Source organism: Accipiter gentilis, chromosome 4, assembly GCF_929443795.1.
Source record: "Accipiter gentilis chromosome 4, bAccGen1.1, whole genome shotgun sequence".
NCBI classification, from domain to species: domain Eukaryota; kingdom Metazoa; phylum Chordata; class Aves; order Accipitriformes; family Accipitridae; genus Astur; species Astur gentilis.
The window spans coordinates 43,816,824-43,939,410 of NC_064883.1; the positions used below are offsets into that span (position 1 = coordinate 43,816,824).

General features: G+C 39.6%; 1 protein-coding gene across 1 annotated transcript; it reads left to right on the top strand.

Annotated features, from left to right (window-relative positions):
• The first annotated feature begins 601 nt into the window (after positions 1-601).
• ADCYAP1R1 (ADCYAP receptor type I) lies at positions 602-111,965 on the top strand. The gene is made up of 16 exons (XM_049798325.1): positions 602-657; positions 27,407-27,512; positions 55,647-55,754; positions 69,644-69,679; positions 70,333-70,374; positions 72,141-72,244; positions 72,801-72,898; positions 73,354-73,486; positions 75,191-75,344; positions 78,719-78,779; positions 83,055-83,124; positions 84,921-85,012; positions 99,104-99,187; positions 105,059-105,188; positions 105,405-105,446; positions 111,777-111,965. Exons 1-16 carry the CDS (start codon positions 607-609, stop codon positions 111,963-111,965), a joined length of 1,500 nt encoding a protein of 499 aa, XP_049654282.1. The 5' UTR covers positions 602-606.
• The last annotated feature ends 10,622 nt before the right edge of the window (positions 111,966-122,587 follow it).

A 122,587-nucleotide genomic window follows, 5' to 3' on the forward strand; every position in this document is an offset into this window, starting at 1 on the left:
CCTTTGCACCTCTATTGCCGAGTTCTCAGAAAGCTATCAGATTATTGACAACTCTGGTCACGGATTTTGTTATCTGGACAAGTGATCCCTGGGAGTAAATCATCATGTCATATAGTCTAAAAAGCCCCCAGAGAGTCGTGCTTTTGAGACACTGCTGAAAATCGTGAAGGTCAAATCATGACTTCAGAAATGAAGCAGACAGTTAGGTCCTTTTTCTGGTTCAAAATAATCTATTCTACCTGTTCGTTGCAGCTACAGAACCTGTTTTGGTGGTTTCTATGATACAAGTTACTGATAATACAGACATGTCCTTTGGCTTTAAATTAAGTATCCAAGACCATCTATAAGACCTGCAATCCAGACAAGTATGGTTGATCTCTAATATGTACAACTCACAGTTCAAGTGTTGCATTCTCTGTTTTCTGTCCATTTATTTTTCATTCTCTTAATGTTTTTCATATTTTAAAAAAATTTCCTCTTTCATTGCAGAGATCTGAGCCTTGACTTGAAGACCTTAACAAAAAGATCTGCAGAGACCGTGTGCTTCAGCCCTAATAATAGCATTAACAAGCAAAACTTGACTAAAGTTCAAAATTAAGAGATAAGATGGCCATCAATCGGAAGATCTGCTTCTTTACTCTCATATTGCTTCCCATGGTAAGGAAAGATGCTTTTATTTACATTGTAATTATATAAATACATTTTCTTAAGGCCAGCACTTGTGAAGAGTGAAGGATCCGTTGCTCAAGCTGATTCTGGGTTTTTCTGTGTGGCCCCATAGGTTCTGTTAAGACTTTTCAAACGTCCTTTGTGGGCGCAGTAGAACTGTGATCACCGCTCATCCTGTAGAAGGGCAAGTCAATTCCTTGAGAGTATTTGTTCACTGTTTGGATCTGAGATTAAAGAGAAAACAAAATGAAGTAATAATAATAAAAAAAAATAGTGGGGCTCCTGTTTCAAATTCATTGGCTTAAGATTATTTTTTCCAGATGGGGGGATAAAATTAGAGATTCCCACCAGCCCTGTGAAACCTAAGCCTTGAGATATTTCAGCCAGTGCCTTGGGATGCCTCCATTTTCAGAGGGCCAATTTTAAGAAACAGTACAAGTCGGCCTCTAGAGATACAAGTACTCAAACTCTTTCACCACTTTTCTGAAGACCTTCAACTTTTTATGAAGATTACAGGGATTTATTTTCACCACAAGTCTTTACTTACTAAGTAACATGCTGTCCCATGAATCGCTCAGTTTTAACACGTCTGGGGATTGTAACTCTATTGCTGCCCATTGTCCCCCTACGCGTTGTGGATGTATCTAACGTCACGTAACAGCCATAAGATCACTGAATCAAGCACGCTTTTTCACTTTGTAACTGTGATGAACGACATACAACCCCTACAATAAACTTATCTTGCATTTCAACTCAGTTCTTTGCTAGACCATTGATCATAGCCGTGCTTTTCATCACTTCTCAAGAAGCATTGCACAGAGGGTTACTGTGACAAACACCACTAGTATTTAAATCCTCTATCCCATTCTCATTAATAGCCTATAACTTCCATGCAAATGCTTTACAATTGCTTGATATACAGATATTCTCACGTTACTGCACTTTAAAACCTAGGTATTTTAAAGCATTCTTGACATATATTTTGTTTTCATTTTTAAATAAGAACTATTTTAGTATGGTATGATATGACCAGAGTATCTTTTAGCAGTTTTTACAGAGTTTCTTTCTCGTCTGTATTGATTGTGTGTCCTGTCTTTTACAATGCATAACGGACAGCATACAGGTCTCGTCTTTATCTTGGCACACAAAAATACACATTCTTTCCTCTTAGGTCTTATTTAGAAACCACTTTAATTAACTGCATAACTGAAATGTAGCATTGTTCAGCTAAATTCTGTAGAATAGGATTGGAACTGATAGTATACTTCTGTTCATCCAAATGATATAGTACCTTAGCATACAAATATCTGGTCTTTGAATTTCTTTCTAGCACATGACTCCTCTGACTATTGCCTAGCTTTCGTGGTCAGGTAGAAAGTATTATTAACAAAGTGAGCATGTTTAATTTTCATACTGTATCTTTGCAATAGTTACACTAGACTTCCTCTAAGCTAATGGGGAGGGGGAAACCCCCCCCCCAATATTTAACCTGTTTTAGGTGCTTATGTGTTAGTATGAGATTCCTGCCTTCTTGACTATAAAAGGAGGTTAGCTCAAATTCAGATGCTGGTTTTTGGACATACATTAGATTGCATAAACACACCCTGTTGCTTCTGGTTTGAGACCCAGAAATGACAACTGTCATGTCTCAGTCTCTTGGGAGCTCCCATCTTACAGCTAAGCCTAGGACAGCCTCAATGCTTCCTCATCTCTAAGTGTTGGTGAGAGGCATCCTACACCGGGTGAAAATGGAAAGCAGGTTGGTAGAGCTTCTGAATTCCCGGGTATGCAAGCATTTTTTTCAGCCTGGAACAAAACTAATTAAATGGTCATAGGAATAGAGAGGCAAAGGACGTTTTTCTAAATGACCAGTGATCTTCAACGTTTCAAGATTTTTGGTTTCAGCTTGAGACAGCCAAAAGGTGTCTTCTTATTTAGAGGTGAACAATTTTTAATTAAGGGAAATAAATGTGACTGAACATATCTCTTGAGCTTTCAGATGGATGACCTTCCTGGCAAATGTAGAAGGACAGCAAGTTTCCAATTCCTAATATTTCAGGACATAACTGTGATCGCTGAGCTGGATAATTAGCGATCAGCTCCAGCTTTTGGAAAGAACAGCTCTCTAATGAAATACTAGGAAGCAAACCAGAGCTAATAAGAACAAATATGCTTTTATATATGCTGTTTCTGCAATGTTTATCACCTTGTGTGTGACTGCAAGGTTTTATTATAGTCTCTTGCAGGAACCCAGGTACTAAAGTTAATGATTTTATGCACATGAACTTATGTATTTGCACACACACTTTGTTGGTCAGCGAAGAGACTTAATGCCTATGGCAGCGATTGTACCATAATTTGCATATAGTGTTCATTCCTTATTACATCTCTAAGCTTCTTTTCACAGACTGAGGTTCAGGAATGATATAATGTTATTTATGGTTCTTCCCTTGCTGGGACTCCTTTGTAATGCTTGTGGTAACATGTTTTCTCTCCACTGGAAAACACACTTTTGTCTTCTGACCACCTCTCACGTGCTGTGCTGATGTCCTCAACTTGGTACTTTTCTGTCATGCAGATTCTCAGATTTTCTACCGAGGGAGTGGATGTGACTTTTAAAAAATGTGGAGTAAATTTGAATGTCATCCTAGCCTCCAAGAAGTTCTGGGAAAAAAAATTTAACATTGCTTTTCTCTAAACACATCTGGTAGGGTTCAAGAAGTCTCCTGTTACTCTCAAGGAGAGCTCCTGTTCGCAGCAGTTGGGATTGATCCCCATTTTGTGGCACATGTCTCCATCCCTCGCAGTCAGCACGGCCGCATTAGCTCCTGAATCTGTGCATCTGCTTTGATGTGCAGATTTTGGCTTCGGTAATAGACAGACCCATTCCACCCACAGAACACCAAAGTGCTCAGACTAATGTCCGCATTCATAAACAGCTTAAGAAAAGGTAAAAAAGAGGACAGAGTGAAAATAGAAAGTTCTAGGTGGCCTCAAGTATGGACTCACACCAGACAACAAGAAAATAATGTGCTAATAAATAATTAGAAATGGGCATGTTAAGTCAATTCTAATTGTCAGAGACTGGTGTGGTTAAATTTTTCATGTGTTTAACAGGCTATTCTGTATTTGCCTATCACAAAGGTATTCCGCCTTCTTATTAATCACTTGGGACTGAAGACAGGATCTAGAAACATGATAGCTGCTAGGCCTCTTAGAGGAATTACTGAGCTTTATTTTCTTCCCCCATTTTAAATGCTTTCCTAGCTTTAAATATCTATGTTGCTATTTTAGCTGGTTTTAATCCATTTTTTGTTAGCTAGCCTGCTTCTTTTCAGTCACTGTCATTCATTTCTCTTTTTTGTCTGAACACCTTTCCATTTGCACATCAGTTTTCTTCATCCTACCTAGCTTTTGCTCCTGAATTCACTTTCACTGCCATTTTGATTTCTCATTCCATTAATCTATGATAGCAGTGGGCTTGTTTTTTTATTGGAAATATTAGCAAAAGTCATCATAACATTACTGAGGAGATAGGGTCCTAAACCATCGTTCCTTTGTCTGGTTCCAAATGTACTTGAGAAACAATGAAATTCATGACTCACAAACTTGGCTTAGTATATGAACTGAATTTTAAATGTAACTGCAATGCAGGTGTTCTAACAGTCTGTAATAATTCAAACGGATGTATTTCTTCAGCTAATACTTGGAATTTCTTGTGGATGCATTTTTAATATTGGTAAGTGTAAATGTTTCAAATGATAAGATATTCTTCATAGTATTTCATTAACTGGCAAACATATGTTCACTGACTTCCTTTAAAATAAAAAAAAAAACAAGAGAGATGAAAAAGAAAGGTGCAAGTTATGTCTCTTGTATACCAACATTGAAGTGTGATCGCTTTATGACCGTCGGTCAGATGGGGAAATGCAGATTTGGATGTGCAGAGAGTATCTCACAGATCAGAGAATGAAGCCTCAGTCTGATTATGTTTAAGCAATTCATTAAGAGGTGAGGAGAGAAACTAGACCTCTTTGCTCAGACCCTGTTTGCTGAAGGGGGTAATATTTCTCAGTCTTCTAAGGGTGTGTACAGCCTGCAGAGCAGAGAGCTTTCTGTATCCTTCATTATTCAGCTGTAGCTGTCACTTCCAGTGCCAGGCTATGTTCAGATAGGATCATCTACATTTCAATCTCTGTCATTTTTTAAAGATGAGTGACAGACACTCTATGCAGGCACACTATTCTACTAGTTTCTCTCCAATCCTGCTATGTTTGCTAGAGCATCCATTTTCTGCTGCAGCCCAAATGTGAGCTTCCTCAGGCCCAAACATAGGTGGTTGTGTTGGTCCCTGCTCTTTAAGCAACCTATTTTTTCCATGCAGGACTTAATGAGACAGCTTTTAGTGAATTTATCTGCCTTATGATTTGTAACATCTCATAATCCTATCAGAGAAGTCAAGTTGTCTGTAGGATTGCAACCGTCTCTAACATAATGCACAGTTAAATGGGACTTCCCTGTTACTTATGTAGTGCCAATACAAGTGTGTACAAATATAGCTAGGGAACTGCTGGGAATGTTCTCCAGAGGAGGAAAAACTCAGCTAGCCAAGACGTTACTGCTGCTATAATACTGCTGCTATAATATAATACTGCTTCCTTTTTAAGGCGATGGTGCTGTGCGCAATCAGCAGAATATAAGAACCTTGTAAAAGCCTATGCCTTGTTTAAAAAAGAAAAAAAAAAGAGTCTTAGGTTGTATGGTAATGGGTAAGGTAGTCTCAAAGAGAAGGTTCAGAATTTCTGGTAAGGTGTATCACAAAAAGCATCTGAGAAAATCGGTGTTGCAAACCAGTGACAGTGCCCTTGATACCAACGACCTTCAAGCACCTTCCCTAAAAATTAGGATCCTAGGTTCCTGTGGTCCTTCACCTGTCAGTTATGTGGGATAGGTGCTTACAGAGAGTGACAGTGATAGATATCTCAGGGTGATACCTCCACCTGGGATAAGTTAATGCTCTTTTCTGAGAAAGCCTAGCATGTTGACACTCCTATCTAAGAGGCCTGAAGTTGGTGGGAGACCTTGATGTTGTGTTGGTTGCTCTGTCTAGTACTCTGGCACTTCTAATCTCACACTGGGTACATCAGGTGTCAGTTATGGTTATTGCAGAAGCTGAAGAAAGATACGCCTGGTTAAAATGTTTTTAAGCTTATTAAGCTGATTTACACAAAACATGAATGATGACCAAAAAAAAGAAAGTCTAGAAATACGCATATTCTACCAACGTGTTGTTCGCTATGCACAAACACAGGTATCTACATGCAATTTTCCTTATTTAGGCAGGCAAGATATCTAGGTCTTAGAAATGCATGGCAGCAGGTTACGAAGCAGAAAATGGTTTCCCTACATAAATGTGTTCACTTTTTTGCCCTCTGGTAATAGTAATAATTTCTGTGACAAGCAAATAATATGATGACAACACTGATTTAAGGACATTAATATGATTCTTTTCCCTGATGGTTTTGTATTCATGAGCTTGGAGGAGCATTGGATAAGCAGTCAAATAACAAATTGGGAAATAAAAAAAGATCTCTTAGAAAAGGAGCCTGTAAAAACAAAAACAAAAACCAGAAATCAGAATCAGTGATTTTTCACATTGCTCAGCTATTAATATCCAGCACCTGGAGGGATATTATTCAAGTCTCTAGCAAGTGTGCTGGCCTGCTCTTCCTTGGGTTTGCTGAGTCAGCAGCCAAAGAAGATTTACTGTGGAGTCAGCTTGAAGACGTAGCTGCAACGTAGAACTAATGCTACATTAAAAGGAAGGGGGAAATGGAAGCAAAAGAGTAGGAAGAGTGGAAAAGAATATGAAAAAACCTGTATTTGCATCACTGCACTGTTAGGGATTTGGTCTTTTATATGCTCTCCTGCGTCTCTCACCAGGCTTGTAATAAATAATTTCTTCCCAATCCTTGAAATAAACTCTGCCGCTTCTCGGAGCGAATCTATATCCTACGGCAAGAATTGGGGCTTTCCTGAGGATGCAGTAGTGATGCTGTAAGCCTGCCTGGGGGAGCACACAGGATCGGTGCTTGCCCCAGGGTTACCCACCACAAGGTTCTCCAGGTGAACTGTCCAGAGGTTGCCTGTGCATTAGCCACAGGGTGAAGAAGGAGATGCAAGACAGCTTCGAGTGCTTAAGGCTGCTTCCAGGGCTTCTTTTTTCAAAGCAGTAGAGACATGGCTATTTAATCAAAATCTGTGAGGCCCATTAAAAAAACACTGCTAACCATAAAGCCTAAGTGTTACCATCATTGTGGTCCCCAAGGGCACAGAACCCAACTCAACAAACCCCTCTCTGTTTCTCTGGATGAGGGGTGAGTAGCTCACTCCATGAGCTTGTGCTCATGCTCCTGAAAAGTAAATGGGGTTTCTCTCAGATTTTTTTTTTTTTTTTTTTTCCATGTGGAAATCACTTGAAAGTGAGGATTTTAGAGATATGGGTCCCCTTCTGTACTAAAATATGGTGATCTCTGTGATACATGTATTCCATGCTGTACAATGTTGGTTGTGTCTAAACCAGAGAACATTACCTTCCTAATAAATGCGACCTGCCTCTGGACTTTTCTGTCCATGTTAGAGCTGAATTGTGTACCAAGCTGATGTCAGGAAATTTACTTTGGCCGATATTTAACCACCTAAACTCTGGATATCTAGATTAAGATATTTACCTATATTTATATACATTAATGATGCTTCTATACTCAGTGGCAGGGACAGACACCTCCAGATACTGGTATAACCCATCCTAAACCCCTCTAGGGCTCTTCTTACTGCAGGGTCACAAAAATGAGCTTAGACTCAACTTTGGTTTCTTTAGGTTTTAGAATCTTCAACTTTATTGAGCAGCATGTTACATTTTATGAATGTCATGTCGATGATGAATAGATGACATTAAGTCACTGTTGCTCAATTGATTGTTTTGCATTACCAATATCTTGGGACTCATCTTCGTAGGGTGGTTTGTAGCGTTATCACAAATGCTGTTTACTACCTTTCATGGAAGACATTTTTAAAATCAAGTATTGAATGTTCGTTCTTGTATGGGTGAAGGCAGATGCCAGTGGATCATTGTGTCTGTACTGAAGAAAAATAAAAAATGCATACCATGAAACACTTCAGGATCTTAAAAAAAAAATGAAGGAAGATCCAATTTAGGGAGAACAGGAAAAATATTTTCCCCACTTAATAACATTTAAAAAATATTTTGTAGTACTTTGATAGAATTATTCTTTCTAGTAAAGTTTAAAGAATTTCATCTCAATTTCAACCACTTTTCCCCTTTTTTTTTGTACAAAATAAGATTTCTAAATAATTATTGTCATCAAATAAGACAATATGGAAAGGCAGCACTTTATAACTCTCCTCCCCCTTTTAAAAAAGAAAAAATGACAGCTTTTTTATTTTTTTGTTATCAATACGGCTTAGACTGTAAACTTAATCAAAATGTTGTTTCCTGAGGGAAAATAGTCTGAATGAACATCTTTTAGCCAGATTTCATTTGTGTCATTTGGTTCCCAACCTTTGTACGTATTCCACGGCTGCGCTCACTGTTCCAATATACTGTATTCATGTACATTTATGCTGAAAAATTCTGCTGAGGATTGCAAAGTGATAAAGTTTTTTACTGTTCCCGACCTTCTTGATAACACATTTATGTAATGCTCTTTTCTGTCAAACATTGCTCAGTAGTCTTCTTTTGGAGTGTAAAATTCTTATTAATTCTGTAAGAGCTTTATACAGAAAAAGAAAACACTTTAGCTTCTGTGTACTCTTTTCAAATGCTTTCAGTCCCACAATCTCTCTCTTACTCAGCATCTGCAGCCAAAGTGTGTTATTCAGGAGTTATTTAGGCTAAAGTCTGTTGCTTTCATTGTTTGAAGACTCCTAAAACAGTTTGTCAACAATTTGAGCTACTGGTATTTGCAGATTTGGGAAGGGAAAGTACATAGCTATATATTTTTAAATTATTCTTACCTGATAGCCACATCTGAGCATGTTACATATTTTGGCATAAAACTGGTTTTGGCTTTCTTGTTTGCTAAAGGCTTGCCAAATAACTGATAATGCAAAATGCATATTGGATAAGAGTAGAGATATGATGAGGCTCAAGGGTATAAATTTGTGTTTACTTCCTCACAAATATTAAAATGTTCTTTTTTTCTTACTGCCCTCTGGCTGAGCTGATTTTAGTTATTATAGCTCTGTTAGCCAGTTTTATGATAATTTGTTCCATTACTTTTAAAAACTTAACAAAATACATGACAGTTTTGCATTGGAATAGAAACTAAATTCTCATGCAATTACAGGCTAAGCTAGTCCATTTTATTATCTCTTCCAGGAATGTAGATGTGCAAAATCTAAATCTTTTTGGCCATCATGTGTTGTGTATTATGTCCGAACTCACGCAGAAACACCAGGTGAACAAACTGCGTGCTAATTTAAAATAACTACTGAAGCTCACTGCATATTTTCAGTCCAAAAGCTTTGACATCAGAAGTGATGAAGTTACTCTTCATGCTGTAACTGCCTGTAGCTGTAGGCCTCCCCTTGCACACTCCTTTTCCAGAGCAGCTATGGAAGGAGCAGGGATTTTGTACGGGCGAGCAACATCAGTGGGAATGGGCTGTAGGATGCTGAAGGGCTTTTGACACCCTAAGGAAAGCAGACTAATGTGGTCACATTTACGCATATGTATTTATTTTTCTGTTCCTCCAGGTCCTTCATCTACACCTAAATCCTGAATGCTATGAATGGCTTCAACTAAATTTGACAGAAGGGCCACATTCTCAGACTAATTTTCTAACACTTTCATATGAATGTTTAGGCAAAGACAGAAAAATGAACTTCAACATAAGCTCAAGCCTCGTTAGACAGCAGAGTATCCCAACAGGAGCTCATCTAGGAGACACTGCTCCTTGCCATCAATGGCTAAAGCCTTGTGCTACTGCTCACAATACTTGTCAGCTTTTTTTTTTTTTTTTTTTCCTTAAAAATCTAACAGCTAATTCATGTATCTGGCAATTCAGGATCACTGGCAATTAGAGCAGTTACTTAAGGCATGAGAGCTTGTAGATCAAATGTTCTTATTGCCCCAGATTAGTGCTCGATTTGAGCAATGCTGCAGGTTCTTGTTTCTCAGCTCTCTCTGTGTCAAACGAGACCAACTGCACTGCCCTGTGTCTAAAAGGAGTGGAAGAGATAAATCCACTTAATGCTAAGCTATGCTCAAGCATTAGAGTAATGGTGCCAAACACAGATGTATGAGATATGTCTGGTTTGGTTAATCTCAGTGCTGCACTACGGAGAAGCACGTGCTGGTGAGCTGCCTGGAGATCTCTCCAGGGTTAAGGAAAAATGTGGGACACTTGGTTTTCAGACATTCCGAGATTTCTATCTTCAGCTAACCTGAAAAAAAATGTTGGTTTCTCTATTCCATCTATTTTACAGCTCAAACCATAAACAAAATCATCAGTCATATCTAAGTGAAACATGAAATTATTTCATCACTGTTCCGAAGTGATGATCAAGCATCCCTATTTTTCTGCCTTTTCTCTCACATTTCTTTGTACGTGACCTGGTATCTAATTTATTCTCACCCATAAAATCCATGTACCTGGATAGTACGTGTCACAGAGGTGGGGGCCACCCCTGGGTGCTCTGGAAAAGCACAGATGTGGATGGCCAGGGCACGGCACAGTGCCTTCTGATTTTCTAACACTGGTGTGAAGTCCCACATAAACCTTCATCTGATGAATGCCTTCATGTTTGCACTGTCATACTAATTCCTTCTCCACAGGAGCTCATTTGTTCTACTTATCCAACTGTTTACTAGCTGCATTTTAATATTTTAGGGATTTATCTGTGAATTAAAGGAGTAGATGGGGATGAGAAATGATAAGGTTTATTTTCCTTTGGTTTTCACGCTGTAACCTATTGGTTACAACATTAATTCTGCAGATATTTAATTACGGGACACAAAGATGGAAATGCAACTTCTTTTCCCTCTCACGTCCGTGAACTTTTCCTCTATCTCTGTTAATGAAATCCAGAATAACACCTTGTGGATGACAATTAATATTTGAAGGGCAGGTTGTCTTGTACTGAGGTCAGCTCCCACTACCTGGCACTGCTCACAAAGGGAGGTTTTTGGGTGTTGAGCAATGTGAAGTGGCAATCTTCCAGCTGTGTTTATGGCTTTGGGAAAAAACATACACCAAAAAGCTGCAGAAGCTGGCAGAAGCCATTTAAAATTGCACCGTTAAAACTGCGGAAGAATGAAATCCTCTTTAATGTAATGTAACAAAAAATAAAGGGAAAGTGACAGGGATGTGTATGAATACCATTAGTCTAGGGAAAATTCTGTTTTCGGTACTGACTATTTGCATTTTGAGGCAGTAGTTTTTATTCGGTTGTTTTGTTGTTGGGTTTTTTTTTTTTTTTTTAAATATGTGAAATTGTGAAATATATATATCTGTTGTCCAAGGTATAATGCAGAAATTCTGAACACAGTAATCCCGAGGATCAAATAAATGACAGTTAATGTATATTGGAGTCACCCAGAATAACCCATAAGGGACAGTATAAAATAGGTTACACCAATTTTGCCTTCAATCTTTGTTTACCTTAAGTATGACAGCAATTTGCTCTCATGGCAGAAGAATCCCTTCTCTTTCTCTCTCTTCAGTATGTATTAGACATACAGTATTTACATGTGTTAATGTTTTCTTCTGATAGCAGGAAAACCAAAGCGGTCTGAAGTAGCTGCCCCCATTTCTGACTCTACCTTTCTCCATGGAAAACGAAACCTTCTTCATTCTATTAACTTCAATCTGAACCAAATTAAAAGATTACTACAATTAAATGTTACCATTTCAAGGGTTTCAGAGCTATTTTTTTTCTTATTTTTTTTTTTTTTTCATACTACAATTCGGGAATAAGTAGAGAGGAAGTGCTTTGCATGTCTTTATTCCATCGCACATATATGGTGTAGGATGGGCAATAAGGTCCTGAATTCCCTGAGAAGTAAAAATAATATACATGGTGGAACTGAGTTTTCTTTCTGTAGCTGGAAAAACATTAGCAGAAGAGAAATTAACTTCTGGATATGAGTAGGGAGCTGAAAATGAGGCTGTTAAAGTTAATAACTGAGAAATTCTGATCACTTCAGGTCCTGGGTAGGCATTCATGTGGGGAAATTCATCTGAACCTGAGCAACAACATTTTCTGAGGCTTTTTGGCTTACTAAAAAACAACAATTGAGGGAAAGACACAGGCAAAATTTGGCTCGTACTGCTGGGATGCATACTACGTCAAGACACCTCAAGATGTTTGGGATTCTAGGATGGCCGAAGATTTCAGAACCTGGTATCAGTGAGACTATGGTGTGGTAATTGTCTCAGATGAAGTAGGATCCAGCATTTTCAAGCCCAAATACATACTATTAGTCTCTCTTAGTCAACATGAAAAGACCTTATTAAATATGACATGCATAAATACCCCAGCAGAACCCTTACCTCTTTCTCCAGGATGCCAATTTATTGATGCTTCCACCTATTTAGCAAAATAAATTTGAGAGGAGAGGCTTGAATGTATCAGCCAGCACTTACTATCTTTAGTGTAGAGTATAATCGTGTATGCTTGGGCTTTAAAGACCTTTTTTTTTCCCTTTTCTTTTTTTTTTTTTTTTTTTTTTGACACTGAAAAATTGTCTCTTGTTTAAACATGCAAAAGATTCTGAGTCCTAAGTGTCTGCGCATTGCAGTCAGCTGCAAACAGCACAGCTGAAGCATCTGTTACCCTTGGAGAAAGCCCCTGTGCCACCGAGTTCTGCATCAAGAATGCCCTTGTACCTGCCAACGAGGTGACTTGGCTTAACGCTTTAGATGCCTGCTGCCTTTTGTTGGAGCTGAGAACAACAGGAGATGTACCATCAGGATAATAAAATGCATCCTGAATCTGTCCTTATTCAGTAAGATATCCCGTATCTGAACAAATTTCTCTATAGCAGTAGAGCAGAAAATGCTGGAGCAGAATCTGGGTCATGAAAAGACTCTGAAAGTGAGACCTGTGGCTTATCTGTCAGGGTCTGAAATGCATCCAAGTCCTGCTGGTTTATTTGGAATGAAATCACCCTTTAAGGGGGAGATCTGTTCTTAGAAGAAGACCATCTCTACCACTGCATGTTGTCCCTCCTTAAATCAAATCATACCCTGCAGTGATATCAGAGTAAAAGAGGAATTTGAGATAGGATATGCAATCTGGCACTGTGTTTTGTTGTTTTGTTTTGTTTTCTAGTAATTTTGCCGTGTTATATCGCAACACATCGTGTTTCTGAACTTCTTGAAACCTGCTTGAGGTTCAGCTCATGAAATATATTGTAGTCACTGGTAGGATTTCCTAAGAGCGCCTCATGAGCAGTGCAAATGTGATAAATTCATTGCTTCATGCATTTTATGCTGCTAACAGAGCAGTTAGCAGAGCAGGAGTTGGGTCCCACCTATATCCTACCCATATGATTTTCTCCTGGGCTGTCTCTCTGCAGCTTATCCATCTTCACACCACGTGAAGCAAAGCATTCGGATAAGGAGTCACACGGGCATAGGAATCCCACTTTTTGCAGGAGATGGTAGCATTCTTACATCATGGTTCGTTAGAACTTCAAGTAAGTGTTTATAATGGCAGCGTATTCTTGATGCAGTAACTAGTAAATAATAATATTAGCATATGAAATGTCAGGAAAGGGAAAAACCAGAGGAAACTTTGGGAAGGAGAAAGAGGGAGCTGTATGTCTAATACACCTGCAGCTAGAACTGGTCTCCAATACATTGTTCCATGCCATCCGAAACCTTTTATACAGTATGTTACCCTTCCAAAACACCATCTCTGTTTTTGGGGATCCTATCCCATGGCAATGTTAAATAAAAAAAAAAAAAAAAAGGAAAAAAAAAAAAAAGGAGTGTTCAGGGTTGGTTTCTAACAGGGAAGATTTACTCGAGTGTAAGAAGGTTATAGCTGGCCCACTGTTAATATGTAGAATTGCTGAATATTCTGCCCATGTGTGATGTGGACTGGAGATTCCATCATGCATTGCTGGTTCCTGTCTCTGCTCTCCTTCCATATAGCTGCTGCTCTCAGCTCCTCAGAAAATGGATTTAGGTTGGTGGGTTTGGATTTTTTTATAGCCTGTAAAAAGAAAATCCCACTACATGTCACAACTCATCTAATATGATCTAGAGTTCAACTCTTGTGATTAAAGAAAGGAGTTGGGTGTGATTGTTTCCATATCGCTCAAGCTCCTGTGAAAATATCAATTATTGCTGTCTGCCTATTGTGTTTTTATTGTGGCTAATACATGGGGCCCTGCTGATTGTGAGTCTGGGCATGTGCTTCTCTTTTATGGCATATAAGAAAGCAGTAAGTTTTTATTGTTCCTTTGAAATATCAGGAATGGGGAATTGAGGTCCAAAATTGTACTCCATCACCTGTTCACTGCATGTTCCTGAACGGGGCACATCGGAACTGCTTTCAAATCACAAGGCACGATCCCAGTTCAGAGCTGCATGTTCTCAGGTTCTGAAAATGGAGGTTATAGGGTTAAAGACAAAGGCAAAATCTCCCATTGTATGTCATTATTTGTCAATATACATTAGTTAAGAAGTTGACTCCTTTACTTAACAAGACAAATACTATACAACAGGTAAGGTGGCTTCTTACATTCAGTGATGACTGGGGCGTCTTTAAGCAGGTATCATTTTTCAGCTTACAAATGCCCAAAACAGAAATATTGCATGTAGCTAAATTACTATGAGTCACAAATGTACCAAGTACCGTCTGCTGCGTCAGTGGAGGGAAGGAATTGTGTTGGTGGAACTGATCACCCCTTTGGCAATGATTGGTCTACCCAGAACGTGGCTTTTCACTGTCGTGATATAACTGCATCTCACCAGAGATCATGTTTTCTGAAAATTACAGTTAAATGTTACTATTCAAGAGCTCTTGCCAGATATTTAAATACTGGTGATTAGCCATGATTAAATCGTATACCCAATGACATATGGTCAATGTGCAGAAGTGCAATACTTCTGCTGGCCTATAAAATCTGGGGTGCTTGAGGTGGAAAAACAATGAACTGATAACAGTTTCCAAGGTATAGGGTGGGGATGGGATTCATTATTGCAATACCCACAGCGGCACAAGTCACCTTGGGCTCTCCTTTTTGTTACTAGCAAGAAACAAACACTGGCACTGCAAGCCTCTCTCCATACCATTTTTCTCACCCAGATAACTTGGACCATAAATATTGACCAACACTGAGTCTCCAAAACTTTAACAGGTTGAGAGAGGAGTGTCTGCTGATGCTTCTCAGCAGCACGGCATTGATGCAGTCCTAAATACAGAGATAAAGTACCCATCATTAGGCAGACAACCATCAGAATAGGGACCGTATTTTATTAGATCACCTAATAAAAGTATCATTGGTATCATTTTCTGTGGTATAAACCCAGACTGAAGGATTACAGTGGTTAATAACCTTATACAGGAAAATTTTGGAATTTTCTACCATGTGGAAAACTCAGTTGTTTCAATATATTTTGTCATTCTGCAGGAATATGTTCATATATCTAGACTTTTTTTTTTTTTACAGAGCAGATTACATCACCTTTTAAAATTTTGATTCCAAAATAGTGAAATATTTCACACTGACATCATTAAGCAGAGTAAAAGCTTTCCTTATTCCTGAACTGGATTACTTGAATGACACCTCGGTTCCTCAACTGATCAGTGCAACATTTGCCACAAATACAAAATGCGATAGAAAATGTTAGATGGCTGTGAATGTGGCCAACACATGGGAAAGCACAACTACATCATACTCTTCACAGTCCTAAGTTGGGACGTCGGAGGAATAACCAGCTCACGCACTGTGGCTCTGCCAGCAACCTCCTTACAGCCACTGCTGCACTTTCCTCCCAGGCAGTGTCCATAGCCCAAGGACAACCAAAACTGGACATAAATGCCTCTTAAGATGACTCTTCTCTTTCTCTGGTAATTTGTTGTTGTTGTTTTTTCTGCCTCACTGATCATTGTTGGGAAATTTTCCTACATTGCTTCTTTTCTAATCCCCTGTGCTGAGCTCCACGCTGGCTCATCTCAATGTTGGTGCTCTGACACACCATTCAGTCTGCTCCCTTCTTTCCTTCGTGAATCTGTACTTTATTCCCCACCTTGAGTTTTTACAGTGAAATAGTGGTGGAACCCTCCAGAGACAAGGAGGAGAAAGAAAGATTTGTTGAGAAAGCTACTCTAGGTACAGTCTTTCGTGCAAAGATTTGATTCCTTGAGGGATTGAGTGGGTTTTTTTTGTTGTGGGTGTTGTTTTTTTTTCCCCTTCCACTTTGGCACAATATCTAAACCAGCGTCTCTTAACACTGAATTGAGAATGAGCTTGAGCACTTCCCATTACCACTGATGTAATGAGCTCTTTGCCTCCGTTCTTCAGGATTCTCCCCAGTCCCAAAGCCCCTTCGGGGAATATTAGAGTGGGATCTGTAGCAAGACACACTTGCTGGAGCCGCCTGTGGGGAGGAGTGAAAGGGAGGAATGTGTGTGATAGTTGAGGGCAAATAGCTTTAATTTAATTAGTAGATTAATTAAAGCTTTCTCCCTTGGGTAGGGTATATGTGTGTGTGTAGAGAAAGTGTTTCTGCAGCCTCCTGTAACTGTTCATCGCACATTTCTGTTCCAAGTGTGACTCAGATGGGGTTTCTATTGAACTTGCTGGGAGCCGGCACAAAACAAATTTCCTGTCTAAGATCTTTTCTCCTCAGGGTTTTGTTTAAATGTAATGAAGTATAAATGGGCAAATAATAACGAGTAGTAACTAGAGCTTGCCTTGCAAATGAATGTGGCATCTGGCAGCACGACACATGCAGAACTCCTAAAAGCTTCTCTGTTTCCCAAAGTTCCCGCAGCGAGACAAGTCTTATGTTAGCACTGATTTCCTCAGTCTTCACTCAGTGAAACTCATCAAGAGTTTTTCTTCAGTGTGATAAACCCTTCAAGACTACTTGGTAGCCTTGACTCTACATGTTTTACATAGGTCCTGAGGAAAACAGATTAAGGCCAACAAAGTCCTGGGCTGTATTAACAAGACAAGAACCAGTAGACACAGAGAAGTGATTATTCCCCTCTACTCAGCACTTGCTGGACCACTTCTAGAATATTACATCCAGTTTTAGGCTCCTCAATATATTAAAGATGTCAACCGACTATAGCAAGTTTGGAGTGGGGACACCAAGATGACCTATGAGGAGAGGATGAGGAAAATGGGCTTGTTTAGGTGGTGGAAGGAGAGAAGCTTTTGGGGCAACCTAGTAGCAGCCTTGCAGTATCTATGAAGAGATCATCAGGAAGAAAAAGCCAGGGTTTTCATCATGGTACATGGCAGGAGAACAACAGACTATGGGCATAAGTTGAAACAAGGGAGGTTCATACTAAAGTCAGGCCTTTTTACCGTGACGATAGGTGAGCATTGGAGTAAGTTGCACAGAGATTGCGCAGTTGCTATTCTTGGAGTTTTCCAAAACCCAGATGGATAAAGCTCTGAGAAATCTAGTCTGGTCCCATTGCTGACCCTGCTTTGGCTCAGAGGTTGAGCTGAAGTCTTCTAGAGGTTCTTTCCAACCTGAATTATCTTGTGATTCCACAATTTTGTTTGAAAGACACATCACAGATACTTGCCATGGTCTCATAGCCACCAAAGACAAGGATGTCTGGATGAAGGCAAAGGTTTATGAGGGACTGAAGCTTTAAATATAAAATCTGTAGATGAGGAAAAGAAGGTTAAGAGAGCTTTAGGCTATCTTTTATATCCTATTGGGTTTGGATTGCTCTGACACCAGACACAGCTTTCCAGGGCTAAACAGGAGATATTGCTGTATTACCACTGCTGCTAAGAGATGTGCCTTTCCTAAAAATCCTCTGGAGACAATAGGAACAAGCCTTTCTGTCCGTTTCTATTGCTCTCAGAAAAGGCAACTTTAAGGATGATGGTCAGGGACCTTCTTAGGGATCATCTGGAAGAAACGTAAACCCCTACTCAGAGCTTAGGTGGGAATTTTTAGGCTTCAGAGTAGGCCAGTCTTTTTGCCAAGAGAAGGGACTGATTTAACAGAGAAAGTCTGGGACCTGGACAAGCAAAATCATTGTTACCTACAAGTTTATCCCATTGGATAAGCAGTTTCTCAGATTAGATGAACAGTGTGTCCCAGATTGGTCATAAATTAGAGTTCTTTCAGTTCCCTCATGGCAAGTGTTTAGTTGAATCTGAACACCATATCCCAGATTTCTGTAAATATAATTCCACATTTCTCAGCCAGACACAATGGTTAAAAAAGGTAGATCCTACCCTCCAACTTCCATTCCAGTCATTTCTACTTATTAATCAATCTGAACCATTGTGCCAAATCTGCACAAAATAGTTACCCGAGTCTTGAGCAATCTAACCACAGAGCCCAGAGGGAAGAAAAAGCTCATTATTTATCCTTCTTTGCCAATCACAAATTCCACCTATTTATACATGCATTACTTGCCTGCAAACCCCATTCAGTGAACTTCTGCTTGCTGAGACAGTCACTGGTTGGTTAAATCTTGGATCTATACCAGGCTGCTCTATTCCTAATGGCTCTGCCATTATCAAGGACCACTGTGCCACAGCCTGTGTCAAGAATTGGAGTATCCTTGGAAGCAATTGTCAGTGATCTCTGCAAGCCCTGCACCACTGATGTCCTGAAGTGAGGCCACACAACCCACTTTATTTCCATACTAAAAGCTCTTGGAGGGGTGAGAATCTTTCCCTGAAGTTTCAGTCAGATTTGTAAGAGGTTAGACCCCAATTTGGACACTTAAATCCCATTGCTCTTGAAAACTTTTGAAAATAAGTGGGAATTGCAATGTTGGCAGGGGACTGCCAGCTTTTCAGGACTAGGCTGACCTCTGAGGAATGAAGGAGGAAGACATCTGTCAAGTGTTACTGGGAGTTGTACTTCTAGAGTTTTATCTTTGGAGGAGAAAGCCATTTTATGTAATACAATCAGCAGTCAGAAAGGGCTATTGAACCTTTAGTTTCATCTCAAGAACATTATGTCTAGCAAGATTTTTAAATGCTTTTCCAATGAGTGGTTGCATCCTGCCAGTACAAGGCTTTGAGAAACATCGCTTGGTATTGCCTGCTATTAGAGATAGGGTAAAGGTATACATTGGTTTAACTGAAGATGTCAGTTCCTGTGAAAGTCATCGACTATACTGAGAATGCCTCACCATGGTCAAAGAAAGGTTTTTCAACTGATTTCCAAGACAAAAAATTAGGAAAGGCAAACTTAAAAAGAGGTTTACCCCATGTTGCATAACACATCTTTTGTCCAGAGTTACCACTTGTCATGATCTGGGCCGGACAGACCAGGGAGTCGTGTTGAATTCAGAATTCCCTTGGGCTAAATTAAGGTGAAATGACACCAAAGGTTTAGTTAAACATTCTATTCATGACAGAAGCAACCCGAACTTGAGTGCCACGGCACTACCTTAGTGAACCACGTAACCTGTGGTAACCATCTACATCAGGGAAGAAGGAGATCCCTCCTGCCGAGTCAGGAGGTCCAGAGCAGACCCCCTTGCTTTCTAGGCTCCTCAGAGAAGAGCCTAGGGGCAGCTGGATCCGCTCCTAGGTCCTAAGCTTGGTCAACAGTTTACCTCTAAAGGGATGAGGTGTGGGGATTATGGAAAAGGAAAGAGAGAACAAGACAGAAGGAGAAAAAGGAAGAGAGAAAGAGGTCACCGGTCCTGGGTCCAGCGTTGGTCTGGCCAACCTAAGGGTCTCATTCTGGTGGGCACACACACCTGGAACTACAGTTTGTGTCCTTTTATCATCCTTGCCCCTCCTTTGGGTGGGCACTTGACCTCATTAGGCTAATTAAGTGCAATGAGTAGTTTGTGAGCCTTTGGGATGGAGGGTCGTTTGGGGAGTAGCTTCCCCTTCCCTGCAGACATGATCTTTGGCCATGCAGGGTGAGCTGTCCTGCTCAGCACATCAGAACAGGGAGCTGGGCACCCTCCTACATGCCCTCCTTCTTTTCACCTGCGGTTCCTTGCTTTGCAGGGTTCGTTGTTATGCAGAGGTCATTGTTAAGCAGAACTTGCCCCACTACAATGTTTGAGACATTAACTCTTTCAGTCTCTCACACCACTTCAGAAGGTATCCAGTGAGTGAAGGGAACTGCTGATTATGCTGCTGCTATTTTCTAATCTGCAATGAGACTTGCATCTCTCCAGGAGTCATCAGTGTTAGAAGGTAACTGTATCTTAAATTCCTGTAAATCGGTTTGAAAGGGATCAATGCCTTTTTTTGGTAGTGTGCTCTGTTTGTGGGGTTTATTTTCTGCACAATTTGCTTAAGGCCCGGTGTTGCAGATTGTGCAATTGTGCCTTGGTTTGAATAAGTTTCTAATCGCTTTACCCTTTCACTTAGTCTGAAGTGGTTTGAAATTACAGTAGTTTGGGTACCATCTACACAGGCCGACAAAAACGTAATCAAGTAACAACGTAAGGCCTTCCTGGAGACAACAATTTGTTTGACTGCCAAGCTGGTGTTGTGGGTACCAGTAACGATGTAAATCAGTTCTGAAAAAATCCAGATAATCAGAGCTTCTTCCCAAACACCTCTATTTTTAACACAAACTTTTGCAAGTCTTGGCCCTGGTTTGACCAGTTGAATCATTGCTTAATAAGAACAGGGATTAAATCTAGTAATGTTGTTTCCATGACAAAGTAAGGTTCTTTCAGCAACACTCACATAATAATGTATAATTTTTTAAGCTAACTTTTTAAAACTGAAAGTCATAATAGAATTAGTAAAAAGTGTAATTCAGTATGAAGTGAGTGATCTAATATACCTAGTGGATTAAATGCCCCTCTTGCATAACTTTAGAGACAACACTTAGATGAAAGGTGAATCAAAGTCTACTTCATCTTTATGTTGATGTAAAACACTGTCCATGAGGGATTTAATGAAGTTTTGTTGTTGTTTCTTTGTTTTTTCTTATCTGTATTTCTTTACCCCTTTCCTTATTGTCATGGTGCCTGATATGACATATGCTGAATGGAGTGGAAAAACTCTCATTTACTTTGCAAAAAACAAAGAATCAGAACTTTACAGGCATAATAGAATCATAGAATCATTTAGGTTGGAAAGGACCTTTAAGTGTCCAACTGTTAACATAACAGTGCTAAGTCCACCACCAACCCATGTCCCTAAGCACTACATCTACATATCTTTTAAATACCTCCAGGGATGGTGACTCCCCCACTTCTCTGGGAAGCCTGTTCCAATGCTTGACAACCTTTTCAGTGGAGAAATTTTTCCTAATATCCAATCTAAACCTCCCCTGGTGCAACTTGAGGCCATTTCCTCTTGTCCTATCGCTTGTTACTTAGGAAAAAGAGACTGACCCCCACCTCGCTACACCCTCCTTTCAGGTAGTTGTAGAGCGATAAGGTCTCCCCTCAGCCTCCTTTTCTCCAGACTAAACAACCCCAGTTCCCTCAGCTGCTCCTCATATGACTTGTTCTCTGGACCCTTCACCAGCTTTCTTGCCCTTCTTTGGACACACAGAAATGCAGAAGGGAAAAGAACAACTAATGGTACTGAATTGCTATATTTCATAGAATCATAGAACGGTTTGGGTTAGAAGGGATCTTAAAGATCATCTAGTTCCAACCCCCTGCCATGGGCAGGGACACCTTCCACTAGACCAGGTTGCCCAAAGCCCCATCCAACCTGGCCTTGAACACTGCCAGGGATGGGGCAGCCACAGCCTCTCTGGGAAACCTGTTCCAGTGCCTCACCACCGTCATAGTGAAGAACTTCTTCCTTACATCTAATCTAAATCTATCCTCTTTCAGTTCAAAACCACTACCACTTGTCCTATCACTACATGCCCTTGCAAAAAATCCCTCTTCACCTTTCCTGTAGTCCCCCTTAAGGTACTGGAAGGCGGCTCTAAGGTGTCCCCAGAGCCTTCTCTTCTCCAGGTCAAACAACACCAACTCTTTCAGCCTGTCTTCACAGGGGAGGTGCTCCAGCCCTCTGATCATCCTTGTGACCCTCCTCTGGACTCTCTCCAATAGGTCCATGTCCTCCTTCTGCTGGGGACCCCAGAGCTGAACGCAGTACTGCAGGTGGGGTCTCAATAGAGTGGAGTAGAGGGGGGGAATCCCCTCCCTCGACCTGCTGGTCACGCTTCTTTTGAGGCAGCCCAGGATACAGTTGGCTTTCTGGGCTGCAAACGCACATTGGCTGGGCCATGTTGAGCTTCTTGCAAACCAACGCCCCCAAGTTCTTCTCTTCAGGGCTGGTCTCAATCCATTCATCTCTGTAGAAATGAAAATGCCAAGCTAATTGCACAGTTCACCATCACATCTTTACTATGACTTCGAAGCATATTTTCTGATCCTGGAGTTTCTCAAGAATACTGGTGACTTTTCTCCCTTCCGTAGATCCACTGAGTTAACTCGTGTAGTGAAATCACATTTTAAAGCAATCGTGAATATTCTTACAGAGAGTAAAATAAGCAGAACAGTATTTTTTGAATAACTGAATGTAGTCAAAGACAGTTCAGGTTTCTTGGCTAGACTGGTTTGCACTGTTGGCCCATGGGATGATCAGTTTGGATAACGCTGAGACCTCTTTCAATTCTAGCTTTGATGTGTTAAAACATGTCCAAATTCTTCTAGCCACCCAATCACCTCCCCTAAGCACAAGTCTTTATCAGTGATTATGAACGTGGCACAAAGATAATGTCCCATATATAGAGAATGTCCTGGTTCTCCTCAGGACAGCTACCTAAGCATGGTGTTCAGTTTAAGTTCAGATTCTTTGTTCCTTACTACCAGTGGTGAGGAAGCATCTTCCTAATGTGGTCCAGTACTGCTCGCTCTGCTGTCTACTCACAGCCTTGCTTTGTGCTCCTCGGATGTATTTTCAGGCCTATTCTCTCCCTATTTGCAGGTTTACTGGATGTGAGAGTCTGAGGCACATTGTCAGAGGCTCGTACCGCTCTGTACCATGTGAGGCACAGTCTATGCTACATGATGGGAAGAGGTACAGAGCTATTACTGGGCTCTGTAGATCTTTAGGCTGCAAATCAGACAGCTTGACTTGTCTTTCCAGTACAGATATCTTGGGAAAAGGAAGAACTTGCTCTCGAAGTTACCTTCACCTGCCTTGCTCCCAGTGTTTGATATACTTGAACCAAAACAAGAAGAAGGAAAGTCTATTTAAATTTCCTGCTGGAATAAGCTGGCAACACGTATTTATTTCCATGGCCAGGGAAGTGTATGGTACCCTTCTGATCTGCACAATTCCTCCCACACAGTTCCTTCCCTGGAGCATCCGTATGTTTGAGCAGTGCCTTGCTTAAACACATGACTCTACAATTTGCTAATATCTGATTTACACATGTAGGTAGGGCAGGTCCAGAAGCAGCACAGATGTGTTCACCTGGTTCTTCGCTCAGGTTTATGTACTAACAATGGCTTTCTTAATGGAACAGTTCGCAATCGCAGCACCTTGAGAGTATGTGCGAGAGAATATAAGTAGGTTGTAACATAATAACGTGATTGTTATTAATATTACCCTAATGTCAAGAGAACAACAAAGAGTTAAGATCTAGAAGTTATACGCAGCACATGCCAGTTTGTTTTTGTGGTGGCCACCTTAATAAAAACAAATAACGAAAAATGAAAACACTTAATTTGTTGTACATCTGTAGTGTCGTAGCTAGCTGCTTTGGTCTTTTTGTGTGCTCTCAGAACTAAACAGACATTGATTGTATTTACTCTGTTTGTAGCTATACAATTATATGCCTTTCCAAAACTGGTGTGAGTCAAACTCCTTCATTGAGAGTAATAATTTTTTAAAAAGAGTGAATTTCATGCACTATCCCCTTGGTTTCTTGATTTTTCTAGTACGTGTCAAAATATTTTTTAACTGCACATATCACTGATATCTTTCGGGAAACTGAAACCAGACTGTCTCTGCTGAACTCAGGAAATTGCAAATGTCCTTGAGGCAAAAGAAATGAAATCAGGAGGCCATGAAGTTCAGGCTTACACTTCTATTTGAATTGTGCTCTGCCGTTCAGTTGTTGAAGACTGACTTGACAGATTAAAGGCTCTACCAGTACATAGTTGATGGAGAAATATGAAACATGGATCCTTTCAGGAAACATGATAACGTTAAAGCATCTCTGCATTCAACAGAGAAACCTTTTGTTATTAACAATCCTGTTGTGGTTTAACCCCAGCTGGCAACTAAGCATCACGCAGCCTCTCCCTCCCTCCCCGCCCCTCCGTCCGTAGGATGGGGGAGAGAATTGAAAAATAGTAAAGGTAAAACTCGGGGGTTGAGATGAAGACAGTTTACTAGGAAAGGAAGGAAGACAATAATAGTAACACCACCACCAATAATAATAATAATACAATAATAATAATAAAATAATCAGAATATACAAAACAAGTGATGCACAATGCAATTGCTTACCACTCGCTGACCGATGCCCAGTTAGCTCCCGAGCAGTGATCTGCCCCACTCTGGCCAACTCCCCCCAGTTTCTATACTGGGCATGACATCACACGGTATGGAATACCCCTCTGGCCAGTTTGAGTCAGCTGTCCTGGCTGTGTCCCCTCCCAACTCCTTGTGCCCCTCCAGCCTTCTTGCTGGCTGGGCATGAGAAGCTGAAAAATCCTTGACTTTAGAGTAAACACTACTTAGCAACAACTCAAAACATCAGTGTGTTATCAACATTCTTCTCACACTGAACCCAAAACTTAGCACTGTACCAGCTACTAGAAAGAAAATTAACTCTATCCCAGCCCAAACGAGGACGAATCTAAGCCTGGTTCTGTTTTCTCAGATACAACATTGCTTATTAGTGGAGAAGTCAGACTGTTTCTATTCTCTCCTCTGGCACTGAGGTTAATGTTTCTTCCCTTTCCTTGCTTACTGTCACAGTTTCCGTGTTCCCTGATTATTTGTTTTTTTGTTTGTTTTTTTAAATCTGTTGATGAAGAGTTCTACAAAATGGCATAAAGGTGGTTATGGGAAGTCACATCAAAATATTCTGCCAATAGTGAAAGCTTAAGGCAGGCTACAGGGACAAGAGAAGTACATCACTCTAATGCTCTCTGTGCCCAGCAGTCTGCATTTCAAATACCTCCTGAGCCAGACTTACTCAGATACACTTGACTAGATTCAATCAGTTTAGTCAGATACATCTGACTAGATGTGCCTGTTTGCAAGAAAAACAATAAAATCTGAGCTTTTAACCTTAGGCTTTCTTTCTAATCAATCAAGTCCTGGCTTTGATTTACCTCTACTAAAGAAGACACCAAAAAGAGGAAGGATAAATCACACTCTTTTGTCCTTTCACTATAGACTGAATCTAAACCTTCTTCTCAAAAGTCTATGAGTACCCCATAGGACATCAAAATCTGGCCATGGTGGGTTTCTTAGTGTTCAGTATCCTTTGACAGACTTTGCATAAATACATACATATTTTTATACATTTTGAACTCCTATAACATTTAACATCCACAATATCGAGGTGAAAAGAGCTCTGCAGGTTAAGTGTGTGAAGAAACATTTCCTTTTGTTTATTTGTCTCCTGCTTGCATGAACAATACATACTGTAATTATATTACTACTACTACTACATGGCACGTTTTCTCACCTGCACACACTGAACTGTATGGAAACTGCCATGCTGATGTACTGAGACAACCTCGGGACACTCCTTTCAGACCTGGGCAACTGTGGAGAGTGAACCAGTATTAGCAGCAGAACCCCGATTTTCTTGCTATTTCTCTTTTCTCTTTTTGAAAGATATTCTAAGAACTTAAATGCCAGCCAATACAATTTTTCTGATCTTTGTCAAGATTTAGGGGATGATGTAGCAAAAGCCCTTAAGTTCTTGGGAGATCCTAGAGATCCGTGGCAATATATATTTTTCCAGGCTCTTGGGAGTCCTTAGAAAAGAAGTGTTTTGTTTTGAAGATAAACAAATCTAATATGCTTATGCCTGGTGTATCCCACGGGGAAAATAGCTGAAATTTATTACTGGGGTCTCGGAGATGAAACTGTGTGGCATTATCAGTTCCTACAAATGGTGAGTAAAGCTTTCTAGGAGAGGTTCGTTAGGAAACCCCTCTGGCTTTGAAATAGAGGTGGTAGCTTGTAACTGCTACAAGGTCAGAAGTGTGCAAATGGCTCCATGCCTCCCAGCACACACAAAAGCACAACACGAGCACCACCAAAGTACAGTTACGCATGTCTTGGGATTTACTGTAAGTGTGTATTGAGTTCGATGCATTAGTGACCCAAACTGTTCACTCCATTCCCTCTATTGGGATGTGAGGGAAGTAAGATTGAACTGTGCAGGTGGGGCTTCAAAATAAACTGAAGTAGATTGAATTCAGGTATTGCTTTCCCTGTTTGCTTGTTCCTACTTAGCAGGTAAGGGAAAACAAACCACTCGACAGGTACACTCTACTTCCTTTGCAGTTCTCCATCATCAAGAGTGAAGGAAATGGGATGGGAAGTGTGAAACAGCAAAATTGCTTCAATAAACCAGGGTGACATATCCCATCTTCAACCCGTGCACTGATTTTCATGGTGCTTTCCACAGAGTGGGATTTGAACCTTAGCAGTGCCCCTGTAAAATGATCTAATGAAACCTGAGATTGTATTGCCCTTGAATTGATATCCCCTGGCCACTGCCTACAACAGGAATGAAATCTTGTATTGATTTCTGGGAATGGATCACATTCTTATTTTGTTGCTGCTTTGGGATTGCCTGCATTCTGGTGGCTGCAATGTTCCTCTTATAAAGTAATTTAACTTTTTTTTTTTTTTTTCTTCCCCTCTCTGCCCCTTTTTTTTCTTGTAGTGGGCTGCCTTAGAGCCTTAAAGATAAAAAGAAAAAAAAAAAAAAAAAAAAAAGGAAAAGGTTTGGATCAAGTCATCTCAGTTTAATTGGCATTGCATTCTCTTTTGGCAAGAAAGTTGCCTTGTATTCACTGGGAATAAAGGAAGAAGGAAACATTAAGAAATGGGCAGGGGTGAAAGACAGAGAGAAAGAGCTTTTAATTTAGTTTTGAGTCCTGAGTGAGGTTAATAGACTGTGCAAGACTCATAAGAAACTGTCGGAAGATCAAACTGAGCCTCAATTGATTTCTGATTCCTCTTTAAATTATTTCTTTCTTTAGGGTACATTTGCTTCAGTCTTATATGAGGAAGGAATACAGTAAAATAAAGCAAACACGTTAGAAATTACACTTGGACAGGGAGAGCAACATAAAAACTGCAAACAATTTATAAGCAGTATAATTCCATAGAGTGGCCTTAGGCATTTGGGGTGGGGGTGTGGAAGAAAAAGAAAAGAAAATAAAAAGAAGAAAAAAAAAAAAAAGTTTGTTGCAGTTTTCTCTCATCTTCTATGGCTGTTTTTATTTCTTTTCTTTTAAAATGAGACCTGAAAACTGACTGATGTTTCATCATACACTGGCTAGCTAATTTAAATTCGTAATTGTTCTTTCTCCACTTTTTTCCCCTACACCGCAGGTTACAGCAACCCATTCCAACTGCATCATTAAAAAGGAGCAAGAGACTTGTCTGGAGAAGATACGGAGGGCAGCTGCCCTGAACCCTCTCAATGACTCTTCTCCAGGTGAGTTGCAGCTTCAAGGATGTTGAAGTGATGGTTTCTAAACATCTCCTGTCACGTCTGCAGGGGTTTTCAGCAATGTCAATGCAAATGTCTTACGGTAAGAGGTGCAGTCGCTGCAGCTGAGTGAGCTTAAAGAAACGTTATAAGGACAAAAAATCAATCAATGGGGATATACCAGAACAACTGCTCGTTATTATCAGAGGTCAGGAATTTGCTTCTGTCCTTTAGGTGATGCAGTACCTACTTTACTGTACTTTAGGTGATGCAGCGGTGTACCTACAAAATGAATCCAAAAAGAAAAAAAAAAAAAGAAAAGAAAAAATGAAACAGTATGCTTGGAAAGGCTTTTATAGTGTTTATGTCTTCAAAAGGTGGTGACAGCTATTGGGGACTGGACATAAGACTAAGTGCATCATTGGTCTGTTCTGTAACAGCTCGTTCCCCCTCATCAGCTCAGTAATAATTTGTGCCTCCCTCTCACATGATCTGAAGACTTTACAGGGATTAACATTGTGATGACTGTAATCTTGATAAAGAATACTTGTGCTATTGCTGAGATAAGAAACTGAGGCAGCAAGTAAAGAAGAAATTAATAGTTTAATATCCTGTCTCATTTCCCACTGACGGCAGCAGGAGCTGCCTATGGCCAGCACCGATGAGAGAAGAGCAAAGAATGACAAAGAAACTAATTGGAAATCAGCATCTATTTTCTGAGTCCTGTCCAAACTGCTTCTACTGTGACTAGAATTGGTAAAACTGCAGAGAAAAGCAGATAAAACACATTGTGTGTGTGATAAAAGAAAGGAGATGTCACTCCCCTTTTCCTCGCCACATATTTTAGCCCAGAAGCGAGGGAGAGCAGGATGCAGATATCTGTGTTATCAGAGTGTCCTCTGAAGCAAGCCAGTCCTGCATTTTAGCTGCTAGGAGTATTTCCATCAGCATCCTGCTATTCATCTCATGCCTAGGCTCATTTTTGTTCTGCTTTCCAGCTTTGGGCAAATTAGCTGTGTGGTTTGGTGGCACTGAGGAAAGCGTGTACTTCGGGCAGTTCATTTCAGCCCCATGTGTTTTTGAGACCCTCTTTGTACATTACAGAAGAGCTTCCCAATTCTTCCCTGGTCCTGAAGTGCATAAGCAAGGACAAAAGAGAAAAAAACCCTGTTTCTCCTCCCCTACCCCCAGAATGATGTCAGAAGCTGACGATGAGCCCTACTTCTTATGATTAGGCAATGACTATTATTTGGATTCAAGAATTCATAGATTTTCCCAGGTCAGAAGAGACCATTTCACCAGCTAGTTTGTTCTTTATCACTCAAATCCAGAATAACCCTGGTAGTTGGGGGACTATTCAGACCGAACTCCTCCCCCCTGCCTGTTCCAAATTCAAAGAGCACAGCTCAGAGATAGAGGAGGTCCAGAGCCATTGGAAAGGCTTTTGCATCTCAATGTGATTAAAATGTATCACCCACTCAAGCAGGAAGGGACTGAATCCTTTCAAGCGCTAGCTCAGCAGCACAACCCAGCTGCTCTTTATTCTGTTCCCCCAGTAGTTTTGGATTGAATCACTGTGAAGAAGATTTTCCCAGGCTCACTGTGCATCTTTGACTTGTTCACCACATCCTGTGGCAACAAGTTCCACAGTTTACTTGGCTTTGGGTAAAGAAGCCACATCCCCTCAAAGACATTTATTTTCCAGTGAAGAATTCTGGCATATTTCTTATTTGAAAGCCATTTCATTCCATGGATCCTCTTTGTTGCCCTTTCCCTCTACCTTTTTTTAATTATTGTAGACATGTTTTACATACATTTCGTTTTACCTCTGGGACTATAACATTCCACTCTATCCCCTTTAAGTCCCGACCTTCCAGACTCACCTTTCGTTACATGATACTTATTTCAAGCCAGATCCTGCCACCCTCATTCCCAGCAAAGCCTTATCTCTGTAGTTAAAGGATGGGACACCAACAGAGCTCCACCAGCTTCTTACTGTTTGCTCAACGTCATTGAGATACTACTTACTCTGTTTTGAATGACACCTTGCTGCTGCCTGCTAACAAGAGGTGTATCAACACGGGATACTCCAAACATGATGGATTCACTCTCCACAGTATTTGGGAAAATACTGCAGGTATCTGTTTACTCCAAAAGCACTTTTGCTCCTGGTCTATTACTGGGACGGAGCACTATTCACTACAGCTGAAGCTAGGTATTAGGTTAAGTTATCAAGCATTGTTTGCAGAAGTTTCATTATGAAACTCCCTGAAGAGGTAGTAACTGCCCATAAATTAAGCAGTCATATCTGCAGTGTGTTGATTCCTCTCAATTTTCACCTGCTGCAGACAACCTATTTTTCACTTGGTAGAAGTGAAAATTGCCCCAAGTTTGGTTTTTGTTATTCATCTCTAGCGATAAGACTTACTAATGATGGCAGGTAGTGGAGAAATATATTAGCTTGTTTCCTTCAAAGAAAGAAACAGAGGAAATAATTCCCTTGCTTGTCAGAAACAGCTGAAAGAGGGAAGAAATCCCTCCTGGCTGGTGAGTAAACTTCTGTTTGTTCAAGAGCAAGGAGAAGCCTTTGACCGCTTCTGCATGCAAAATTCCATAGAACAATTCAATGTATAAATTTTCTGAGGATTTATTTCTCCTCGGAGGGGCTGCAGGCTTTAAAGTAGGATTGTGAGTTTTTAGGGAGTCTGTCGAGACTTGGTCCCGTGTTCAAGTTACAAAAAAATCCACCAAATCAGCTGAACTAGAATAACCTCTGTAAGCAAGGTAGCTCCAAATTCTTCTCTTGCAGGTGACACAAAGTCAGATGATCACATCTAAAACTTGAATCTGGGACAGGATCAGTCTTTGTGATCTGTATTTCTACAGTATCTGGAACAATAACGTTACAGCTCATGAATCCTACTTCATGGTGCCCACATGGTACAAAACCCAATAATGGTAATAGTAGGTTCTCTGCTCCTGTTTAGAGACTGTGTCTTCTGCACTGATATTTCCTCTGCCTAAAAGTACTGTATGGAAAGCAATGCACTTTGAAGTCAAAAGAGGTAGAACGTCTTATGGGTTCCTACATTTTGCAATAATTCAACTCTCCTGCCTTTGTTTTGCCCACTTGCTGTGTTCAGCGTCTGTGAACACAGACATAAACTAAATGGTACCCCAGAGCTCCTCTGGGTGAGGTCCAACACAGCCACGATGTTCATGCTGCAACTGCAACCACAGGTCCTGAAGAGGAAGGCTGGCACTCTATTATGGAAAGCATCCAGCCCTGACTTCTCAGGGCTCTGATGTTTTCCCTTTTCCCTCCCCCTCTACTTCTCATGCCCAGATGTTATGCTCATCACTGTTTTATTCTTCACAGCATCGTTTTCTTTCCTGCTGCTGTGTAATGCCTATAATGCTTCAGAGACAATGATTGCCTTGAGATTTTCTGTTTGTTTGGTTTATTTTTTTTTTCTTCCATGAGTTTTATGATGGCTTCTTCCTCTTAAATGCTTTAAATTCTTCAGGAGCCTTTATATGAAAAGAAATAAGGGGCATGTGCTGACCCTATGTGTCCATCCCTGTTCAGCCACCACCTACAGCCTGAATGAAAAAGAGAATCTGAAGAAAATGAAATCACAGCAGGACTCAGAATCTGACTCCTTCACTCTGGAGTGGGAATTAAAGTGATAAAGGGAAATAATGAAAGCCAAAGTCAGAAAAGAAAGGAAGGAGGGGAATGATTACTTCATACTCAACTTCTCCAGGCAGTGGAGCCAGGCTATTTCTTACATTTGTGTTTCCAATCTCCTTGTTCGAGTTTTTGTCCCTGTTCTAGTGTAGGGCTACCCCAGTTCCTGCTGGACCCTCTTCTAGCTGTCAGCAGTCCTCAAGGGACTTTCTGCCAGATAAGAATTGATAAAGCTCACTGCCGATCCACATGTACCCTTTTTCATTTTTATTTTTTTCCCATCCAGACTCTGCTCACCTGTTCCCGACACTGGGACTAGGAAAGTATGGCACAGGAGTTACTCAGATACTTAATGACAGTTTCCTGGGTCATGTACACTTAGCATGGGGTTCATCTAATTAAGTGTTGATACCTGAAAATGCATCTACTCTACAAATGAGCAAGTCACCTTACTCATTTTGTAGCTACAGATATCTAATAAGTAGAGCCTGAGACATAATTCATTTCCTCCTCAAAGTAGATTAGATGATGCTTTTTTTTTCCCTACAGATATATGGAAGTAAGGGTGACCATCTCACCTATAAATATTTACCCTGTAGATGTCTACATTTTATCAGACAAATCCTACCTTTAGCACTGGGCTCTGTACCACTGAGTAGGTCATGCTAGAGGTCTGGATTACCAAAAAAAATCTGGACCGTGATTTTTACCGTGGGATGTTTTGATATGTAGGTGTCTTCTTCATGCCATCCACGCACTTAACTGTAGTAGATTTACTTAGACCTGTGTGAGCAATTTTTGCAATAAATCCTTCCTTGAGTGGTGACCTCAAACGACAGGCAGGTGTTCAGCAGCCTGCACATTCACGCTTGCCCCATGCATGTGCTGACAAAGAGAATCTCTCAGCTGTCTTCTGCTTCCTTGTGGGCTTCTGTCTCACCTAGTTGTAACTCCAAGGGCCTTACACTTTTGTCTGGCTTGATCCGGGATCTACTGACCAGTTGTATTTGATACTGTCCATGGGGGCACAGGATCACAGCCAGGAGATACGCCACTCAGAGAAAGCTCATGACGGAAAGAGCCCTGCCGATGAAGCGTGCAACGCTTCCCCAGCTGTAGATTGGCATGATAGATTTTTCGCAGTCTGTTACCTGTCTTGATTTCCACTGTTGGAACATGATATTCCGGACTTGTCCCCTGAATGTGGTTCTCTCTCAAATGGTGGGGGAGCTCCCTGAGTGATCTGCAGATCTGGGCCGCTTGATTTAATGTTTATAGTGCTTAAAATGCACTAATCTGGAATAAGCCAAGGTATGATAATAGTGAACAGAGCACAAGAATTTTAATAAAAATAGAAGTGATGAGGACTTATTGGTGATTATGCGGTTCATGGCTCATTGTTAAATTAATCTTTAACTTGTAGTCCTAGTTCTCTAGTCCCAATCCTCCTGTCCTTCCTCTGAAAAATGTTGAAGGGCAGTAGCATTGCCAGGCAAGTCAAGAAATTCAAATCAAATAAGTTTTTGCAGAGATGCGATGCCTACAATAATCTTTGTTAAGAAGAATCCTATCAGCAAGTTACCCTGTAAATCAGCAACAAAGAAACTGGTAAGGGTGCCAAGGGGGTAGGAGGTGGTAATTTGAAGTTAATGGTGGTGATGCAAGGAAAGAGTAGATTTTGAAGTGTTTCCATTTTCATAAGATGATGGGGCAGGTTTTTTTAGCTTTAGATTTTTATTAGCTGTCTCATCAGCCTCCTGTCCTTTCAGAGCCTTTTAATAACCTGCTTTTATTTCCCTTGGCACCAATGGGAAGATGTTCATTGTGTGCTTGTGGATGTGTGCATGTGTGTTCTTCTCACACTCAGCCTTAAAAAGCTATTGAATTCTTAGAGTTAGGAGGGTGTAGCTGAGAATGTCTCTACACATAAATGTTTTCTACTTGGCTCCTATTTGAGCCAGGATACTGACCTAGACAGCTTTGATCTTCCTGGATACATGGGTCTTTGGTCAAAGATGCTTTTTTTGCGCTGATGGGTTTCTCCATGACACTGCATACAGTGTCTTCTACTAACCTCATGTTAGAGATGGTAGAAACAAGCGAGAACGAGCGAGGGACCATGTGATACCAGGGTTAGGATCTGTGCTCATTTCAGACATCTGTCCTGTAGAGGTCTCTATCTGAACAAGACACTTGTGCAACCCTTGGTACCCGAGCTGGGATCAAGCTTTACTTTTTCTGAAGCAAACGCAAGAAAAAGAGCTTCACCAATCGCTGTTTTCCAAGCGTTGACTCATTCTTTAGCTCTTTGCTGAATGTCTCTGAGTTTATCAACATCCTTTTTAGATGTCTGTTCACCAGATACAATGGATAAATACATGTCACCTAAATATGGGCTTGTAAAGTAAAGAGGCCTTTATCAATGTCAGTTATTTAAACTGTGTTTATAGTCAATAGATCAAAATAAGTACTCAGAAGTCACTTAGACTTACAAGTTCTTACAGGACTTAAACTTGCCCTATTTTCGACATCCATCTTACGCTGAGAAGACTGTATGACAAGTGCCCATTTCTCTGCATTGCCTATTAAAGCAGTCATTATGGAGGTCTGAAGTTAGATGATATCAATCCTGTCGATAATACTGTAGCAGCACTGGAAGAAACAAAATCTTCACGATCCAGGCATAAACCAAGGTGCAGGCTCTATAAAGAATCTTGTTCTCAAATGGAGCAGCAGAAGCTAAAAGGGATGTTGCTAGCCTGCTGGGAATTCAGTCACATTAGTGAAGCTGAAAGCCTGGAAGTACATTGTCATTGAAAAAGTTCAGGATTAGCTTGGCAGGGGAAAGAAAGGGTGCTGTGTCACAGACAAACTGCTTTGGAATAATCTATCGAAAAGTTTCTTGCTAGTCACGGCTGGGGATGGGACAAACCTCCAGTGGGTGAACCACTGGTATGTTCCTATTTCTTGGAAAAGCCTCTAGCATATTTCTTTCTCATCCCTCTATAATATGCAACCAAGTTATGTATGGTCTAATAATATGGAACCAAGCTATACTTATATGTATGGTCTGCCCGGGAAGACAAATAATATAATAACAATAATTTTACTGGTGAAGGATTCCTGATAACAGGCTGGGAGCAGAAATAATTTGCTGCAGGGCAGTGCTGTGCTCGTACAATCCCACAGATTTTGCTTCCAGATCTAGCTGAGTTGCCATTAGACTGGGGGTCTCTGTACCAGTCTTTATTTGGGATCACAGTGTCTTTGGTAAACTTCTGTGTCTCAGTGTCAAGAAAATCTTTCCTTAATATATTATCCCTTTCTCTTCAGTGCTGCGTGCTATTCACAGCATAGTGTTAAGCCACGGTTAATTGGTGGAGAGCGTAAGGCCATAGGTGCATCCTGCAGTACCAGAGCAGTATCCTGCCAAGGTTTTTCTACAGCACATATAGATATGGGTACTTTGGTCTCTATCCTAAGAGTCTGTCGTGGTTTAACCCCAGCCGGCAACTCAACACCACGCAGCCGCTCACTCACCTCTCTCACGGGGGGAAAGAATCGGAAGGGGAAAAGCGAGAAAACTTGTGGATTGAGATAAAGACAGTTTAATACGGAAAGCAAAAGCCACGTGCACAAGCAAAGCAAACCAAGGAATCCATTCCCCACTCACTCCCCACGGGCAGGCAGGAGTTCAGCCATCTCCAGGACAGCAGGGCTCCAGCATCCCTAACAGTGACTTGGGAAGACAAACACCATCACTCCCAACGTCCCCCCTTCCTTCTTCTTCCCCCAGCTTTATAGGCTGAGCATGACGTCGTATGGTGTGGGATATCACTTTGGTCAGTTGGGGTCAGCTGTCCCGGCTGGGTCCCCTCCCAACCCCTTGTCCCCCCCAGCCTGCTCGCTGGTGGGGTGGGGGGAGAAGCAGAAAAGCCCTTGGCTCTGGATAAGCCCTGCTCAGCAATAATGAAAACATCCCTGGGTTATCAACACTGTTTCCAGCACAAATCCAAACCATAGCCCCATATTAGCTACTATGAAGAAAATTAACTCTACACCAGCCAAACCCAGCACAGATTCTTAACCCCAAATCCTGCTAGTTCTTATTCACTGCTTTGTCTCCAGTGATGTGATTTGTGTCTCTTGATATTAGTAGCTAACACCTCAGTTGTCTAGTCTAAACTTAGTCTAAGTAGCCACTGAAGAGCCACGGGTCCTTCCTTAGAGCTATTCCTTTCAAACCGCTATGGGTTCCTGACATTTGTGGGATAATTTTTTCTGTGGAATGGCATCTTTCTGTCTACTGTCTCAAGAGGGAAGCTGGAGGACAAGTTAAGCTGTATGGACTCCAGAAGATAGTTAAAACTTAGTTGAGGTGATCATCAGCCAGGGAACGGTCAGTTAAGATGACTCAGAGAAAAGAGGCAAAAATTGCCGTAATGGAGCAGAAATTTCTATTATCTCCTTGGTCAGCATGAACACATTCTGCTAACACATTCAGCAGCGTTTTGGTGGTTTAGATGAGGACTGCCTCCTTTGCAAGCCCTGCTAATATACCGAAGTTTAGTCATCTTCTCAGCATTTCCTGGACTTCCATTCAGATGGGAAATGAAGGGAAAGAAAAGTACTGGAATTTAACGCCTACAGCTCTGAAAACACCATTAACTGCAAAGCATGTGTTTGAGCTACTAATCCATCCCATAATTTACTCATTGCTGTAATTCCTACCTGGTTCTTTCAAAGCTATAACTTTCATAACCCCCAGAACTGCCAGGAAGTCCTTCTTTAATAACCCAGGAACAAAAGTCAAAAGAAAATAGAAGGTGAAGTGGATTTTGTCCAGGCAACTGGGTAAGATACTGACTCAGTGAAGATGAGTTTCTGGGAGCAGGACTGAATAAAAGTACTTTTCTGCAAGCAGTTTAGTCATTGCAAAATGCAGGTTCAGGTTAAATTTTGAAATTTTAGGCTGAAAAAAAATCATTAACAAATGTGGAAAATAAAGATGTATTGACATTTCACAACAGAACATTGTTTCAGAAGTATTGCTACTTAAATTTAATTAGTGTTAAAAAATAAAGAAATGTTAAAATTTTTTAAAAAGAAGCTAAAAATAAAACTTCTTGTCTGACTAACTCTCTCTTATTTCATGTCAGCCAAAAGAAAGAAAAAAATCTTACTAAATTGAATGGAATGGGTTTTTTCCCTTTTTTTTTTTGCTTAACAATCGAAACAAAATATCAATTATTTACACTTTTCCACTTGTGAGTTCCTTGTTTCTATGGTGACAGCTAGTTCATTAAACCACACCACCTCTCTTTTTTTGTCTGGAATTAAATAGTATCAAGAAGCCCGATCTTCCCTTCCGCTACACGGCATCCATGACGTGCAATGAGAGGCTGATCTAGAGTAAAGAGGGACAGCTTCTGCTGGGTTTTGCCCCATATCTTTATTTATTTGGTTTTGTGTTTTGGTTTGTTTCATTCTTTCTTTCTTTTTAAATGACCATTTTCAACTGCAAAGTGCAGTAGAAGTGTTTGCAATGCATTTTACCTGTGGGGCAGGGGGATTGTTTTAATTCATGTTACCCCAAGCTGCAATTGTGATCATTACATTTAATTGCAAGCATGATATATGAGGTCACAGCTGTTAAAAAATAAACAATGAACAGCAGTAAAACTTACGCAATGAAATGAGTTGTGCTCTTTCCTGTGCTGCTGTGATCTGTCGATATTTTCAGTCACAGACTGCTGGAAGCTGCGACAACTTATAATAATTTTTAACTTTTTAATGTCTATAGTACCGTGGCAGAAAAGAATCCCCAAAAGACTATTAACATGTCCTCTGAATTAGAACTGAGTGACCGTCTATGATTTTGGTATGATTTTCATCAGATCTTTGCAGCTCCTTTTAAACTGTGTGCTTCTGCTATATCCCATCAGGCAGCTGCTGCAGTCTTCTGCAGAAGCGGATGCATTTCAGTGCTGAATTAAAGTGTTTCCTTGCATGCAAACTGTATTTTCATGAAGGTCCTAAAAACATGTCCTGTTTCTGTAAAAATGAGTGTCAGGTGTCAGACAACCGGATATTCTTTTAAAAGGGAATTTTGCAAAAATGCTCTTTTGTTCTTATTCCAATGACATATTCTGTAGCTGTCTGATGTATTTTCTGACAAAAAGTGAGTCTTTATTTTTTCTTTAGATTGTTAGTCTCACTGAGAAAAACAGCAGTAAGAGAGTGAATTTGATTCTTGCTGGAATCAATGGCACAGCTGACTGGTTTCTAGGATCTTTATTTCTAGTGATGGAACATGGATTAAGACAGCACTGATTGAGTGAATTTCTCTGCACTGGCAGTGACTACATTTCAGAGAAATCCTAGGTGAACCCTAGACTTCGCATGTAAATTGCATTCTAGTGTCCAATAAGTTCCTGAAGCAGCAGAATTAGAGAATTACTTTGGAGATTTTTAGGACCAGATTCAGGTGCACATAAACAACAAATGTCTCTACATTCCTTAGGTATCAAGATGTTCAGACATGGGGCCTACAGAAGATCTGTGTCTATCTGGACTAGCAACTTGATCCCCTGAAGCATCTCAAATTGCACTAAACCCCTATCTGTTTGAAAATAAATTAAATCCTTACAGTGGAAATACCTGATGTAGCTACCTAAAAATTCCATGTTGAGTCTGAGTTAGTCACCCAGGCTCCCTCGGTGATGAAAAACAGAAGACTTCTAAGTGCAGATCATTACCCACAGACATCTCCATTTTATCACTGGAATTACTTTCAGGGCTTCAGTAAATACATTGACTTTGTGGACTATAGTGGAAGCTGAGATGCTGGGGAAAGGGTTTTATTGCATAGAGACAGACATCCAGTGCCGTTTGAGATGCCTTGGGTGCCTGGGACACCCACACAGTGCTGAACGAAGTCTCACAGACTTATTGGAGTAACAATATTGGAATAGAAGCAGGAGGTCAGCCAATAGCTCAGGTGGCCCTAGTGACATGCACTGAGGCAGCTAAAGCCCACCTCTGTCTGCGCACAGACATCTATGCTTAGGTTTCTTAGTCTGAACCTAAAGACCTATAGGAGACTCTGAATCAGGGTGGTGAGACACAGGACTGGGTTGCCTGGAGAGATTGTGGATGCCCCATCCCTGGAAACATTCATGTTTCCTAAAAGTCCTCTAAAAAAATGAAGGAAGGTTTGTTTGCTGAAGGATGTTACTCAACCTATGAAAAAAAAAAAAAGCCTAGCTTTCTGCATTGATTGTAGAGACAAATTAACAAAAAAAAAAAGAAAGTTTACTAAAGTGAAGTATTCTGAGCACTGGCTAACAGAGCCATGCTTGGTTGTTTTTGACAGAGAAACTACAAGATTACAGCACACACGCATCCACAGACTTCGGTTGTATTAGTCGAATTACCCAAAGGCAAGGAAAGGACAATACAGCAATAATTTATAATCTCTGCTTGAGCTTATAAAAGCCTAGAAGGATGCAAAAGATACTGGTACATATGCTAATAGTTAGTAAAGACAAAATACAGATGTTCCTTTCTTTAATTCCTCTAGTTTGGGCTTCTGTTGCTAATGAATTCCTCAAGTACAGCCAGGGAATATAATAGGATCTACCAATACAGACTGAAAGCAGGATTCTTGGCTGTGTTAAGGGTGTGTTTTATCACGCTGGTATGATGCAGGATCTGTAATACACCTGCCAGTTCCCAGTCTACCCCACAATAGCTCCCCATATGGAATGATGTTTCCTGTTGCTGGCAATGACAGGATCCTCGTCCCTTCTTCTGGCTCTGTGTTGGGAAGAAGCACAGACTCTAGAGCAGAGACATAGTGCGTGACACTGGTTTTGCATCAGCTGACAGGCTGCGAACCTGGGGAACGCACAAAGCTTTTCCAAGAGAAGCGTGTAGGGGAAGCAATGCTCCAGCCTGGGACCTGCTGCAGAGAAGCATGGCCAGAATCCTCCTTTTACGTACACGTGGAGACTGTGGTCACCCAGTCCATCATTTGCATGAGATGACAATGTCAGTCGTCAAGCATCATGCAGGGTCCTTCCATTTGCTTATGTTTCTTTTCAATCCTACATTCAGTCTCTCATCAGAATTAGATTTACCAGGCTTAGCAGTGGCACAGCCCAGGAAACGAACTGGTTGGACCTTATTTTCTGGGATATAATGGGGCTTTTGTGAGCCTGCAATGAAGGTGGCATTGTTTGAAATTCTGTCGTTATTCTTCTGTACTTTGATATGAAGATAAGAACAATATCGGGGATTTTTTTTTGCAGTGAGACGGCATGAAGTTTTTCTCATGGAACTTGAGATTTCTATGCCATAGGTATTTTTATCTCAGCTATTGTCCCAAAGCTGCCTTCCCAGTCAATGGACAAAAGTTGGCTTTTTGAGGGAATGACTCATCAGACTTATTTCAAATGTCTGCTTTCAGATGAGAGACATTGTTCTCTGGAACTGCCTGTTTCTATCTATTCCTACAAAAATTTTGAGGGCTATTCAAATGTAGATCTTGGCACTTGGACAGTTGAATTCCACTCTGGAAAGCACATTTGCCAGTTACTGCTGGCTTTGTCGATGAGGATGGTTGCCTGTACTTAGACCACTAGTGGGAGAAAAGCAAATGTGATGGGAACAAGAAGGCGTTACAACAAAATCCAATGGCTTTTTGTTAATAACTTCAATTGGAAGATTTTCTCTACACTCTTCAGAATCACTTCCTTTTCACCAGTGTATGGGCTTCTGGAGGAACATTCTGACATACCACATTTCATATCTTTAGAATCACTCCTTTTGGTATCTGCGTGTATTGTAGGATCACTTGGGAAGCTCTAGTCATTGATCAAGTGGTGTTGGACCAAAGACTCGAGAGAGTTTTCTTAGCCTGTTCTTTTCTGTGATTTTTTTTTTTACTTATGAGACTTCACCAAGCGCTGATATTCTCACATAGGTGTCCAAGGACTAAAATTGCCCAGCTGTACCATTTCATTTCTTGTTTCAGCTTATTCTGAGCTACATCCACCACTTCTTAATATACCTTACAAACTTAAGCCAAGAACTTCATCACAGGAAACTGCCTACTCAATAATACATGCAATTGAATTGGACTCCTGACAGGTTTTGCATATTGATTTTTCCTCAGCAAAATAAAACTGAAGAACAGTAAGTTAAATCATCTTCAGACAGACAAGCAAGTTACAGTTCTATAACAAGTTATTAAGTACTCCATCTGCTAAGGGCTAGAAAAACATAGGTATGTACTCCCTCACCACAGCAAAAATTAGATAACTCAGTTTTACTTACTTTCAAAAGCAGAAGTGCAAAGTAACTTACATGTATAGCAACACCTTAAATATCAACTCCCTAAGCCCTTACTAAGCCCTATTTTTTTCCACAAAGTTCTTCATATTTGTACTTGATTAGACGCTTAAGCTGTGCCCTTTCTTTTGTTGCAAATTACAATGGATCAGACCGTGATCTCCTCTGAAGGATGTTGAAGAGATTTAGAAAGTGGAGACAGTCCTGCAGTATCTGCTGAACTTCACGGCCTCTTCCATCACTGGAAGAGCACCGCAGCAGGATCTGCATGCCCAATATTCATTGTCTTTATTTTTTTTAGTTTCTGGGCAAGGAAGGAGGGGGTGGGGAAAGGGAGATCCTTGGCTTTGCCCATGAGCTGCTAGCCAGCACTGCTGACTCAGAACGTGCATGGTAATTTGCTCCTGGCAAAAGGGAAGAAAAGAAAATGTGCAATTCCTTCCCCAAATTCCTCCTGTGAAATATAAGGAACAGGAAAGGAAAAAGAGAAAAATCTCTCAATTTCATGCAGTTTTCCAGCCTTTTGTAAAAGAAATGAAGCAAAGAAGAACTCTTCTCATGTGTTTTGTTTTGGGGGCCATAAAGCTTAGTGTGTTGAATTTTGCATGCTATACTAGAAAAAAGTGAACTTGGCCTGTGCTGTTGTTATGCTTCCCAGCTTGAGATTTCATTTTCTAATATGAATTTCACCACAGAAATAGGTTATTCTGTGTTGCAAGAACACTTTAGCAATACCACACTGAAGTCTAAAGGTGAAATTAATCTTGCATTAGCTAGCTGAAAGCAGAATGTTTGCTTAAAGTGGACATGTAGGCTCCTCCATAGGAAAAAAAAAAGAAGAAAGGAGGAAAAAAGTTGATTCAACTAGGTTATCTTTTATATATAATTTCAGATAATTTGTTATTTTCAGATACTTCAGAAGTAGGATTGTATACTTTCTCTCCTATTGATGTGTGATCTGTTTTTTCCTCTTTTCATATCTACAAGAACATTGAAAGTTAGAGTCCAATTCTAAGCCAGCTTTTTGGTTTGTTTATGTTTTCAAATATGTGCATTATCCCCGCAAGATAGTTGGAAAGGAATGGAATTTAGAAAACTTGCCATCCAGACTTCAGATTGATCTCAGTTAAAATAAATGATCTTTCTCCCTCTTCATTTCTGAATTTTGCTTCTGGATGCCCTGAAGACTCATGATTTTTACAGCTCGATGAATACATAGTGTCTTATAAATGATTTACAGATGAATCAAAGTAATTACCTGCCTCTTGCACCATACTGTAAACATGTAGTTTAGAGGCACTTTTGCTTTTAACGAGGGTAGTTTTGAGCCTCAAGCCATGCGGAAATATCGAAACAGACTCACCTCTCAGCTAATAATATATTTATAGCTACCACCAGCTTGTTTTGTGAAAAGATCACTAACAAATAACGCTTTTAAGGTTTTGATAATTCTTAAACGAAACCTTTTGCCAAAATAAGTGCAGCAAATACCCAACCGGCGGGGGGAGGGTTCTGCGGTCGGCACCAAGCACAGCTCTCGTCTTTCGCCGGGGGTAACTCTGCAACCTTGACGCCCACTGAATTCAACAGGCATTTTCAACACCTCTTTCAGTAAAGAGAACTGTACGGGGCTCTGTATTTAGGGGAAAATGGTCTGCTTGGGGAACAATTGCATCACCGGATGTTAAACATCTGATTTATTGGCTAAATTAGCTAGCTAGTCTCCCAAGGCTCCTTGTACAGTTGATAGATACTGAGATTTACATCCAGTTTGCATATTAAAACACCTAAATTAAGGTGGCTTAATATGCAAGCTGAGTCCCACTCAAGGCGTATCCATAATCTCAAAGAGTTTAGCTGCCTATTTCACCTCCCAGTCCTGGATTTCCTTTCTCCATAATTCACATTTATGATTTTATTGTCTGGTGCTTTTTTTTTTTCTTTTTTTTCTTTTGAGTAAACCAAGTAGGAACCCTACCCAACCAGCTTTGCCAGGTAAGGGACACGTCTGACGTTAGATGGTGCAATTTTCACCCTTCAAGAGCAGATAGTTGAGTCTTGTGGACAAGCACCTGAGGTGCTCTTCTTATTGATCCTTTTCCTTGCCTTTCTGATTACCCTAAAAGCCAATTCAGACTTCCTGAATACCTGCTTTTCCAGAGCAGCTTGCACTTTTGATAATCAAGCCATACACTTCATGCTCACACAGTTGCTAGAATTGATTGGTTTGTTTCCTTTACAGAAAAACAAATCAAAGGAAGCACAGTGAAACAACGCAGCTAGAAATCACAACCAAAACAAAAGGCAAGGTTAGAATAATCCATAATTGAGTGAATAACCAGGACCCGTGTGAAAAAAAAATGATTGGAAATAAAAATCAATGCACAATTAAATGCCTTAGGAGAGAAAACAATTATTAGAGTGTGTAACAAGAGTATGCCCAAACCACATGACAAGAGCAAAGCCAAACTGAAATAATGACCACAAACAATTAATTAAAATCTGCTGAAGGTCTGTTGTATACTTTTTGAGAACATGCCTCATCTTTTTTCCTAAGACATGAAAGTATTTGACTCTGCTCCAGGTTTTTGGTCATATAGCCAAATGACTAATATAATTCTACCTTTTCTCTGCTAACCTGCAAACTACTTAAAACAGAACCCATTGTTATCATAATTGAATAAGCTAGAACAGAATTAAATACAGTACTCCCAGTCGGTAGAACTATTTCATAATTGTCCTCATACAGGATATACCAGAATCACTGATTTGCTTCCCATTATTCTTCTGGATTGAGAACCGATAAAAAATTTAAATGGTATGATTACAATAGCCGATCATTCCTGTTGACGTGAATAAGATTTCTCGCTTGGGTTACAAATGGAGCATTTGTTGTGCGCTTTCTAATTTTTCTTCTGCAGATACCCTAAACAGTTAGTCTATGGACAGAGTAATCTATCTGAGGATATATGTAAATATATATCTATTCTCTATACCTGTATAAATACATACCTATACCTATAAATCATTTCTGCATCTAACTTGGTCTTACAGTAGGGGTTAATTTTTATATCTGCTAAGTAATATGACTTCTGTTCATTCTCAGAATATCATGAAGGAATTTGTTACCATCTTTATATATGACACTGATGCTATCACAATCCCTGCAAGTCAAAAATTATCAAATGACTGAAACATAAAGAAGTTTCTGGACCTTTACTCTGTAACTCAAGCGTGCAGAATTGTGCCCTGTAAGGTACTTTTCTCGTCCTTTGTCCAGCTAATAAGAATGTCGCAGACAATGAGAACTCCCAACTTCCTTTTAGATATTTTAATTATGGTTTATTTTGCCTGGGTGCAGTGAATAATCTCTATGACCTCCCCAGGTCCCTTTAGGTTTATTTTCTGTTTTTCCATAATTATTCCACATTCCAATAAATACCACGAGTGAAGGAGTATTGATTATATGCATGCAAATTTTCATAGTTATTTATTACTTCAGATGGGAGCGTAATTACCTGCCCACACATATTTGTGAGCAACACCACAGAACAATTTATCTTCCTACTAGGTCTTTAACCTTTTCTAGTAAGAAAAGAGGGAGGAGGAACAATATACTTAATTCATTTTCATATTTCTTTTTTAACTCATCTCTCAATTCTCTAAACTAATTAGTCTCTGACTTACAGCAGCTTTATACATGGAGAAACTCATTGACTTTGTTGGAATTAAAGCCTCATTTCCAGGAGTAAGCAAAAGGAAGATGAGGTTCTGCAGATACTTTTTTCCCCAATATGGTTAAAACCCACCCAAATACCATTCTTCCCCAAAAACCACTTCCTGCAATGACTACTGTAATGGCTTTTATGGCAATAGTGACTAAACCAGCAGTGTTGGGCGTTTGCTGAATATCTCCATGTGTTACTGATGTTACTGGTCCTCTACCATAAGTCGTCAAGTCGTGATGGCAGCCTCGGCACTCTCTAATGACTACTTCCCATTTCTTTCTGTATCCTTTCAACCTTTAGACAAAAAAAACCCCAGATCTACCATACTCGTTCTGATCTAAAGGCAACCAAAGGGGAATTGTCTTGTCTCTAGCAGTTCAGATTTTGCATTTCCACCACTGTAAATTTGGGCCTTCCTGTGTCCACTTCCCACAGTTTTCTGGGCATTTTCACCTAACATGTTTTATGTAGCTAAACATCAGAAATCCTTCTGACCTCTGCCTATGTCTCATTATGATGTTTATGGGGTTTAGTTTTTTGGGTTTTTTTTGTATTTTATTTGTTTTTTTTTATTTGTATTGTATTTATTTATTTTATTTTTGTATTTATGTTGGGAGATTTTATATTTTGTAGCTCACAAAATATAGAGTTGTAAGCAGTATGCACACGTTTACTTTTTCTGGATTAAATTTATATGGCCTCTGCTTGCTGCTGATAGTGCTGGTCTGGGTGTGATGACACTGGTGGTTCCTTCCCATTCTACATTCCATTCCATTTCTTCCCCTTCTCTCCCTGCAAAAAAAAAAAAAAAAATTTCCCAGGGAAAAAAAAAAAAAAGTGGGGAAAAAAAAAAAAAAAAAAAGAGAAATCATCCACTGTTCATTACCAGGGGAATGATCATGATAGTTCTCCATGCTTCACTAGCACCTCCTTTGTCCTTCACCATCAGGCACTCTACCTCCCTTTTCATCTATTGATACATTGCCTTTTCACTAGAGCTCAGATTGTAACCTGCCCAGATCAAGGCATATATCTTTATATATCTTTACTTTTGACATGAAGGCATCTAGTAGCGGGGAACCTACTGAATAGTAATGTCATTTCCTTTAGTGTCTTTGATACTGACCAAAATTTCCCAGATGTATGCAAATCCTTGTGAGGCTGGATCGCATTTAATTTTCAGTGTTATTTCTTCTACTCTCTGAATACATTGCAGGTAGGCAGAGAAGTTCAATATGAAACAGGAGGCAGGCTTTGTTAAACTCTGACATTGTTATTGAATCACATCTTTGCTTCAAGATTTCTTTTTCAGTTACTCCAAAACCTTGAACAAAATACAGCTTCTGTCCTCCTGTTCAGGAGTATGAAATGCAATGTGTCAACATGCCTCTTACCAAAGTCTGAACTGGCTTTTTTTGTCATGTATTTATTTCCTTTGTTTCCTCCACTAGATCATAAGGTTCCATGGGCTCTAATAAGGAATTGCTTGAGTCACCACGAGAACAATTTCCAGCAGAGGTTATGGAATTTGCACACTGGAAGAAATTAAGTTATTTAATTCAGTCATTTCTCATTCTCAGAAGATTTGAAGAAGTAAATAAGAAATAAATGCCTCTCAAGAGTATCCATATTGGCGTCACTGTGGTAACATCAGGAATGAATTTGGCCCAAGTTCTGTTAGAAGTTGTCTTCTACTATAGACATGCCTTTTCCACAGAGATAACTATTTATAAACAATAGAAAAGCAAGAAAGTGAGGAGGACAGGAGTCTGAATATGAAAGGGCAGCTTGCTTCTGAGCTCTGTTAGAACTCTTGCTCTGGAGAGTGTTTAGCTTTCAATGTTAATCTTTGGTTGGTTTGGTTCTCCAGCTGTAAAAAGAGCAGAAAACCTTCTCACCCTCAGAGCTACCATGAAACCTAAATAATGATAATTTGTAAATTTTTTGAGGGAACTTAGTATATGTGTAACTGAATTTAATATAAGTTCTGAAATTATCAGTCATATAGACTTGAGGTTAGTTGTTATTTTCAGTTGTTTAATGTCTGTCTGTTTTGATTGGTCAATTTATCCTTTAAGAAACAAGTCGCAATTCCTGACAAATTTTATTGACTAGGCAACTGTTGAACTCAGGTTTTGCCTGAATAAGTCCTATTGAAAATCCTGTTCTACTAAGTTGGGATTTTTTAGGATTGAATTGTAACCCCATACCCAGAGACTGTTTCAAGGTTTATGTCCCATTTTAGTCCCGCTTCAGTGCTGTTGTGGGATTAGTTAGAAACTAACAAATCAAAAGAATATGTTATCGTTTTTTTCTTTTGTGACAGAACAGATTTGAAGCCCTGAATTTATTACTGGGAAACTTCAATGCTCAAGAGACCTGCTACTAAATCTTCTCCTCGTTTTCTTCCATGCAACTAAATCCTCTCTCTATTTTCAAAGGAATGCAGACTCCAAAACATCAAAAAACCATGCTGAAAAGATTTCAACTTTCTCTGTATCCATGGTAACTAGTTATCCTAGTGATCTTTACAGATGTCTTCTTCACAACCCCATAGATCTCATAATGGGCCAAATATCACTACTCTCCATGGGTGGCAAAAGTGGCAATGAACTCTTCAGCTGTACAGCTTGGAAAGGTTCCTTACCTACAGCCCTTGTTGAAAGCCCGCTCTTGCTGGGAGGAGCCTTAATACTTGGGGGAAAAAACATATTATATATATGAATTTTTATATATATTATATATAAAAATATATAATATGTGTACATATCTATCCAGCTCCTCCATCACCAAAACCATTTGTAGGCTTAGTTAACATTGTTAATTGAAACTATTCAAAAAAGTAAGACACAGCTGACAGTGCTCAACTGTGTTGTCTTTAGTACATCACTTTTTATGGGTAGGTTGTGCATGTAAAGGGGAGGATTCATTTGGGTAGGATCTGACAGAGGAAGGTCGGGCTTTGTGGAAGAGGAACACATCTTTCTGGTTCTTACTCTAGTGCTTTCTTCTCAAACTGTGTCTTTACTCTGCAAACTTCAGCCAGTATTTTTACTATGCTCTTCCCAGAAATTACTGTGAGCCGGGTCATTTAAGGATTAAAATCTGTAGCACTGTGACGTAGGAATAGCGTGCGAGGCACTGGTGGAAGAGCCTCCCTTTTCCCCTCTCTCTCGGCTTGGAGAATTAATGGAAGATAGAGTTGATAAAGAAAAGTTCATCACCGCTTCTCCTAAGAAGCGAGGGGAGTGAGTCAGAGTGGCGTGGTGCTGGGGTAGGACGATGACAGTCATTTCGGATGCCACCGGCAATAAAAGGCGAGAGGGGCACGGGCTGCTGCCAGGCGAGGCTCCCTCCAGCAGTACCCCACGATCTCACATAACACATGGCCCGAGTGGTGCCAGATTAGCTGCAGCTGGCGAGCTTGGCACTGGCTCAGGGTCTGGCAGCTTCTGAGTCTCATTCTGTCCTCCAGCAGTGTTGGAATAAAATCTCCCATTTTTTTTAGCGATTTCACAGAGTCTCTCCACCTCCAGAACAGCAAACTGGTGACTCTCTCGTAGATGAATAACCAATCCTTTTTATTATATTTAAAGAAAGGGTTTTTTTTAAAAAACCCACACCTCTCCATTTCCCAGATTATTGGCTTTCTACTCTTGTGTATAATTAGACAAAGAAGTGTTCCAAAGATTTTGCCAAACTGAAGTTTCCTTTTAAAACTTTCTGAAGCTCACCTAAGGCCATTTGGTTGGCAGCATTTAAAGGATTCTGGACATTTTCTTGGATGAGGTTTTCTTGGCAGGTAACAATGCAAGAACAGAAATAAGTTCAAGCTTAGAATAAATATGCTGTGATTGTAAAGAATTAAACAACTTTAAAAGAAGAAAAAAGAAGAAGAAAAAAGACTTATTCCTCTCTAATTATAGATAACAGCTCCTGTCATCTAAAGGTTGATCTTTGCCATATATAAAATGTTCAAGGAAAAAAAAAAATAATAATTTGGTATTAACCGTTCCTTTTGAGGTGTGTTTCACGTGAGACCTAGACAAGAACTTTTCACCCTCGAGATTAGTTCTAATGGTTGGATTTTTGCATAAATGAGATCTTCATTCTCTTTTCACCTCTGAGACAGGTCATGGTAAAGCAGTGACTTGTGTATGTATTTGTATCTACTTTCCCCCCCCACCCCAAAATAGTAGGAATAAGGATAGAGTTCTAATTTATAATTTGTGTGGCTCAGCCCTTAGGTGGTCAGAAGGTGAACCAAGGTACTTCAGTGATGCAGAACATCCAAGCCAGGTGAAATTTTCTCTGTTGAACTTTGGTAAAAAAGACTAGCTCTCAGTTCTAAAATATACAATTTATATTTGACAAATGCAAAGCCTGCACACTTAATATTTTGAGAGCTAAAGCCTGCTATCTTCATCTTATCTTTTTCTTCTCTTATGCTATAAACCCCACCATTCCAATCAAAGAAAAACTACTGTTTCTGTTTCTTTCACTTTTAGTTTTTAACATAATCTAGGATTAACTTGATACATAGGAAGTGAAATATCTCAGATCATTTTTTCCAATGTTCTCTTTCATATATTAAGCTGATGTTTTTAATAGTTCTTTGAAAACAGTGCTGCACTTAGTACATCTTAGATCTCTGAAAATGTCATCCTGTAAAACAACTCACTTTAATGATAATGGTGTACCAGCGCAAAATGCTATAGTATTTTAAATAATTATCATTACATAAAAAATGGATTCTAAATAGTCATAATACAGTGTTGCATAACTTTATACCAGGGACAGCAGTTATCTAGAGAAAGGTAATGGAAAATATTAAGGTAGGCCAGCTATAGGTAAGTTTGACCACAGTTTATATTTCTTCACATACAGCCCTAGCTGAGTCACTTTGACTATACATGCGGAATTCATCTGCTCTGATTCCAGCTGGTTTAAGCCTAAGATTAGGCTTTCTCTTGGTGCCTTTTCTAATCAGTGGAGGAAAACACTCGTCTCCAGAGGATAACTTATCTTAGAAACCCTCTGGTAGTGCCCTCCGGAGGTGTCTGTTTTTCTTCATGCACTGTAAAAGAAAAGTAGAACTTAGCTCAGATTTATATATATAATGTTTATACCATTAAGGTGAATGAATTCCATGTTGGACAATGCAAGGAGCAGCTCAGTGCAGCAGTAGCAAAATTTGGAGAGAGGAACAAATTCTTAGTGTAATAGCTGGTCCAGATGACATATTCTGAAAGAATAAATAGACTTTGTTCAAATAATTCCAAAATCTATAAGGAACAGAACTGGGAAGGAAAAACTCTTTTGTTTTCTCTGCTCAGCTTCCCCTTGTGCTTAGTCTTTCATGCCTGCTTTGCATATAAGATATTTTAAGGAAGGAATAACTTTTCTTTTTCCTTATGCATGATCAAGTATTCTCTCTTCCAACATAGAATGTCTTCCGTTAGTGTTTTTCCCCTTTGTGGTTTTTTCCTCCTTTTATAACTTACTCTGGAATTTCAGTTGATGTTTCTTTTCTACTCTCTTATGGCCTGGACTTTCAAAAGAGACTTTTGAATCTGAGTGTTATAAGCTTGCTTCCCAACTCGAAACGTCTACAGAACCACCATTTCTGTAATAGGAGCTCCTATAAGATACTTTTACTTTGAAATGTCAATTACTTTTGAAAATCTAGGCCCTATACCCAGGCCTCACTTAAACCTTTATTTATTTTGGTATTTACCTAGATTTATGGAAGAACAGACAAGACCTATCTCATATTCCTCTCTCTCTGGAAGGCTATATATGTAGTATGCCCTTTAAAAGTTATTGTGCATCGCATAATTCAGTTTAATATGCTGCCTTGTAACATTACATTTCCTTTGATATTACTCTCCTGAAGGCAATATGACCTTGAAGGTGATATTTTAAACTAATAAATGAGGAGACGAACTGAAAATCAAACTGAATGCTGTAAGCCAAAAGAATGGATTTTCATCTCAAGCCTTTATTTCCATACATGAAAAATAGGGAAGTCTAACATTTATATATTTACATTTTTTCTTGATTTCCTAAGGAAACAAATTTTATGCAAATTCTTGTCTATTCCCTTCTGTGTATGAATCCATAAATCCCTTTGTCCATTCTCCTGTCAGTCCCTTTTTCACTCCCCTCCCTTACCCAATAATTTTGAGTCGTCTGAATAAAGTCAGCAACATTTGACAGAGGTGCACTAGTCTTAAAGCTGCAAATTCCTGTATACTTTGTGAAATCAGTGTGCTGAAGTACAAGAAATATGTCAAAATAATTATTGTCATGGACAGGGGGACAGGTGGGACTGATCCACTTTATTAAGAAGAGTCAAAGAGTGAGCAGTGAATTAGTACACAGGGTCTTGCCATCCAAAAAACCCACGTCTCTGCTTTTGCACCTTCTCTTGCCAAAAAGTTAGCAGCGATGAGAAGGAGGCATGTTGCGCTAGGGACAGGAGAAGGACCTGGGAGGATGTTGTGGGTACTGTTAAGAGGATTTAAGTACAAAGAGTGTAAATGAGGGTATTGCAGTAGAGGCACTATGAGAAAATAGGATACAAATCCATAGAAAAAGAAGAGTTTGTACATAGTCCTGGTGACACAGTGACTCCATGTTGATGGAAGATAACGGGCGCTATTCTCTGTGGATTTAAAGTGAGGTCCATTCCTTGAACTCAGTGAACTTCAGCTATGGGGCTGCCTAAAATCTGGTTTTATATCTAGCCACTGTCAGATCTGGGACTCTCAAGACAGCCCTGGACAGAGGAGAAAAAAAAAAGATAGGGACCGTCAGCAATTTCAGAATTGCTCTTTATCACTTCTATTCTACCAGTATGGCTTGGTTTGGTTGGTTTTTGTTGTTGTTTTGTTTTTTTTTTTTTTTCTCTTGGTGCTTGTCCAGACATTTCAGGTACGAGGGGAGCCTTTCAGCTGCCAGGACGAGCAGGTTAGAGAGAAAGTGTTGTGCTCGGAGAGGCTTAATTTGAAGCAAAGGATGGGAACAAGGCTTGTGTGAACCTTCACGAAGGGAGGATGACTAGAATGGTTTTATTGTTAAAAAATGCATCAGAAGATTCTGCAATGATAAATATCCATAGTTTCCTCCTTGTTATGAAATTCGGACTTTCTCTGAAAGAGCTGTTCTTTTTCAGTGGCTGCCAAGTCAGATCCATCCTTAGGTATACGAGGCACCCCTGACAGCTTCAACAGTAGTAAATTTAAACTTAGGTGTGGTGGGCTTCATATGAAATTTATAAAAATTCCGTGTTGTGCTTCAGCTGAAATCAGGAGTCTGTTTTTTGAAGTACAAGAACAGTACAAGGTGGATCCGGCCACAGGAAGCTTACAGTCCAAACACGAGATTTATCTCACTTTTACATGAAGAAGCTTGAGACAGAGATGTAGGGTTTGATCACGTAAGGGATTTTCATAAGCAGCCACTGTGGTTTGCCTGTGGTTTGAATTGCTCAGGATCTATACACATATACTGACATTGTCCACAGCCTGCAGTAACATGTCCCAACCCTCAGCTGGACTCCTCCGCTCAGGATCGGAAAATGGCCAAGGGAGGCTCCGCAGCCACTGGTTAGCCCTCTGCCCAGAGGGGAGAGCTGGTTCAGCTCTACTCCAAAACACCACATAGACCCTGTGGGCAATACAAGCTTCAACCATTTAATAGGCAGCCGGCTGGGCTAAGCTAGTTCTTAGCCTTATTCTACTGAGTGTAGTCAGTGGAGAGATGGAAGTAGGTTTTACAGGGTGATTCACCACCTTAAAATGGGATTTTCCCTATCTGGAAAGTCTCTCTCCATGAACTAGAGAGGCAACTTTGCTTAGCTGTATAGGGTAAAAAGGGTAAGTCTTAGCTATCTGAAGTTAAACCAGTCCTGACTAATCCTATATTTGAATGATCACTTTGTGTTTCCTCAAAAGTCAGTGACAAGGAAAGGGGCTCCCAAAGGATCATCCATCCCACCGAAGAAGAAGTAACTGCTGAATAAGATGAAGCACTCTTCTGCCCACGCTATGAAGAGGACATAAGTACTTACTCAAGACCAGATGCCAAGTGTTACACCACTTATATTAGCTAAGATGAAACCCACAATGTTTACCAGACATGAATTTCAGTCTGCAGGTTGCAGTGCAGACTTGGGAAAGAAAGGCAGGATTTGTGCTTTCTGCACGGTGCCTTGTTTTCAAGACCACCCATTAGCAAGACCAACTTTTTACCTTTTTTTTTTTTTTTTTCTTTTTCCCACTCCAGCCCACATGAAAACTTGCTCTTTAAAACCATTTCGTGTTGTTACTGATTTCTAACATGTTAAGAAGCAGGAAAATTTGCCCACTTGAAGCTGCACCTTGCTGCTGGCAGTATCTGAGCTACCTCTTTCAAAACTAGTTTGGGCATCCCTACGTGACACGGAATGGAGACATACCGTCAGTGCCAGAGGAGACCACCGCTGTGCAGTTTCACACTCAAGTCACATTGATTTCCGTGGGCAGATTTCACCCAGCAGGAGTTGCTGGCTGTATCGTGGTTTACAAATGTAAGGGGATTGCGCACGCTGGCCTTTATTCCATTTAAATTTTTTTTGTCATCCTTTTCTTTGCTCTTCTAAATTGTTTGTTTCAAATATGCTTTTCCAGGCAGGATCAGGCAACATTCTCAGCAGTAGTGTTCTTTCCAATCTCCATCACTCACCTATTTTAGTAACTAAGGCAAATCACTTCACTCTATGCCTCTCTCTCCCTCTCTTCCAATGTCAGCACATCAGTGCTTTCTAGCACAATGAACTTATAGTATCTTTTAAATGGAGCAATTTTTTAGCTCTGCATGGTATTACCACAAAAACAGCCACCTGGTATAACTGAATTCGATACACTATGCAATATTTATTCCGTGTCTACACTTTCTTTTCTGCAGTATGGGGATTCGCTTGCATTTCTCTAGGTTGGTTTGCAGTATCTGTTGCTAGTCCAGCATTTGGAAGACAACTGATATTGAAGTAATAATAAGAAATAAGAAAGCTTTCCCTATTCCTATCGAACTCATTTAATTTAAGCAAGCAAGGCTAGCAGGTGGTTCTCAGAAGATCTCATTAGCCGCTTTGATTGTCTCTAACACCTCTTGTAAGCAAATATCTCATTACCGTATCCTTTACTTCTGTACAGAGTGCCATACATCAGTGAACTACAAACCCATTACTACATGTCTTCAGAGTTACATGGTAAACACAGTCCCTACGGCGTGGACAGACACTAGCTATCAAAGACAATAAAATCTAATAGTGCTCAATGTGATCTTGATTTCCATCTTCAGTACGCTAACCATATCACAAAACTTTTCAAACCCCAGCCCTTGAGCCTTTTGGAGATGTTCTAGTGAATCACAGCACTCATACAAAGACATCCTCATCTGGTAAAGGAAACAACCTGGCATAGGAGTGAAGAAAAGAGAGGAGGAGGGGGAAATGAAAAGGATTCCTTTTTTCCAGCTCCTGCGATGATTTAATGAGCATTTTTTTGCAGTAATATAGCATTTTGGTGGGTCTGGCAAAGCTGAGGGATTTTTATCTAATAGGGTCAGGATTTTACATGGTTATTAATTTATGTTATGTAATCTGATGATGCATCCTTTGATTTGAAAGAATGATTATCAACTGCTTAGCATATGCCATCATTGTAATATCGTAATAGTGTTGTTTGACACTGACCTAATTCTTCAAACACTTTATCACTCAGAACTGCCCTATCCACCACACGTGGTAGTATCTGGCTTATATTTTTGTGAGGAAAAGATAGGGTTTGATTCCCTGCCACTGAAGCTGATGGAAAAAAATACACTAATTCCAGTCCTGTGAGCATACATTCTTCACTGATGGAAATCTGCTACTATCACCAAAGTTGATAAAGCTGTTTTTACACTGTTTTTACAAGTTGATAACCTATACCTCATCATATTGTACTTGTGCCAGTCTGAAAGTATGACACTTTGAAGTATTATCTGTTTTTACTGAAGATCTTATTCTTCTTGGCACATAGTCAAAGGGAGAGCATATTAATGGAAAACCACTTAGAAAATCATGTAGCTTGCAGCTTTTAATAGTTCATAAAATTATATGCTTGATCCCAACATCGAATGCAAAGAAGTAGTGGAGATGTTTATATTTAGTTTTTTTTTTTCTTTTCCTGCTGAGGTAGAAGATCATTCCCACTTGAAATTCTTTCACTAAGTCATTTTTTAAAACATTAATAGGAAATTCAAGAGATTGCTCTGAGTTTTTCTCACTGGGTAAGTCTTCTAGGTTTATGAGCTAGTAAGGTAGTGGTTTAGAGAATTACAGGAGGGCTATTATGCTTCTTGGAAGCCAGTCATAGTTTGTCATGTCTCTGACACAGTGATCAGAGAGAAGCAGGGGCAGAGCTCCATTTTTGTACTTACAATAGCACATGGGACCTGAATTTTTCCTATATCCTAAGAGAAGACAACTCCCATCCACAATCTCATCACCTCCTTTTTTGACATGCATGTAACAGGAGGTTGGACCTTTACCGTTTAGATCTTTAGTTCCAAGCTTATTACTTGAGGCCTAATCTCTGAACTGTTGGTTAAATGCCTGAATCTCTCTTTAGCTTATGCAAGTAATCATTAGGGGTCAAAATCGTCCTTTTGTCATTGTGAGTTTATAATCTCCGGAGTAAAGCATGCAGCAAAGATAGTGAATGGTATTACAAAGTTCTTTACTAGGGAGGAACATTTCCATTCCCAATATTTTTTTAAGAAAATAAACAACATGAAAGAGGTGAGCTTCCCTCCCTCACAAATCCACAAAACTGGCTGTAGGATGAAGCAGAATCTGTTTTTCAGTTTCCAGTCATCTCCCTGGGTCAAATTCCAAAATGTGCCAATACCCATCCTTTAACAAGGATTAGAGCCAACAGAAATTTATAGAACTTAAATCAAAGATGTGATCCATAAACAAAAAAGATTTAACCCGGCACTACTGAGAGATAGCTAAATGGCAGCAGATTTCATGCTCAAGGGAAAATTAGTTTCTGGTGTATGTTAGAGTGATTTAACTGGGACTAAGAAATGTCATCTTCTGTGAGGGTAGAGTATGGTCACTATTGTCCCATGCAACTACATATTTTATGCTATTCCTATGAATGATTTTTTTTTTTATTCCAGGGAATGCTTATTAGAAAATAATACTGTTTATTATTCTAAATGAGTGCATTTTCATGGATAGAAGAAAGAACCAACTATAAAACACAATAACAGTGTGAAGAAAGGAATGGGTTTCCACCACTAATGTATTTTATCTCTCCTTCTCTTCTATAGGTTGCCCAGGAATGTGGGACAATATTACATGTTGGAAACCTGCAAGTGTGGGTGAAATCGTCTTTGTCAAGTGTCCTGCACTGTTCAGATTTATCATCTCTGAAGACGGTAAAGTATTTTCTCTTTGTTCTTTGCTTCTGTCTGATAAAGCTGCATGGCCAGCATGAATGTAAAACCTCATTCACATACTCAGTATAAAGGGAAATCTAAAACTACAGTAGTCTGGATTTAGGCTTCAGTTTAAAAAATACTGTAGAAAACCAGGATGTTTGTGTGCAGATATGCGTGTGTGTGTGTGTGTGTGTGCACACGCACGTGCAGGGGTAGGAGGGAATGTGTGAAAAAAAGCCTTCACAGACTGTACAAGATGAAAATATCACCAACTTTAATTGCTAAAGGGGATGTTCTGCCCTTGGGTCTCCACTGAAATCAATGAGACCTGAAACTCTCTTTGGGTCTTCAATAACTAATCATCACAATTTAAACCTATTTTAGAAAAGACTAAAACTCAGAGTGGATTCCGCTCATGCTTAAGGAGAACATAGGCATGAGATGACCAATGTGAGGAGTTCTCATGTCGGGAGTCCAGGGAAGAGTCAGTGGGAATTCAAGATTCATGCCTTTTTGTGGTCTGTAGAAATGAGACCTCACCATCCTTCTGCCCCTTGCAGTTGGCATCAGCAACCAAACAAGCAAATGAAAAATTGGAAGTTGGGCTTTTTCTGCTTCCAGCATGCATTGCTGCCTAACAAAATTGTCCCTTGTCTTGCAAAAAATACTGCAGATGTTCAGCTAGGCTGGTGCATTTTCTTTTTTCTCTCTTTCCGTTACCACTTTAAGCTTGGACCAAAAGTCCCATGCACTCACTGTGCTTGGTAACCAAATCCTATTAGACCCCACTTCAATCCTTATACAACCCAGCCGCTGCTCCCAAATGAGTTGCTATTAAAAGGAGAACCTATCTTAGTAGTGGTAATACTAACTATTTGACATAGTTATTAATATTACCTAGTGTTTTTTAATGGTAAGAGTCTCCGTGCAAGCTACAGTTTGCATGATGCCAAAAACCTCCTTGTTCCTTCTCAATTTTTTTTAACCTTTGAAATGCATGAAAATTTGCCTGGTAAAAATAAAAGTCTGTAGACAGGAGGAAATAGCTATTAAATTGTTCGCAGCAGATTTATAGATAGATTAGGTGTTATCTTGAATCCCTTTTTAATTTTTTTCATGATTCCATGAAATTATCTTCCCAGCTAGATGACTGAGAGTGTCTAAGTCCTCCCACCAATGTTACCTAACAACAAGCCTTTGCTGATACTTACCACAGTATTGTGCATCTCCTCCCAGCACCCATCTAGGCTACTGCAGATCACTTAATTAGCACTGTCCATTGAGGAACAAGTTCATCATTGTCCCCCAGGATCCTTTTTCCCTAAAATTATTTTACCAATGAATAATTCCTTTACAGTCTTGAGTCCAGAATCCACCTGTTCTGTGTTACCACACACAGAGCACAACTTGTGGGAGACAGCAAGTGTTCCATACACAGCTCCAGAAACACTGAAATCCTCACCTTTAAATCCATCTATCTGAACTCATCCAGACACTGAAGCAAGTGCCAATGCTTTTGTGAAATGGAAAGGAATTTAAGGATGATCATCTCAATTTACCTATACGAAACTTGAGATTTTTCTCTATATGAGTCCTCCAGACTCCATCTGTAGTCAGTGGAGAGAAAGAGACCCACAGAAGGAAAATTATGTTATTCCAAGAGACATGAAGTGAATCATGCCTTGGAGATACCTCTCTTTATCCAGCAAGTACTAAGGGCAATTCACTTAAAGTAGGCAACTAATTTTTGAACGGGAAAGATAAGTCCCTCTTTAAATTATCAGGTATAAAAATATAATTACTGCTGTAATTCTATGTGCTTTAATTATAGCCAGTATAATTAAACATAATCTTTACTGCTGCGATATTTGTTCAGTGTTGACTCGGTGGGTACAATGGCACATACTGAGCCATCCGCGATTACTGATAATAGAAAAAACAACATGTCAGCATCCAGTAGGGTTTGTGTCTAGCACAGGTAAGGTAATATTTTTCCGTCTTTCAGTCTGGTAGGCGTTTTGGGGTGTGGTGGGGGTTTTTTTCTCAATTCTCCATGACTTTGCAATCAATTTTTGTTGACTACTTGTGAGCCTGATTGTCAAGCCAATTCTGCTCATCCTTTGTGCAGGTTATACACTTAACCAAAAGTTTTCACTCAGTTATCAGTGATGCTTGCATCCCGTAGGCAAAATACTTTTATGTTATTTATTGCACATCAGCAGATGGCTGATGTATTGTTATCTTCTGAAATAACTGCGGGAGGCCTGTTGCTCAAGACGGCACCTGCCCAAATTTCCATTACAAACCCTCCTTTTCAGTGACTTTTAACTTACACCCCCTACACACCCTCAAGCTATAATGTGCTCACACATGGTAACATAACATACCACTTTTCTCTCTCTCCCTGCATGTTTTGGATGCAATGCTCAGAGATATGCCTTCCTGATTGCATCCCTACAAAATCAGGCAGCGTCCCTATAGTCTTCCAGGGATAGCTGTCCCTCCTTCCATTGCCTGTGCATTTTTTTTCTTGCCCTTTAGTCTGACCAGCAGGTCTTGACTCAGCCATGCCAGTTTCTTCCCTTCCTTTCCTGATTTTTACACTTGGAGATTAAGAGCTCTTGCAGTCTATGGAAAGCATCCTTAAAAATCTGCCAGCTCTGTTCTGTTCCCTTGTCCCTGGGGGCAGCTTCCCAGGGGCTCCTATTGACTAATTCCATGAAGAGCTGGAAGTTTGCTTTCCTAAAATTCAGGGTCTTTGCTCTTCACCTGACCCATAACAGTCAGGACCGCGAAATCCTCCAGTGCATCATCCCCGCAGCCCAGGCTGCCTCCAATCTTGACGTCGTCGACTGTCGTGGTTTAACCCCAGACAGCAACTGGGCACCACGCAGCCCTCCCTCCCTCCCTCCCACCCAGTGGGATGGGGAGAGAATCGGAAGGAAAAAAGTAAAACTCATAGGTTGAGGCAAGAACAGTTTAATAGAACAGAAAGGAGGAAACTAATAATGATGATAATAACAATAATGACAATAATAATGATAAAAGAATTGGAATATACAAAACAAGTGATGCACAATGCAATTGCTCGCCACTCGCCGACTGATGCCCAGTTAGTTCCCGAGCAGCCATCTGGCCCTGCCCCAGCCAACTCCCCCCAGTTTCTATACTGGACATGACGTCACATGGTATGGAATACCCCGTTGGCCAGTTTGGGTCAGCTGCCCTGGCTGTGTCCCCTCCCAACTTCTTGTGCCCCTCCGGCCTGCTCGCTGGCTGGGCATGAGAAGCTGAACAATCCTTGACTTTAGAGTAAACACTACTGAGCAACAACTGAAAACATCAGTGTGTTATCAACATTCTTCTCACACTGAACCCAAAACTTAGCACTGTACCAGCTACTAGAAAGAAAATTAACTCTATCCCAGCAAAACCAGGACACCAATGTCATCTAATCCCCTCCCTCCTCAAAGACAAGGTTAGCTCAATATGATCTATTCCAGAGCTTAACTAACCTGTTACCTATTAATGGGAAAGATTACTTTTTTTTTTAATAAAAAGTAATGTAAGTTTTAGGAAAAAAAAAAAAAAAGAAAAGAAAAGTTCTATCATACCCAGAGCTATATAAAATAAAAGGCTGAAATAATATTTTTACATTATTTGCCTAACATTTACAGACCTGTTCAAATACTGTACTTCTCATTTGACCTGTAGCAGGGTGATAGTATGACCCTAAGGGAGGAGTAGTCAGTCTAGTGTAAACATATGTCCTGCTTTCTTGATCTTCTTACAGGATCACTAGCAAAGGTGACAGCTATTACCTCTTGTAGTGCTGGGTTTGAGGGGTTATTGGACATCTGTTCAGTAGGAACAAAACCAAGATTCATAATTGATTAGATAAACAAATAAGCATTTAAACTGGAGTAGTTTAAAATCTCTACAGGTTCTGCTGGATTTGCACTAGTGACCCCAAGGTGGAAATGTCTACATCCATAATCACTCTCCTGGGTGAATCAGCATGAGTTTTCTCTATCATTGCTGCTAATTTTAATTAGCCAAGTGTATTTGTTTCGGTGAGGGCTTAATAAAAAAAGTCACATGATATGATGGTGCCTTAAATGAAGGGTTATTAGGTAACTAAAATGTTTCTACGTTGTGGTTAAACACATTTTATAGATTGTTACAGCATGCTCTGGCTGCTGCTATGTTTCTAGAAAATGTAACTAGGCTAGGCACTGACACTAGTATTTATTAATAGCATATTCATTCCTAATACAACAAAATTTTCTTGTGACCAAAAGTTTGTCCTATGAAGCATTGAAGCACCTGTAGGTACAGCTGCTTGTATAACAGGCCAACCGTATGATGTTACTCTTAAAGAGGGGGTAGGAGTTATCTCACTTGGCTTTGGATATCTAAAAGTTACATGTTTAAGTCTGAACTGATCGCATGGATTTCTGGTTCAGTAAATAGAAAGCAATGGGTAATTGTAGAAGATGTTTCCTCTGACCTATCACAAATACTTATCTTGAGATGAATGAAGTCACTGGAGGGGGCTGTTTGTTTTATGAATTTCAGAAAGGAGCTGGGATGTCTGATTTCCATATGCAGTAAAAAGAAAAAAAAAAAAAAGAAAGAAAGAAACAGATACTACAAAATAAATATTAACCAACTAAACTGTCATCTGCAGAGATGCTTTGTTGAAAAATTATCTATGGATTTGGCTAAAAATACCAGCCCTTGCTGGTTTTAATTTGAAAATATATTCTGCTTTAACCTTCACTGCAATTGAACTGAGTAACATTTGAACTCGTGTCAATGTCATACAGAAAGCTTAATGTTAAATCCCATGCTGTGTGGTTGGTGACCCTTCCTTGTAAAATCTCATTTCACTTCTCTGCTCCTCCAAAATCACTAGAATTTTTCATCTCCTTTCAGATGCAGACTGTGAACAAAAAGATTGTTCTCAAAATCTCTCCACATGAAAAAACGATACTAGCTCCTGAGTATTTTCTGATCTAGTAGGTTAAAGATTTACAGTAGCTTTCCTTCTAGAGGGATCCTAAATATTAACTTCTTTTCCTCTTCAACATTCATTTCTTCAATTGATATCCATCAATTCACAATTTTATTTTCACTGGGAGCTATAACTTCCATTATGTCAGTGTTGTACATTATGGTTTCTCCAGCGCTTTCCTAGTACCGACTCCAGAGACAACCACCCTAGAATGGGATATATTTAAAACATTCTAAGGTATCTTTGCAAAGGAAGAGGAAAAGTGTGTCAAGGTGTGATGTTGCATTTCAGTATAACATAGCAAGACCTAGAGATGGCCCCAACATAGTGATCTGCCCTTCTAGCTAGAAAATTTTCTCTGTTTCATACTTTTTCCTTTTTTTTTCCCGGACAAAGCCAATACTGCCCAGCAGTGGAAATCTAGAGAAGCCAAACCCATGCTTTTCTTTCTTTACCCTGCACAACTGAGATATTCTGGAACCTATAAAGCCACATTACTCAAAAGGACCATTGAAAGAAACCCAATAGCCAGATCAGAAATGAACATATTTTTAGAACTTTGATTTGCAGTAAAAACTAATACAAATGATAATAGGCAGCTTCTGAGCATTGCCAGATGCTCCACATTGAGAAAATGCTTTCATTCACAAATCCAAATAATAAATATGATTAGCTCTTACTGAATCTTCCAGCAATTCAGAATGTTTATCTAGTGCTCAGTCTAGGACACTACCTGCTACACCCAAAAGAGTATTACTACAAGGCATGGTTTCCTATGTAAGATAGAGAAAATGTGCATAATTTTTACTGAAGACATAAAATGCATCCTATGTTGACACCAGGATTAAGGGTTCCTAATTAAAATCCAGTAGAATAAAGAATGTATCCAGGTATCATAGAGTTCAAGAGGGAGTTACATCCTATGGTCACATTTTTGAACCAAAGTGTTTGGCTTGCTGCTACTCTGGAAGTTATATGACTTCAATGCTCAACCAACAAGCTTTATTGCCCCTGAGAACAAGAAATTAAAAATAGTCTATTACTGATCCCATTAAAAACACTGGGAGAAACTCAAGTACTTTGTTGCAAGAGCACCAAGCTTCATATATTCTGCACTAGAGATATCATGGGTGGAAAATGGGATTTATGGATGCAAGGTTAATTGGATTTGGGAAGCCACCTGTGGCTTTTTTCCGCTGTCTGAGTTTAGATGTTATCCCTAATAGAATGGAATAAGATGACAAGAGAAGAGGTTACGAGAGGGAAGTGATACTACATGTTCACAGGTGGAAGTCCCTTCTGTGTCATTTCTGGGGAAATAGTCCTGGTAAAGTCTTTAAGTGCTGACTATGTACCACTGTGAAAATGGTGCGTAACTCCCAAACTGGATGAAAAGACAATAAAAGTAATTGTCTTCCCGAGGTGAAAGCTGTTGAAAATATTTACAATTTACAGTTTCTATTAATTTGGGTTATGTATGGATATTTTTTGATATAGATAGAAAGAAAAGGTGACTGTTAAAGATCGGGGCCTTCTAAACAACAAAATGTATCTGGAAGATTGTGCCCTCATTTTCTACTGAAGTAAAAGATGCAGGTTTTCTTTGCTACTCGCCGAAATTAAGGTCAGCATTGCAGCAGACTGAAATTGGAAATTGCATTTGCCTGTCAAATAGGCAAGGCAAAAGATCAATGCAAAGGTCTAGATTTCTATTCAAGTATATCTCACCCCTGATGCCCTGGTGGGTATTTCAACATCCAGCATGAAAACCAAGGGAAGAAAAACACCAGAACCAAGGAGTAGTCTCTGAAAAACAGACATGACCTATCCCATAGCATTTTCATCACGGGAATAATAACGAGCCATCAGAGCTTAATTAGTCTTTGAACCAACCAGGACACTGTGCTTACCTTAGCTCCATCCTTCACTTTATATAAGATCCTATGTAGCATTCAGAAGCAAGTTCAATGCAAAGATATCTGGTTTTATATATATACATACCAGCTAAAGGTTTTGGACAGCTTTGAAAGCTGTCTGCAGATTGCATATGTGATACCGTTGGTTAGTGTTCAGCAAGTCCTAGAAAGAATTGCAAGATAAAGAATGGGTACAAGAGATCTACCAAGTGTTGATGTTAAAAATAATGTCTTGCCAATAACCAAGATAATAGTGTTTACTAGATAACAAGTCCTTTCCTGCTGGTTTTCATCTCTAGGCATTCCACAGGCAGTAAAACCATGGGATTACTTCATCTTTTCTAAAGCGAGGAGGACAAGCTATAATTAAGCATGCTTCCTTGGTCACAGCATCACAAAGTCTATCTGCAATGCAGAGGGAAATGGGAGGAAAATATTGCCATCAAAGAATAGTAACTGTATCTACATTTGCAATCAAGTAGATAAGGCCTCATAGATGCTTTTTACAGGAAAAGGACATTTTATGGCCTTTCCCACCAAATCGTGGGGACATAAGACTGTGCATCTGATGCTCAAACGTTCAACATGACCAAGAGCGTTTCAGCTAAAGATCAAGTCCTTGGTCCTTTGCAAGGTGTCATCCTGCAGTGGCCAGGGGAAAGCTGTAATGCAGCTCAAGACCTTTGTCAATATGGTCTGAAAGCTAATTTGACCTTGGAAAATAAAAAAAATCATGCTCCTTTGGGAAGTGTGCAAGGGGGGAACTTGCTGAAAGCTGCTGAGTAGTTTGGAGAACACTTGGACAGCAAAAGGTAATACATTGAAGTATCACTGTAGGTGCAACGTGGGCAGATGCTTCAACCTTTAGTAGCATTCTTTGCTTCATTCTTGTTTCTCTTCTTGACTCAAATAACTGAGAAATGAGTTCCAGTTGACTGCAAGATTTTAGGTGTGGTGGGCACACATTCATTCTTTAAGCAAGTGATTTAATATGCTTTCTTCTCTGGGGCTTATTTCGTAACTGACAATCTCCATTAGGCAATGTTTCTTATTTTCTGTTTCTTGTTTGAAAACCATTTTTTTTTCTCTGAAATATGACCCCTGCCCTCTTCAGAGCTAGGAGACCCCTCAATAGTATTTGCATTGATCTTGCACTCTGATGGATGCTCCTGTGACAGCCAGCCTCCTAGGAAGGAGACGCATAATGTTTAGATGATGCCTAGCAGTTGCTATGGTGACCTCAGTCCACTGCTAGTTTCATAGCCTTTGATAAGAAAGAGGAAGAAATAATTTCCCTTACACGTTATTGATCATATCTACATCAGTCCTGCCTCAGCCAGCCCTATGTACTATGGTCTTTATGTTCTCCGTATGGGACTTCACTGGTATCCTGTGATCTCCAGGCATGATTCACTGGGTCTTCTTTGTCGTGAAACCATGTGCCCTGAAATTCATATGGGATATAGGAGGAAAGGACTCATATATCCGTTCCTTCACTGCATTTTCTGCAGCGTTTTGCACAAACCAGTGGGTAACAAAGAAGTTGCAGGAGCTAGTTCTCCTCATCCTATGGTAGATGTCTAAAACAAATCACCCTCTGGAAGTGCCAGTCTCTTTGCCCTTTATGGGAGGAGACTTAAAAACCCGATGAATTTGCCCCACAGGATCAGTTCCTCAGATGTCCTTAAGCACCAGTTCTCATTCAAACATACTAATATGAACCAGGCTTCCCAATCTTACCCTTAATTTTCTTCTGCCTGAGTTTTCTTGTTTTCTAAATACAAGGAACAGTACCACTTAATTTTGCACTGTTTCTGTGTGAGCTCTATGTTCACAAATCCCTTTGACAAGGCAAATGACAATATACAGTAAATACCAAGTGATTAATGACCTTAAATCAGTAGTTGAAAGTATTTTCTACGGGGCATGAAGCTGGAGAGACCAAAAGCCCTGGAAATAGTGGAGGAAAGCACTTAATATAGGGAAAAGTGTGGGAATCTGTAAGGCCGTGTACTTTGTAACCTTGCCTGGCTGCCTGTTAATGAGGTTGTAAAGACCTAGCAACTGATTCTGGATCAGGTTTCCCTCCCAAAAAAAGAGCCATAATGAAGGAACTGGGATGGTTGGATGGTGTCCATGTGGGATTGTGTGTGTCCAGCTAAAGGACCGGGCAGAGGGCATTAGAAGCAGCGGGCAGAGTGTTCAAGCGGGATCTGGGGGGAGCTCAGAAAGCCCCAGAAAAGCTGCTCAGTAGACTGCTGTTCCCGACTGCGGCTTTGCCAGCCGGCTGAACAGATTGCTGGTGCATAAGAGCAGCGTGCAGCAAGAGGGAAGGGAGTGAAAAGGCACAGAGTGGTGGATGCCGCGGAGTCGGGTGTGAGAGCTCGCTGATTTATTTCGTATTTATAAATAAAATGTTCAGCTTCTGATCAGGGCTATATAAAACAGGAAAAAAAAAATCAGATTTCTGCCTAACCAGCTCATTATCCACATAGCCGGACAGCATAAGTGATTGTAGGAAATGTTTTTCATAACCTCCCTCTGCCCCAGTCCCTGCACTTTCTGAAGGGACAGAATTAACATGCAGTAAAGAGCGCGAGCTCTGCACATTGATCTTGGTGCTGTCAAAATGCAACCTTTTGGAGGATTACCCACGTGAACCGGTCCTCCAACCCGTAATACTGAGATGGGAAAAACAAGAAGAAGGAAAAAGTGTGGGCAAGCCATTTCAGGACAGAACAATTTGGGAAGGTTTTCATTCCCCTGCCCCGCCGCTAATAAGGGACAAATGCTGGAACAAAAGGGTTAAACACAAGTTGTGTTCAGATAAACAAACCTATGGGAGATAAAGCAGTTGCCATGCCAGCTGACACTGAAAGCAGCCAGCACAAATTTGGCACGAAGGAGACGATCTAAAAGGCTGCGCTGAGCTCCGAGGCTCATCGTACACAAGCTGTTTCTTGGCTTTAGCTTTGCCGGTCCTGTTCACTTTAAATCAAAAGCAACAATTGCCTGCATCAAATTTCTCAGCTGTTGGAGGATAGCGAGGAGGGAGTTATGTTTTTTGGGACTCAGCAAGTGAAAACCAAGGAAGAGAGTCTGGTAAAAGTGCAAGAAAGGGGCATGAAAGTTCTGGTCTCTGCCACTAACTCTATGGGAAGCCTTTGGCAAGTCCTTCGATTATTTTTTTTTCTTCTCTTTCACCTCTTCATGTAGAAATTAGAAACCAGAAATGTTTTCTGTGTTTCGTTTCTCTGTACAGCCTTTGGAACTGGCGGTTCAGCATTTTGATGGATCTTCTTTAGGTTCTCTAAGTACTACTGCAAATAACATCTAATTAATAATGCCAGTTAACGTACTAATAGAAGATTTTCTTTACTTCCCAAAGAGTGACACTTACCTATTCAGTCTGGTCAAATAGTGACTAACACTGTCTGTCAATATACTGGATAAACTGTCCTTTGTCAAGGATAACATTAGCTTCCTCAGGAGTTTATTGGCTGATGTGAGCAATTATTGATTTAATAAATGGTGTTCTAAGACACTGTTTAATAGCTGCTGTTCGCTCCACCTTTCCATAGTTTGGGCTGTGCTGTTGTTTAACTACACGTGAGGAGTGCCGGTGTCAGTCATGTAAGTCATGAATGTAATCCTTGAATTAAACCCCTGAAAAATGGGTTTCCAGTCAAAATGCAGATGAAAAGTGTATTTTATTTCTTCTTCATTTCTGGGAGGGTAATGTATTTAACCTAGCCTATTGTATAATCACCTTGATGGGCTTTCTCTGCTTCATCAGTGAAGTTTAATGAACCAGCTTCTCATTGTTTATGTCCTAAGAGTAAGGCAACGAGAGGGCTCCTGCGAAAGCCCATGCAGAGAGGTGCCCTATAATTTTGCCCATTACATGACTGACACTAGAGTAAATTTGCTGAGGTCTCTGTAGAATCAGAAAGGCACTCGGGTGAAAAAAAAAAAAAAAAACAACACAAAAATACAGTTTCAGTGTAATACTCTGAAAAATGAGAGGGACTGCCCTACGCCGGGTCTTCCTACAACCCCAGCTCAAATGCAAGTTTGGGCTTTGTCCCTATATATGTAGACAGATTAAATGTTAAGAACATAAATAATCCAAATGAACTTCACCACACTCTCATATATGTGTGTAAACATAGCTATTGGCACAGTTATCTATCATGTAAACACCCATATTCTGGTGCACGATACATAAACATATGGTGTCAGAGAGAAGGGCAGCAGCAGTACACAGAAATCTAATAACAGATGGTGGCTGTATGTTCCCTCATTGCGTGTTTATATATACATATATATTTAAAATAATTATATACACGCATACACACGCAAATATAATTGTATATGTGTGTATGTTATCCCAACACTCATTAGACAAAGTTTGACTTATAGTTGTAATTCAGGGCATAATGTTCAGTGTAAATCTAATTGACTTTCCAGTAGCAAAACTTATTACTGAAAATTAGGTTGATGGATCAAGTCTAAAAGCCTGTATAGTAAAAGGTTGTACTGGAACTTTCTTCAGTACATTAGCAAGGACTCAGATATAGAAAAATATGTTAATAAAAGGCAAGTTTGCTCCTACAGCAGTGAGAAAATTGAGGTTGAAAATGTGAATCCCTTCATAATGTCCAAACACAGATAAAATGCAATAATAATCTGGGTATATAAAAAATTATTAATATAAAAAGCCTCTTCATTTCACAAAACTACATTAATATGATGTTTTAACTGTTATTACAGATGTCATGAAATCCAAAATGAACTAAAATCTAATATTTTAACATCAGTGTGACTAACTACCACTCGTATTTAGAGTGAAATAATGGTAATTTTTATTTCCTCCTCTTTAGGTTATAGGAAAAAAATAGCTAAATATAAAACATTTAATTTTTTTAAAAAAAGATCTTTTTCTGAGCCATCAGTGTAATATGCCAGCATGCCAGGAACATCAGACTTCAATCTACTTAATATTGGCCTGGTCTTCCTCCAACAAGAATTCTGGAAAGTTCGTAATATTACATTTCAGGATTTAAGCCACTCTATACAACTGCAAAGTAAAACTGTTTTTTTATGAGTCGAAGAGTTTTTTTGAGTTTTTATTCTTACCCTGCCTCTGTGGGTCATTGTAAGATACAGGCTATGCAGCGGGGTGACACGATGTAAGGAATCAATTCCATTAGGAGCTACTGATTTAAGTGGCAGCAAGCTATGAAAGACACTATGAAAGACAGCGATCAGGGAACAGTGGCTTGCTCTTCAATCCTCTGGCTAATAAGACCACAGGTAAAAAATTCCTACAGGATATCCTACAGTTCATATTCTGAATTCAGATTTGAGCAACAGAGGCATCTACAGCTGAGCTATAAATAAAATAATAAACCTGTTAATAACCTTGGGGTTTGGTAGACTCAGGAGAGAAAGAGATCTGTCCAAAATATTCTGCAGAGGCATCCCTGTTATTCTGCCAAGAATCTGAAGCACAGCCATAGCGCTTCTGCAGCATCTGGTAATTTAGTCTGATGCAGCAGGTCGAACGAGCTTTGTTGGAAAATGTTTGCGCAGAGCACTGGTGACTTCTCTTCAGAATTAGTACACCTACCCAATATTTGCAAACATCCAAGAATTTTCATAGGCGAAAGCTTGAAAGCAGCTGGAGTTGGGCAGAGAAGCCAGGAGACCAAGGGTGTTCTCATCATGGCTTTCAGTATTAACCCTTCAAAGTAACTGGTGGGTCGAATGTGTAGGTTTGATGTTGAATACATCCATTCAAAGACACAGGACACCCTACCTGATGCATCACCTCAGTTTTCTAAGCTTCCATCATCATCTTCACATTAAATTCTGTGTTTCCTATCTTAGAATAACAAAAACCACGTCTGATTTATTTTAGAGAGGGGGAAATCAATGAATTTTAAATTATTACATGATAAGGAATTTGAAAAAGCATAAAACTTAACATGCATTTTATGCTGTGCTGAAAGGATTCTCTTTACTATTATGTTTCCTTAGATGCTGTCTTTCTCCTTTCCCATAGGATCAAAATCAGTCTTTGTTTGGTGAATACCTTTTCCAATCCCTAGTTAAGATTTGACCATACGCTCAGGGTTAAAGAAGAACGACCTGAAGCCCTGCTGTTAGCCCAGGGGATCCAGAACTAAGCTAACCTAAACATTTAACCTGCCGTGGCAGGAGAGTTGGAAATATTTTTTTTCACTCGTCGGTGGGCCACTGGCAGAGCTATTTGCAGAGAGTTTTGTCGGGCTCCTCGGTGTCTTTCTCTGCACGACACAGCAGCACCACTTGGTGGTTTAAGGCATTTTAAGCATAATCTTTATGCATTCCCCAACACCGAGCTTGAGCCAAAATCCACTGAGGATTCGGGAAGTCTGACTTCAGTGCAATTCGGTTTAAATCCTTAGTAGGGTGGGTGGGAGGTAGGTTTGAGATAATCCCAAAGTTTTATTTTGGAAGGATGAAAGAAAGGAAAAGGAAAATTTTTAACGCAAACTCAAACTTTTATGATTTGGCATCATAATATTTTGTATTTTTTAGTATACAAATAGGCACAATATTTTGGAAACGTGTGGGTTCTTTTTATTTCAGAACCCTCCCCCCCTTAAAACAAAACTAAACAAACAAAGAAAAAAAAAAACACCAAAAAAGCTCCCTCCATCTCTTTTTCATATCTTTCCTAGAGGTTGATGAAACTCCATGATAAACAGAGATTTAACAACAAAATGCAATCGACCATCTTCTGAAAACCACTTTTCAGCCATAATATACAGTACTGATCCTGAAAAAAAAGGATTTAAACAAAATTTTCTTGCAGTTCTTATCTGGTCACTGCTACATCCACTCATCTTATGGGAAATAAGCTACTATCAAGGTCACATGAATTATTTTTATTCTTCTAATTTCAGGCTGGGAAGTAGATAACTTGGGGCAAAACCACGCAGGTAAGGACCAGTTGTGCTGACTGCCTCCTATGTACCTCTATTCTCAAAAATTATATGTAGAGCACATGGTAATATTGGATTATTGAAAAGTTGTTTGTGTATCAGCCATTATGATAATGAGTACGTGTAATAATTTGTAATACTCTGATAAAAAGTGAAAGTAAAAATCTGGTAAATTTCTAGAAATCGATGTGATCTAACTTAAATCCACAAAATTAAGCTATCTTACTTAAAACCAATTAATTATTGCTTTTTGTCATTGATGGATGGAAATAATTTTTCATGAGTTCTGTGAAAACTGTCCATACTTAAATACCTACGGATTATAAATGTAAATTTCTAAAGATACAATATTTGACATCTATATTTTTACAATAAAATTGGTCCTAGTTCGACTGTATGTGTTTTTAGCTATGTGCTCGCTGCTTTCAGTAGCAATTTTCTAATTTTATAGGTTCAGCTTTGATTTAAAGTCACAAGTAAAACTGTATTTACTTCTTGAAAAGACCGAATCAAGTATTTATTACCTTTGGGCCTGATCCATACAAATAAAAATCAATTGGAATCTGCTCACTGATTTCCGCAGAGACCACTTTGGGTCCTAATAGAAAACACAATCAAAACAATTTCATACCAAATTTCCACTTTTATAGGTGATTATGACCTGCTGGAAAGCACAGCCCAGTCTCCCCTAGGTAAGAAACAGAACCATGGAATGTTTCTCTTTTTATTTTAACTCTTTTAAAAAGGAAGCTCCAAGTTTTTTCTCCTGCCATTTGGGTATTATTTTCTAATCAGTTCTAATTATGGTGACACATTTTCTGGTACGTTACTTTTAGCAGTATTATGAAAATTTATTCCTCCACCGTTGAGCCTTGCAATCTAGCAAATGTGTTGTTATAAATTATATCTACCTGCTTAGCAGTAATTACTAAATGGTGTTAAAGAAAATCAACACCGTGATTCAGTGGTTATTTTCCACAGAAAATTAGGGATGGATGTGCAAGAGTAATTTACCAAAATTTGCCAGGTAATGCAATGTTCTTAAATGAATGCTGTGATTAAATAGACATATTCTGCTGCATGGATGGCAAACAGATTCTCTAAAAATAAGGTCACTGCTAGTGTTATGAGCTACATTACTAAACTGCTCTAAGAATGCGAAACAGCGCAACCTTGATAAAAAAACCAACACCCACAACTTGGAAATTTCCATCCATTTTGGTCAAGGTACAGCTCCAGCTCCAAGAACTGTAATAGTTTGATAAATGGAAACTGTTCTATTGTGCTGGAGAGGAATAAGCGCAGCCCAGCTCTAATTTTTCAACCAGGTTACTGAGCCCTGGCAAAAATAATGGTGCTTAAAAAGAGCACACAGGGGCCATCCCACCTTAGGGCAGCCTCAGGAACAAAGTGAGTGTCAAGAGACATTTTCCTTTTCTACCCCCAGCTCTTGCTTCCCAATACAGTTTTAAGCCTTTTGACTGTGTCAGTGAAAGCCATTTAGGAGCTAGTCCTTACATGAGATTAGCCAGACAATTAGGGTAAAAAGAGAGAAAAAGAGAATGAGGTTTTCTCTGAGCCTCCTTACAAACACTTGCTTTAGAGTAAGGTTATAAACTGGGTTTGGAACAAATAATAGGCAGAGGAATGTAAGAAGCTCTGAAACAGGTTTGAAATTATCAGGTGATGCCACACTTAGCATCTGGAGATGTAAATGAATATATTGCTATGAAGGCAGAGACAGGGAAGAGATTCCTGCTCCTTCTTTCCTTTGTTTTCCTGCAGACCCTTCTCACAAAGCCACTCTCAGATCAGAGCCTGGGCCTGAAGACAAACGAGCGGGATACATGTTCTCTGACTATAGGAGAACAAGCCAGCTGCCTCTCCATAGACATATTATGGCTATTTTAGATATCCTACAGTATCCTGCCTGGCTTCCAGCAGCTGCTCCAAAAAAATCATATTAGCCTTGTGTTTTCTTGCCAGTCCCATGCATATCCCTCAGATATAGATCATTTAAACAGCACAAAGTCCCTATATTTAAGTACTGACTTACCCTTTAGCCATCCGAAGTGTAGATATCTACAACAAAGCTCTGTTCCCTAAATGCCTTTCAGAGTCGACGGAGAGAAATGGACATTTAGCTGGCCCCTGGTTTAGGTATCCTAAAAAAATGAGATTTTTGGTGGCCTGGAGGCACTGACTACACTGGTTAAATCTTTTTGGCTCTCTGGTGACCAGCTGCAGTAGTAGACATCTGTAGGTGCCTATTGTAGACCTGGGTCATTCAAGATGTCATTAAACTTTCAAGATGCTGTTAAAGTCTTCTATGGATAGCCAGATAACTAGTACCCCCAGTAGTACTGAGGGGCTTTCTCTGGTCACGTACCAAGGGGAGGGAGGGTATGTCCTGGGGTTTGCTTCAGCGATGTCACATTCCTAGCTCTACTTGGCATAGGTGACATCAGCAGAAACTGCACTGAAGATGGCTGGTCTGAACCTTTTCCTCATTATTATGATGCCTGCGGCTTTGATGAAAATGAAACAGAGTCCGATAACCAGGTGGGAATTAATCTTATAATTAAAAACAAATGAAAGGGGGGAGCGGCAGGCTGCTTTTTGTCCAGCCTCTGGTCATGTTCTGATTTGATGGTCACGAGAATGAAAAGATGGGGTATTTATGGGCACAAAAATGTCAGAGGCGAGATTTAAATCCTTCCTAGCCCTGTACTGAATATTTCCAGAATATGAGTGTTGACTGTTGATACAGCCTGTAACTTCTAGAAGCATGGCTTAGCCCCCAGTTTTTCCCCTATTGACTAAAGAATCCCTTAGCCAACTACGTTTTTTTCTACAGATGCACGCCCAGTGCTCAAAGAAATATAGACAGCCTTTGCTAGCTCACTGTCGACTAAGCTTCACAGTATGCAGACCCAAGGGCATGCCAGACATAGAGCAATGCTCTAATATACAGTGAGATCTTAGGGCAACCAAGAGGAGAAAACCACCAGGCTGTTCCAGAAACAAATCCTGCCTCTGGTTCCCCCTGCACGTTGATAGGGTAAAGAAGACGTGACCGTAAATGAACCGTTTAACTGTGTGTTGTTTGCCTCCCAAGGATTACTACTATCTCTCTGTGAAGGCTCTGTACACGGTGGGATACAGCACTTCTCTTGTTTCCCTCACCACTGCCATGGTTATCCTGTGTCGTTTCAGGTGAGCTGTGCAGTCACTGAAAGAAAGAAAGTGGGGCTCATCTGCCCCCCCAAAAATATTCAAGCTTTTATCTCACCAGATGTAGAATAAGAGGGAGACAACCCTTTAATAGAGTTGTTCCTCCAGCTTGGACGCACGCCAGTAGTCACTTTTCAGTAGGTTGTAAATGCCACTGCGGAAGCTGTGGGTCTATTTAATGCAACTGCAGAGGCTGCATTGGACTGGGTCTATTTTATGCCACCCTGCATGCTTTTACGGGAAAATCTCCGAATCCTCCTCTTGGTCAGGTTTAGGGTCAGTACTGTCCACGCTCCTGGCTTTCCGATGTTGCTAATCTTAGCACCAAGGTGCTCTGGCCGTGTGTGCAGATAGGCCTAGTGTACTATTTCCATGAAAGAAAAGTTGTTTGGGTTTTTTTTCTCTTCTTTTCCTCTCCCTTGCTCTTTCTTCCCTAGGAAGCTTCACTGCACTCGAAATTTTATCCACATGAACCTCTTTGTTTCATTCATCTTACGGGCAATATCTGTATTCATTAAAGATGGGGTTCTTTATGCTGAACAGGATGGCAACCACTGTTTTATCTCAACGGTAAGTAAAACCAAAGCCAAAGCCTTTATTATTTTCAGCATAGATAACACAAAATCGTGAGGCAGGCAGCAGTCTGATGGGTATCATAAGCTGAGAAACCATTGGGAGAGAAGATAATTGCTGGTAACCTTCTCTCCCAGTTCACGCCAAAACTGTAGATGTTACTGTCTCATGACGACATCAGTGTCCAGTATCCCTTCAGGATAAACCTACAGGTTTTGGTTTCTGACTCTGCTCAGGTTGTTTCTCCCTTTCACAGATCTGCATAGCGATAGGTGGGATGAGAGCAGACACAAGCAATTTCCTTCATCTGAAGGTCTGGGTTTTTTCCAGAGCATTATTTGTTCTGGATGTCAGGCAGAGTCGTGTGTAAACAGGGTGACCGTTCAGACATAGAAAGTACCACCGATGGTCACACTCTCAAAAAAAATCATTAGTATTAGCTACGTGTTTGTCTCTGAAGTGTACGGTTTCATGGAAAGCAGTCTCTTTCACAGATGCAGTTAGCTATATATTACATGTAAATCCCAATTCTTTTCACATTTAAGGCTAGTATTTGGTTTGATAAATCAGCTCACTGGGTGTAATTATGATGGAATTACAGTGAGTTCCCAAACTGACATCTCCTTTATCCCTCCAGTTATGAGCTAAACTCCCTGTGAGTCACTTCCACAAGGAAAGTGCAGCTGTGTAGTTTCTTAGTCAGCCTTTTCTTTGTCATTGAAACTAGTTTTTGCTTTTAATTCTTCTCCGTGATAAAGCTGAAGCCGTGTTAGATCTGTAGTCTGTTCACACCACTCTTCTAATGGTGGCATCTGCCTCTTTGTTTTGAAACACTTGAAGCATAAAACGGGAAGAAACTCAAGTTCTGATGGTTTAAACAAACCATGTAGGTTGTAGATTTGTCCCAGAGGATGGAGTGCAATTGGGAACCAGTCAAAACTGTCAGCTTCCCACTGCCCCAGGCAGGAGCTTCCAGTTTAAACACTGATTCTGCTCCGATGTGTTGAAAAGTCCTACGTTTATGGGCCTAATGATGTCTCACTGGGATACAACTCTGCAAAGACAAGTGTGTCCTACTCTCACAGTCATGATAGACATCGGTTTCCACCTAAGTTTTTGGAGTGTTTTGTTTTTTTGTTTTTTTTTCTTTTTTCTTTTGTCCGCTGTTTTTCCCCCCAGTAAATGAATGAAAGCTTCTATCATTTTTTACAATATATCACACCTGCAAACGGCAAGGAAGTACAATTCTCAACTGCACACAGGAGGGTGCGTCCCTTCTGATCCCACTCTCAGGGCTTTCTACAATCCTCCTGCCATTTCACATCCTTCCTTAGGTTTCTCAATACACAACTGGCTTCTTTTCTTCTCTGCACTTAATCTTTGGAAGGGGGCTTAAAGCTAGCAATTAACGTTCATTGCCGACGTGAACTCCCACTAACGCAAGATGTACTCAGGCTGTCTGCAGACGCTCATCGACCACCTCCCACGGGTAAAATTGGCTACCTCCCCTTTCAGGCTTCAGCCTCTGAGTGGCACCTCACATTCTTCTCATGCTTTTAAAACTTTAATATTAAAAGTGTATAATACTAGTCCCAGCTGTGTTCCTTTCCACTAAGAGATTTGGGGAGGTTGAAAGCATTTTCTCTGTCTGCTAGGTGGAAAAAACATAGAAATAACTTTGCTTTTCTTGATTCCCTGCAGGTGGAATGCAAAGCAGTGATGGTGTTTTTTCACTACTGTGTCATGTCCAACTACTTCTGGCTTTTCATTGAGGGATTGTACCTTTTCACTTTATTGGTAGAAACCTTTTTCCCAGAGAGGAGATATTTCTACTGGTACACTATTATTGGCTGGGGTATGTGACATTTCTTGTCTCAAATGTGTCTCGGTGTGCAAGACAACTCCACGAACCATCAAATATTTCCACATACAGTCTCAAAGTACCGTTTTAGTCTTTGTACAGAAGTACCACTGGACACCAAACCGTTTTGTGCTTTTTTGTCTGAATAGAGTTGAACTGAAACCTGGAGGACACCGCATCTCTTGCAGAGATGTAGTCCACAACTGAGAATTGCCTTCTACAAGATCTTAATGGCAAGTTCTTCAGCTTAAACAAACATGCAGTACTAAGTCTAGTCCATTTTCTAAGACTTCATTTGTGCCTTTCTTCCAGATAATAGCTAAATTGAAAACAAATCTGAAGGGTATCCACATATGCTCATCATACCTGGGTGGGAAATGGAAATTTGCAATGGGAAGCAACAAGATTTGTTTCAGAAAGGCTATTTGTTTGATGATAACCAGTGTAATTCTTTTTCATGCTGGCCTTCTGGAGATAAATTGATTCCTGCAACATGTTAATTCAAACAGTTCTTCGCTGATGTTTTTGTGCAGAAATGAGCTGGTGAATGGGGAAAAATACATTAATTTTAAATGTACCCTAAGAAGGCTAAGCTCAATTTTTGTACTTAAACAATCGTATTTCTGAAATAATCTGGAAATAATCCTGTAAATTTATGTATAAAGTCTACATACAAACCATGTGCCTTAAACTATTCTCCTTTGAAAAAAACCAACCTCATGTAACCTGAACCTTCAAACAATCCACAGATGGTTTTGTTTTTTCTCTCCTGAGGCAGCTGTACATCCACACAAAATTTCTCATCTCCTGGCAAAGGAGCAAAGGTATAGAGAAGAAAGAAGAGAACAAGTGATTAGAAATAACCTATGGCACATAAAGGCTATTGGAAAAGGATGGCTATTGGAAAAAGATGTTCAGAGTTCCCCCTGTACTATCTACAGATGTAGAAGCACATTTTAGCTGAGATATAAGACTGTTTTCAGAGAGAACATGGAGGTTATGTACATGCAAATGTGACAATTATAAAAGAAAACGATGTGTACATTTTTGCAATCTGAACGTAAATCAGAGGTTGGGTTCCTTTAGTTGTTTGCACAAATTTCATATCTGTAGGTTCATCTGAATGTGAGAATATTGCAAAACACCATATTCACTGATTTTTTTTTTTTTTTTTTTAATTAAATCCGTCTCTGTAATGTAAGAACTACCCAGATGGATTGATTCTGTAATGCAACCTCAGAATATTTGTTCTTGAGTTAAATACTATAAATAAGATCTAGCTGTTCAGTGTCAATAATATACATTAGTAACACGAAGAGATTCTGCAAAGGTGGATGTTTTTGTTTTTTTTTTTTAAATACGATATTTTCTTCTGCATATTTCAACTTAAATTAGCACTTTGCAAAAACAGAAGCACTTCCAAACTCTGGATGGAAGTCATGTAGGGCAAAAGCAGCCCCTCAGCTCAGAGCTGATGGGGAGGGAGTTGCATTGAAGCAGCAATAAGCAAGAGCTCAGCGTTTTGCAGCATCTGGATGTTAATCTGTTTCTGAAAATGTGCTGAGCGCATCAGTGTCCTCATTTGATTAATGAGAACTACATATGGCTGTGTCGAACCAGAGAATTTTTTCCTCTTAAATATGCAATATGCTGCTAAGTTCTCCAGATAGACTGCTGTCTTCCTGAGATCTCTCCTAATGCCTGCTCCTTACTCAGGGCAGAGACACAGTCAGCAGGAATAGCTCTCTTCTCAGCCTTTGGGGCTTGTCTGTTTTCTAATGTTACTCAGAAGCTGATAAGAAGGTGATGAAGATACATATCTCTCTTTTGATGTCAAGAAAAGTAATGTGAGTGTATGTATATTTATACAGCAGATGGTTCAAAACTCCAAGTTGATCTGAAACATGCTTTTTGAACTATATTTTATGACACATTTAGTCTAATTCTGCCTTCCTGCCCATATTTCAGACTTGGAACACTATTCACACCATCAAAATTTATGTAGTGCAAAGCAGTGCAAACCAGATAGCACGTGAGACCCATGTTTGATATTTAAAGATTATTTTTATTATTGTGCATCTCTTAAGTGCACAAAGATCTCAATGTTTTCTAGGTATTCTCATGTGAGAAAAGCAGGCTTCAATTTAAATTAAATATGCGTGATTTCTTCTCCCCAAAACCTGTCATTTTATTTCTTTTTATCATTTTCCTTTCAAATGTTTCTCTGTGTGCTTTTTTTAAAGGAGGAGGGCTTCATCAGTCATCTAGGTCTAACAGGGATATTTTTATTTCTGATAGCAGGAATATGAGACTTGACAGAGATTCACCTAAGTGGATTCAGTCGAATGACTAATTAATGTAATATCAACACAGCCTTGCAAAATGCATGAAACATAATTGTTCCTGTCAGCTTATGACAGTCTCGTTCACTGGTGCAAGCTGGGGTTATCAAAGTCCTTGTTCTGTTTGCTTATTAGCACGTTATCTTTCCAGCGGTGCCTGAATAGATGCAGGCAGTTTCCTAGTCAAAGATTTTATTTGCTATAAAATGTAGACCCAACTTACTCAGCATTGTGTCACAAGACTGCATTATTCTATAAAAATATTTCCACTGAAAAACCACACTTCTATTGTTTTCAGCAAGGAAAATAAATCCAGGCTTCTCAGTGGATTCTTACTGTTTTGATTTAATTTGTATTTATTTTCCATGCGTTTTTTAAAGAGTAAAGAAATGCCTGAAACAGAAATGAAATTCTTGCTCCCGGTATTCTCTTTTGGGGGTTTGGGTTTTCTTTTTTTCATGAAAAAGAATGGAATATTCCTGTGAGTAAAGGAAAACTATCCTCTACTGATTTGTTTTGGTTGAATAAGTAAAGCAAAATCAGTTATTTACACAATAACAGAGAAAATGCAATATATGCAAATAATTTACAACAAAACCACATAAGAATACAAATAGTACAATACTGCCATTACAGCTCCACATCTGCCACTCTGCAATTATTACATAATTACGGTAGCTGTAGACATGGAAGCTGATGTCACTGCTTTTATTTTGTACAGACTCTGTTTTACTGTTTATGCAACAAGATGCAGTACAACAGGTTTGAGCAATAACAACCTGAAACAACCTCATTCTTTCCTGTTATCACTTTTGCTTCTGCAATCCCACCAAGATTAACCCATCCTCGGACTGAGACAGATCTTTCTAGAGCTCTGAATTAATGTAATGAATTGCATTGTTTCGTGCACGAGTGCCAAGTGGTATTAGGAAATCAAACCTCAGTGGAGAGGTTGCAAAAAGTGCTCATTGCGGGGTAGTTAATGTGTCTAGACTGCTAATGATATCACTATCTTATATTCTGCAGGTACCCCAACAATTTGTGTCACTGTCTGGGCAGTGCTGAGACTTCACTTTGATGATACGGGGTACGTATCGCTGCGGGGGAAATCATTTCACGTGCATTCAGCACGATGGCAAGGATGAAACAGAAATAGAGTGACCAGAGGACATGACTAATTTCTCCTTCCATTTCCGACATTGACTTGGGTATGCAAGTAGTTTAGGTCCGGTGTTCAACCTGGAGGACTTTCCTGTTCATAAATAGCCCTAGTTCGATGTTCATGTCCCTATTGCGCTGGTGAATTCATAAAAGAAGATGTAGGCATCTACCTCGTTAACATGCAGCTGACCCAGTGGCCCTCTCTTCCCTGCCCAGTTAACTTAGTAGGAGCCCAGGAGATGGTTTATCTCATTTGAAAAGAGCTGTCCCTTGAATCACACCTGTGACTGCTCCTTTCCAACTGATTATGAAGGAAGATGAAGGTGAAGAGCTCAGCCATAGAAATTATTGCAGAAATCTCTGATGCAACGAGTGAAATCTGCACAAGATGTTGCTGAGCTTTGATTTACAAAGGCAATTAGGAGTTTAGCTTCCCCTTGAAGAGTTTTTCCCATAAATCTAGTGGGGGAGATGAGTAGGGGTGAGACAGAAATCCACATCCTGTCTTCTCTATGAAAAAAATGAGGACGTGGAATAATTTCAGAAAGAATTCAAGAGGGTAGATTCCACCCAAGTGGACTCTTTCAGTAGGGAGAATTCCTGCAAAAATCCTCTATCTTTTTCTAAGGGACCAAAAGGAAAGGCTGCTCGCAGAGATGGTCCTGCACACCTCAGAACTCAATAGATTGACTGGTCTGATAGAACAGCAGACACAGCTGGTAGGAATGGACATACATGTACACCCTGAAAATACAAACCTACCAAGGTTTTTTCATGACAGCTATGTTTGAAATTGCTGAAATGTTAGAAAAATCCTGGGAATGAGGGAGACCGAATAAAATTTGGAAAATATTTGGTTCTTTGAAAACCTTGATCTGAGTGAAAGGCATCATGAACCCAAGTCCCATTTCCGAGAGATTTAGGCTTAGGTTTTAATTTTGCCTTATACTAGAGATAACCTGGATCAAAAATTGGCACAAGACTCACTGTTCTGTCAGGTTTTCTTCCTCCTTGTTCTTTCACACTCTTTTTGGAAAGGCCATAAAACCCTTCCTCCACTGGGGATGCCAGTGCTTTGACCCAATGTTCTATTTTGACATTAAAACAAATTAAATCATTTATTTCCATGCAAAACAAGCCAGAAAGCCCTGTTGTGTCATTATTATAATTACAACACTGGTCCTAAATACATTAATTTTTCTTAGGAGTCCAAACAGTCCTTGCATTTTGCTGGTAGGGGGGATGTCTCACAGAAGGAAAAAGAAGAAAAAACCCCACCTTTCTTTTAGTTAGAGAAGCTGTTTAGCATGCAACACATTTAGACAGATTCTAGCTGAGCGTCTCATTGGTTACTTTTTAAAAATCAGCAAGCATTGTTCTGGGGGTGGGGAGAAGCCAGCATGAGCCTGAAAACATTGCAGAAATTACTGGACTGGGAAGCTACGGTCGCAAAGGCATAGACTAAAATACAGACTCCGAGTCTGAATCTCCTCCTGCTCGCTCCTTATAAAACTGGCAGAGCTCCCTCGACTTCAGCTCCCGATTGACATCACTGTAAGTGACAGGTTTGTGGCGATAAATGCAACTGTCTGTTTATCCAGAGCTCTGCTACTGAATGAAATGGAGTTATTCCAGATGCACACCAGAGATGTAACAGAGCTCAGACTCTGGCCTTTTCAAATGGAAATCGCATCCCTCCCCCATCCCACTGGCTCCCTTCCCTTCATCCATCCTGAAAAAGAGTCCTGTGTGTCTGAGCCCCACTGTAGCAATGCATCTGAAAGAAGTTAGGGAGCCTCTTTAGGTGGAACAGCTTGTTGGCTGATACTACAGGCTGTTCTGTTGTGCGTTGCTTTTTTTCCTTCTGGTCATGTTCATCTGAGGAAAAGGTGGTGTTTATTCCACTACATCCATCCTGTAGGTGTCACAGGGACTGAACCAAAAAAGACCTTGAAAAAACCTTTGTGTGAGCTTGATCTAATTCGTTGTTGACATCTACAAGGTAGACATCGGCAACTGAGCTTGCTGAGGACACATCCTGCAAAAAGAGAGGAACAGGTCTAAGAAGAATAGGCATTTGTAGGGGATGATGTATCGCCCCAGAATACACATTTAAAACACATCAGTGCGGAAAAAACCCTACAACACCCTCCAGGTGTCTATTTGTCCCAGCCAGAGTCTGGGATAATTAGCTGGGCTGTAGATGTCTTCAATATAGATGACTGGAACTAGAGCAGGTAGATTCCATCCCCTGTAATTTCTCATTTCTAAACAGACAAATTGCCTTACATCAATGCTTGTTTGTACAGCCGGATTAATATTAGAATCTTCCCAGATTCTTCCAGCAACTGTCAACTCACTGAAGAGTTTCAGGGTAGATTTAATGTGCATCTTAGAGAGGTTGACCTCTGCATATAGTGGGTAAATTGCAGAAGAGGGGACTTAATTTATAAATGCATACAAAGATTTAAAAAGATAAATGGTGATTTGAGGTGCTTTTGTTTTGTGGCATACAACTGTCGATAACTGAAAAGAACCTGATTTCCCGGCTGTGGGTGAGAAGGAGTTCCCTCTGAACATTTGTCCTCTTTCAAATATTTTAAGTTGGGCATCCAAAGTGAGGTAACTCAGAAATGTTACTTTGCATTTGAAAATCTCAGCCATCAGTCCATAGATTTGGGGGGATTTTAAGTTTTTAGACTTCATAGACAGAAGCAAAAATAAGTAATTTTGTGCAAATTTGACATCCCATCTCTAAATATTCTCTCTTCTCACCAGCTCTACCACACACATCATTATTGTTGGTTTTATGGGAATCCAGTAAAATATTGTTCAACTGAAATACAATAAATATTATTCAACTGAAAATATAAGTTCAGCTGAAATTTCTAAACCAGACATCACTCAGCTGCTTGGGATTTCTCTCATGGGCAGTTTGATGAGGGAATTTTAATTCTGCCTCCTCACACTTACACATGTATATAGTTTTGTTTAAAGATTTTCGCTTTCTCCCCAGATGCTACCAGACTACTATATAAATGACACAGAAGTTGCATTAAGCTCTCTTAAGATCAGCAGTGTTTTATTCCTGCATGTTCTTCCAAATTGTTTCTTGGCATCTGACAAATGCACCATGACAACCACTGCTGGGACTTTTGGCTGTTGTCCCAGTGGGAGGGAAACCCTCCTTCTCAGAACTGCAGGTACAAAGTAGACATTTGTCTGTGATTTTATATTTTCTAGAGGGAAGCATGTGGGGAAGAAAGCGGAGACAAATAAAAGAAAATTTTTAACTGACAATCAAATTCTTAGTGACTTAAAATAGTGTAGCAGGGTGGGGTGGTGTGACAGGGGAAATAAGATTTTTTTTCATTATTTTTGTTTTTCTAGCTTTAAAAATATTAGTTAACATTAAAACTCCATATGTATATGGCTCCTGTAATTAGCTTTTTCTACAAATGAATGTCCAAATGCACCCATATGGAATACACTTCTGCAGAATCCTTGGAAGATTTTAAATGCTGAGGTAGAAACACCATTTTATTTATGATCACTGACTCCCAACAGCTTAAAAAAGGAGCTGGCCCCAACTGTTGTCCAGTACTTGAACCTTTTCAGATGAATCCTTGCTCCCTGATAGGACTTGCCACCCAATGACTGGAAAACCATTCCTATACGTGAATGCAACCAGTCCCTAGTACATCCTGGTGTCCTAGATATGTGTAAGAATCCTCATATCAGGGTCAAGGACCAACACTCATGTCTCTTAACCCTGGAAAAGTAACTGAGACATCAAACTGTGGAATAACCATCTCTTCTCCTGTGAGGTATCCTTGTCTTTTCTTCCCTTCTATAGAGATGTTAGCTTATAGAGACAATTTTACAGTTGTACTGCAGACACAGAAGCACATAAAGACATTTTCCAAAATGTCTAAACTGCCTAGTAAGAGGTACCATTGAAATTGCCACAAAAAATACTTATTTTACTTTCAGGTAAGCTGGGTAAAGGCTGTAAAAGAAAGCTACAACAGAGATAGACTAAAGAATTAGTACCTCTGAACTCAGATAATTTAGCTACAAGACCAATCTCCCACTCTCTGCCCACTTAAAAATTGTTGTAAGTTTATTAACTTCCTTGTGACATCTTTATCTTTCGCTTTCCTCCTCTTTCCCCACCCCATTCTTTCATTAACGACTGCAGCTGCTGGGACATGAATGACAACACCGCCTTGTGGTGGGTGATCAAGGGTCCTGTGGTCGGATCGATCATGGTAAGTGGCACTCGGAGGCGTTTCCTCAACACTTCTGAGGGCAAGTAACTGATGCAAATAGCTTCAAATGGCTTTACAAACTCTGGACTACTGGACAGCTTGTCTGGCAGTCCCCCATTTCCCATCCACAATGTTAATTCTATTGTTATAAAGAAGGTTTAGTACATGTTAAGTAATATTGCACTGCCTGCAAAGACTATATAGGCAAGGAGTTATTCAGTTGCTTAAACATAAATACCAAAGGCCATAAGTAAGACCCTAGAGCATGTGGAGCATTTGCTTGGGGCTGGCAGATATGACACGGGATGCATGGGAATGGTGCTATCTGGGATGGCAGTTGAAGGCCAAGTGGGAAACCCCAGGGCATCTAAAATGATACTAGTGCAAGTGACTGGGAAACTGAGTTGCGTCTGTTGGATGGAATTAATTTCACAGCTATCTTCATTTTAGCTAATATTAGCTTTGTAATAGTATTGTGGACATAGTGCAATATGCTTAATTTTCAATGAGGTATCTATCATTTCTTCAGTTGGTAGAGGTCTTGGGTTTGACTCAAATGATGCTAGACACCTATGTATGGACAACTGAGAGCTTCTAAAGTATGCTGTTTGGCCTCCAGCTGCTGGCCCAAAAGAATATAGGACTTTGAAAATGGTATTGGGCTCCTCCATTTAGGAAATTAAATCGAGCCTCTAGACAATATGGTTAGTGGCACCTAAAATGCTGTTTGGCTTACCACATATAGGTATCTAATTCTGGGCATGCTAAGTTGCTCTCCACACTCCAATGACAGCATTGGCCAGGTCTTCATTGACTGTTGTGGGAATTTAGACATCCAGTTCACAGGTAGCTGTCTACAATCAGGTTTGGTGTTTGTCTTTTTAAACATTTGGACGCCTATCTAAAGTACAGTAACCTTCAGACACATTAACGATAACGCAGCTAATAACACTGAAGGATACTGAGATGAAGAAGGTCCAATGATCTGGGTATTTTGTGACGTTAGTGTATGTGAATTTCTATGCTTTACAGACATATTCTATGTAGGATCACATTTTGGCTTTGGGGAATCAATTTTACCTGGCTTCTGTTAACGGCATTAAACATTCAAGCAACCTAGCAAGGGGTGACTCCACTTATCTGTAGTCCTCATATCAGATAGAAAATTCTTCTGAAAGAGATGCTTACATCTAGTTTAAGTTCTTGGTCTCCTTACAGGAGTACAAGGTTGCATAAAAGACCAACTTAAATTTCCCACTGTTTTCTCCTGGCATTAAGAAGCTATGGAGGTGGTGACAGCCAAATCTGAAGCCAAAGCATTGAAATAAACTGATTTTATTAATCTCCAAATTTTTAAAACTATATCTGTAATTACATGACTCTATGAAAGAGAAGATGCCCAGGATGACATAAAACTAAAAGACATGAACATTAACATCCCCCCACCGCCACGCACACACCCCTCCCCTCCCCAAACCATCTCATTTTGGGGCAGATTCATCCAAGCAGAGGGAAAGTGACACAACTTGGGATTTTCAGGAAAGGGGAGACACTCAACTGTGAGTGAAGGCAATGCTGATGGATGCTGTTAAACTGAGAAGTGCCTTAGTTTAGAGAATAGTAGTTAAAGATGCTTTTAGTGGTGAGATCTTTGCTGTCTGGTTTTGATGTGCACAGGTCTTTTTTTTCTTTGCACTAACAATAAGGCAATGGAGCCAGCAAGTCACTGAGAATGTGTCATTCTCATACTTGAAAAAAAAATATATCATTGTCATAATTTTTTTCTTTTCCCCTAGATAAACTTTGTGCTTTTTATTGGCATAATTGTGATACTTGTGCAGAAACTCCAGTCACCTGATATTGGGGGCAATGAATCCAGCATTTACTTGTAAGTATAAATAAAGCAGTAATCAATTTAGATTTCTAATATACACATAGGAAAAAAGACAAAGTCAAAAATATACCTCAGCTGAATTAATCTGATTTTCAAAAAGAGTCACAGGTTCTATTAAATTGCTTCAGTTGATTCTGACTGTTGGTTTTTTTTTTTTAATCCAAAAGCCACTAAACTGCATTTTAATGTCAGCTTTCACCTTTCTTTAAAGACCTAGGAAAAAAAAAAAAGCACAAATACAAGATTAAAACAAACAAACAAACAAACAAACAAAAACAACAACAAAAAAACAAACAACACAATAAAAACCCCCAAAACCCCCCAAAAAAACAAAAAACTACTTTACAGGTCAGTTATTTGGAAATTAACATATTGACCAGGCATAAATATTATTATACTCATGGGACAGTCTGCTGTGCTTTATATGTTCCAGGGACATGGTCCAAAGCTCACTGAAAGCAGTGAGATTTTGTGAAAAGTTTTCATTATCTTTGGACTGAATTCTAATTTAGGAAGTTTTCCTAAAGTTGCTTATGTTCATGTTTCTTGTAACCTTGAATGCATTCCACTTGAGCCAAACAATTCCCCCACACAGGTAGAGTTGCTTAAAAATGCACAAAAGATCCTAAAATTTTCCTTTAGAAGTTTTAAAACTTTATTTGTGATTTGTGTTTTTGTAAAGATGACACACTTTTTGTTAGCTTCCACCTCATTAGAGGACAGCGATTAGCCATTTCAGAGGTCCTCATCCCCATATTGAGTGCATGCAGTCATTCTCCATATAAAACTTGTATAATCATTTTGAATAACTAGGATATATGGTGTTTTCTTGGCTTTTCAGCCTGAACACCGTGCACATTTGTTTTGCAAGTTTTTTCTGACCTCTAGTGATTTCTAGCACTCATAAACTTAGCTAAGACTATTTGATTTAGCACTGGATTCCTAGTGAAAAAAGGCAAGTCATGCAAACCTTAAATAAAAATAAAAGATGTCAGGGTAAAGTAGGAGGTCCTTATTTTGTAGTACTTTTTAAAAAAATTATCCAGGGATCAGTTTCACCCTAAGTAACCACATTCATAGTATAAAGATGTCATCCATCTAAACGACAATTTTCAGGGAAAAAGTATGTCCTCCAGCTGCTTCTTTTTCTTCCCTTCTTTCCTATTGTCTTGTTCACATTTACATGAAATGATAATATTTTATGCATCACTTTCTCATCTCTGTAGTGAAACATCCACTTACTGAAAGTACTGCCCTGGAACTTTGCTCTAAACTGTGTTTCCACAGACAAAAATAATGCTTTAAATTCATTCTGCAGGTGGATGTTTCTCAGAATTAAAACTCAGGAGAAAGTGTAGTGAACAGATTAAGTGTCTGCATGGTTTGCCTAAGGTTGCATGAAGACTTCCCAGGTATGTGCTGCTGGGAAGTCGTTCACGGAATCTTAGATTGTAATTAGCACCCAAGATGTGCAGAGCTGGTTCTGATTAGGACCTGCGAAGTGCATGTTTTTTGTCCGCTGCACATCTCTCCCATATGAAGCAAAGCATGCCATAGAATCCAGAGATTTAACTAGATTATAAAACATCCTTGTCATTTTTGATCAATATGGTGACTGGGTTTTACTGATATTTTTCCTATGTGTATAGTTAGCCACCAAAACCAAGAGAAAACATCATATTTTCTGTTTCATTCGCTGCCATTATTTTTCATATTTTTTTGCAACTTTATAAATGGGTGTGTACAAACTGATCTTGCATTTATGTATGTGTTATGAAGTGGAGTGTTGTTTATCCAAACAGATTCGACAACAGAAAAGTCACACAGAAATCATATAAAGAAATGAAATTAATAAGTCTATGCAGATATACACCAGACATACTCAAGATTTGAGCACACATATCCTGTAAAAAAAAAAGAGCTGTTGTAATGAAGGAAAAGGATAGATCATAGTATGGTTATGTCACCATATTGAAATCTCTGTGGCATTTAGACTGTGGTCCATATTAAGCATTTTCCATGTCCTATTTTGCTGTTTCAAACTATTACACGTCATTCCATTAGACAAAATTCTCCATCTAGATCTTTATTCCACAACATATTTAACTTCTTTGTCTTTAGTACATGAGACAGATGAGTTGTGGTTGAAGAAGGATGTTCAGCCTCTTTCTGAAGGTAATATCAGGTGGCATCTGCAGCAGAGACTGAGATTCATTCTCGTGTCAGTCGTCCAGTTTTTGGAATAACCCTTTAGCCAGGACTTCCACCATCAAAAAAAGAAAATAAAAGACCCCACAAAAACTCGGTTATTGACTTTGAGTAGGACTTATTTTCTTCTTATATAAAAGGTATATGTTTACATTCAGGCCCTTTTAATGATTATTTTTGTTAGGAAAATCCACCTCCAGTTCTATTTTATAGACATTATGGTCATGGCTCTGCAAATCAGTTAAGCCTGTATCTGACTTTAAAAGCCTTGGGGATGTGCTTAAATTCAAAGATTAATTATATATTGTTACCACTTTGCATTCATTATTAAAAATTCCCACTACTGAAGCAAGCTGCGAGCTATGACAGGAGCACAACAGAAGAATGCACTACTGGGGAACTAATGCTTAATTAATGTAGTGTAGCCACTAGAGAATGTAAGACTTGCTTTAAAAAAATCAAACAATAATTTGTGTAATTTGCATAATTTGCAGCACAATAACGAGTGCTTTACTCCCATAAAAAATCAGACTTTCTCTCTAAATAACCTAATGATCGTTATATGCAATAGCCTTTGCCTTTAGGGTGACAAAAACTTGGAAACACATAGCTAATTCCTAACAATTTTCTGCAGCAGTCAAATGCTTTAGTGATTATAAACTCGCATTTTATCAACTTGTTTGTTCAGTCATTCAATACCAGTCTCATGCCTAATCAGTCTTTCTTCACGTATTTAGTTCCCCCTCAAAGCTGCCTGCACGCTGCTGATCCCATTTCAGCCTGAACTGCTCAAAATATGTCAGATTCTGAGAGAACAATAATAACTTCATCTTCTTTTTACTGATGTTTTAGATAGAAACTTCTTCTTATGGCTAAAATGACTGGGGGCTAGATTAATAAAAAATATCTAATCAGCTGAGGTAGGAATTAAAAAGGAAATAGAAGCCACATTTTTTAATGTTCATTTTAATTTTATGATTCTTTCTGGTGGTTTTTTTTTCTGAGAACCTTAAGAACCTTTCATTCTTCCTCCCAATAGTCATCATAATCATTATTTAATTTTTAGTGTTAGGAGTGAACTGCCAAAGGCATAAAAAAGACATAACGCTGTTTCTTGAACCATGTTCTGGTTCCAGTTAATCTCATGTCAGCCCTGAATATTTCCACCAAATTAAGCATCAATCCAAAGCAAGACCAGTAATGCAAAGGCAATAGATTTTTATCTGAATGAGAAGCTCTGGTGCTGGGGAAGCATAAAGTGATATTGATTATATTCCTAGTGTAATTGAGACAACTATCTGCATAGTTTGGACAGGTTTCTTGCCCCATCTGGTGAATGAATTGCATAAATAATTGTAATGTGCCATGGTCATGGACATGACATGCTTAATCCTATAGTACAAATAACAGTTTCTTGTATTTGTACCTGTATATTCCATCCAGTTCGATTTTACTTAACGTTCTTCTAAACAGAACACAGCCTGATTTTTAGCAATCTCCAGTTGCACAGTTTGTAAATATTTTGAAGTAGTAGATTATTTAGGGACACTGTTACAGCGTATGCTGAAAGCCAAGTAGCACCACATCAGAAGTCCACGAATCCAATGTGCACTCACAGTTTTGGGGACTGGAAACACATATTCACAACCCTACTATGGCTGGTTCATCAATCACACAGTGTGCCGCATCAGGCCCACATTATTTGCATGGATTTTCATATATCAGGTCCTTGGGTGGAATTTTAGGAAACAGATAATAAATTCATCTGGTAAGGTTTCACTGTTTTTTCTGTGAGAAATCCAGCCAATAATGTGTAACATCACGTGTCAGAATCTGCTTTCAGGCATCCTGGGTTTGGTCAAGTTGTTGTAGAGAGAGTACATTCACCCCCCCAAAAAACATATTCTTACAGAAATACCTACACAAAGCTTAAATACACGCTATTATTTTCATGAGCGTTTTTGCGTTGCTAAAAGATTCATTACAGACAGAAGGTCATCTAACAGTATCACCACCCATAAACCACTACAGTATCGAAGTAGGGATGCATGATGTAGATGCATGCTGGAATAACCCTTAAGGTTAAAAAGGCCCACACATTTCCATCAAGTCTTTGCTTACTCATTCGTTTTCAAGGATCAAACACATTTAACTGAAAAATATTCTTTTTTTAATTTATTATTACTATTTCCAGTTTATCATGACTAGTATAATTTGGGAGGGGGAAGGTTGTTTCTGCTTTTGCTTTAACAGATTCTTCATAAATTTTGTATCACATGTTGAAAACTCATTGAAAAGAAAATAAACCCCACATATATCTAGCTAATTCAGGTCTACGTCATTCCTCCAATCAGCATCTTGCTGGAAAGAAAGGAGAAACATGGCATATATCATAGGTAGGTATGATTTTACATATGGTGCAACCTAGAGGGTTAGGGCAGGAAAAGCAATGTTGTAACACAAATGTTTTGGTAAACAACACTCCTCTACAGTTCACCTACAAAGTCACTGGACACTCAATGATTCATTCTGCTACCGCTTTGTCTTGCTGCAAGTGCTTAGACTGCCAGTATTAATAATTATTGACAGGGTCTTCATGCCAAAGTCTCATTTGACATGAAAATGGCAGATGTTTGATGAACAGTATATTCTTTAGTATGGCACTTGAATTCTTAGCCCCAGGTACTCTCAGTTGAGCGCTGGAGTGCCCACTAACCCAGCAACGAAAGGAGCTTGTGTCCCTGGGCTAATCCTTTTCTACCACAAGAAAATACCTTGGAAAACATAAACGATGATCATTTGGTGTCAGTGCATGATCAGCAAGGACCTAGTTCTCATTTCTAAGAAATGCTAGGAGACTAGATGTTTGCTACTTTGATCGACACTAATTCTTGATGGACTTATTTAATGCTCTAGAGAAAATGTTCTCATTCATAACTACTATACTTCTCATTTACATTTCCCAAGGCAAATTATTATTTGGGGTGTTGCTTTAAAGGTTTTTTGGTTTCTGTTTTGGATTTTTAGCGGGGAGGAGGGTATTAATTTGTGCCAAATCTTCTCAGGTAGGGATTGGAAAAAAATTGAGCGTATTCATTAGGAATGTAAGATCATGTAGGCTATGTACCACAATTAGCAAGAACATAATTACACAGGGATTTATTTATTTTCAGATAAAGTAATTGAAAATCCTATTCTGCTTTGATTATCTATCTGTAGATTTTCTGTCATCTCAACTACTGTAAAACAAATAGCACAGAATATTTAGTGTGTTTATAAATTTCCTGCGAGCTGTTATTCCCATTGAACAGATGAGGGTATGACGCACAAATGGGGCTACTCAAAATCCCCCTCGGTGCCCGTGGCAAATAGAGGAACATGAGCATACATCTTTGGTTGTCAAATCTAGCTGCCTAACATAAACGGTGTCCTTTCATCCAGTATGCATCTTTTACATTCTTACAGTGATGATGGGATCAGACCTAAAATTACGTCCACCTTGAAAGTGGTTTTGTTATTTCATGAGCAACTTGCCAAAGGGATATTCCAGAAGAGCAAATCAATATTTTTAAAGGAAATCCCATCCATTGCCAACGACATATAAGCGCTTTACTGGAGCTTTGACAGGATCTGATTTTGAAATCACTGATCACAGAACTTATTTCTTGCTGTTACAAGATCATCTGTGATGAATGTAATGTTAAAAAGTGATCTGCTTTTGATATTCTGAAATTCTTAGAAGGTGGTTAGAGTGCAAGTCCATTGTGCCTTGGCCTGCACAAGTGATGTCTGTATGACGGAGGCTGACTCCTGTTATTTTCAATTCTGAAGTAGCAATGAAAAATAGGATGACTTTGTCTTTAAACACTATTTGTGCACATTGCTGTAAGGTATTTTTATGGGAAATTTTATGGTTTCAGTGGATATATGGGCAGAGGAAAGGATACAACACTGATTTATGTGGTTGATGAACTAGCTGACTTTTGAAATCTGCCTAACAATTCTCCGTGCTCTGTGGCAGCCTTAGAGAATGAAGTTCTTTGTCCACAGATTGTGTCCTAAATGAGGGGAGCACAGACTTTTTTCCCTATCTGTTACAAGAGCAAGCCACAAACTGGAAAAGACCATGTTTACATTAAAAAAGAAGCCAGTAAAACATGGTCCTTCTCTAGAAAGGTCAAGGAGGTGTGCAGTTAGGGAGGGAGAGAGCAATGCCATGTTATTTTCATCAGTGTGGTTCTCTTTACAGAAATGTCCCTTCCATTTTTTAAGAAGAAACAGTAATGTAAATCTTGAGGCCCTTTCAGCAGTTCTTTCAAGGGTTGGATTAGCCCTAACAGCCCTGTTTCCAAGGAGGTTTAGGCAAAAGAAAAGTCTAAATAGTGTCTTATGAATTCCCATTGAAATGTTAGTAGCATGTATCTGGGTATTTTAGACCTAAATTATCTTTCAAAGCCAGTACCTAAAACATCATGGCTTGATTGCCGTAACTGCTATAGAACGGCACTCATAACATCTGAAGGCTCAAGCCAGAGTGTTTTATATAAAAGTGTTTGTGTCTGTGCTTCTGCACCTGTGTAAATATAGGCCTTTGCCTACACATGTACTGTCTGAAATGCTATATATATCTAAAATTGTTCCAGCATTGCTTTTTAAAAGATCACAAATACTTTAGCAATATAAAGCACAATATAAAGCTTCTTACTTTAATGTGAGACTGACTACACTTAACTAAATTGTCTGTAATATTCTAACCTCTGCCACACATTCAAGTTTACTGATTTGCAAAAATAATGTAGCCTTCCTAAAGAAAATGGGGTACAGACCTCAAATGTGTTTCTAAAATCACTGCACTTCATCAAAGTGAATAACCTAATTTTGATCTGTATTGATAAACTTCAGTCGTCATGGAGATCAGCAAGATAGAGAACGTCCAGTGCCTAAGGCCATGCATCTTTATGAATTACCCATGGATTTGGGTGCAGTGTTGTATCCTTTATCAAGGTAGCTTACTTACTGGGAAAGATAATGGTTTTGGAGAGTCAGATAATTTTTCAGAAACCTCAAACTGAGAGCTAAATTGGGAGCATCCGAATTAGAGCGTTCTGGCTGTTTTCCCTTTCCCTCCTGCATTGCTCATAGTGAAGTTTCTTGTTTTGAATGCATTGTTAGGCTGAAAGGGATAGATCTGGAATTTTATTTCTCCCCAAATCAGTTTGCACCTTTGTTTCTTTGAATCGGTTACTTAGTGTAAAGACAAACGTGGAGTTGAAGCAACTGGTCATGCAGCAGTTGTTGCGAGACTGCAGACAATGGGCTATAATTCTGACATCTCTGATCTTGAACGTGCTTTTGATTTACATCAAAGCTTGATGCACACCAGCATCCATGGTCTTCCATTTACTTTTTGCTACCATTCACGTTTTTGCCTCTACCATATGAGAACAAAAAGGAGTTTAATTTCCCCTCAGTGTCGCTGCTTCTCCTTGCCATTGATTTCTTGTGTCTCACTTCAGCAGCTAGCACGCTTCACATCCAGTGGTTTTAGTTTTGTGTCTGAAGAATTATTAGGATGTACTCCAAGCAAGTACATAGTCCTTAGAGTCTGAGGTGTAGAAGGGACAAGAAAGATGGTGCTGTCACAGTGCAGGAGGTTTTTTGATCTGGAAAAGTGAACTTCTCATGAGGCTTTTGTAACTAACACTGTGCATAAAAGGAACTGTGTGGTGCAAACTAGGTAATTGATTAATTGTCCAGGAGCACATTTTTCCTGCCTTGGAGAGTACAAGTACACACTCAAAAGCCAACAGATTGCAATGGCTTAATATCGAATTAAGTCTCAATGAAGGTGGTTTAGACAAATGTATACTACCTCAAGATCAGACCAATCCAAAGTCGTGCATATGATTCACATCACAGTCTTAGGACCTCATTTGCTGCGCACACGTATCATTACTGAGAGATTTCCGAACTGTAATCCCTCTTATATATTTCCAATGAAAACGCTGGAGTTCTTCAGCTGATTAAATGTCTGCAAGCCCAGGCCTTTTCAGCAAAGGCAGCATTCTTTTTTTTTCATTAAGGAGAGTTATAGAGATGGATTGAAACTTTGATTATTTTCTGCAGGGATATGATATAACATGTAAGGCAGTTGAGGCAAAACAATGTAACTGAAGCTTCAGAGCTGCAAATTATATGAACTCAGTGTAGTTATACCGATGCTGAGCTCTGCCAGCTGGCAGGACTAGGACCTGTCTATAATGCTTGAAAATCCACTTCTTGTGGCAGACTGTGACAATAAATATTCTGTGGATTTTGCACATATGTTTGTTTTAAAGATAATGAGCTAATCACATTCTTGGGTATTTTACAGCTGGATTTGGACATGCATATTCTTCATTTCAAACAGTAAACCTATATTCAAAACCATTTAAGAATCTCATTTGGTGTGGTACCTTTTTCTCACTAAACATGCTCTTGTCTCCTACACTACAGTTATGTTACTGCACCTCAATCAGAATTATTCCATAATGCGTGACATTACTTTATGCTCTGGAGTCAGTGAGAATAACCTAGCTTGTTAAAATAGGATGTCGAGAGTTAATGCAGAGGAAGGATCAGGACATGTAGCCTTGAAGCTACAGTTCATTTAAAGACTGTTTTTGATGGAAGTATTCTGCTCTCTACTGACAGCTTTCTTCTCGAGCACAGTTAAATACTAAGCTTTATCTCTTCATTATTTGATCTTTGATGGCTTTCATCATCCTTGCATGTCCACTCTATAGAGGTTAACAAAGCCAAGAATGAACAGGCTAGATATTATTTTTGGCTCTCTTTGACCATTCTGTTTCATCTTCAAGCCTCAGTTCTGCACAAAATTCAGAACTATTGGACAAAAAGTGCCAGTCCATATTAATATTTGTTAAACATTCAATTTGGCCACAGCTGTAGTCTGCAAGCAGTAATCCAGCTTCAGCCTCTGGAGAGGTGATAGTGGTTTCCTCACAGACATACTGTTTCTTTGTCAAATTATTGTTATAATTACCATGTTAGCTTTCAGTTACAATAGTTTTAAACCTAACTTGGGTGGAATTAAAAGCACACTCATGTAAAGTGTATAGAGGATATTAAATGTTCTCTATAATGTAGGAGCTTTGAAATCCATAGAAGACCCTCATGAGGTTTCCTACATACGTCCTAGTTTTAAACTTGAAGTTCATAGACTTTGCAAGTACATCGGCACAAAAAAATGCAAATCTTCTTTATGTTCCTCCAAATCACCGGAAAGAAAAGCAATCCACTGAGTTGTCTAAGACACACCTACTCAAAACAGCAAAGAGAAACAAAGCTGACCTCTCACATGTTAAACCAATGCAAAAGCCCTAAAAAATAGAGACCAGAAAGTCAGATGAAAAAAAAGTGACTACCACCCATTAAAGTCAACTGATTTTAATGTGTTTAAGACAAGGACTGTAAACGAGACCTAACACTTTCTCTTTTTTTCCAACTTGTCAGATTATTCTCAGGTGTCAGAAGATAATTCTGGAATACCTCAGACCCTTTAGAGAGGTCAGGGGAAAGGGTTTTTTGGTGTGGTGGTGTTAGAAGTAAAAAATAGAGCTCTAGGTAACAAGACTAAGATTTTGGCAAAAGATGACTAGGCTAAGAGTTTTGGACTTGTTTTCAATTGAAAGGTAGAAAAACAGAGTTGCCTCTTTTTATGAAGAGCACAACAATGCTCTAATAACTTTCAGCAAGACAACATGGGATCCACCTGATTTAAGAAGATAATCATGCTGGGCTGCTTCAACAGTCAGTAGATATCTACCCAGTCCAGAGAATAAAATCCTTGGTACAACTTACATGATTCTAAACAAGTTGTTTAAAATAGTTCAGATAAATCTCACTTTATGGTCTGTTTCTCACTGCAAAGCTAGCATGGGATGACAAGGTAAAAGGAATAGAGCTGTATCGTTAACTTCAAATATTAGATGAGTGGGAACGAAATAAGAACTTTGCTGAGAAGCACCCATGCTTTTTCTAGGTCTGGGTGAGAGTCATGAATGAGTCTTCTTGTACACAGTGGATCAGGGCCCATAGTCACTGAGGCGGGATGGAATTGTGTAGTCTGTTTTCTGCTCACAGAATAAGTTCAGTTTTCACAGTGTTTACGTCTGATCTGTGAAGTCCAGGGTTTTTGTAAATTTAGTTGGTGTTTTGCCCAGGAAAGAATTCTAGCTTCAGGAAATCCCTAGCTGTTGAGTAGCAAGGAAAAGAAGTCCCCCAACCTATAACAATATCAGCTATAGGTAAGTAGGCGCATAGCATAAATAATAGATGGTATGGCTCAATACTTTTTTTCTCCTCTCTTTCCCATATAATCTTTCTACTTTCACTTTGGTTAACTTTTTGCCCTATTTTTCAGTACTTAATTTCACTGATGTGTTTCAACATTCCTTTTTCCACTTCTGTGTGGTTGCCAGTCCTATTTGTAGTGAGGTTACACAGAATTACTTGAGCAGGATGCACAAAGTTTCTCACTGAGGCACAGTTTTAATTTGTGTGAATCAAATTCTGCCTTTATTGTGTTTTCCCAAAGGATTCCCCTTCCGCATATTCAGAGACAACCCACACTCTGTCATTCCCTGTGTGCTGTTAATGACCTAAACCCAGAATCCTGATCTTTTTTCATTATGGACTACATGGCCTTGGTAATAGAGCGTAACTTCATTGCCCTGAATCAGCATGCTCATTTTACTTCTCTTAAGCACCTCTGAGAAACCTACAAAGTATTTAGAATTGAATCGTAACTACCTTTGCCTCGATTTTGTGTACTCTCTCATTCGCATTAACTTGCCAGACGTCAGGGTGTTCAGTCTGACAAGATGGTCTTCAGCCACGTCATACATCACTCCTTTAATCCTGGGAATGTTTAACTTTTTCTTTCCCCTTCCACCCTAGCACCCTCCCTCTTCCTCCCAGATGCAGCTGCAGCCCATGCACAGGACACATGCGGTGAGACCCAGCTTGTTTGCCTCTAGCTGTCTAAAGTCTCGTTTTTAATCTAAGCAGTCTAGTCGTCGTCTATGGTCGAACAGAGAGACTAGGGAACCTCTCTGAGACAATGCGTCCCGTATGTCTTGGATGCCTCTGTTACACAGGTCAGCTCAGCCTCTGGAAGTGCCTGTTTCTTTCCGTGATTGAGTGAGTTAAAGGTGGTAGTTCAGTTTAAATTTGTCTTGGATACATATAGTTAGATGTGACCAATTCCATTCCGTGTGTGCCTACAGAGATCTGAGGATCCTGCCCTAATTCATGTACTGTTTTGATATCCATAACCTCATTTATCCTATTTTCTTCTTATTTGGCTGTTTTTTCCTCCTTCCCATTTCTTTCTGGTTCCTGCCCCCTCTGTCTCTTCTCTCTTTCTCCCTTTCCTTCCACTAATGTTTCTACTTTGATAATAAATAAATAAATAAAGTTTTTTAAAACAGGGGTGGGGGAAGGAAAGAAAATTTCTTTCAGTTCTATACTTTAAAGATTTTGGGTCACTTTACAATATCTAACATCAGAGAGATGATCCTACCTAAATTATATAGGATAGCAGAAAAAATGCTAACAGCACTAAAATATTAATGCTTTCTTAAGAAGTGCTGGCAAAGTTTTCCATCAAAAGCCCATGTGTAAACATCCCCTCATTGGGTAGGGAGCAGCAGTTAATTCTTAGATATTATTTTCAAAATCAGGTCTGTCCTTTTTGATAATTCTAGCAAATATCAAGTGCTGTCGTGTTAGGTCTACTCACTAGAAAAACCTATAGTGAGAATCAATCCCTGCCAAATAAATCACGGCATAGGAGGCAAAGGAAACATGGGTGTGGATTTTTTTTCCCAGATTACCACAGCAACATTAATCATGTCATTGAAGAACACAACCCCCTACGATACCCCAGGACTAAGATTTTTCAAAGTGACTGTTGATTTTGAGATGTTTCATTTTCAGTTTATGTACCTTAAAATGCTTTCATAAGCATTGCTTTTCAGTACGTGCTGAGCAGCCCTCTTGTGGTAAAAATTGGTCTGATAAAATGTGTTTCAGATCAGATGATCAAAAAATGAGGCACTCAAAACCCATAGTCACTTCTGAAAGTCTCAGTCCCAGTAAAAAGGAACTATCTCTAAAAGTTCCCTCCTCGTATTTGAGCAGTCTTATCTGACAATTAATGCACAACCCAGCTCTGTGAAAAAAAGAGGCAGTGCACAATTTTATCACAGAAGTGATACTGTAAAAGGAACAGTCATTTTCACATTTATTTCCTTAGCATCATCCAAGTCATGAGATTCATTCTGCAAGCTGAAACATGATTTCTATTTCTATTTGCTGGATGTGTGCATGCCACAATACTGTATTCTTTCTAGCTCTTATGCTATAATCTTTAATAACAAGAGAGTTGTCAGGTTTTGATTACCCAAAAGGAAACAAAACAAAACAAAACAAAATAAAACTCTAGCAAATGGGATTGGCTTAAAGGAGTTAACAGTAGGGAGAAATTTAATTTGTTTTCAATTTATTCTATCTTACTGTTCAGCTTATAAACTGCATCTTCCATCTATGGTTAGGTGAACACAAATCTTAGACCATGCGTATTAGCAGAGCAACAGAAACAGAGTTTGATTCGTTTGAATAAAGTTAGACGTTCACCTTGTAGGCGTTTGCTTTAAAAAATTGTTCTATTATCCTTTATAGTCAATGGGGATTTAGTCAGGGTAATCAGTGGTGTTTGGTGTGCTGTTCATCCCAACCTAAAGTGGATGTCTAAAATAGGTCCGGTATACCCTGACCAATAAGTGTGTATTCTCTCTGATGATTCTCAAAGGTCCAAAGATGTCCGGTTTACTTAGACATCTATCCTATAGATATCCAGCCTTCCCTGAGGTGAATCCCACCAAAATAACCGTGTGTTGAAAACAAAACAGAACAAAAAAACTCCCCTTGAAAGCTGACAAGAAATTAGTATTTTCAATTCTCATGTTTTTCAGCCCATCATAACAGATACAAAATCTCTTACAAGATCCCTCAAAATGCATTCCCATGTTGTTTCCGATTCCACTTCTTGATAGCTGATTTAACTTCGCCTCTCTCTGGCTAGTTGTAAATGTAAACATCTCATTCTCCATAGCAGCTCTTTCTAGAATACAACATGTGGAGATCATGGTCCTGGTCCAGAGTATATGTGCCTGCTGCTTTTATGACCACCACACTTGTCTTGGTGTGTGTGACAAAACCAGAAGCCATACCTCTGAATTACCAGCCAGACATGTCGTTTCCATACTGAACTCCCCTCCCCATGCGTAAGAAACCTGGCAAAAAAAGCGCTTTGATGTCCTTAAGAGTGCTCTTCATTAAAAAGAAGGGGCCCACACTACCTTAGGTACTTACACATGAAAATGAGCAACATCTGATCCAAATTCCTCTTAGATTAATCTCCATCCTACAAGATTCTGTTACTAATTGCTCTCCACAAGCGTGCAGTCAACTTTCATTTACTATATTGTTCTGTTACCCTCCGTACAATGCCAAACTGCAAAGGTCGTGTGTATTTTGGATTCGTAACGCTGCCCGCCTGCCTCCAGGTTGTTCAATCTTTGGTTTGTCTGTGAATCAGCACATCACAATTGCCAGCGACAGCCAGTGCAGTTTAATTTTTTTGTTTGTTTGTTTATTTTTGCTTCAGTCAAGCAGCTGGTTTGTGCTATAATTTCCTTCTGTCATGTCCGCTTTCCATCTTTGTGACATGTCTCATGAAATGTGTTGAAAGTGACCTACCTTGGCCTGTTCACAATATGCTGAAAAAAATGCTAATCTTGTCATATTTAGCAGCTGCGTTCAGAAATGCTACTGTAAGCCTAAGAGGGCTAACCAGCACTCTTGCAAGATGTCAGAACTATCTACCATTACCCTGTAAGTGTACGCAATCCTGTGACATTACTGTGTTTGTATGACGCATGTTGCAAGTAAATGAATGGATATTAGCAGAGGGGTAGTAACCAGGGAGCAAGCATTCATTTAGTTCCTGTTGCATGTAAAATTTTTTTGTGGTTGTTCTGTGCTTTTGCTGATGCACCGCAATCAAGGATTTAAAGGTTATTTTTTAAAAAAATTTTTGTAATTATGGCTGATGCTATTTATGGTTTTGGGTAGTGTCTGCATAGAAGCTATTAATAGTTGCTCTTTATTATACAGCAAAGGGGTGAGCGCTGGTCATGCTGAGAGTAAATGTTTCACCCGAAAGTTTGCTAGAACAACAGAGGCAGGGCAAGACTGAGTGAATCAGACTCTCAGCTGGTGTAAAACATCTTATGTCCATTGGACTGAGGGAATTTGTGTTAGTATACACCCTGGGGTGAGAAAGGCTAAGGTTAACCCAATGTCAAAATATTATGTGTCTAGTCAGAAGTCGTTGTCAAAGATTTGCCTATGGAGAGTGAAGCATCTAGAGAAGTGAATAAATGCCATTTATTCTAGAAACATGTGAATTAATCACTTTCTCATAGTGCTCCTCACTTTTTTTACTTGTACAAGAAGCCCACGGGATTCATTTAGATCAGGTATACTTTTCAGAAATCTTTTATACAATATAGTTCCTGATGAACTTTCCCTTGAATTTAACAGCAGTCTTATGAGTGCAAATCAACGCTCTCAGAGATGTCCTGCCACACCAATCCAACAGTCCAGTATTTTGCTGAAGAATACTTAGTAGATATCTTTGACACCATTAAGGAAAAAAAGGTTATATTGTAACTTATAGCTGCATATTTTGTTCTGTTTGTTAGCTAGAAAAAAACATTTAAAACATGAAAATACATTTTCTCTGTGATTTCACATCTCCTCAAGGTGTTCAAGATGTAGACCAATTAAGATGTTCAAAAGATTCAGTCAACAGACTGACACTGTGCAAAAGCAGAATAAATAGAAAATACAACAGTCAGCAGGTTCATATTCTACAATGAAAGAAGCTTGAAGTCTAAGAACATCTAGGCAAAACTAGGGCCTACATTTAGGAGGAGGTAGTTTGAAATACGAGGGTCACTACTTAATCCAAAACCTGATGCAGCGTAGACTTCATGTTGGGCCTTTGCAATGAACCAAATTTCGCACTAAGTAAGTGCAGTGTTTCAGAAAGGTGGCAGACTGACAACTCTCCAAGGTGAAATCCTCTACCTAGTCAATGGCAAGAGTTCAGCCTAAACAGGAGCCCAGAAAAACTCTGTACACCTCCAATAGACATGATTAAACCTTATTTTTTGTGTTAAAATATGAAAGTCTCCATATGCTTCCACTGCTTTTCAAGTCCTTAGTCTGAAAATGTGATTTATGCATGGGAAGATTAAAAAGCTGTAAGCAATTCCTGTGTTTAGGCGTTACCTTAGGTCTCCGAAAGTGATCCTACAGATGTAATTAAGCTTTTGGAAACATCTGTGAGGGAGATTACTAAGGTTCCTGAAAGTCACATGTTAACTATTCTTTAGCATTCTTTTGATGAAATAGACACTTTGGTTTATTAAACATCAGCTATAGTAATCATTTCATTACTAACAACATCCTGTATCTTCATGGTTTGCTCTTTACCCTTCTATTTGAAATATTGTCGTGGTTAGTTTTTGTACATATTCATCACTGGGTTATGGCCAAAGAGATGGGATTCCTCTAACCTAAACTTTACAAGGCAACAGTGCAGCAATTTATATGACAAACTCAGTCCAGATTCCCTTTGTAGTCAATGGAGAGCCTTCGGGTGGGATAAGGCCTTCCTTAGGGACAGGTGATTCATCCTTGCGTATAAGTGCCTGTTACTCTTCATTGACAATAAAGGGAATGTAGGTGTGGAATTAATTTAACTAAAAATAGATGTCATCATTGCAGGTGTCTCTTAACTCTGAGCTGGTCAATGTATACATGCATTCAGTACATACCCCTGGGGTTTACAACGGGAGTCACCTCCTCTTAAAGAGGCATCTATAGCAGGCAAGAACGATTCCTTAAAAGTGCATTTTTCTCTGCTTCAGCTTTAGAGACATGCTGTTAATAATTTCACTATAGATATCTACATTAGGTATGTCCAAACCTTGGTGAGGTGAATGTTGTTCTACGTGACCACCCCAGATCTTGATGTCTTCACTGCAAAAGTTTATATTTGATCAAATTAATTTCACTTAAGACTCAACATTTTAACTGAACAATTCTCTTAAATTGAAGAGGCAGGCCTAAATAGCACAACAGCGACTACATAGTGTTTCTTCAAAGGCTATGCTTTGAAGATCTTTAGCTTCTTTTGACAGTCTGTGATATTTTGTCTCAAAAAAGTTGGGTGGTGAGAACCTCTACGACCAGGGCAACCAGCTCTTTGCCAGGGTAAAAGTTATGCTGCATTTTATCCTTAGCTTAATAGCACACAGCGTCATCTGTCAAATCTTGTGTAAGTTACACTGGCTTTTTTGAGCTACACAACTTTGCAGTTAGTCCACCAGAAGCAGCTACAGTCCCAGCAGAAATGGCACAAGACACATCCTTGGAGAAACCTGGAACTGATGGGAGAGTAGGCTCTAAGCTACAATTTTCACCTCTCTCAGAAACAGAAAAAACAAAGACAACCACAAATTTCCTTACACAAATGCTTCTGGAGCTTCAGGTCCACTGATGTGTTTTCTGATGGCCTCCTTCATTTGTTCTAAACGGCATCATCACGTATCTTGCTCAGCAGTTCTTAGAGTTGTACCTGCATGTTCTAAATCTAGCGATATATCTTTGTTACAACCTATGCACAGAAGCTGGAAGAAGTTATTTAGACCATTTAGAACCCATTGTTCCTTGTTCCCTATTGCACAGTTGCTAAAAAATGCTTGGGGTTTTTTTCATCTGATATACAGTTACTGTATTTGTTTAGGTCACAGCATGAATTTGTCTTCTCAAAACCTGTTTTAAAATGCACAATAGGAACTCACTGGAATATTCAGTAGAAATCACTGGAAATTCTACTCAGCAATGCAATGTGTTGTAATTTTCATTTCCAATTCATGCCCAGTTATGTCCCGTGTAATATCCATAGACACTTCATCAGTCTCCTTAATAAGAGTGGATGTGCAATGGAAAAATAAAGAAGACATATTTCCTTCAGATACTGGTCGAAGTTAGATAACCTTTCTACTTTCTGTTCCTTTTACTATAAAGACATCTTTCCATAATTCAATAGAGGAGTGAGGAAAAACAGTGGACACCATTATCTGCGGTTTTTTGTACTAACACTTTATGGAAAGGCCACATTCATAGCCATGCTATTGGAGAAAATCTTACGTTTAAAATGCTTCCAAGGAAAATAACAGCTGAGAAATAGAATGTTAGCCTCAACAAAAATTGAAATACAACTTGGTTTTTTTTAAAGTAACCTTAAGACATTCCTCTACCTGTTGGAATGTAAACAAGACTTTTGCTAGACATTTTGGAGAGCATATCTCTTCTAAACAGCCAGTTTAAACACAATTGAATTACTATTGTCCTCAAAACTTTTGGATCCATCCCCTAAGTTTCTTGCTTGTATGAAAGATTGTGGGAAGAAAAAAGCAACTTTTTTCAAAGATGAATGTCTTTGGCTGTAACATTCCTGAGAATTTCACTGTGTCCTTTAACATCTTCATTTCACCATTGCACATAAACTTACATGTCTCACAGGTGCTGCGTTAAGTCTTCTTTCTTCCTAATTCTCTTGAAGAAACAACAGTTCATCATCATCCGCACCATCATTAGTATCTGTCAAGTTTTTCATATTATTAAAATCTTCTTTTCCTCTTTATCGATCTTAATAGTCTATAAAATTCAGAATGTGTTATTTCTTACATTTCATGTATTTTCTTCCTGACTGTTGTGACAATATTGAAGACAGCTTCTCACATAAGTTGATGGTGACATTATATTTCAAGATCTTACAAACTAATTGTATGATTAATCAGGTAGAATTAATGCCAGAAAACTGACAATAAAGAAAAGTCTTCCTCTGCATCTTTCTGAAAATTAATCTCCTATGACTGCAGTGAAATACAACCTACTAATAGACAATTCTATTCTGACTTTTAAATTAAGATAACATTTATTCTTTTGTTGTTGTTGTCATTAATTTTGAATACAAAGGGTAACAGATTTTGAGAGATGATACATCTTTGTCCAGTTTACTACCTTAATTTCATTTCTTTTTTATTCCATGGCTACTTTAAGACACTTAGGTTCTTTACATCCTTTTTTGTTTATGGCGATAATATTATTCTATAATCTTTTCCACAATAGTTCTATTTCTTTTCATTAATTTGATTACATGTCCATAGAGAAAAAGAACTAGAAGGGACCTTGAAAGGTCTTTCAGTAGAGATCACCAAAGTTGGAGACTCTGTATGCTTTTCATCAACCTGTTCCAAGATCGTTCCTCTCTTTTTAAAAAAAATTTGGTCAATACCTAACTTGATAACTCACAAGAACCATATTCTCTGGGACTTTCACCAAGACAGATTTGGTGTGCATCAGACTAATGAATCATGTGTGTTTAGTACAATCTCAAGGCAAGGGCTGTGATGTATTTATCACCGCTAACGCACAAAGAATGAGTAAGGGACACCAGCAATGAACTGATGTCCCATTTCCAGTTTAGTATTGGAAACAACAGCATATATTCACAGAGCTCTTCGTGATGTATTAATTAAGTCTTCACTTTCAGTAAGACAAACACATCATTTTGGGGATGTTGTAAAGCACGTATTAGCAAATTCAAATGTGTCTGCAGTATACCATATATACATAAACAGAGTCAGCATCTGAATTTCAAAAAGTATGCAGTTCTTCCAAAAATCTTTATGGCTCATTAGCTTCCTTTGTCCTCCATCCACCTCCTTAACTTACTTAAAGGAAGTCAATCATATTTTTTCCGGTTTGAAGATCTAGAGGTTATTTTAGGCCACTTTGTTTATAATAAAGCACTTGCCTTATTTTCAGGTCAACATTTGCTTTCTCTTTGGTCTTTTTTGCTGCTCAATCAGCAAATGACACTGACCAAAACATGCATAAGTCTTGGCTGGCCCCCTGCTTTTGGGGAATTTCATCCATACTCAGTTAAGTGCTTACAGGTACACACATTCATTTCCAGCCCTTTTGTTTATATCTACTGAGTTTGATTTCCTTCTAAAACCTCTTCATACTGATGTAATGGAAAATAGTTACACAATGGAATTACACTTAGGTTTCCAACAGTATAAATGAGACCAAAATCAGGACCTTGAGGAATAGTCATGAGTAGAAGAACATACAGGGGTTTTTTAGCTTTATTAGTATTGCTGGTTTGGAATTTTTTACTGTGCAGAAATATATTCAAACACACACACACACACAAAGTGATTTCAAACACTCCACTGGGATTAAGCAATTGGGTGAGAGGTTCATTATTGTGTTATGGTAGCAGTCTGAATCTCTTAGCAAGATTACCCTCCTCATGTTTGGCACGGTAGAAAAAATCCCTGATTATAATAATGCAAATTAAAATAACAGTACAGAGTATTAAGCATTGCTAATGTGCTATTATTGTAGCAGTGTGAAGAAGTGGGAGCAAACTACAGTGTGTGTGAAATCACTGTTTGGGAACAAATGGGAACGTTGTATATTTGTTTGTATAATTACACAGTGTATGTATTTCCCAAAAGGGAGGCAACAAAATATTTTCTGTGTTTTCTTCTTTAATTAAAGCACAAGTTGTTTATTACAAAGCTGCATTAAAGTTCTTTCACTTTATTATAACAGGAGACTGGCTCGCTCTACACTGCTGCTTATCCCCTTGTTTGGAATTCACTACACGGTGTTTGCTTTTTCTCCTGAAAATGTCAGTAAGCGGGAGAGACTAGTGTTTGAATTGGGACTGGGATCTTTCCAGGTGATTATACAGTGAATTCTGCTTTTGTTAAAAAGAAATCTCTATTCATTAGAACTACTTTGCATGCACAGTTCTCAGACTGTGTATTTGTTTATTTATGTATATGCTTTGTATCCTAGGATTTTGGTTTTTGTTTGTTTTAACTCCAGCTATTTTCTAACATTTACTGAAGGATTTGAATTACTTTTTTTTTTTTTTTCTCTCCCATTTACCTAGGGTTTTGTTGTTGCTGTTCTCTATTGTTTCTTGAATGGGGAGGTAAGATTTTTAATATTTAACCTCCCTCACCCACCATCCCCATCCCATTGCCTTGTGGGAGTAACCGCTATTCTAATCCTTCACTGTAACTCATCATCTACCATATTCCCTAAAACCATAGGCCGAATCTCACATCGTCTCAGAAAAGAAAGAGGATGTGTTGATGTCTTTATTAAACTAAAACATTGGCTTTGCCAGAGATGATGGCTCAGATTAATGCTTCCTAACAGAGGTCGGGACTATACTGGGCTCTTTCATTATGTCATCCCAGCTGCAGAATTTTGCACTTGTCCTTGCTGAACTTCATACAGTTCTTGCTAGCCGACTCTTCCAGCCTGTTCAGTACTTGCTGTAGAGTGGATCTCCTTTCTGACATGTCCACCTCATCACGCAGATGGGTGTCATCAGCCAACTTGATGAGGGTGCTTTCAATCCCATCATCCAGATCATTTTTGAAGATGTTGAACAGTATGGGGTGCAGTATCAATCCCTGGACGATCCCACTAGTAACAGACTGCCAGCATGAGTAAAAACCGTTGTTCACCACCTTCTGAGTGTGGCCTGTTAGCCATTTTCCTACCCATCTTGCAGACCACCCACCCAATCCATATCTTGCCAGCTTCCCTGGGAGAAGGCTGTGGGAAACAGTGTCAAACGTTTTGCTGACATCCACGTAAACATCCACTGCCTTCCCCATGTCAACAGAAAACATTATTTTGTTGTAGAAGATGATCAGGTTAGCCTGGTATGATTTGCCTTTGGTAAATCCTTGCTGGCTTTTCCCAATCAATGTGACAGTTTCTAGGAGGTCTCGTTCCATTATTTTGCCAGAGACTGAATTAGCACTGATAGGCTTGTAGTTTCCTAGGTCTTCTTTGGAATACGATAGAATAGAATAGAATAGAATAGAATAGAATAGAATAGAATAGAGCAGAGCCTCTTTTGGGCCCTTCTTGTAGATTGGTATGACATTTGCCCTCTTCCAGTCATCAGGGATATCCCCTGATCTCCATGACTTTTCAAATATTATAGTCAGTGGCCTTGAAACAATGTAACCACTTCTCTTAACGCCTCGAGGCGGCTTCCACCTGGGCCCCTAAATTTATGTGGGTTGAGCCCCTGCAAGAGGCTGCAGACCAGCCCTTCCTCCCCTACTGTTGGGTCAGCACATGTGTTGTCATAGCTACTTGATCCTTTGACCTGGGGTCCAGCCACACCAGAAAAGACAGAGGCAAAAAAGGTATTGGGAACCTCTGCCTTGTCGGCATTATTAGTGACTAGTTTCCCTGTGCTGTTTAGCAACTGGCTTGTGTCTTCCCTGTGCTTCTGCTTACTGCTCACATACCTGAAGAACCCTTTCTCGTTGTTCTTGACTTGTTTGGCCATTTTCAGTTCTAGCTGAGCCTTAGCCTTCCTGACTGCATCTCTGCATGCCCTAGCAAGGTTCTTGTAGTCCTTGATGCAAATTTGGCTGCCTTTCCATAGCTGGGATGCTGCTGCTTTTGCTTTTAAGAAAAAGCTTATTGTTAAGACAGCTGGTCTCTTGTTCTGTCTTCTTCCTTTCCCTTTGTATGGGATGGACTGTTCTTGCGTTTCCAGGAGGCTATTCTTGCACTCACAAGCTTCTTTGCCCTCCATGGATGCTTCCCATGGAATCCCTCATGGTTGAGCTTTGAACATATTGAAATTGGCTCTTCTAAAATCCAGGGTCTTTGTCCTACTACTGGTCTTCAGTGTGTTCAGCAGTACTTTAAACTCCCCAGTGCTATGATCACTGTATCCAAGGCTACCATTGGTCGTTAGTTATGTTGTCAAGTAAGTCTTCTTGGGTTTTGAGCAGTAAATCTAGCAATTATAGAATCATAGAATAATTTAGGTTGGAAAAGACCTTTAAGGTCATCGAGTCCAACCTAACACTGCCGAGTCCACCAATAAACCACGTCCCTAAGTGCCATGTCTCCATGTCTTTTAAATACCTTCCAGGATTGTGACGAAACCACTTCCCTGGGCAGCCTGTTCCGATGCCTGACAACCCTTTCGGTAAAGAAATTTTTCCTAATATCCAATCTGAACCTCCCCTGGTGCAACTTGAGGCCATTTCCTCTTGTCCTATCGCTTGCTACTTGGGAAAACAGACCAATACTCACTCTCCTTCTATGTGAACAGCAATGCACTGTTCCTAGTCGGCATGTCCAGCATCTGTAGCAGAAAGCAATCCTCAATACACCCCAGGAACCTGATGGAGGACTTGTGTACCTCTGTGCTGTTTTCCCAACAAATGGCTGGGAAAAATCACCCGAGAGAAACAGATTTTGTTGGCCTGAGACTTCCTTAAACACCTGAAGTAAGGTTTCATCAGCTTCCTCATCCTAATTGGGAGGTTGATAACAGATACCTAACAAAAAATCCCCCTTGGTGACAGTTCCTCTAATCTTGATCCAAAGGCATTCAATAGAACTTTCATTGTCTCCCTAACTCACCTCCATAGACTCAAATCTCTGTTTTACACAAAGGGCAACTCCACCTCTTCCTCTTCCCTTCGTATCTTCCCAAAAGAATTTATAGCCATCCATTGTGATCTCCCAGTCATGTGAGTATTCCCACCAAGTTTCTGTGTTTTCTATAACATCGTAACTCTCTGACTGGGCACAGAGCTCCAGTTTCTCCTGTTTGCTGCCCAGACTACATGCATTGGTACACACAAACTCGAGGTAACTGGACTTAGGATTCTTGCCTTTGAAGAAGTTTGGGGGAGCATTCCTCACTACTCTGGTAAGTGAACTCATCCAACCTGCTGCTTCTGAATATGCAGATGTCACAGCTTTGGACACTACCCCCCTAAAACACAATTCACTAAGTCAGCCAGTCTGCTAGTGAAGATTCTCCTGCTCATCTCTCCCCAATAAGCTGTATTCATTAAAGAATATCCTAAGATTGTATAAAACAGAACCCTGGCAGTAACACCAGCCATGAAGCCAGGCATAGGTCCACATGATGCATCAACTTCTGCCTGCACTCCTATCTCTGACTGGCAAGACAGAGAAGAAGATCACTTGGGCATCTGTCCCTTTCACCTACACCTCCAGGCCTCTGAAGTCCTGCTTGATCTTGCCAAGGCTTTACTTTACCATTTCATTCATGCCCACACAGAAAAGAAGTAGGGGGTAGGAGTCTGTGCTTTTGACTAGTTGTGGCAATCTCTCTGGGACATCCTGGATCTTGGCTCCTGGCAAGCAGCAAAATTCACTTGACCATATCTAAAGCAGGCAGCTGTACCAAGTGGTTGGTACATAAGGAGAGTGAAGTGATAACCTGCTCCCATGGGTCACCAAAGACCACGGCTCCTCTTCCTTCAAGGTGCTGTCTGTTCACTGGTGAAGCTCTTTGCCTGGTAGTCCTTGGAGGTCAGTACCACAGGGCCCTAATATTTCTTTTTGCAAAGTCTCAATGCTCCATCTGGTTCTTGTTCACCCTCTCTGACATAACATAACCTGCTAACTTCTCCTGCAGGTCCTCCACCTGCTGCCTGAATAACTCTACCAGCGCCCACCTTGAGCGGGTGCAGCTTCCACCTTCCTCCACCCAGGAGGTTGAGGTTACAGTCTTTGCATCCCTCCCCCTGAACAGCAGCTTCCCTGGTACGAAGCTCTGTCTAGGTGGTTGCCTCAACTCTTCCCAGGTTAGCCTGGCTAGGTAGCTGATTCCTGTCTGCTGCAGAGCACAGCCCTTGCCTGGTCTTTACCATCATGCTTCCAAGGAGCTCAAAGCACTGCCTAATAAACCCTTCTGATACTCTGGAGACCTCAAGCTGCTTGGTGGGCTTGCAGAGCCACCAGCTAGGTTGGGTGACCAGGGAGGCTGCAGCCTAAGCCTGCAGGTGAGCAGAGCAGGCAGCAGCCCAAAAACCGGCAGAATCCCCAGCCCTTCTTGCACGAACTGCCACACAAACTGCTGATGCCGCTCGCAACAGATGCCTCGTCCTGTTGTTGATGCTGCACTCAACCCAATCCCCTGTTGCTGATGTTGTTCCCAACAGACAGCGTGCCCTGTTTGCACTCCTAAGGTCGCTGGCACTCACCAGGAGCCAGTTATATGTAGCTTCCCATGGTTCGATCTGGCCATGGGGACAACTGGCGTCACCCAACTGTTGCCCACTCCTCTCGTGAGACCTGTCATCTGCCAGCTGGTCCCTCCACACACACAGCCCAAGGGTGTTGGATGCCCAGACCCCCCCTCAGACATCCCCTGGGTACCTTGCAAGCTTCATGGTAACTCTCAGCACATGGTAACTGCTGCTGCTGCTGCTAGTGTCAGCTTCCCATGTTTGGTTTTTTTCTGATTCACTCATTCTCGTCTACAAATTGAAATTCCTCTGCCTTTGTTTATCAGACTGAATACTTGAGATAATTGTTTTCTGAATTAACAGAAAAAGGCTCCCTCCTCAAGGCTGCCTTAAGAGGAATATCTACAGTTCATCCATTCTCTCCACTGATACACATCTATTGTGCAGTCCAACAGGAGAAGACTTCTAAAATCACCTTCTTTTTTTATTTCCAAGGAGGCTGAGACCATTTATTTCTACCAGATTTAGTGCAGTAGTTGTTCTATGCTTGTTCACATATAGTGTGCAATATCTGGTCTCTAGTACAAAATGTCTCTAGCTCCTTGATCCAAGTGATTCCTTCTGAGATAACCGTAACAATCTCCAAGTTCATCAAACAAACTTATAGGTCATCTTTGATCATGGGCTCAGTCAAGGTAACTGTCAAAAGACCCACAGGTCTGTTAAAACATTAGTCATAGCTCAGTCCCAAGTAACTCAGAAGGTGAGTTCTGAATCATGCCTTGCTGGAATTAGTGGCTGCATTCGTTCTTCATCAGCTAGCATTACTGGTTATCCACCTCTCCCACTTACAACTGTTGTTTCATTTATTTTATTCCATGAGTGCTAAAAGAATAGCTATAAGGTCTTGTCTAAAACTAATCTGGAGAGAAGCACCTTCCAAGGTAACATGCACAGTGTGTCAGATTTCCTGAAACTCCTTGGAGGGAGTGGAGTGGTCGTTCTTAGCCAAATTAACACAAACAGATTAATTAAAACCATTTTACCTCTCAAGACATCCAAGAATGTCTTGTGCCTCCGCTAAATTACTTAGGTTAAGAAAGCATTCACCTTCGGTATATTACGCTGTTACAGATGAAAACACTATTTTCTATTTACAGAGGTAATATACCTCCATACTCCATCTAATCTATATCTATCTGGACGTTAACCAAAATAGAAATTTAGAGATAGCAGAAGGAGAATGCAAGTTTTCAGGTTGGATTTTTGCTCTCTGCAGTTTGTGTCCATACAGTTGAAGCACTTGTTCAGCATTTTGGCATATGCTGATCCATTTTGACAATTGTATTAGTCTAGGAAAATCTAGCAATGACTGTTACAGACAAGAAGAACATCTTTGACACAGCAGCTCATTGGAGACAGCAAAATATTTTAGTAAAACATATCTACATATTTCCTTGTTCTTATGCTGTTTTATTCAGAAATATGCTACACGCTAGTGTCAGAAATGAGTAATAAGCCGAGCAAATGTATGTCTGAGTTAGTATGATCTTTCTTATATTAAATCTTCACTATCTTTTATATATATATGTACACTTGTGCACACCTAGCAGGATTGCCAGGAAATTGGTGATCAATGAAAAGTAGAAAAGCTACAGATTTATTTGCTTATTTTCTAATAGAACTTCTGACCATAGATTGTTTTACTCTTGATGATTTACTGTGGGTGTCCGTGAAAAAAATCTCAAGGGAAAGGAGGTTGTCACAGCTGTATATTAATTCAAGAGCTGTTGTCTGCTTAGAAGTGATCTGAAAGCAGGAGGCAAAGTTTTCGGTAGACATGCATCCATTAATGGCAGGTGAGACTCGAGCTGCCTGTACGGACAGGTTATTTCATTACTGTCTAGTACCTTTTGGTTGCTGGTTTCTTTGGCTCCTTGTTAGGTATTTGGCTCTGGCCATTGATGAAAACAATATTTTTTCCAAGAAGCTAGCTCAAGAACCATGTTGGAGTTTGTGTTGAACAGGTCTTCTATGCACCTCTGGGCTGATCCTAAATTATCTGAAGTCAGAGACACAGAACCTGAGCTGTTGCTCCCACTGCGTGCCTGGACCTCTTTCAGACATGGAGAAGTCACTTCAGACTTAACAGTCTTAAAAATATTTCTGTCCAATTGTGGTTTCTTTTTCTAATCTTGATAATTTGTCAGCATGTCCTCGAGCAGCTAAGTACATAAAAATTGACCTTTTGAAGTTTCTCCCTAAAGGTGCAATCAGAAATAAAGAGAAAATGGAGGAGCTGGAAAGTCAACCGGTATTTTGCTGTGGATTTCAAACATCGCCATCCTTCTCTAGCGAGCAGCGGAGTGAACGGGGGGACACAACTCTCCATTCTGAGCAAGAGCAGCTCTCAGATTCGGATGTCCAGCATAAATGCAGAGAACCTAGCAACATGAGCAGCTAAGGAAAACTAACCAATCAACGAGCAAACCAAAAACCATCCCGTTAAAAAGAAAAAAATAAATCATAATTTTGGTGGTGGTGTAGGTCCTTTCCTTTCCTTTCCTTTCCTTTCCTTTCCTTTCCTTTCCTTTCCTTTCCTTTCCTTTCCTTTCCTTTCCTTTCCTTTCCTTTCCTTTCCTTTCCTTTCCTTTCCTTTCCTTTCCTTTCCTTTCCTTTCCTTTCCTTTCCTTTCCTTTCCTTTCCTTTCCATGAAAAAAAAGCAAAGGAAATGTGTATATATATCTTTTTAACAACTGCTGTAAATACCCAAATGTACTCAAGGCCATTAATGGAAAAATGTTAAAAAGATAAACAGGCCAAGCCCACCCACTCAATGATTTACATTTCAGAGCACCTGCAAGTAATCCGTCGTCAGTCAAAAGTAACAAGTGATTGCTGTGCAGTTGTGATCCTTGGTTGCCAAACTGATACTAACCTGTGAATGGACATGACAATTGTTATTTTTCAAATTGGTTTCCATTTTGGTTTGGATTTGCTTTTTTTTTTTTCCCTAGCTGAATGTATCTTAGCCTGTCCCTGCCTTTTGGAATGTGAATTTCTGCAGTGTTTCTCTTTTGAGTCTTAGGATGGAGCTAACACGCTTGGGTTAATCAAACCAGCCGATTCAGGAAGAACTCCAGATAATTGAGTTCACGGCTGGATTTAGTCAGATGTTCCCAGTGGACTTAAAGAAACTGCTGTGCCAATGTGAAGCTGCATAGGTACTATCAATCAGTGCGGGGACTCCAGGCAAGAGATGGGATCAGCTGTCCTTTTCCATACCCAGGGACACTTCTGAGAATGCTTTACGTTCTAGCTAAGCTGTGAATTTACTAAAAGGGCCGTGCAGTTGAGATATATTTATATTTTTGGCATTGACTGATTGATAGATGGATTGTTTGATCAGATTCTTTGAATAATAAAAATAACTGTCCCTTCCTTCCCACCTTAAGAGCAAAAGTCAGTTCCAGGATGGCCTTTCCCTCCAGATAACCTTGATCCCTCTGCACCTGTGTTCAAACCCGGCATGTTTTTGGGTAGTGCTTTCACACAGAGTGTGGCGCCTTTGCAACCTGGTTGACTTTTGTCTGTTGACTCTTCCCTGCCAGAGCAAGAGGCACAAGAAGGATCTGGCATGATCATCTTGGAAGGTAAAAGTCATCTGCATTTGGTGAGCAACTAAACTGAACTATAAGATAGTATGGAAGGAAAAGATACTGACTTTGGATGACTTCCCACATCTGGCAGTTTTCTCTCTCTTTGGATATTCTGTTTGTTTAACCACCAATGGTCTTACTGCTTTTCTTTGAGAGGAACTAAAATGTTCTTTCAACCTTTGCCTTGTAGTTAAAGCCACGACTGGTATATATCTACTTCAATCAAATGTCGATGATGTCAATTCTTAGAAGTCTTTATACAGTGCATAAAGGCTTTGAGGACGGTCTCAGCTCTCACTTAATTTTGGATTTATGAACTGATATATATATAATATATATATGTGCGTCTATGTGTATGCATATATTAAAAAATGAAAATGACATTTTAAATGTGAAGTTTTGAACTAAAACTAATGGTAACCAGGAAATTCAAAATTCAGGCTTGTTCTTTGGTGTTAGTTGACATGATCATGAACTAAAAAAAAAAGTGAAAGACTCAGAATTTTGGTGTCAGCTGAGTGTGAGCTTTTAATTTCACTGGTTTTTGTTAGTTTAGGTAAAAAAAAAGTTTTAATGTCATTTTAAGCATAGGTGTTTAAAAACAATGCTAGTTTCCTTGTTTTTAAAAGGAGAAAAAAAGGTCTCAGAGAGTTGTGAAAGAAATATTAATTATAATATTTAACACTTATATTGTGCTTTATGGGACATAATCTGTTCTCAGTTGTAGCAGTGTGAATGTAAGTATAATTTGAAACAGAGAGAAATGTTGAGATTGACTTCATACTTGTACAGGATCATGCTCTTACAAGATGCTTACACCCCTTTCAGGTGAAATCTTGCACAGAAGACCAGCAAAAAGATTTAAATTACTTACTTTATACTGTAGTATCTTAAGTGGGAGTTAAATGATCCAGACACCTTTTTTTTTTTAAGTCTTCAGCACTGGTTTGCTGCTCTGAGAGCAGAATTTGTCCCCCCCCTACCAAACTCTCTGCAAAAGTCACTAAAGTATTTTTAACTGATAGATTGCAGCTTCCTCTCTCATTAGTTGCTGCTAAAAGCTATTTTAGAAAGTTTCCCAAGGAACCATGCACTTTGCAGTCCAGAAAGACAGGAGAGATGGGGAAAGTCAGATCTATCAGGTAAATGCCTACTTAGACATTTTTTAAATGAGACTATCTAATGTTAGATGAATAGATAACATTTAGTTTTGTATTTTCTGTAGTATGGGCTTTCACAAGGTATTGTATTGACAATACTGTAAGTGCATTACTTAAAAAAAAATCAAAAAATATAATTCGCATGAATGGCTAGTAGCCAATTTTCAAGCACTAATAAATTAGAACTTTTGAGAAAAAGGTGTTGAATAACTGCCTCTAGCTGGTGACTTTTTGCCATGTTTCAGTCCAGAGCAAGAAGGCGTTTGGATCTTTTTTTTCATTTTTTTTGTTTCTATTTTGGTTGTTGTTGTTGAGGCTTTTTCTGAGCTTACTTTTGGATTCTGTTGTTTTCCTGGCTGTCCTACAGTGCTCTGCAATTTGAGTTGGTGGAACTCAGTCCAGTGCCTCGTGGGCAAATGTCCACATCACCAAAACCACCCTCCAATCATGCACACTGGAGACCAGGTCCTCAGCTAAATTAAAATCAGTACAGAAAACTGTTATCATTAGAAAAAAGCCACTTCACTTTGGCTTGGGATTTGGCCTCTGCACATTGCTATTACTATTTTTTTCTGCCGGTCTCAGCAAGAGAGGCCAAGGACTGAAGAGTCATGAGAATTTGGACTTGCCCCTTAAATTCCTAGAGCCAATGCTCAGGAGCAAGACAAGCTGGAGGGCAGTGGAGGGGAAATTTCTGCTGTTGCAGGCCCTGTGTTTCTTGTTCAGTGGGCAAATTGAAGTCTTTAGTACCTTTCACCAGCACTGAATTTACTAGAAGAAATGGTATCTCTTGGCATATTTAAGATACAATATATTATACAAGCAACCCCCTTCTATTATGATTTTTTTTATTGGCGGAGTTGATGCACTTGCAAATGTGGCTTTCCTTAGTCACTCAAACTTTCTCAGTGTTACTGGAAAGATCATACTTCAGGTGTCTATTTTTTATCTAAATCAGACGCTGATGCCATCGCACAAATTAGCTCTCAAGAAATCTTTATGTTGAATGTAAGCTGAAGATGCTGGACATGCATGGCCACCACTGACAGTGGCTATCATTTCTATTTGTTTCAGGATGGAAGAAACCAGCAGGTGGTTTGCTTCTAAGTGTGTGTAAATATCAATTGAATGTAACAGTGCTTTGTTTGATTTTTCACTGTGAAATATATTTTGGAGCTAGAAAGGCTATGTTATTGAAAACAATACATAATTAAAAGAAAAACAAGTGTGCAGTGCTCCTTGAGCCATTTTTTCTACCATGTCCGTAATGTATTTCTTGTCTAATTTTCTTATTTTGCTTTTGTAAATGTAAAAAAGTTTCTGTGCTGCAGCTTTTGTGACTATTTACTGTATCTAACCACTGGTTGATTATTGACTTTTTGATGTGGAGTGCTGGTACTACAGGACAATTAACATCTCCAAATGAAAACTACAACCTGCATTTCAAAGGACAAGACTTGTTTCATTGTTGCATGATGACCTCACCTCCTTTTACCTTCACCTCCATTTCGCATATCTGGAACTCAGACTCCAGGTAATGAAACTTAAATGCTTAGTTTGGGGAGTTTTTATTTCATAGAGGAAAAATACCCAAGTTCCTCTGCCTCATTTAAGCATTTGTATTTGAAAACCCAGTGTTAAAATGGGGTGGTAGGAGAAGGGAGAGAGATGAAGGCAGGTGAGTCCAGAGTGAAATGCCAAAAAGGTGCAGTTTGGAAGTTAAATTCAGACACTGTGTTTGGTGTCTAGCTCCTCCTTTGCAGCAGCTGTCCATCGTTCCAACTAAAGAGCTGTGTCTTGCAACTACAAGGCTAAATAACAACCAAAAGTGAACAGGAACTGTCTGTGCTGATAATTTGAGATTACATTTGCAAAGATGACTCTTCCTAGACTCTCTCCATCATTAATGGCAAGTGTGAGATACCCTCCAGAAGGGAATGCAGAGCTGTTCATAGAATCAGAGAATCAACAGCCCAGGTTGGAAGGGACCTTGGACACCCATCTGGTCCAACCTTTCATGAGGAAGGGAGCCTAGATGAGATTATTTACCACCCTGTCCAATCGCATCTTGAAATCCTCCAATGATGAGGACTCTGCCGCATCCCTGGGGAGGTTGTCCCAGTGAGTGATTGTTCTCACTGTAAAAAAATTCTTTCTTATGTCAAGATAAAACCTCTCCTGGTGCAACCTGTACCTGTTCCCTTTGTCTTCTCCATGCGGGTGCTTGTGAAGAGACATCTTCTATCCTCTTTGTAGCCACCCTTTTAGTACTAGACTACTGTGATGAGGTCTCCCCTGAGCCTTCTCTTCTTCAGGGAGAAAAGACCTAACTCCTTCCATTTTTCCTCATTAGCAGATCGTCCATCCCTTTGATCATCTTCTTGGTCCTCCTTTTGACCCTCTCCAGCAGGGCCGCGTCTTTCTTGAATTGTGGGGACCAGAACTGGACACAAAGTAGAGTTTGTTAGACTCCTGCTCAAAACCTGACCTGGGAGAATCCGATCCTCTTCAGCAGTGATGAAAGAATTAGTTGCCATAATTTACATTGTCCGCGTCATTTGGTATAATTGTGGCTTTCCATAGTATTGTTATATCAATGATGGATGAAATTCTGTTTCTGCATAGCATGATAGCTTCTGCGCTTGCATATGAAGGGCTATGCAAGACCTCTGGTTAGCTCAGAGATTCATTTTTTTCTCATAAATCTCATGGACAAAAGAAATCAGTAACTAAAAATATTGAAAACCAAAATGATCAAGAACAAAATGTATTTAGCAGAGCTAGAGCTGTTGGTCTCTCATCCTCAGGTGTTCTAGAGCAGTACAGTGCCACAAGGACACTTAATCTGGAGGAAACTCTGTAATTGTCATTATTTTCACAGCATATTACCCCCACTCCTAAACTGATCAACTCCCCTTTTAAGATTCAGTAGGCTTTTGTTTTTCTCACATTCTCTTCCCACTGGAAAGTTCTTGTAAAACTTCACTCTGCTGGCAGTTAGAAACCTTTATCTGAATTCCAAATTAACATAATTCCTGGCTCATTTGTGCTCATTGTCATACTAATCTTGCCACCAGTTCCTTTCTCCCTTCCTGAAATATGAACAGCTTTATTTCAGATAAAGTCTACAGTTTATCTTTGATCATGCAGCTGAAAGATAAACCTAAAAATAATCATGCTATTAAGCTGCATTTGTTTCAGCTGTAATCTCAACATGGGCAGCAAAAACAGTGCAAAGAAGCAAATACAGACATATGCAAATCCATTGAGAACAGCAGGAAAATTAACTGGAAGCAGCATGCCAAGCACCCTGAAAAAATAAGTAACAATAAAACTAGGAGAAATTTTTCCAGTTCTTGAAAGCGTATAAACAAGTTGTGGGTTTTGAGCAGCTTTCATTCAGTCAGATCTAACGGCAGAAATGAAACCAATCTTCTCCTTTTCTGGTTTCAGTTATAATCTTGCAAGACAAGCTGTATTGCTGCTGTTTCCATTCAAAGGGATAGGACACTCATTCACTTAACATACTGCAGGAAAACAACATTCAAATAGGCAAAAATATACTGGCTGTGTCAGCTTGTGAGGTTTCAGTGCTCACGTGTCTGACACGGCTACTAAATCCCTCCTGAATCTCTCCTGTGAACCATGCAGATACCTAACTTCACATTACCTTTCCAGCCCAGACCTGCCAGAAATTAGATATAAAAATTTCAGAGTGTATAGCAAGAAAAGCATGTGAGTGACTTTAGTAAACAGTGGCAATAAAAGAAATGCAAAACCCCATTCATTTAATTGGCTTTATTTGCCTTGTTATTTGAAATTATTTTTCAGTAGTGTTTTAGAAACAATTGTTTATGGCAGAGGTTTTCAACCTGTGGTCCGTGGAGACTTCAGAGCCCATAGACTATTTCTGAAGTGCCCATGGAATATGATTAAGTAAAATAAGTTCATTCTTTGCATATAGCAATACATGCTTGTAAGGCTCCTGAAGGAGCCTTTTGTCTTACCTGTGATTATGTGAAGGCTCCCACAGATTAAAAAAAGCTTGAAAAGTACAGCCGCAAACAGCTGAGGATTTGTTACTACAAGCTATTTTCCCAGGACAATCTAGATGAGTGTTTTTTCAGCTTTTTGCACATAGTGTCATCCAGTTTTTGATGAACCTTTCAATGCCTCCCATCCAACATCCACTTTGACAAATAATGATAGAGAGGAGATAGCAAGGAAAGCATGACCACTGTTAACCAGCTATAATCAGGACTATCTATGTCCCAATATTACAGAAAGGCCAGGCTGAAAAATCGGTGTAGCCAGGTTCCTTTTTAGCTTTTTCACAGTGAGTGATTTGGTTTGAGAAGATACAGGTAGAACAGATGCTGCACCCTGGTTGAAGCTACTTCACTCACTCCTCCGTGTCCTCAACATCAACAGAAACATGCAAGCTGTGATTCCACAGCTGCCATGAAGTTCTATGAAGCCTTCTTACATGACAAAGTACAGGATCCAAATGCCAAAGGTAATCCTCATATTTTTCGTGTTCAGTGGATGTACCTTGAAAATTCGACAAATTAAGCTTTTCCTCCTTGGTTTGATTATGTGATTTCATGTTAGGACTTTCATTCGGAGATTTTCTCATGTGGGCAAGGCTTCCAGGGGAACGTAGGATGCTTAAAAACATCTGCTACATGACACTGCAGGGCAATAAATATGACCTCAGCAGAGCTATTATAGCATGGAAGGTCTCAAGGGAAGCAAGACAAGGTAGTAAGAGCAGATAGAACAGGATACATGGGACACCCCGTGGGATCCTGCTTGGCCTCCAGCTGTCAGACAAGATTAGTGTCTCCTATAGTTCCTATGTCATATCTATGAGCTCTGTGTGGATATCTAGGAAACAGAGATAAACTCACTGGTAGGATTCAGCTCCAAACCCTGATAGCTAGACTTTGATAGCTATGTGAAGGCAGTGTCTGTTGGACTCCTGAGTCTACAACTATAGAAACGTACATAATGCAAAGATACAACCGAATATCTGGTTCTACCTGATTTTCTTTCTTAGAGAGTTAAATATCAAGGGCTATGTTAAATATGTGTCCCTTTCAATATCCGGTACGTTCAGCTTTAGACACTCAGGCTCACAGGCAAAGTCCTGGAAAAGATCCTGTGCCAATAAAGAGACAGCTAAGGAGATATCCACATCACTTAACTTTAGACATCAATTTTGAAGATGTCTTCCTTTGATCTAGTTTCTCCACTTTGCCTTTGTAGTCACAAGAGAGAAAAAAACAATTTTAGAATACAAGGATCAAACACATTTTTAATGTCTACTCAAGGGTCAGATGATTCATACTTTGCAAGTATCTGTTTCTTTCCACTAGAAAGTCTAGCTGACCAGATCAGAGACAGATGTTGACACTGTGGAAGTCTACATGTTGATGACTTTTCCCATGGCAACTTTGCCCCATCACTATTGTTCTGTTTCATGCATGCTGAGAAATAATGGTCTTGAAAAGCTTGGAGGTGGCTTCTGTTGGGTAATTACCAACCAGATTTGGGGGAGGTCTTGTTCTCTCTGTCAGATTGTGTCTACCTGACCAGCACTTCTGTGTCCAGAAAGAAATCACGGTATATAGTGTACATGCAGTGAAAAACAGTTAGGATTTTACCCTCTGCTTTTAGCAGTCAGGCACATGCAACCAGTTCAGAATTGCATTTAAGAGTAATGGTAGGAAGATACGGAGTATGCGGTAGTAGTTAATGATGCTCTGATGTTAAGCTCTGTGAATATCTGTACTAAAGAGCTAAGTTCAGCTAAATACACATTGTACTTTGTGTATGAAAACACACCAGCAGAGCTTGAACAATGTTTTGAACCTCATGGTCTTTTCACCTTCTTATGATTAAAATTGCAATTTCCCATTGGCTTTCTTTTGGGGAATTCATCCATGTAAAGTATTACTGTGTGATATGACACTGTGTGATATGACACTCTTCAGTGTCTGCAATGACTTAGGCTTCTGGATATGCCTTTTCCAATGGACTTTGTGCTTGCAGAGAAGTCTCAAGAGGCCTTTGTGTACTGGTATAATTTGTAAAAACAAATATTTGTTGTATTCATTCTCTTTCCCTTGTCAATTTAGTGGCAATGCAACATGCTATAGCTCTGAGAAGAGAAGTACCAAGTTATTGGATGGAAAGCTGTATTTTGGCTTTTGACTGTGTCAAGATACAAACTTACTGGCCTGTTGGGTCTAACACTGACCTTTTTTGGTCAAAATTGATTTAATTGGTATTGGGATCTGGGGTTATTCAGCTTTGTTATGAGGTGGAAACACAGATATCAATTGCTGCTTTCTAACCCTTTTTGTGTTTTGAGAAATTGTTTTTAACATGTATACTGCTGTAGATGACACAATAAATGTATTATCATTTTGTATAAGTCTGTTCTGATATAAAATTGCACCAAAGAGAACTTTTTGTCTGTGAAATTACAGGGTAGCGTATTTCTTCCTGAAACAGAAGGATGGAGTTTTGCGGGGCTAAATGGGTTATCTTCCTTCCTCATGGGAAGGAGTCCCTGGATTCTGCTAAGCAAAGTCAGTCCTGGACCAACAAGACATGAAATTTTTGCCATTAGCGGGCCCTGCACACTCTTCCTTCACCATCAGTCAGTGAAGTTACATGGGGAAGGTGTTTAGCACACTGCATCAGTATCAAGCATGACTATGCGCTAATACTGCCAACACAAATGCAACACACTCTCCATTGCCACTAGTAGCCTCTGTGGTGCTGAGCTTTGATCCACAGGTCTTTTGGGGCCGAAATATTATTGGTTGTTGGTATATGGGTACAAACCAGGTGGTAGTGTCTGGTCGGAATGGTGGGGTTGCTAGAGCTGTTGAATTTTTATGAGGAGACTGAGCACTGAATGACTGATGGAAAGGTCCTTCCTGGTGCACTGGGACCTATCACCTTTCTTTGCCATCGTTTCTTCCTCTGGATCCTTGGACCAGTAAAGAAGCTTCCCAGTAATAAAGGAAGAGGACATACAGTGAGATGGGTGGTCTTACAGTGAAATGCAGGCCATCCTGGGAGCTCACCTGGGAAGGGAGAATTGCTGTGTGACACAAGATGGCTGATACATGCACCAAATAAATGATGACGTTAGGTGGGAGAGAAAGTAAAGCACAGATTGTACTGGGAGAAGGAATTTCCATAACATAAATCCTCAGGCCAGGGGGTTTTTTCAAAAGAAGTGTTCCCAGGTCAGCCAAAAGCAGAAGCATAATTCACTCCAACTTTGTTCCTCCCCAAAGGCAGATGAAGAGATATGGGTCAATTCCTTCATACAGACAACTTAGTAATGTTTACCACAACCGTTTCCTCAAGAAAACATTAAGAAGTAGTCAGAAATCTGAACTAACAGTCTTCTCTCAAAAATCAAAGCAGCAGGGTACCACAGACCTACATCTTAGTGGTGGTGTCTTGGAAGAGGAGCGGGGCATTAACTCAGGCTACAGGATCATGTAATGTAAATCTTTTCTTGGATGAAAAGGTTGAAATTGTATATATTCATTGGCTTCAAAACTGTATCCATAGTAAACACAATTATGACTGTCCTTTTTTTATAAAGTCTCAAATGAAATATCCAAACTGACATAATTAAAAACTCACAACAGCTGTCATTATCACTTGCATTTTATAGATGTACATCATACAAATGTGTTCATATCAATATGCTAGGCAACAAACTTAAACAACAGGAGCAAAGGTTACTTTTACAAGGAAGAGTGATAAGGGGGTCAGAATAGACAAAATGACACCTTATAGAGGACACCTGATTCATTGGAACAGGTGTGTTAAAAGCCTAATTAATAAAGGACTGATCTGAATCATGTTTATAGAAATCTGAACAATTCATCTCTGCTTTAATAATGGAACTAAAGATGAAGCACCTAAAATCAACAAAGAGGTTTCCACCAAGTCAAATGTCTCCTGGCCTAAATAATTTGACCAAGGGTAGAGCAGAATGAGGGACCGGAGCACTACTTTTTAAAGCTATACCAATATTGCAGTTCACAGAAAGCCAGCATGTACTTGAATGGTCATGGTCTCTAGCAATGCTTTCAAGTCTGAATGCAGGTTCTCCTGGGAATGGTCCTATCTTGAAGGGAACCATAGCTATTTCTAGCGTACATTGTGCGCCCTTTCTTTACTTTTGGAGAGTTTGAGGTAGAGTCCAACTCAGTCCTGAAGAAA

What these genes read in the sequence shown, in the direction of transcription:
- ADCYAP1R1 (XM_049798325.1), top strand. Translation starts at nt 607, where the DNA reads ATGGCCATCAATCGGAAGATCTGCTTCTTTACTCTCATATTGCTTCCC. An exon ending in TCTCAATGACTCTTCTCCAG is followed by an intron (nt 27,513 to 55,646) that starts GTGAGTTGCAGC and finishes TCTCTTCTATAG; the next exon opens with GTTGCCCAGGAATGTGGGAC. An exon ending in GTTATCCTGTGTCGTTTCAG is followed by an intron (nt 72,899 to 73,353) that starts GTGAGCTGTGCA and finishes TTTCTTCCCTAG; the next exon opens with GAAGCTTCACTGCACTCGAA.